We start from the raw sequence: 144,179 nt of genomic DNA on the forward strand, positions 1-144,179 counted from the left end.
AATTCTTTGTGTAGACAGCAGTATACACATACACATATAACAACACATATAACAACACAACACACAAATTACAATAAATCATTTAAAAACCTAATTGCAGCAGGTATAAATGAATTTCTATATCTATTTGATTTACACAAGGGGAGTTTAAATCTCCGTCCTGAAGGAAGTAGTTGAAGATCAACACACAATGGAAGAGTGACATCGGAAAGGACTAACTGGCCCTTCCTAGTCGTCCTATGCTCATTAATTTGTGCAATAGTCCTTAATTCAATCCCCACTATCTTACTGCAAATTATAACTATGTTTGACAACTTCCTCCTATTCCTAACATTAAGATTACCATACCAACAAATAATAGAAAAACTTAAAACCGCTTCGATAAAACAAGTATAAAACATTTTCATCAAAGAAACATCCATGTTGAAGGATCGAAGTTTCCTTAGAAAATACATACGCTGAAGAGCTTTTCCTCTTATAATATCAGTGTTTGCCTCAAATTGTAATTTATCATCAAGTACAGTCCCTAAATATTTGTACTGGGTAACCACTTCTACCTGATGTCCCTTTATAACAGAAGGCAACACAGGTACAGAGCTCTTCTTGCGGAAATCAATTAACATCTCTTTTGTTTTCGAAGCATTAATATTTAAAAATGAAGCATCACACCATTGGATAAAATGATCTGTCACTGGACCAGAATCTGATTCAAACTCATTAAGAAGAGACACAATCACGGAGTCATCCGCAAATTTAACAATGTGTCTCCCATTAAAAATACTACGACAATCGTCAGTATATAAAGAAAACAAAAGAGGGGACAAAACGCAACCCTGTGGGGTACCTGTGGAAGACAATAATACATTCGACAACACTCCATTGACACGTACACTCTTTGGGATCTATTGGTTAAAAAATCCACCAACCAACGCACAATGTTCAAATCGGTAACACTTTACTTGAAGGGGTGTGCATAAGACTGACATGACACCGTCATAATCATGACATGACACATGTCATAAATATGAAGGAGGTCTTATGCATGTTTATGACAACTGTCATTAAGTGTCATTCGCTCAATTATGACATTTTTAATGCAAATATGACATTGTGTGAGATGTCTTTGTTATGGCAACTTGACATTACCAAGACAACACAACCTGTCATAAATATGTCATAAACATGACATAGCAGATTAATTATCAAACTTAAGAAACCACTTAGGCTTTAGGGGTTAACATTTCATTAAACTGTCATGTGGTTGGTTTTGACATTGGCTGTCATGAAGCCATTATAACATTTTAATGACAAATTAAATTTGTACCACTGTACTTGAGGTCAAGAAAAACATTCATGACACAGTTATAATGGCTTCATGACAGCCAATGTCAAAACTAACCACCTGACAGTTTAATGAAATGCTAACCCATAAAGCTAAGTGGTTTCTGAAGTTTGATAATTCATCTGCTATGTCATGTTTATGACAATTTATGTTGTCTTGGTAATGTCAAGTTGTCATGACAAAGACACTGACTGGTTATGATGTATTGGTTTATGTCAAGTTGTCATAACAAAGACATCTCAAACAATGTCATATTTGCATTAAAAATGTCATAACTGAGCGAATGACACTTAATGACAGTTGTCATAAACATGCATAAGACCTTCATATTTATGACATCTGCCATGTCATGATTATGAAGGTGTCATGTCAGTCTTATGCACACCCCTTCAAGTAAAGTGTTACCTTTAAATCTAAATGAAAATTATCAATCAATTTCTTTGCCAAGATAAAAGGCTGAACACAATTAAAAGCAGAAGAAAAATCAATAAATAGCAAATGTACATGATTTCTTTTTTCCTTCCAAATGTCTTAAAATCATATTCAGTAGGGTACAAGTGGCATCATCAACTCCTCTACCAGATCTATATGCAAACTGCATAGGGTCAAGTGCTGACTGTGTTGAGGCTAAAATCTCCTTCCTTATTAAATCCCTGAAAGCTGCTCTGCACAATTCCTCAACAACCTACCACCAATATGATCAGGGCCTGGACTTTTCCCAACCTTAACCTGACCAAAACAACTACGTACATCAGCCTTATTAATTTGAAATTTAACAGTAGTATTCTGAGTCACAATTCCCACAATAATCAGATAATTCTTTTGAAAAATCATGATTATCAAAACGTGTGTAAAAAGAGTTAAAATCATCAGCTAATTCATGATCAGATTTCCCTCCTAAAGTAATACATTTATTCTTCTGTTTAATTCCAATTATAGACTTCACTCCATCCCAGGCTACATGAGACTTCCCATTTGTAAACATAGTTTCTATCTTTTCCTTATACCGTAATTTTGCTAATTTCACCTCATTTCTAACTATTTTGTTAGCCTCTTTGTACCGAATACTATCGCCTTGTTTAAAATAAATATTCCTTCGATTAATCGAGTTTTTGACATGTTTAGTGATCCAAGGCTTATTATTCGGGAAAACTATACAATGTTTCTTTTGAATTACCAAATCTTCACAAAATACAATATAATTAGTCACAATTTCAGTAAGATCGTTGTAGCGACTGGGCTATTTGAATCATTCATTCGTTTGGCCTGAATTAACAAATTCAGACTCTCTGTGTTTTCTAAGCACAGTCCTTCCCAAAACGTTCTTTGCTAAGCTTACTAAAGCTTGTAACCTCTTGACTCACAATTACAAATCATACGCCAGTTCCAGAGAGACTGGAGCAAATGGACTTTTCTGACACTTATGGCATCTCAGAGATACTCCAGAAACCTGAAACCAACATTCTTCTTCCCTCAGGGGAGCCTCAGAAGGGCCCACAGAGAGATAACGAAACTTCCTATGTGACACAAGTAGTTAATATGGGACACCATGTGTCAAAATGATTGATGGCTTCCGGTTGTCATTGACCTTCCGGTTGACCTTTCCGGTCGCCCTTCCGGTCTCTATTGTTCTGGATTGACCTATTGACCCTCCCTATCCGTCGATCATGTGGTTTTGACAGTTAGTTTTGACCTATTGACCCTCCCTATCCCTTCGATCATGTGTTTTGACAGGTGGCCTTCCGGTGTCTTTCTGGCATATGTTGTTATGGTTTGCCCTATTGACCTTGCTTTGATCATGTGGTTTCGACAGTTAGTTTGCCCTATTTGAACCTTTTTATCCCTAAATCATGTGATTTGACAGAAAGTTTGAAGGCGCTGTTATATATATAGGATATGGGATATGTGTCAGCATCTCCTCAGCATTCCTGAGTACATTGTGAGCCCCTTTGGAAAGTGAGAAAAAAGACAGAGTATTGTGGCTGTATGTGTGTGTGTGTGTGTGATTGTGCACGCGTCCTCTGACATTCCTGAGGTAACAGTGAAAGTGAGAAGAAAAGACTGAAAGTGTGTCACACAACCATTGAAAAACAATTATACAAGCAGTTAAATGTTTATAGAGCGCTGAAGAAAAACAAAGTACAGGTTATGAAAATCAGTGTGGTGTCTATCACACAAAAGAATAAATGAATAAGGATAAAAGAATACATCATATAATTTCTTACTAAAAAAGTTGAAAACATACTGTTCTTTAAAAAGTATAAATGAAATGAGTATAAAATAATTTAACTAAGGTTGAAAAACATTCTGTTCTTTTAAAGTATAAATGAAATGGTTATAAAATAATTTAACTAAAGCTGAAAACATACTGTTCTTTTAAAAATTGTGTAAAATAAAAAACTACTGAAATTTTAGTTTTAGATAAACAAAAATAATATAATATAAAATCACAGAGTGGTTCTCTCTTACAGTACCACTTGACGGTCTCTGACTCCTAGGGTTGTATTCAGTGATCACGATGAGACATTGTGTTAGGGCTTAAAAATCAAACCAACCTTAAAATCATAAGGTTTAAAAATTTTTTAAATGTAATATATTATTAAAAGTCGTAATAATGTTTTTAAATTCAAAACATTATTAAAACTGGTAAAACAAAAACACTGTTTTTTCCTGAATTAGTTCACCAGAGCACTCAGAGTGGCACACGCGTCTGTGTGTGTGTGTGTGTGTGTGTGTGTGTGTCGGCAGGAAGAGGGGGGGGCGAGCGTGCCTGCGTCTATGAGCGCGTTCTCTCTGGCTGAGTTCAGACCCCCCTCGCATTCCAGAGCAGTGAAAGTGAGAATGGGGTTTCCTAAATATCACACTAACTAACGTTGAAAAACATACTCAATATAAAATGATATTAAGACAGCTATTTCAGTCAAAAATAAAAAAAATCATAGGATGAACGCTGTGCTCTCACAGTTTGTATGCTGACTTGGCGTTCATACAAGTCACTTGTATACAAGTCAACAGTCATTTGTTTAAAAACACTGATGCTGGTAATTTTTGCGGGCCGTCTGACAGGTTAAAATAAATTATTGCGCTTTGGTTAGTCTATGTCCATCCTGCTTTGCACTTTCTATGCTGACTTAGCGGTCTGTATTCGTTGATATAAACGTCTTTTTAACAATCATTATCTGTTACACAGCGGTCGTATTTTCTGTGTTAATGACTTAGTGAAGGGGCTGAGCAGTCGGATGATGTTTAAAAAACATTCTATCCTTTAAAAGTATATAATGAAATGCTTATACAATATATCTTACTAAAAGAATAAAAATCATCTTACAATTTTTAGAGAGAGTTGAATAAACTCTTAACACATCAATGTCCATACCATTGATGGCCACGCGTCCATGGTTGTGTGTGTGTGTGTGTCACGGGATTCCCTCTCCCAGCCTTCACATTTGAACTCTGACATTTGAAACGTGCTGTTCAGACACTGTGATTAAACAATGTCATACAAAAAAAATAAATAAAAATCTATCCTTTAAAATAATTATCGTGCTAATTAAACTAAAGTTGAAAACATACTGTTCTTTAAAAGTATAAATGATATGGTTATAAAATAATATCTTGCTAATTTAACTAAAGTTGAAAAACATTCTATTCTTTAAAAGTATATAAATTATATAATATAAAATCACAGAGTGGTTCTCTCTCTTTCTCTCTCTCTCTCTCTCTCTCTCTCTCTCTCTCTCTCTCTCTCTCTCTCTCTCTCTCTCTCTCTCTCTCTCTCTCTCTCTCTCTCTCATTTAAAACCATAACCTTAAAAGTTTAAATTAGATCTTTTAAAATTAAAAGACTGTTTAAATTAAATCTTTAAAGTATTATTAAAATCATATCTTCTATTTATTTTCTAAGAAGACTTGTGTATTATAAAAAAAATAATAATAATAATAATAATTAAAGCAAAAAGTATGCTTGGTCGTCTTAGATCTTTTGTCCATACACCATTTTGTCAAAGTTTTGTTGTTGTGTTGTTTTAAGAAATCCGAGGACTCCACATTGCTCTTATTTAGACTAAGTTGTATCATTTGGAAAATCACCACACAATTTCAGATAAGTAAAGTTTGTCTTGAGCGAATATTTAATTTTACTCGTCTTAATTCAAAGTATAAGTATAAGATCGTATAAGATCATTTTTACTTGTATCCCCCGAACTATCCTTAATCAGTGTGGAAACACACAGGGTGAAACCCTTTACATGTTACCCTTTAAATATATGTAGAAGTTTCAAATGTTAGCATTAGCCTATGGTGACCGCATGAACAGACTTTGGGGAGAGCTATATAGCAGGAAGCATCCCCTTTGACCTCCTCGATTTTGGAGGCTTTTTTTGTTAAAGACCCTACAAGTTAGTCCTCCCAAAAAGAATTTCTCCCATCTAGTGGTTCTCCCATCTACTCGCTTTTCCAAATGCGTGTTGCAACTGCGGTAGCCGTAATGTGTCAAGAATCTATGACGACATGTCTTCCGATAGCGTTTCATCGAGTTTAATTGTACATGTTCTACCGTTATGCTGCCTATATAATGATTTACACAACCAAGCAATGGAAAAAGCTTGTCATTTAGACCGTAATTTTGACTTACCCGTCGAGAAGAAAGCAGGCAACTACACCTCTTTCTCCTTCATTAGCTCTTTCCACCTGGGAAAAGCTATCCCGATATTTATTTACATACCGATAAATTAAATTTTAGGTTTTTGGCGACGAGGATTCCTTCTCCCGTGGCTCGGCATAAGTATGATCCTGCATTATAATGTACTGTGCAGTGCAGCCTTTCAAATGTGCTGGGGGGGTATTATTGCCTCCCATATGGTCTAGTGGTTAGGATTCCTGGTTTTCATCCACGCTGCCCGGGGTTCAACTCCCGGTATGGAAAGTCTTTTTTTTTTACATTGTCAACAAAATTCAAGTTATTCAATAATCATTTTTAGTTATTCATAGTCTTGGGGGCCTACACGAACTGCAGAAACAAGCAGAAGATATGTAAAAACTCATAAATGCTGTTTCAGTACTGAATCATTTTCACAAATACAATTATATTGAATTCAGAAAATTTCACTATGGAATATTTACTTTATCATAATTTCAATTTAGTACATCATCATTTAAACTTTTCATCTCATAATTATGACGCATAGTCAATTTTTATTTCAACTTTTTGTTATAATTATTACTTAATTCAGAATTTCAATTTTTGTCAATTACGCCTTTTTAATGTAACACTATTTTGATGGTCCTTTTGAATGTGCTGTTGAGTAGTGTTGATGATGAAACGTGTTGAGTTAGGCTAGCGCTTTTTGTCCCTCTCTGGTATTATAGTGTTTCAAGATGGCGGAACGACACGGAAGCCTCCTTGGACTTACCCGCCCCATGTAAATAAAGATAAGAAATGTTTCGCTTACGAGGATAAGTCAGATCATTGGCAGAGGTCATTTTACACCCATGAGGACATATTTTATGAATACAGACAATGATTTTAGCTATTAAAATACCATTTTTTCACAGAGCGAATCTACACATGAGAGGCCTTCAGAAGTCATCACTTCAGGGGTCAACGGCTTAGGCCCGTTGGTTTAGGTATTTGCAAAAATCAAATACTGTATTACACTTTTCAAAGTTACAATAAAAAGACCTGTTGTGTTCTGACACAAGGTCATTAACTTGTTTTTTATAAATGTATTTTGCTCATTTATACAAATATCAACCTGAAAAATATCAACCTGAAAAAAAAAGAAAAAAAAACTGTTTTAAAATACAACTAAACCATGATAATGTTTAGTTTAGATGTTGATGACTAAGCTTCTGGCATATAGTCCAACCACGCAACAAGAAATCTAATATTGGTGTAATCTTTGAGAGGTCTCACTCACGACACACAACTTTGTAAATAAAATAAAATAAAATATTATGGAAGTCATTGTACTGTAATTTAACCATATTTTATTGATTAATATTATGACTTCATGTTGAAAAAGTTTTGAATTGTTGTTAACTAATACCTTTATCTTTTAACATCCGGCACAAAATGAAAGAGATGTATTATAAAAAAATAAAAAAAAATAAAGGAATGTTCACAATCACTATGTGTCAAAAACAGTATGCGTGTAAATAGTTGTGCAAAGTTCCACACCCTATGGACTAACTTTAACAAAAATACACATACATAAATATATATAACATACACAAATCATTTCTTAACTAAGCAACTGTCTCTTAAATTATCAGACACTCACCGCACCGATGTTAACATCACCATATATTGTGTTTTCTACCATGATTGTAGTAACTATTGTCCCACCATTCTTCTGGGCAATTGTTAAGTTAAGCTGATTAGGGTTCTGAATTAATGGCTGTCCGAATGATGTAGAAATATTATGCTGGCGTCGTTGTGGAAGGTTGTTAGGCTGTTGAACGTCACCATCTGTTAAAAAATTAGCAATTAAATACACAACCAAAACCATGTAAACATTATAGTAAAGCTTATTGAAGATTGAGAAACATATTGACTACTAACAAAGTAAATTATACATCTTTCCTACGTTTGATATTCTTTTTTTTTATTTTTTTCACTATGGACTTGATCCTTTTTAATGCTGTTTTCTCTCCATATTTATTCTGTAGTTCCTCTACTGTGTCTTCCAACCTCCCTGTTGTTCTTCTCCAGCTGTGTTAACCAAAGACAAACAGTTAGAAGAATAAAATGTATGTACAATAGCAAAAATAAAGTTGGTCATTAGTTGTTAGGGTTAGATACACCTGTAGACACATTCATACACCCGTTCGCCTGTTTTCATTTAGCATACACCAGAGTTCAAACATTCACTTTTTCAAAGGCCGAAAGATTGCGCGGTCAAAATTTCTCTTTTTAACATAGGAGTTAAAAAATGTACATGAGTCACGACGCATTGCATTATGCACCTGACCTGCCGGCTGATGAAGTATTTATTACATCAAGAAAAATGGATGAATACATTTATTAGATTTATTTAATAATATTGCCAGTTCCATATTATCTTTATTAAAAAATAAGACAATAAATGATTTTATTTTTTAAATTTGACTGCATTCTTTACTTTTTAAATTAATGAATTATAACAGACTGATGGGAAAAACATTATTTTGCTGTTACTTTTTAAAATTTGTTTTATTATTCAACTATTTCTTTCTTTTTGTTAGTTTTTATTAGTTGTAATTTTATATAAACATTTAACTTTTAAAATAAAGGTTTTACAACAACATCACCATCTTCTGTTATATTTGGGCCTCCATGCTCATCTACTGTACAGTATATGATATTGGTGAAGGGGGCCCGCATGAATATATTTTTTAGGGTGCCCCCGAATTCTCTAGCTACGGCCCTGTTCACATCTCATCGTAAGCGCATAATATCACCTGCTCAAGTACGTCTTGACGAGTTTCTTCTGTATTAAACAGAGAATCTTCTCAGTCAGATCGTCGCAAGATCTCAGGAATCCTCTCACACTGCTCGTGTTCACGCGCTCCATCGCTAACGATTCAAACTTCCATAAAGCGCGCCAAAACAGCAGCGCGGAGATGTGACGTCACGTGTCGAGCGGGCACTCGTAAAAAGCACATCTTTGCATTTCTTCTGAAACAACAATTTTTAACATCACTAGCGCAACACTTATCATATTGCCGGGTGTGATTGTAATGTTTTGTATGGCGTTTTCTTTACACTCTCCCCGGATATCTGTTTCCTGCAGTTAGCTGTAATGTTAGTGAACTCTAGGTCTTCTCTTTGTTCATATACGACAGTATTCGCATGAATTGGCTTGATTTGATAAAATTATGTTTTAAACCATCATCTTCACTTGAGACATTTACATTATATTATATACCGTCCTATATACCGTTATACCGTCCTAGTTTTTAAATAGCGCTAAAATGTATATTTTAACCCTTTATGCGGATATGCCGCACAAGGTTCTCTGTTCTCTGGTTCTATGTTTTTAAAAATAAAGACAAGGATGCCTCTTTCTATAAGCGACCCTCAAAATCTGTGCATACAACAAAACACGTGTAGGTGTACGATGATTTATCAGAAAATTACTTTTGTTTGAAGAAAAACTTAAATCAGCTGGTGCTTGATAACTATTGAAGTTATATTGAAGTTATGAATTCGGTAATGATGCGATATTTATCACGTTTTAATTTTAACTCAATACTCAAAACATCTTGTTGGTCAAATTAACTTAAAGCCTGCGCAAAATTATTCTTAAAGCACATTAACTTAAAGCATGCGCGCATCCTAGCTACTTTCTAAATGTTTGTTACAGAACTTATGGTGAACAATTCACCATGTTTAATCAGATTTTGTTACTGGATTGAGTGAAAATAATAAACTTCTCCTTTGTTTTTATTCATCAATTTAAATCCAAATGATAGGAAAACTTTATGATAGGAAAGTACGGACGGCGCCTTTGACCAATCCTCTACATATGGGGCACTTGCTCAGAGAAGGGGCACATTCTTTGCACACAACTAGGTGACCACAGGGGATGAAGACAATGTTCACTTCCTTATCCATGCAAACTTTGCATGTGCGCTCCTCTTGAAGTCTTCTTAACTGTTCCTCCATAGACAAGTCTGAAAGATCTTGACTCGGGGATGCTGCTTCATTTGTCTGGGCCGTCAGGCCACACTCAAATTCCATCTCTAAAGCAGACTTCACCACAGGATTGTTCTCTTGTTCTCTCACAAATTCTCTTGAGTCGCTGTCTCCATTAGTCAATAGCTGTTCAAATAGTCTTGGAAATCTTGCTTGAATCTGATGAACAAACTCTTGGCCCTTTTCTTGCAAGAGGTATTCACATCTTGGAAACCACTTAGCATGTTCTACCCATGGATCATCACCAGACTCCCAACATCCGAGTCCACCATCGCAACAAAAGCACTTCACGTCATCATTACTACCAACATAGTAAAAACCAGCCATAGCCAATTGGTCTGGTCGAACAGTTATTCTTGAGGGCCAGTAGACAAATGTGAGCAACCTTTCTTCACACTGTTGCATTGCCGATACATTGGAAAGGCTAGATAAAGGTACATTATCTGCACGGTCACCTCGAACGAAGCGGCAGTTGGGGTAATGCCTCTGGTGTTCTGATACTGCACGATCTCCCGGTTCCCAGTTGCTAAGCTGGCCTCCACAACTGAAGCAAGCCACTCTGTCGCCCTGGCCAAGGTAGTAGAAACCAGCTTTGGCAAGCTCGGCCGGAGCTACTGGTGCAAGAGTCCAATTCTGAAAGGTGTCAAGGCGTTCCTGTTCCCGACGCATGCCAGGATTGTGACAAGCCGGAGGGCGCTGGTGAGACATATCCTCAACTCCACGGGAGGAAATGGGGCTGGAAAGGGTCAGGTTGCTGAATGCCATGTTTAAGTAACCCACCCGCTCCTCCGTTTGGCCTGAAACGGATGCCGTGGTGGTCGATGTTACGGCTGTCACAGGGGCGGAAAGCTGTAGAATGGCTACGTTGCGAAGCGGGGGAAAAGGCACTTTGGATGAAGACATAAAAATGTGACCACTCAAGCCCTTCTCTCTGCCGGACATCCCATGACTAGTGTCTAGTCGTCCGAACACATAATCTTATTAAACTTATTAAATACCCTCTATGATCCAGGACCGGATGCTAAGAACAAAATCGAATTTTGTTCAACACCACAAAATGTCCTTTTTTCTGTTCTGTACACAGAGGACAAATTAGTTGTATCATTTGAAAAATCACCACACAATTTCAGGTATTCACATCTTGGAAATGGTTGCCGCTTCGGGAATACAGTAATTAAAATGCAGAAAACAAATATTTAAATATTTAATCTTTTAAATCATGTATACTATTTTTTTATGAGCTCAGACATTTTTTTTAACCAGAATTTTTTTTATTTCAACATTATACTTTCATAAATTGAAGTAGTGAAGAAAATGATAGACCGGCATTACGTACATAAAGTAAAACAACATTTAAAGATGGTCTAACCAGAATAGAAAATATCTGCAGGTGATCATGTCTTTCTCTAGGCTATAGTTGACCAGAATTTCAACTATTTCACCAACGTCTGTTTTTGCATTTTTTGACACCAGTGACACACAGAGATCCGTAACAAATGTCCATATAGCGAGTATCTCTGTGACTCCGAATTCATCACTACATGCACTCAACACATCCAGAACTTTTCTGAGGATCACGCCGATCGGCTCTTTGCCGTTAAAAAACATGGGCGTTACATCGGTCCATGACTTTATCAAGCCTCTTACGACATCCATTTCATTTTTGAGATTTGTCACACGTTTGCTATCCTGCGCACAATCGTTTTTCATACCACACACAGCGTCGATGATCCTGTGCATCAAGCCAACCATTTGGCCTCTAAAATGATCTTTAAACATACTGTCTAGCATGTCTCTTAAACGACAGTCTTTGCCCGTGGCGCACTCACATGCCGGATGATACTTGTGCCCCACATCGCCAGAACTGGACGGGGAGTCGCTCTCCATCAGGTTTTGCGTCGCCATTTTGTTCAACTTTTCAACTTTTTTCAAATTTTCCTGGAATGTTCCTGGAATCTCCTGAGTCCTTGCGGCACAATTATCCAAGCCTTGTGTTTTTGGGTCGGAAGTTTGCGTCAGGTTCAGGCAAACAGGACTTTCAAATTTTGTTGCAGTAGCACAGCAGTCCGCGGCTAGTAGAGCTAGAGTAGAGCTAGAGCGTGCGATGTCCTGAAATATTTATCAGGACAACAGCTCAGCCCACCCTGTTGTGTAGGATGCACGGGGGCTGTCATCAGGAAAGCCGTAAATAACTATGTAAATTAAAGCCACATTGCATCAGAAGTAGCATCATGGAAAAGTTATGCATATGCCGCCAGAGAGAAGTTTATTATTTTCACTCAATCCAGTAACAAAATCTGATTAAACATGGTGAATTGTTCACCATAAGTTCTGTAACAAACATTTAGAAAGTAGCTAGGATGCGCGTATGCTTTAAGTTAAGAATAATTTTGCGCAGGTTTTAAGTTAATTTGACCAACAAGATGTTTTGAGTATTGAGTTAAAATTAAAACGTGATAAATATCGCATCATTACCGAATTCATAACTTCAATATAACTTCAATAGTTATCAAGCACCAGCTGATTTAAGTTTTTCTTCAAACAAAAGTAATTTTCTGATAAATCATCGTACACCTACACGTGTTTTGTTGTATGCACAGATTTTGAGGGTCGCTTATAGAAAGAGGCATCCTTGTCTTTATTTTTAAAAACATAGAACCAGAGAACAGAGAACCTTGTGCGGCATATCCGCATAAAGGGTTAAAATATACATTTTAGCGCTATTTAAAAACTAGGACGGTATAACGGTATATAGGACGGTATATAATATAATGTAAATGTCTCAAGTGAAGATGATGGTTTAAAACATAATTTTATCAAATCAAGCCAATTCATGCGAATACTGTCGTATATGAACAAAGAGAAGACCTAGAGTTCACTAACATTACAGCTAACTGCAGGAAACAGATATCCGGGGAGAGTGTAAAGAAAACGCCATACAAAACATTACAATCACACCCGGCAATATGATAAGTGTTGCGCTAGTGATGTTAAAAATTGTTGTTTCAGAAGAAATGCAAAGATGTGCTTTTTACGAGTGCCCGCTCGACACGTGACGTCACATCTCCGCGCTGCTGTTTTGGCGCGCTTTATGGAAGTTTGAATCGTTAGCGATGGAGCGCGTGAACACGAGCAGTGTGAGAGGATTCCTGAGATCTTGCGACGATCTGACTGAGAAGATTCTCTGTTTAATACAGAAGAAACTCGTCAAGACGTACTTGAGCAGGTGATATTATGCGCTTACGATGAGATGTGAACAGGGCCGTAGCTAGAGAATTCGGGGGCACCCTAAAAAATATATTCATGCGGGCCCCCTTCACCAATATCATATACTGTACAGTAGATGAGCATGGAGGCCCAAATATAACAGAAGATGGTGATGTTGTTGTAAAACCTTTATTTTAAAAGTTAAATGTTTATATAAAATTACAACTAATAAAAACTAACAAAAAGAAAGAAATAGTTGAATAATAAAACAAATTTTAAAAAGTAACAGCAAAATAATGTTTTTCCCATCAGTCTGTTATAATTCATTAATTTAAAAAGTAAAGAATGCAGTCAAATTTAAAAAATAAAATCATTTATTGTCTTATTTTTTAATAAAGATAATATGGAACTGGCAATATTATTAAATAAATCTAATAAATGTATTCATCCATTTTTCTTGATGTAATAAATACTTCATCAGCCGGCAGGTCAGGTGCATAATGCAATGCGTCGTGACTCATGTACATTTTTTAACTCCTATGTTAAAAAGAGAAATTTTGACCGCGCAATCTTTCGGCCTTTGAAAAAGTGAATGTTTGAACTCTGGTGTATGCTAAATGAAAACAGGCGAACGGGTGTATGAATGTGTCTACAGGTGTATCTAACCCTAACAACTAATGACCAACTTTATTTTTGCTATTGTACATACATTTTATTCTTCTAACTGTTTGTCTTTGGTTAACACAGCTGGAGAAGAACAACAGGGAGGTTGGAAGACACAGTAGAGGAACTACAGAATAAATATGGAGAGAAAACAGCATTAAAAAGGATCAAGTCCATAGTGAAAAAAATAAAAAAAAAGAATATCAAACGTAGGAAAGATGTATAATTTACTTTGTTAGTAGTCAATATGTTTCTCAATCTTCAATAAGCTTTACTATAATGTTTACATGGTTTTGGTTGTGTATTTAATTGCTAATTTTTTAACAGATGGTGACGTTCAACAGCCTAACAACCTTCCACAACGACGCCAGCATAATATTTCTACATCATTCGGACAGCCATTAATTCAGAACCCTAATCAGCTTAACTTAACAATTGCCCAGAAGAATGGTGGGACAATAGTTACTACAATCATGGTAGAAAACACAATATATGGTGATGTTAACATCGGTGCGGTGAGTGTCTGATAATTTAAGAGACAGTTGCTTAGTTAAGAAATGATTTGTGTATGTTATATATATTTATGTATGTGTATTTTTGTTAAAGTTAGTCCATAGGGTGTGGAACTTTGCACAACTATTTACACGCATACTGTTTTTGACACATAGTGATTGTGAACATTCCTTTATTTTTTTTTATTTTTTTATAATACATCTCTTTCATTTTGTGCCGGATGTTAAAAGATAAAGGTATTAGTTAACAACAATTCAAAACTTTTTCAACATGAAGTCATAATATTAATCAATAAAATATGGTTAAATTACAGTACAATGACTTCCATAATATTTTATTTTATTTTATTTACAAAGTTGTGTGTCGTGAGTGAGACCTCTCAAAGATTACACCAATATTAGATTTCTTGTTGCGTGGTTGGACTATATGCCAGAAGCTTAGTCATCAACATCTAAACTAAACATTATCATGGTTTAGTTGTATTTTAAAACAGTTTTTTTTTCTTTTTTTTTCAGGTTGATATTTTTCAGGTTGATATTTGTATAAATGAGCAAAATACATTTATAAAAAACAAGTTAATGACCTTGTGTCAGAACACAACAGGTCTTTTTATTGTAACTTTGAAAAGTGTAATACAGTATTTGATTTTTGCAAATACCTAAACCAACGGGCCTAAGCCGTTGACCCCTGAAGTGATGACTTCTGAAGGCCTCTCATGTGTAGATTCGCTCTGTGAAAAAATGGTATTTTAATAGCTAAAATCATTGTCTGTATTCATAAAATATGTCCTCATGGGTGTAAAATGACCTCTGCCAATGATCTGACTTATCCTCGTAAGCGAAACATTTCTTATCTTTATTTACATGGGGCGGGTAAGTCCAAGGAGGCTTCCGTGTCGTTCCGCCATCTTGAAACACTATAATACCAGAGAGGGACAAAAAGCGCTAGCCTAACTCAACACGTTTCATCATCAACACTACTCAACAGCACATTCAAAAGGACCATCAAAATAGTGTTACATTAAAAAGGCGTAATTGACAAAAATTGAAATTCTGAATTAAGTAATAATTATAACAAAAAGTTGAAATAAAAATTGACTATGCGTCATAATTATGAGATGAAAAGTTTAAATGATGATGTACTAAATTGAAATTATGATAAAGTAAATATTCCATAGTGAAATTTTCTGAATTCAATATAATTGTATTTGTGAAAATGATTCAGTACTGAAACAGCATTTATGAGTTTTTACATATCTTCTGCTTGTTTCTGCAGTTCGTGTAGGCCCCCAAGACTATGAATAACTAAAAATGATTATTGAATAACTTGAATTTTGTTGACAATGTAAAAAAAAAAGACTTTCCATACCGGGAGTTGAACCCCGGGCAGCGTGGATGAAAACCAGGAATCCTAACCACTAGACCATATGGGAGGCAATAATACCCCCCCAGCACATTTGAAAGGCTGCACTGCACAGTACATTATAATGCAGGATCATACTTATGCCGAGCCACGGGAGAAGGAATCCTCGTCGCCAAAAACCTAAAATTTAATTTATCGGTATGTAAATAAATATCGGGATAGCTTTTCCCAGGTGGAAAGAGCTAATGAAGGAGAAAGAGGTGTAGTTGCCTGCTTTCTTCTCGACGGGTAAGTCAAAATTACGGTCTAAATGACAAGCTTTTTCCATTGCTTGGTTGTGTAAATCATTATATAGGCAGCATAACGGTAGAACATGTACAATTAAACTCGATGAAACGCTATCGGAAGACATGTCGTCATAGATTCTTGACACATTACGGCTACCGCAGTTGCAACACGCATTTGGAAAAGCGAGTAGATGGGAGAACCACTAGATGGGAGAAATTCTTTTTGGGAGGACTAACTTGTAGGGTCTTTAACAAAAAAAGCCTCCAAAATCGAGGAGGTCAAAGGGGATGCTTCCTGCTATATAGCTCTCCCCAAAGTCTGTTCATGCGGTCACCATAGGCTAATGCTAACATTTGAAACTTCTACATATATTTAAAGGGTAACATGTAAAGGGTTTCACCCTGTGTGTTTCCACACTGATTAAGGATAGTTCGGGGGATACAAGTAAAAATGATCTTATACGATCTTATACTTATACTTTGAATTAAGACGAGTAAAATTAAATATTCGCTCAAGACAAACTTTACTTATCTGAAATTGTGTGGTGATTTTCCAAATGATACAACTTAGTCTAAATAAGAGCAATGTGGAGTCCTCGGATTTCTTAAAACAACACAACAACAAAACTTTGACAAAATGGTGTATGGACAAAAGATCTAAGACGACCAAGCATACTTTTTGCTTTAATTATTATTATTATTATTATTTTTTTTATAATACACAAGTCTTCTTAGAAAATAAATAGAAGATATGATTTTAATAATACTTTAAAGATTTAATTTAAACAGTCTTTTAATTTTAAAAGATCTAATTTAAACTTTTAAGGTTATGGTTTTAAATGAGAGAGAGAGAGAGAGAGAGAGAGAGAGAGAGAGAGAGAGAGAGAGAGAGAGAGAGAGAGAGAGAGAGAGAGAGAGAGAGAGAGAAAGAGAGAGAACCACTCTGTGATTTTATATTATATAATTTATATACTTTTAAAGAATAGAATGTTTTTCAACTTTAGTTAAATTAGCAAGATATTATTTTATAACCATATCATTTATACTTTTAAAGAACAGTATGTTTTCAACTTTAGTTTAATTAGCACGATAATTATTTTAAAGGATAGATTTTTATTTATTTTTTTTGTATGACATTGTTTAATCACAGTGTCTGAACAGCACGTTTCAAATGTCAGAGTTCAAATGTGAAGGCTGGGAGAGGGAATCCCGTGACACACACACACACACAACCATGGACGCGTGGCCATCAATGGTATGGACATTGATGTGTTAAGAGTTTATTCAACTCTCTCTAAAAATTGTAAGATGATTTTTATTCTTTTAGTAAGATATATTGTATAAGCATTTCATTATATACTTTTAAAGGATAGAATGTTTTTTAAACATCATCCGACTGCTCAGCCCCTTCACTAAGTCATTAACACAGAAAATACGACCGCTGTGTAACAGATAATGATTGTTAAAAAGACGTTTATATCAACGAATACAGACCGCTAAGTCAGCATAGAAAGTGCAAAGCAGGATGGACATAGACTAACCAAAGCGCAATAATTTATTTTAACCTGTCAGACGGCCCGCAAAAATTACCAGCATCAGTGTTTTTAAACAAATGACTGTTGACTTGTATACAAGTGACTTGTATGAACGCCAAGTCAGCATACAAACTGTGAGAGCACAGCGTTCATCCTATGATTTTTTTTATTTTTGACTGAAATAGCTGTCTTAATATCATTTTATATTGAGTATGTTTTTCAACGTTAGTTAGTGTGATATTTAGGAAACCCCATTCTCACTTTCACTGCTCTGGAATGCGAGGGGGGTCTGAACTCAGCCAGAGAGAACGCGCTCATAGACGCAGGCACGCTCGCCCCCCCCTCTTCCTGCCGACACACACACACACACACACACACACACACAGACGCGTGTGCCACTCTGAGTGCTCTGGTGAACTAATTCAGGAAAAAACAGTGTTTTTGTTTTACCAGTTTTAATAATGTTTTGAATTTAAAAACATTATTACGACTTTTAATAATATATTACATTTAAAAAATTTTTAAACCTTATGATTTTAAGGTTGGTTTGATTTTTAAGCCCTAACACAATGTCTCATCGTGATCACTGAATACAACCCTAGGAGTCAGAGACCGTCAAGTGGTACTGTAAGAGAGAACCACTCTGTGATTTTATATTATATTATTTTTGTTTATCTAAAACTAAAATTTCAGTAGTTTTTTATTTTACACAATTTTTAAAAGAACAGTATGTTTTCAGCTTTAGTTAAATTATTTTATAACCATTTCATTTATACTTTAAAAGAACAGAATGTTTTTCAACCTTAGTTAAATTATTTTATACTCATTTCATTTATACTTTTTAAAGAACAGTATGTTTTCAACTTTTTTAGTAAGAAATTATATGATGTATTCTTTTATCCTTATTCATTTATTCTTTTGTGTGATAGACACCACACTGATTTTCATAACCTGTACTTTGTTTTTCTTCAGCGCTCTATAAACATTTAACTGCTTGTATAATTGTTTTTCAATGGTTGTGTGACACACTTTCAGTCTTTTCTTCTCACTTTCACTGTTACCTCAGGAATGTCAGAGGACGCGTGCACAATCACACACACACACACACATACAGCCACAATACTCTGTCTTTTTTCTCACTTTCCAAAGGGGCTCACAATGTACTCAGGAATGCTGAGGAGATGCTGACACATATCCCATATCCTATATATATAACAGCGCCTTCAAACTTTCTGTCAAATCACATGATTTAGGGATAAAAAGGTTCAAATAGGGCAAACTAACTGTCGAAACCACATGATCAAAGCAAGGTCAATAGGGCAAACCATAACAACATATGCCAGAAAGACACCGGAAGGCCACCTGTCAAAACACATGATCGAAGGGATAGGGAGGGTCAATAGGTCAAAACTAACTGTCAAAACCACATGATCGACGGATAGGGAGGGTCAATAGGTCAATCCAGAACAATAGAGACCGGAAGGGCGACCGGAAAGGTCAACCGGAAGGTCAATGACAACCGGAAGCCATCAATCATTTTGACACATGGTGTCCCATATTAACTACTGACACACACATACACACACACACGCACACAAAACATCCTTTGGGTGCAACTTCATATAGAAATATGCTCTTGAATGTATACCTTCCGATATGTATGTGTGATTAGTTTTGCTTTATAATAGAGGTGTGGTTTTGAAATGTATTCTTTAATCAATAGTGTTTTAGTTAGAGAGTGTTCACCAACATTCTCTGGCAATTGCCTTCCCATCCCACCCCCACTATGTTTTATTGCCTAATGGAATGTCAAGCAACTGAGATTTTAGGAGTGGAGCAGAATTAAAGTGTTAATCTTTACTCCTACTTAAATCCTACATTTTCCATATGTATAACCACTAAAGAAATGTAAACATGGATGTAATTTCCCATCTCATAATTTTTCTTTTACGTGGTGTAGTTTGTGTATTCTGGTAAACTTTGGTAATAAGGTTAGACAAATCAGGTGTGTACCGTTTAGTTCCTTAAGCTTCATCTCCATTTGTAGCCTAGTGTACATCACAGTTTGGGTAAACCTTATTTCTAGCCATGTAACAAACTTTAAAATGCTTATGTATATCTTATGTAACTTTGTGTATTCCTATAATCTTTCATATGACATGTTTTATATCATTTTAAATCTTGAGACTTAATGGAGTTGAATCTCGATAATAGATTGCAATGATATGATTATTACTATATGAATCGTCTTACTTGAGCAAATCTTCTCAAATTTGACAACACCATAACTCACTCGAGTGGGTGTCTCCCCCAGAGACAAAGAAAGTTGTTCCCGCTTCAGATCTTTGGACGTTCATTGGTTGTTCGTGCGAACAGAGGCGTGAACCCTTCCTCTCCATAAGAGACTGACACCGAAGTCTCTCTGGGAGCACTTTTACGAACCCTCTTCGTCAGCGAGAAGATCCATATGGCTCCCTTTTTGGGAGCGTTCTCTGTTTTACTTTTTCTTTAAGTCTTTTCTTTATTTTCGTCTTCGGACTCTCCCTACGTTCAGCAAAGCAAACGTAGCCGGCAACCTCAACTTTAAAGAGACTTGAACATCCCGCGGCCGCGCTCAACCAAAGCAAGCCCTGCTTTCTTGAAACACACGCACGCTGCTCTTAGGACACACGCACAAACTCGGCGTTCTTCAGCAACAAAGAGAACCATTTTGCAAGATAAGTTATTGAACTTTTAATGTAATCTGATTTCTTGTTGTCTCTCAAAGGTGACCTGGTCTGTGATTTTGCCTAACTGTGATCTTTTCTTTGATCGCACATGTTAGTTTCACTTTCTCTCATCTCTCCCATTTTCCGGTCTCATCTCCCTCATTGTCCGATCTCTCTCTCTCCCTCATTTTCGTTATGCGTTTAGTCTTGTATTTGTTTACGTGTTCTGTATATTCATACCTATTTACTCTGTGTGAACCGTAGTTATGTATTCATTAGTTCAATTATAAAATTCCATATATTCCTGATTGTCTCAATGCTCATTTTACAAAGTCAATGATTTGTTGATCTTAAGCTACAGAGCTGATTTGTTACTTTTAAGTAACCTAATTTTATAAGAACAGGAGAGTTGTTTTCATGGCCAGAAAATAGCTTTCTTTGGATTATAAGAAAGAGATCATTTTGTTGAGAAGTTGATGGAATTAATTTTACGACCAGTTTGCGGGACAAACAACTGTTTAATTAATACATTAATTTCCCTTAAAAATTATTCTGATTAATTGATCTGAAAGAGGGACCTTTTGGTATGTTAATGATTAAATTATAATTCATTGTAATTGAATATTGATGTATACGAATGGGTCTAAATTTCAGCTTCAATAATTTATTAATATTGTAAGAATATAGATGCATCAACCCGATTCATAATTTTGATTCCCTATAATCATTTGAGCTAAGTCATATTCCTTACATCGTCTACATCAGTACACTTGGATTTAAACAGTTCCCAATCGGTACATTCAAAGCATCCCCTCAACTCTTCAATTGAGTCTTCAGACCACACAGGAACTAATCTCTTCTCTGTTTTTTCCCTTTTTAAGGTAGGTTTATAAACAGGGGCAAGATAAACAACATTATGGTCAGACTGGCCCAAAGGGGCTCTCAAAGACGACTTATATGCCCCTTTAATAGACCCATAACACAGATCCAAACATTTTCCATATCTGGTAGGACAGTCCACATATTTATCAAAATGGTTAAGTGATGTCTTCATTTTACAATGATTAAAATCTCCCATCACAATATTGGGTGCATCAGGGGAGATGCTTTGCAGCCGGTGCACCACTTTACATAAAATGTCTGATGCATTTTCCACATTAGCCTTTGGGTGAATATATACAACAGAAATGAATATTTGTGGGAACTCTCGGGGCAAGTAAAAGGGGTGAAGTGATATCGACAACAGTTCAATGTCAGGACTGCACACAGATTCTCTCAGAATCACAGACTTGCACCAACGCTGGTTAACATAGATGCATACGCCTCCACCCAAAGTTTTTCCAGTCACAGTGGCATCCCTATCCAACCGCACTGGAACACCAAAGCCCTCGATTTCCAGATCAGAGTCTAAATCATGTTCTTTAAGCCAAGTCTCAGTCAAGGAAATAACACATGCATTCCTATAATCCGAAAGAACCCGAACATTTGCTTGTAATTCGTCCAGTTTATTCCTGAGAGACTGGCAGTTGGCTAAAATTATTGATGGAAGTGGAATGCGATTCAATCCCCGTTTACGCAGTCTCTGACGCAGTCCCCCCTTCTTTCCCCGTTTCCTCACCTTCTGGCTAGTAGTCTTTTCTGTGCCCGCGGTGGAAAACTTAGTCCTTAAAATTTCTGCCGGCCAGTCGCGGATTTGATCCAACGCGCCGTAGTCAAAAACACGGCACTCCATAAGAAAGTCACGACTATAGTGAAGGCGCCCACGCTGTCCTCTCACAAGATATCCAAAGAGTAGGCAAACGATCAGATGGTTCACCAACGTGCGATATATCATCATGATGGTTCAGTGTAGACAATAGAGGGAAGAAAAAACTATAAGTAAAAACAAAAAACAAACAAACAACGAACAAACAACGTTACTACTTCTACGCTACTGCTTCTACTGGTCGCCACAGTGCAGCGCCCCCGGATCTTTTGAGGAGTTCGTTGACCACAGCAACGCCAGGATGGATCAGCAGCAGGAGAGTATATCTAACAACGGAAGCGCTGTCCAAGCTCTCGTGACGCAGGTGTCCGGGCTCACCCAGCAGATCCAACTTCTTAACGTTCCCACTGTGGCGCCCACACCGCCCGTTCCCCCTTGCATTTGCTTCCGTCCAGTTTATCGTTACACATAGGAACGCTTCGGCTTTTGCCACCTGGAAGAACGTCTATTACTGTTGTGACGTCATGGTGAATTGTCGTATAGAGCAATACTTTAGTAGTCTAAAGTCAGTCACACCTCGACTTTCTTCCAAATAACGCACATTTCATAATTAATATTATAAATACAGGCCTATAGTTCCTGCACATTTTTGTTTTTCTGAATTGCGTGAAATGGCTAATAAAAATAGGTAATACAAATCGATTATGTGGTCACCAAGGTGAATTGGTTTAGTCTTGACTTGACTAGGGGATGGGAAATCTGTTGATTGTCGAGTGCCAAATAAACACAGAGATGGGCAGGAAAAGGTCAAAGCCATCAGGTGCCCAATTTAGAAGAAAAAAAAAAGAAGAAGAGGAGAAATGAACAAAAGATAAAGGTATGCAACTATGTTCTCTGTATGATTATGGTATCCATGTCATGAATGAAGGCTTAATGTTAATTGGTGGGTATAACTTACGTTTGTTAGCCTTTTTGCTATGATGCTTGCTATGCTTAAACAACAATAATTCGGTTTTAACCCCCTGAGGTCGGCGGTATCGCCGGCGATACCAGCTCGCTTTTTTTTTATCAGTGTAAAAGAAACTCATAAATACTCTGTTGACTTTGATTTTCCATAGGAGTTTCATACATCAATCAATCCTGTTAAATGTGTATTATTTTTGTGTATACTCACAATAAAAACAAAGTGTTGTGCTTTTCGCCAAATAAAGAAAAATAAACACGAAGCGAGTTCTGCCTTCTCTCTGTCAGTTAAGTCCATTCTGAAACGCGTCCGAAAATGAACCATAACTCAGCGAATACTTCTCACACAGACACGTGAGATATGTCTTTATGAAGCTTGAAATCTCTTCTTTTAAATGAAGTAATTTATATAAAAAACAAATATTCTCAGCTTATGTAGTCCCTTTAAAAGCAAGGAGAGGTACCGTTTTTTCGTTCTCCCTTCATTATCTCTAACAAGCCCCGCCCCCGGCACTATTCACATGGTAAATAGTTTAGGTGATCTATGCATCGCACACGCCCCCCGATCAATGCCATACAAACACAGTTTCTTCATCAGACTCACTGATAGTTCATTGCGTTTTGAGTATGGCACGCTTCTCCGGTAAAGTTTTGATTAGCTTATAACACTGATTATCATGCTAAAATACTGCCTTATGTTTAATGTCGCTTATTTGCGAATATCTGCTTAAGTGTAATGTGATTTAGTCTATATTTCAGCCTCCGGTAAAATATGTGATAGCCTAGGCCTACTGTCTAAATACTAGACATTATATATATACATGTATATATAAACATACATATATATATATATATATATATATATAAACATATGGTTTTGGTTAGACTATGACACTGCTTATCATGCTTCCATACTGCCTTATGCACAGATGTTTGTGAATACAGGTGTAAATATTTGAAATGCATGTGTCGTTCGCGAACGATCCGTTCATTGCGTGCGTCACTAAATACGTGCGGTCATGGCCCATAAACAGATACTCGCAGTGATATTTCTCTGTCCTATGGACCATCAACAGATATATACATACATTGTGCGTCCATAACAATTAATTGCCCATCAGTTTACTTTGGATAATGTATGCTAACAGTTTTTTTTGTTGTTGTTTTTTAGGAATGTGGGGAGTGTCTGTCACACCCCTGGTCTGAATCTCATTAATATTGATAGGCCATTACCACTCCCATGCATAAACCTCTTCTGACAAAAAAAACTGTTTTACAAAGTGTAAATCAATGTATTGTGTTATGTGAACGATTAGGCAGGATGATTTTCACATCATTTTGAAGCCAGAACTCGAAGCGACAACATTCATTAGTCAAAAGTCTTATTCACACATATTTAGTATGTGTTTTGTGGTCTTATTTCAGCAACTTTAATTTTTATTTTTTTCAATAACCACGCATAAACATTATTCTCTTAAAAATTCAAACATATACATGCATGTTGATCACATATTATGGTAGCCCTGTTTGTGCTATATAGAGTGTAATTACACCTTTGCCATTAACATGTTTATAAATAACTGAAAAAAGCACAAATGTCAGAGCATGTCAGAACACCTCCAGGGCCCAGAAAACCCCTCAGACCCCAGAGGGTTAACTCAACAAACACGAGGGGCCTATACCATGAAGCCGGTTTAGGTGGCTAGCCAGCTATGTTTCAGTTTAGTTTCCGCCAACCCTGGGTTTTAGGTACTATGAAAGTAGCTTGGCTTTAATCGGTGTTCGTTGCCATGGTATCTTACGCTGCACGGCTAACCTGCTCCGGGGCAGGTTATGTTCTGGATTCAAGATCTCAGACTGAAGTTTGACCAATCAGCTGAGAGCAAAGAAACATATAGGTGACGTAACTTATTCCCAGTGTCTATTACAATGACTTCACCTTTTCTTCCAAATCCTGTGACATCTCAGCGCAAATTGTTTGACGAGCACTTCGTAGAGAAAGAGTTTTTAGCCAGACAAAATCCCCTTGCCTTTCCTGATAGTTACTTGTATGAAAGATACAGATTTTCCGTGGAAGGAATGTCTTATCTTTGCGAACTTCTTGAGCCGCACATAAATAATTTAACACGTCGAATTCATGCACTTACTGTAGGCTACCGCAAATGGTATTGCGTTGCGGTTTTATATATTTGGCATGTATACTTGCACGGTGGGTGACGCACAGAAGCTGGGGGAAAACACGGTTTGTCGAACCATTCGCAAGGTGGTCCTCGCTCTGCAGGAGTACATGAATAGTTTCATTAATAGTGTTCCCCGGACATTTATCGACCATGTCCATAAAAGAGGGCTTTTATAAAATTGCCGGTAAGATATAATGATAGGGTGAACACTTTTTTTTTTTAAAGCAAATTTCACACATGTACTATACAATATAATACATGTTAAGAATTATTTTAAATCTTTATTATTATTCTGTTAATCTTATGATAGGATTCCCTATAGTCATTGCAACATGTATGCAGTCTATTGCTCCAATCTCCACTGCTCTAGGGGAACATGAGGCAGATTATGTTAATAGGAAGTCCTATCACAGCCTTAATGTTCAGGTAGAGATGATGTGAATATGTGAGATGATTATTTTCTGTGAGATGAATCTTTAAAGGGACACTAAGTAGGAATTTCTCCCATCTAGTGGTGAAACTGTATTTTGCATTCAAACGAATAATGCTCTCCAGCGCCTCACTTTTTCAAATGCGCGTTGCATCTACGGTAGACGTTATGTACCAAAAAGCTATGACAGGATGTCTTATAATAGCACTTCGAGTTTTTCTTCGGGTGAACAGGTTTGTTATTTAAAACAAACTGAAACTTGAATCAACGAAAAAAAGAATGCTACAGTATAAATTACTGACTGTGAAAAACATTAACTATGGTAGTTAGTAGTAATGCCGCCTTTATTCGTTATATTTTTGAAGTACGTGCACTGTTAGATATCATCATCATCCGTGCCTTCTCTAACGTTACTTTACTCAATAGCTGCTATTCATCAAAGAGCCTGTTTAACTTACTATGAATAGATAAATAGATATAACTATAAATGTTCTACTATCTATATAATAAAGTTCACAACCAAGCAATGAAAAATAAGCTTGTAATTAAGACCGTAACATTGACTTACCTGTCGAGAAGAAAGCAGGCAACTTCAGCATCTCTTGTTTTGAAAGCTTTCTCCTGCATTAGCTATCCCGACATTAACCCTTGTTTTGTAATCTCCGGTCACGTTTCCTTTTACAGTCTATTTTGGACTTTTTCGTCGACGAGGACTCCTTATCCTGTGACTCATATGTATGTATGAATGAACGGTGTATAAATAACCGTGCAGTGCATCCTTTTAAACTTGCCGCGGCAGTGACAAGCGCCTCTCAACTGCTCTGCTCCTCCGCTTCTGCTGGCTTCAGTCATGTGACGCTGGCTCTGAACGAAACGCGTTGGCCTAGTACTTTTTGTCCCTCTCTGCTATTATAGTTTTTCAAGATGGCGGAACTACATGGAAGCCTCCGTGGACCTACCCGTCCCATGTATATAAAGATAATAAATTCTTCGTTTACGAGGATTAGTCTGATCATTGGCATAGGTATTTGTACACCATTGAGGGCATATTTATGAATAAAAATATTGATTTGAGATAATAAAATACCTAAAAAGCTACTTATTGTCCCTTTAAATTAATAGTAACATTAACAGATATAACAATGATCTACTAAACATTTCATCTGCAGACGACTTGTGGTCATGAACGAATCACAAGTTTGGATGCCAAATGGCCTGGCTCCAGGGCTTGTCTCACAAATTTTCCGTGAGTCTGTGTTGTGTCAGCACAAAACACTTCATTTGAACTGAGATAGAAAAACCTACACAATAACCCCCTATCATGACCCTCAGACAGGGCCACAGCACCGCTTCAATGTGGCCCTCAGTAAAACCAGAGTGAAGATAGAGATGACCTTTGGCATCCTAAAGGCACATTTCAACTGTGTTCGGCGCTTAAGAGTCACCAGAGCGGGCACAGATAGTGGCTGCATGTGCCATTCTGCATAATATAGCCACCAGTAGAAAGGAGCGAGAAACAACACAAAACCAGCTTCTCCCCGATGAAACTGACCCGATCACACTTGACCACCCAGCTGGTGCAGATGTAGATGCAATCACCATACAATATTACACTTAATAAAAGCACATTGAAACTGCAGATAGGTCTCAAACTGTTTTATTGGTTTTGTGGGATGGGAGGGAGAAAGAGAGCAAGAGAAAGTTGCATTAATAAATATTCATACTAAAGTGTTACTTGGTTAAATAAGTTCACATACTGAGATCAGTTTTATCCAGCTGTTTGATCTCCATTTTTTTTTTTTTTTTTTTGAGCCTCCTCAGCTCACAGTCCAGCTCTTTTAGTGAACAGTCTAGTTCAAGTCTCCTTTAGTGTGCAGTCTAGTTCAAGACTCCTTTTGTACAGGGCCCTGACTGAGTCTGTTTCCACCTTGAACTCTGGTAGAGCTCAAAGGTCCTTTAATTGTTTACTGCTCTTTGTTTCAAGAACTCGTCTTAAAACTAAAGGGGATCGAGCTTTTTCAGTCGTTGGCCCTAGACTGTGGAATGCTCTTCCCCCTGATATTAGATCTGCACTGTCAGTTGATGTTTTTAAAATTCGTGTGAAAATGTATTTGTATTCTGTTTCTTTTAATTCTTGACTCTGTCATTGTATATTATGTTTTTTGTATGTTTTTTCTTGCTTTTAGATGTACAGTCCTTTGGTCTACGTTGTAGTAGAAAGGGCTATATAAATAAATGAGACTTGAGACTAAGGGCCAGTCCCTTTTTTATGCCACACATTCAAATGTTTGCCATAATAAAAAGCCCAGTGCATTCACATCAGCAACTGTCTGAGAACACACAGACAGAGTGTCTTCATTTCCTCCACCCTAATAAATAAAAATAGGCCAATGTAAAGCATAACTGTTGTAAAGCAGGTTATGTTTGGTGTTCTGTCTGCTGCATACTGACCTCTGTGTGGGAGACTGTGTGTATGTGTGCTGGCTTCAACAGGGACACTGTATTTCCCTCTACTGCAGAACATACAGTCAGCCATATTTAAAACTTAAAAAAGTAGTAATGTATTGCACACGTACCCAGTGTTACTTGCTTAGAGGAGCCAGCACCAGGGTCAGACTGTACAGCACCTGTAATCCCATCCATAATCGGCCGTCCCTTATTGCCTACTCAGAGCCAACTCCTCCGCCAGTGTATTCTGGTTTTCTGAATTTAACTCTTTATTTCTGTTTGCTGCAAACAAGTGTTTGTGATAAAATGTTCACAAAGTAATAAAAGGTTGTGGTAAATACTCACCACTTTGAATTATATTTTTATATTTTGTCTTTATCTGCTGCCAAGAACATTTGGAGTTGGGGTTGCATCTAAAAATCAATGAATATTAATCTTTCTTAGTACATACATGCACATTTTTTATATATTATAAAAATAGGCTATAGGCTATATTACACATATAGGCTACACATACATATATACATACATAATTTTACATAAATATAGAACGTATTTGTTTAACTTACACATTAACAATCAGCAATCTTTCTCCAACAGTCTTCTCTTGCTTTGGCAGCAGAGACCGTATTGTTTCGAGTTTGAAATACATATTTAAAATCATCGTAATTCTGAATGATTATCTCTTGCTCCTCCATGGAAAAATATATCGCTCTCGCTCTACCCGCGATTGGTTGTTCAATGTCGACGTCACTCTTGTATGTGCACGCGCGTGTGGAGTAATCATAGCTTAAGGATCAAAGCCTGAGTTGACAGAGAAAGTTGATGAGCTGCATCATGGTACCAATAAAGCCTGATTGCATCGGTTTGGTTTTGTCAACTCAAAACTAATCCTGTAACCCCGAGTTTGTTCAGCTACCTTCATTGTACAGGCCCGAGATCTAATTTCACCATAATATTGTGCTTTGCGACAAAACTGTTACAAGTTCAGTTATTATTTATTTCCATCAGTTGAGTTAACGTTAGGCCCTGTAATTAGCCAACGGAATTTTCAAATCTGTAGGTAGTTTCAAAGACGAACATTTGCCATTTATTTGCTATAACTCTATTTCGTGACAAAGTATAGTTTAACAAGTCATAACTAAAAGTGTGCCATGCATAGAATTCGAGGCAGTGACCAAGGAGCTAATGGTTCCTCCCTGAAAGTTAGATTAATATAGTGTGTAATGACAGACATTTAGCGTGTTAAGTGCATGTTTATGTAACCCTCCTATCATGTTTGAGGTCAATTTGACCCCGGGCTGTTTTAGTTACCTAGGCTACAAGACAACTGCAATTTAATGCAATTTTAATATTTCTGAGTAGGCCTATGTGTTATGTTCCACTGCTATGTGCTCCGAGTAATGTGCCAATATGCTATCTGATAGAAATGCCTGGAGCTGAACCCCCACTGCTGAGGATGAGCCTCTGTCAACCGACCCTGCTAACTGGCCCTCACAACTGACTGACAGGATTCGGACTGAGCTGGTTCGCAGAGGACCAAGTAAGGTGCCACCTGGTTTTGTTTTCCATAGGAATGAGAGTGATGGGAGAAGTTGCCACCACCAATATTTTAAGAAGACATTAGTAAGTGGTGAAAAGATGGCAATTACCTCACATCACATGAAAACAATCCAGAACACCTCAATTTGCATGAAAGCATGGAAGGAACTGTCAGTGAGGTTAAAAAGTGGGAAAACTATTGATAAGCTGGAGATGGCACTTCTGGAGGCTGAGAGGGTGAGATGGAGAGAAGTGCTGATACGTCTCACTGCTATCGTGCAGTCACTGACAGTTCGAAATTTGACTCTAAGGGGACACACAGAAACACTGTTCACACCATCAAATTGGAATTTTCTCAAAGAGGTCTAACTTATGGCCAGGTTTGATCCCATTATGAAAGATCACCTTAACTGTGTCGAAAGACAAGAGGAACAGCAAGTCACAACAGCTACCTAAGCCATCATGTGCAGAATAAGCTGATTGATTTGTTGAGCAGCAAAATCATATCTGCTATAGTGGATGACATCAAGCAGGCAAAGTTTTTTCAGTAATTCTGGACTGCACCCCAGATATAAGCCACACAGAACAGTTATCAGTGGTCATTAGAGTGGTGTCACTGATGGAGAAGCCCCATATTAGGGAACATTTTATGGGATTTTTGGAGGCAGAGGCGTCCACAGACCATCACTTGGCATCCATGATCCTGACAATTCCTGACAATTCCTTTTGAAGACTGCAGAGGACAGTCATATGACAACGGAGCAAACATGAAAGGCAAAAATAAGGGAGTTCAAGCCAGGCTCTTAGAAAATAATTCCAGAGCACTGTTTGTGCCATGTGTGGCGCATACATTGAATTTAGTTGTGTGTGATGCTGCTAAGGGATCTGTTGATGCTATAAGTTATTTTGGTGTCCTGCAAAAGCTATACACGTTATTTTCAGCCTCCACCCAAAGATGGGCCATACTGAAGAACCATGTGAGCATAACCTTAAAGATGTCGGCAGAAACAAGGTGGGAGAGCAAGGTCAAGGGCGTCAAGCCCATGAGGTACCAGGGAGCTGCCGTGAGAGAGGCTTTAATTGAGGTGAGAGACCACACCAAAGACCCCTGCTATAAAGGCTGAGGCCCAGTCTTTGTCTGGACAACAAAGTGGCAGCTCTTACGACAGGAGGTGGGGTCGAAATGCTTCAGCATCTGCACGGTTGTTTGGTATGACATGCTATCTGCAATACAGCATGCCAGCAAACTCATGCAGTCTCCTAATATGCATGTGGACCTAGCTGTGAGTCTTTTGAAGAAGACTGATCGAGATCTCCAAAGCTACAGGGCAAGTGGCTTTGTGACTCCACAGATGGCGGCCAAAGACATTTGTGAAGAAATGAATGTGGTCCACAAAGTGCCACTTCTCATATGAATCACATGATGAGTCTTTCAGTGATGCACTTGGCAAGTTGGAGGTTGGATTCTTCAACGTTATCGTTGATGCAGCCACGTCAGCCATCAAGGAGATTTTCCACAAAAATGTTCTTATTTGTATGTAAGGGGATGGTTGTAACACTTTCAAAACATGTGTTACAACCTACCCCACCACTGTCACCCATTGTTTAGCTAGCTGTATTAGCATGGTGCTTTGAAATTAACAGGAGGTTGATACACCATTATTTACTAGAGAAACTACAGTCTGACCTGATATAACTCATACAACATTATCTAGAACAGTAGAAATACAAAACAAAATATATATATAATTTTTTTTTTTACTTTCTTACCTCAGAATTAGATTTTCTGCTGTTCTTCAGGAGAGATAGCAACACAGCCTGGAAAACCTCCATGTGGGATTGCAAAGGAAGCCTGAGGAAACTGAAACTCTCACATGACTCCTATCTTATCCCTGATTCGTGGAATTGGTAGTGTTACAACTCTCCCCGTGTTACAATTATACCCGGTCTCCCCTACTGAAATTAGAAGGTGTCTACTGCAACTGCTAAATATTAAAAACTGTAGCAAAGAAGATGGTTAAGTCTAGATACAGGAGTTTATAAATACATGACAAGACAACAAAAAGCTTAAAATCAAAGTATAAAGAACATAGGAATGCAAATAAGAGTAGTGTTACAGAACATGGATGATCAGATTTTTGTGGCAGTGTGAACATTGCCTTAATTTCACAAATACATGTTTAAAAAGTTTCCTTTAAGTGTGAAACTCTTTCCACAGTTTGAGTTATTACATGATTTTTAAGGTGATTCCAATCTTTGAAACTTTGATTACATTTACAACAGTTCTCTCGAATGAATCTTCACATGACAGTTAAAGGTGAACTAAGTAACTTTTTTTACCTTAACTGAACAGCTTTGGAGTCATTGGAATGGTTATTTTACTTATTTTGGGTTGAATGGTGGTCGTTTCGCACCCCCCTGGTGCCCGTGAGCGGAAAATACGCACTTGCAACTTTGGGGCGGCGGGCCGTCAGGAAGTCTCGCGTGATATCAGGTCTCGCGATATAAACAATTGCTTTACGGCCAAAATAAATCTGCTAAAATGCCGTCATTATTGCGCTCCCTCACGCTGTTCGAACCCGAATGAAGAAGACGTTTTAAAGAATATCCCATCTGCTTTGATGTCGTTGATCTGCTAGCCTCTGGTGTCTGAGAATAGCCAACGAGTTTTTACAACAGTGTTGTCAAATATCTATTCCGAAGCTGTGGGGGGAGCTCTAGAGAGAAACCTGCGAGCAAAAAGCGAGAATACAGCGAAGAAATCCCGAAGTTACTGAGCCCCGCTTTAAGGTTAATTTTAGAACTGAAACTCTTTCCACACTCACTCAAACGGGTTTTCTCCAGTGTGAATTTTCATGTGATTCATAAGATTTCCTTTTTGTGAGAAGCTCTTCCCACACAGTTTGCAGGTGTAAGGCTTCTCTCCAGTGTGAATTCTCATGTGGCAATCAATGTTTGATTTATGTGTAAAACTCTTCCCACACAATTTGCAAGTGTAAGGTTTCTCTCCAGTGTGAAGTCTTATGTGGCTTTTAAGGCTTCCTTTTTGAGTGAAACTTTTTCCACACAGTTTGCAGGTGTAAGGCTTCTCTCCCGTGTGAATTCTCGTGTGGGAATCAATGTTTTTTTTATTTGTAAAAGTCTTTCCACACAGTTTGCAGGTGTAAGGCTTCTCTCCAGTGTGAACTTTTATGTGGCTTTTAAGGCTGCCTTTATAGGTGAAACTTTTTCCACATTGTTGGCAGGTGAAAGGATCCTCTCCAGTGTGAATTCTCAAGTGATTTTTAAGGCTTTCTTTATGGGTGAAACTTTTTCCACACTGAGAGCATGTGTACGGCTTCTCTCCAGTGTGAAGTCTTATGTGGCTTTTAAGACCTCCTTTTTGAGTGAAACTTTTTCCACATTGTTGGCAGGAGAAAGGCTTTTCTCCAGTGTGAAGTCTTATGTGGGAATCAAGAGTTTTCTTATTTGTAAAAGTCTTTCCACACAGTTTGCATGTGTAAGGCTTCTCTCCAGTGTGAACTCTTATGTGGATTTTAAGGCTGCCTTTTTGAGTGAAACTTTTTCCACATTGTTGGCAGGTGAAAGGGTCCTCTCCAGTGTGAATTCTCAAGTGATTTTTAAGGCTTTCTTTATGGGTGAAACTTTTTTCACACTGAGGGCATGTGTACGGCTTCTCTCCAGTGTGGAGTCTTATGTGGTTTTTAAGGCTTCCTTTTTGAGTAAAACTTTTTCCACATTGTTGGCAAGAGAAAGGCTTTTCTCCAGTGTGAATTCTCATGTGGACTTTAAGGTTTCCGAGTTTATCAAAAAGAATTCCACACTGTTGGCAGGTGAAATGACATTTAGCAACTGTCTTTTGAGCTCTTTTTCGTGAGGAGGCCTCTTCGGTCCGTGAAAAACTATAAGATTTTTCTCCAGTTGTGAAATCATGATGTTTCACATACTGATATTTCTCTTTCATTTCATTAAGTTCTTCACTCTCTTCTTTCAGCTGCATCAGGTCTAAAACAAAAAAGAAATACAAGTTAACACAAAGCAACATATATAAAGATTTTGACATTTAAAGCTTCAAAATCATCATGTATGCTATTTAAAGAGGTGTTACCTGTAATCTCAGAACCTCTGGTTAACATATCACTCTGGTTAAAACTTTGAAGCGGGACATTATCAAACCTCTTATCTTAAAACAAGAAAATCCTGCACAATAACTGTACTTGCAAATATATAAAAATTTGTACTTTAAGCGCAAAGTAATTACCTGTTTTTGGCACCTGATTGTGGCTACATCTCTCTGCATTTGCTATAAGATCTTTCGACAACATGGATCACTAGATTCTGTTTGATAGCTTCATTATGTTGGTATTTGTGGACAAGCAATAGCATGGTTTAGGTCCTGTCTATCTGACCGCTGCCACTTTAAGTGAATGAAAAATTATGCCACAGGGCTTAGTATTAGGGCCTCTGCTTTTCTTTTTATATGTTTCCCCTGAGAGACATTATCATTAGATTTCACTACGTTATGCCAATACTACTCAGTTTTTAGAAACATCACAACTCCTTAAGTTAACAGATGGAATTCATGAAAACAAAGATGTGATGTAATTTTCCACAATTAAATTATGACAAGACAAGGGTGTTAAGTATATGACCAAAAACCTCCACATAGGATACTAGATCTCAGTGGATGTACTGTAACATGTTAATGTACTGTAAACATGTTTTCTATAGTTAAGAATGTCTGTTTATCTAAAGTAACAATGGTTCTCTGAGAGGAGGGAACGTGACACTCTGTTCATAGCTGATGTTATGTGGAAACCTCTTTCTCCTGGAATACTCAAGCCTGCAAATACTGTGCATCCCCTTCCAGGGAGGAGGGTCCAGCTGTGGCTTGGGCGTCTTCTACAGGTACAGAATTTATAAACGCACATTGTTTACTAACTAACGGAGTTTTAGCTTTCTCACGTGAGGATTCCTTGGATTCAACGCAGCAGGTAGTAGCTAGTGCTAGCATGGTGAGAAAAGTAAGTTGAGCTTGGCTAATGTTCTCCATATATCTCTAATCTATACCTACATCTGTCAATTTTGCCAAGCGGCCACAAGATGTTTTGAGCAAGGATGCCAATTTCTCCACTGCCCCTTTTGCCCACTTTATAAGGGTGACTACTCAAAAGTGGAAACACATTTACAGTCACATCTGAAAGCAGTTGTACAACATGGAGGTATGTTTACTGATTGGTGATTCATTGGTTTAGATTAACCCTCTGAGGTCGGCAATCACGCCGGCGTGATTTGCTCGGTTTTTTTCTTATCAGTTCAAACGAGACTCCAAATACTCTGTTGACTTTGATCTTACAAACCAGTTTCATACATCAATCTCTCCTGTCAAGTGTGTATTATTTTTGTGTATACTCACAATAAAAACAAAGTGTTGTGCTTTTTGCCAAATAAAGAAAAATAAACATGATGCGAGTTCTGCTTTCTCTCTGTCAGTGAAGTCAATTCTGAAACGCGTCCGAAAATGAACCATAACTCAGCGAATACTCAGTCAAACAGGCATACAGACACACAGGCATGACGCTTGAATTCTCTTCTTTTAAATGAAGTAATTTTTATAAAAAACAAATATTCTCAGTTTATGTAATCTGTATGAAAAGAGCGAGATGTCAGTCGTTCTCATCTCAGCTAATTATTTTTAATGTGACCCCGCCCACGGAGAGCGCGCGCTATTCAAACGCAAATGACTGAGGCAATACACGCAAACCTGTGAACGCCCCCATACCATTTATGAACCTCTTATCCAACAAAAGACAACATTTAATAACATGCATTTACTCCAAACTCACTTCATAACGACAGTTGAGCATCCTTCTGTGAGATGATGTGGCTTCTTACACAGAAGGGAGTCATGTATTTATAAGTCATGTTTAATCAAAGGCGTTCAGATGGAGCAGTATTTACTACCGATCAGCCGCACTCCACTGACAAGCTGCGCATAAGATAATCGCAGCCTTTGCCAAATCGTGTGCTGTTTTATTGCGATTAATCGTGCAGCCCTACATGCATTCATAATGTTCTGTATATTTCCCCATAGCTGGACTATGTACTGGATAGTAAGGGTGACCCTAAGGAGGAAATTGTCCAAGCCCACAACTCGATACTCACAAGGTCTGACTTTTGGACTCTGGGCCGAGATGTTGAAGCAACAGTAAATCTGAACCAAGTGTGTTTAACTGTATTTCCTCATGGTATGGGATTATTAATTATCTAATCATTGTTTCCTTTTATATTGCAAATTGTTGTTTCAACATTATCGTCAAGACTGCAAATGCACATGTAAGTTACATTTATTACATTTTACATAATCTGTGCATTCATGTTTCCTGACTGTATACTTTTATGTTGCCTACACAAAGTATGTGATATACATCTGTTTTCAAATAAAGGGCATTGCAACCGTGGCTGTGGATGCCTATGTGGTGGTCACCTGGCTTCCTCCATAATGAGGCTTAGTAATGTAACAGAACTTGTACCTCAGCTTTAGCCTCATGTTCAAGTTCCTCTTCGAACTCTTTGTTTTCCTCAGTGTGACTTTGCATCCAAAGATGTGGTGCTTCTCCCTGCCTGGCAGCCTGGGCACTGGACATTGTGTGTGAGTAAACCCATTTGACATGGCTTTTTTTATCTGAAATACTGTGCTGTTAATATTGAACCCTCATCCATGCTTTGTAGGTACACTTCATGCAGTACATCACAACATTTTTGATATGCATTACGATTTCAGGTCTAAGAATCTAACCCGACCTTTTCTGGATCAACTCCAACCTCTCCTTGCCCCCTATTTTGGATTGTGTGTTGAAGGGTCTTACCATGCACCCCCACCTCCCAATGAAACTAACGTTTTTGGCCATGCTGAACATGAATTTGAATGTTATTTTGTTTCAGCCTCAAATAATGGGTGACTGAGAGCAATCACTTGTAAAGCACTTTGGATAAAATTATATTAATTATATATATATATATATATATATATATATATATATATATATATATATATATATTAGGGCTGGGGGAATTAACGCGTTAATCTTTGCGATTAATTTGAGATGTTTAACGTGTTAAAAAAAATAAAAACGCAATTAACGCAGCACTTTTTTTTTTTGTCTCGTTTTAATGATTTCCTGTTGCGGCTGCTATAGAGTGCCGAAGTTCTGACGTCACTTTGTAGGCCAAAACGCGGAAGTGAGTTAGCATTTTAGCACTTCCGGTTCCCTCGCCCCAAAAGTCTATGGTTTTTTTTAATGGGTTTTTGCTAAATCGCCTGAAATAAGGTCTGTGGTTAACAAAGCCTCTAAATATTTTCACGTTTTGATCTATGATATAAAACACACCAGTTATAACCTGCTTGTGTTTTTTTAAACTTTATTGTGTCTTAAAAACTGTGGTTGCTAACAAGTTGCTAAAAGGGACTACATCCTTTGGCGGGGACTTTAGACGTCATCATCATGACAAACAGGAAATCTCTCACTAGCCCGCGTTTCAGCTTCACGTTCTTAGAAGTTTACCTTTCAGTTAATATACATAACGTTATATATTTAGTCTTTTCAAATTGTAGGTTTTCCAAATATTGTTGTACACAGAATTCTGTGATATTAAGGTAACCGATTACCAGTTCTTTATTTCTGTGGAGAGACTGTAGTTCAACAATGGTGTTTTGTTTTGTCCCGAGATGCAACCACAAGTCGTTGAATGAAAGATGCTCGGTTTACCCGTTTTTTTACCCAGCGGAGACTCTGGGTTTGTGCCGTAAGGTAAGCTCACACAACGATGATTTCCATGTGAACACCGTATTTACTGCCTTAATGTGGCCACGACGAAACTTTAATGGTGCGTATTGCTTAACACGCTAATGTTACTTTGACGGTCAGATGGAGTTAAAAAGGCTAGCAAGAATAAACGTTTTTCATAACCAAATCAACAGCTAAAATACCTTTTGTCTTTCTCTTAAAATATCTAAAAGCATGTTTACTTTGCCACTGTTTAATAGATTAGATCCGCTGCAGTTTTATTAAAGGCTAACGTTACGTCGAGAAATGTGTTTAATTAAAATATTCAAAATATTACCTGGTTTATTGACTTTAATTGTAACTTGTTTGGATATAATTATAGAAAGGGTGGGTCCTGCACCCTGATATTTGTGAACTTGGCTTTTACCCACTTATAATAATATGATTGTATTTGTAAACAGCATTAGTTAAGGCATTAGGTAACAATGATATTAATCTTTGTTATTTTAGTAGTAAATGTTAACTATATTTAATGTGCTATATAAACGTGGACAGATCAATGAAGAAGATTAATGTAAATGCTGAAAAACTCCATTCTAATTTAATACAAATATTTTATTGTGTGATTTCCCCCACCCCTCTTTGTAATTTTAATCTGTAAAGGTGTAACTTCCATAAAACTAACATTGCTTATTTTGAATTTATCCTTAGACGAGCTGACCGGAAGCCCAGTGTCCATTCTCGCATCTGCAGCTGTCATTTTCCTGCAGGGGGAAAAAATGTCCCTGTTTTGTTTTTATCCACAAATGATGTTCCTACTGGACAAATTTTGGAAGATCATTCATACTCCCTGAGACAGCATAGCGCTGATGTGCCTAAAAATGTTCCACCACCCATGGATGAAGGGGAGGAAATGGCTACACAATTTATGTCTGACAAAGATGATGAACCATCTCCGGCTGATCAAACCCTCACTATCAATTCTGAGGAACAACCAAATAGTAGCACAACTAAAGAAGAGCTGCAGTCTGAACGAAGAAAAAGAATCCAGCTTGAGATTGAGTTAGAGCATTCCACAGCAGAGATTCAGTTTCTCAAAGACAAACTCCAAGGGCAAACGAGTAACTGTGGTGACAGGTATTCAGCCTCTCAGATGAGTGAAAGTGTGATTCGGATGGAGACAGGATTGCCAGATAGAGATACTTTCAGTGCTGTGTGTGAATATGTTGCTCGTTTTGAGGATTCCATTACGTACTTTGCTGGATGGAGACCCAAAGAAATCATCCTTGAGGACCAGATTTTCATGACCTTGATGAAAATTCGCCACAACTATACACACTTACACTTGGCTGCACTCTTTCACTGTAGTACAAGGACTGTAAGTAATGTATTAATAACATTCATAGAGGTTTTTCACAAGGTCCTTTTTAAGGATATAATGAGTACTGTTCCCAGCCGGGAGAAAAAACAGACCTGCATGCCGTCTTCATTTCTACCTTTCCAAAATTGCAGAATGATATTGGATTGCACTGACATCAAAATTGCTATTCCCAAACAAATGGATACACAGAAAGAGACCTATTCTGCATACCGTGGCATGCACTCGTTCAAAGTACTCATTGGGGTGGCACCAAATGCTGTGATTACATACTGCAGCAAACTTTACCCAGGATCTGTAAGTGATAAGGAGATAGTACTTGATTCTGGTGTTTTGAACCATTTTAAGCCTGGAGACCTGATTTTGGCTGACAAGGGATTCCTAATCCACAACATTCTGCCAGGAGGAGTCACAGTAAACATTCCCCCATTCCTCAGTCACGGCCAACTGACACACAGTGAAGCACATGCTACAAAGCTGATTGCACAGAACAGAATTCATGTAGCAAATGGCCGTTTAAAAGATTTTAAAATTCTGAGCTTTATTCCATCTCACTTGCGGCACTTTGCAGATAAACTGGTTCAGGTATGCTGTGCACTAGTGAACCTCCAAAGTCCTCTCATAAAAGAAGTGGCAACAGAATAGAGCAAAAACGCTCCTGCTCTCCATCCAGCCAGAAACATCAGGCTCCTGCTCTCCATCCAGCCATTAACATCAAGCTCCTGCTCTCCATCCAGCCATTAACATCAAGCTCCTGCTCTCCATCCAGCCAGAAACATCAGGCTCCTGCTCTCCATCCAGCCAGAAACACCCGCTCTCCATTCATCCATTAACATCAGGCTCCTGCTCTCCATCCAGCCAGAAACACCTGCTCTCCATCCAGCCATTAACATCAGGCTCCTGCTCTCCATCCAGCCAGAAACACCTGCTCTCCATCCAGCCATTAACATCAGGATCCTGCTCTCCATCCAGCCAGAAACACCTGCTCTCCCATCCATCCATTAACATCAGGCTCCTGCTCTCCATCCAGCCATTACCTGCTCTCCATCCAGCCAGAAACACCTGTTCTCCATCCAGCCATTAACATCAGGCTCCTGCTCTCCATCCAGCCAGAAACACCTGCTCTCCATCCATCCATTAACATCAGGCTCCTGCTCTCCATCCAGCCAGAAACATCAGGCTCCTGCTCTCCATTCAGCCATTAACATCAGGCTCCTGCTCTCCATCCATCCATTAACATCAGGCTCCTGCTCTCCATCCAGCCATTAACATCAGGCTCCTGCTCTCCATCCAGCCAGAAACACCTGCTCTCCATCCATCCATTAACATCAGGCTCCTGCTCTCCATCCAGCCAGAAACATCAGGCTCCTGCTCTCCATCCAGCCATTAACATCAGGCTCCTGCTCTCCATCCAGCCAGAAACAATGGATTTCCTGACGTTTCTAATATTACCTCAATGTAAAGGTCAGTAAGTTTATTAGATACCTCTATTCTCTCATCGTTCAGTTAAGCTCAGCCCAGCTTCTATTACACTGTGTCTACACCAGGTGCGATGTGACACACAGCTTGTTCTAATGGGATTTTCGCATTGCACCGCGACCTCATACAGTAAGAAATATGTCAATTTTTTTGGGATTGTTCAGATTTTTTACAACTATTTTTTAATTCTTAACAAAATGAAGCATAACACCACTTTCAGGACACTCCACCCGCCAAATAATAAATTGAAAGTTTACCCCAAAAATTAAGATTCTGTCATATCATTCCAAATAACTTAACAATAACTAACATTCATTTTAATAATAACTATGTACATTTTAGCCAACCTTCTAATAAACAGTTCTCTTAATAAACTATGTATATATTGAACAATATTTACAGTTTACTTTTGTGCCAGCTGTGGAAGCATGTGGGACGTAAAAAAGTCTTCCAGGACTTGCAGGTTTGATTGCCAAGTGTCATCTCTGGATATGGGGATGATGACAGTTTGTTTTGTGGTCCACACAGTGAAGTAGCAGGTTTCTCTTGCAGTGAGGTGAAGCTGCCCCTGTACTTGATGCCAGTAGGGGTGGTCTTTGCACAGGCTGTAAACACCCCCTTCCATACTGACACAGAAGTCCTTATTTTGCACTGCCTCACTAATTGACTTTTCTCTTGCATTGTAGGGACACTTGGCCTCCAATATTGCAGATGACCCCACCAGACCATCTGGAGATGCTCCCAACACTCCTGATGGAGACAGCCACAAGCCAGACTCCTCGACTGGCATCTGAGTTGCTGTGGTGAATGCCTGGATGGCTTCACTCTCGTTCACAATACCCCACTGTACAGACAAAACACCATCTAGGGCTTGTTGCTTTCCCAGCACCCTAACAAGAAGTGAAGCAGTCACACGCTTTGACCTAAGGACAGCTCCAAAGTTGCTGGCAGTCAGCCTTCCAAGTCTAAATAAATGCCAGTTTGGATTGTTGCGCTGACCAGTTGTTGCCACCTGAATAGCCCTCCGTTCCTCCTCTGACAAAGCCATACTGGCCAGGATAGCTTCAGACCCCTGATGACCTACAGACTCTACAATTCTAGGAACAGAATGTGCTTCCAAGGTGTGAGGATTCTCTTAAGGCTCAGGTGAGAGAAGCCAGGACATTCCTGAGAACCTGCCCGAGTCTGTTCCTCAGCCAATCACGATCCTCTGCTGTTGGCTCTCGTGTCAGAGGGTTATAAGGCTCATTCGGTGGAGGGAACAGCTCCTCTACAGAGTGTGTGCTCTTAGCTGCTTTGGGCTTCTTCCACTGACATGTGGTGTCTGTGCAGCTGAAATTGCGGATGGCAAAGATGGCCAAAGCAGCTGCATGGCTGCATTTGTATTGTCCACATGGGCATTCACATTGTGTAGCAACAATGCCATCTTTCCCTGTAGAGACCTGTCATGTGAATTATCAGTTTTTGCAATTAGTATATAGTTTGTTTTCAGTTAACTTATTTTATGAAAATAAAGATGTTTACTACAACTCTTGCTGTAAGGTTTCTGTGGCTCAGTGATTAAAGCATTTTGTTAACTGTGCAAAAGGTTGCGAGTTCAATTCCCAGAGAACACGCTGATATGTATAGTCCGAATGCACAGTAAGTTGCCTGTCTGACAAATACCAAGAATTAAATGTTTAACTATTGTATACTACTTGTATACTATTGTAACTACACTCCAGTCAGCTCACAGTAATGTGAATGTGAGATAAAATTTACTACACTGGCTCTCACATTGGGGCTTGTGGATTACCAGGTAAAAATATATAGAAAATGTTAACAAAATGAGTATATATGGTTTATTTAGGGAACATATATGGTTTAATTATAATATATTATAATAAGCATTTGTTGATGCAATTGGACAATTCTCTTTAAATTCAACATACAGTATATAATTATATACAACTATTATATTAAATGTTTGGAATTTAACTGTGTTATGCTTGTTCAGAGGTTATTTGTATAGTTATCTTAAATACATAGAACACTATTATAACTCCTCTATCTCTCCCTAGTTTTACTTACCGAGACTCGATAAACCTTGTCCCTCATGCTGGCCCGTACAATACCGGCAAGTAAACCAGCATCTAAGCTGCACTGTTCTACATGTCCAGATTTACATAGTGGTTCTCTCCTCGATCTATTGGTTTTCTATCGTCTAAGAAAAAGGACATAAGATTGGAAATTGATATGGCCATAGCTAACGTTAGTGCTTCTGAGATGGTAAAAGCGCGGTTTTTTTCTGGCGAATTAGCAAATGGTGTGTAAAGATACAATCAAACATAATACAGTGAAAGATAATCTTTAAAGTTTATTTGGGGCACAATGATCAGGCATAATCTTAATCACAAAGAAAATAATATTACGGTTTATATAAAATAATAAACGAATAAATAAAACATTAACAAAAGACAAAAAAAATCTCAGAGAGGCACGCATAAACAAAGTTAGTTTCTAACATTTTTGGAAAAAACGAATGTGTAATATTTCTCATGAAAAAGTGGATAAGTGTTCATACACAGCGCAGATCATAATGAGTGAGCGTGTTTCTTAAATAAAGTTTGAGGAAGCTTGATGATGACGTTGATCCACGACCATGGTGTGCTGTAGTCCGTTTATAGCCTACCGTTAGCATTTTATATCTGACGGCTTTATTTAGGCTTCAAAATGTATAAATTTTGGATTAACTTGTAAAGATTATCTTGATAGACAAAACGTGTTAGGGTCACAACTCTTTGTTGAACACAGATCTTATTTTTTGCGATTTTCCAAAAGTCTATGGGGAAAATGCATAGCTTTTTTGTCAAGGGAACGCATGCGCCGCTAACTTCCGGGTTGTCCTACAAAATGACGTCATAACTTCGGCACTCTATAGAGCTGGTAAGTCCCGCCCCTTCCGTAAAACCCTGCTGGACCTCTAGGATGAAAAATCGTCAATGCAAGTGAATGGGAGAAAATAATTATTTTCTGGTCCCGTTTGAATTCTACCATGAATGTGAACATATGTTGTCTGTGAATTTTTTATATAATTTTTCATGTTACGAGTTTGACAGTATATGGTATAATTCTTCGGCTAGCAGTTGTGGAAAAGACATAACGAGAAAGACTACATGTCGCCTATGTGACGTCACCCCATAAAGTTGACTTACCCGTGGATTTCGCCAACCTCAGCGATTTTGTCCTCTCCTTGAAAAAAGGCGGTGAAGTGCACCAAAGACACAGCCATGTTTAGCGGGATCCGTGAGCTAGTGTCCGTGTGCGAGTGGTGGTGACGTTTCAAACGCGTCGAAAGCAGCGAAGAATTGTAGTCCACAAAGTGCTCTCACACAAAGTCTAACCGTATCAAACTTCTACCCGCTAAATTGTAGCATTCTTTACATGAAAAATTATATAAAAAATTCACAGACAACATATGTTCACATTCATGGCACAATTCAAACGGGACCAGAAAATAATTATTTTCTCCCATTCACTTGCATTGACGATTTTTCAACCTAGAGGTCCAGTGGGGTTAGCGGAAGGGGCGGGACTTACCAGCTCTATAGTCATGCTGGGCAACAATGGTAAAATTACCTGCTCTGATCACATGCTCTGGTAATAATAGCTTTGTAGGACTATATTTTATTTTGATAATTAGTAAAAAAAAAAAAAAAAAAAAAAAAAATGAATTGATTATGTTAATTGATTATTGAAAAAGAATAATATATTGATGTTTAATATTATTTTATAGGTTTATTAATATATATAATACTATTTTCTATTCCTTTTTTTTTTTCATGTGTTGTTTAATTTAATTAGGTGATTCTAAGTTTAAATATTGATGATTACAAGCTTGGGGGAAATGCAATTAATTGCAATTAATTACAGCAAATTGTGCAATTAATTAGTTACATTTTTTTTTATCGATTCCCAGCCCTAATATATATATATTATATATATTATATATATATTAGGGCTGGGAATCGATTAAAAAAAAATTATATATATATATATATATATATATATATATATATAGCCTTATAAATGCGCTATTTACTATAACTGTAATTTAGTTTGAAGTAAGATTTGGGTCTTTAACAACCCTTATCTTGCCATTCCAAGAAATACAACTTTTAACAGGTTCTCAAAACAAGACTGAGGATTATGCAATATTTTGATTCAAAACACCCTAGTGGCTTTGGAGATGGTTGCTACCTAGAAATCTTCAGGTTTTTCATAGAAAGCTGATTACTGGTTCCCTATGTTCATATCTAACTCTGGGTCTTGCAGCAGTAACAGTCTATTTTTCTATTCAAAGCAATTTCCATGTTTACACCCTTAAAGTAGTTTTGTTTAAAATTAAGTTCTTCATTGGTTCACTGGAAACCTCAGCTGCATCTTTACTTAAGAAAAATGTTTTTTAGACCACCCAAATACTGCTTTGAGAACCCAAGAACTTAGATATGATCAAGTTTTAGGTTTTTTGGAAGTATGGTAGTTCTGTTTTGGTCTATACTTCCTTTTTGTTTATTTTTTTCTGTCTTGTTTGTTCTACATTTATTGTTCCTCCTGTTCATATGTTCCATACTTTCTAGGGGTGTGCAAAAAAATGTATTCACATTTGTATCGTGAATCAAGCTTTACGATTCAAAATCGATTCATAGAATTCCAAAAATCGATTCATATATTATTATTTTTTTAATTTGTAATGGTGTGTATACCATTGTCCTGAAATGAGTTTAGCTTGCCATTCCCATAGATGGCGCTGCGTCAAATTCACACTGATGCCTGCACACTCTTGTCATAACCAAAAGAAGAAGTGCAGCAGAAGTAAGTCGGCACAAAATGGCAAACCTCACAGAAAGAATTATTCAACCTGCTCCATCCTCATTGAAGGCGAGAGTTTGGGCACATTTCGGCTTTTATAACCTCGAGGGAAAGACGGAACTTGATAGGAATCATGCTATATGCAGGCTTTGCAAAGCGAAAGTTAAGTATTTTGGAAACACCACAAACGTGAGAAATCACATGTTACACCATCACCCAGAGATTAACATTAAAGATGCGGACGAACAACAACCTAAAGTTAAAGTAACTAACTTGCCAGTAAACCAACTCTTTCAATGCTCTAAACTCCCACCGAACTCTGAACGGGCAAAGAAAATAACTCAATCCATAGCCTATTGCATTTCAAAAGATTTGCGCCCCTACAGCATGGTAGACAATGAAGGCTTTCGATATATGATGCACATACTATATCAACAAGTTCTGTTGAATGGACTGTAGTTGCCACAGTTCAAAAAAGTTAAAAAAAGAAAGGGCCTAATTTTAGGAAGTTCAATGTTCCCAGTCGAGTTCACTGGTTTTTCAGTGACAGTGACGTGACATTTTCTGAATCGTGCACCCCTAATACGTTCTATAAGTCCTTACTAGGAATTGCTGCTACTCCAAGGTCACTTTTAAGCACTGGGAAGGTGTAGTTCAGCCCCATTTTTAAACCATGCTCTTAGGGCTCAAGGTGGGTATGTGTAGTCATGGTAGAGATTCAGCAATTCCTAAACAGGGTTCAATGTTAAATTTGAAAGACATGAATGGCAACTTACACGTCTTCCAAATCTTTTCAGTAACCTGGCACATGCTGTGTCCAATGGACCATGGAAGGCATTTTACTTGGCTGATGAGGTAAAACGTGTGGCTGGAGCGTGATTCATTGCATTTAGTAGAGTAGCATACACTGGTACATAGGCAGGCCTCTTGATTGTTTATTATGATTTGATGAAGTGATCCTATGTGACGCTGATGGACCCTGGTTGCTGCTAAATGCAAGTTTAAAGTGCATTGTGTTGCACTTTTTGTATGATTAAATCTGCAAAATGAGGGTGGATATCAGTAGGCATCATATAATAAGAATCATTGATAATAAATCACACTCCCCTTTTACCACCACAGGTGACATCCAAGCGGCAACCTCCCCGTCTCTCTCTTGAAACCAACACGGAAGTGAGTTAAACTGCAATTCGTTGACTGGCCGCTTGAGGCTGTTGTCAGAAGTGAGTCAAATCTGTATCTCCCCCATGTTAAAATGCCAAATTTTACAGCAGAAAAAAACGTGTTTACAGCCTGGTGTCTGTATGTGGATTTGGTCTATACAGCTAATTTTGTCCTTCATAACAACTGTGAGGGGGGTGAATTATTTTATAACTCGTCCGTTTAGTTGATTAATATTTAAATTTAAGGGTGTGGCCAAGCCACTTGAGTGACAGATGGATTGCCGCTGTCAGTGCTAGCCATTTGTCTAGCCGTCACTTCACCTCAGCAATGTTAGCTGCTGAACTTGCCATCTCTGCAGTGTTTGTGCTTTTTTTCGGGATTATTATTTCATACAATTTAATACTTGGGTAACGTTACAAAGCCCACGTCTTTGGATTCCGTCGTTATCGTTCGAGAGAACAACCAGCGCTGTATTTCAGTTGTTTTCCTCTGTGAACATGCACTAATGGATGTCTGACAATTTCATTGCTTTTTGGGGTTTTCAAATTTAAAGCGTCAATAAATGCTCGTTCGTTCTGCTCTCATGGAACAGATATGGATTATAATATGCTTATGTAAGTTACCGTCAGATGAAATCATGCGGGCGTCGGCGCTTTCTCCGTCCGTGAATGAGCGCGGATTTGCATTTACTTGCACTTCAAAGGCAATATATCTATGGTTTAACGGTTAAACCATAACCCATTTGAGAGACGGCCAACATCAGAATTTAAAATGGACTGAATAAGCTCTCTACGAACTTGAGCGATGCCGCGCTGACGGACCATGAAAGAGTGACGGACATGTATGCACATAAATCACTGTCACACACAAACACTCTCGAAGTAATACACAGTCTCACTTGTAGCCATGTCTTTTAACTATTATAATATTTCGAAGGGCAAAAATAGGAACGTTTAATTGGCTTTACATCATCGGCTAACTCAATCACGTCGAGCTAGGTGATTTCAGATAGCCAGGCTCCTCAGCTCCACTCACGCCCCGCCTGTTTGTCTATTTTCTGTTATCCGGGAGTGACGCAAGGCCAAGATGGCGACGGCCGGCTCCGCCCACTTTAGGCTTCAAAAATGCTCTTCAGAAACCTACGGGTGACGTCACGGACACTACGTCCATATTTTTTTACAGTCTATGGTGACATCTCACCAGCATCAGAGCAACATCTGTGGGGTGTTTATGCAGATGGTGAGATCCATTATTTTCAGAAATGATGACTGACGCCTGAGCAGCACGCGCTATAGTGCTTTCACATATGCTGCGTTTGCAGTGCGTAACTGATCCACGGCTGTACCACAAACACATACTTACACATAGAAGTTGTGCAGAAACTTTTATTTAAAAAAAGTTTTGTCAGCATTGCGATTCTCTTTGTACACATATACACTCTTTAATAGACGTATGCACGTTTAAACACAATTTAAACAACGTAGGCCTATTATTCCATGCATTACTTCTACTTATATTAAGTTGCTCAAGCAAGTGGTCAAATATTTAACCATGTACTTATATTAAAATCACAAACATTTTAAATGAAAACTTAAAATTGACAAAAAACAGTCGACTCTCATGCCTTTTCTTTTGCATTTAAATTTTAATACAATAAATCTTGCATGTCACAAATAACTTGTTTTTCCACCTCCACGAATGAGACAAGTGTTGTTCATTATGTCGCCCTTTTGAGGTAAATTGTAGTTTTCCTTGCTTTACCCTGGTCTTAAAGTAAAAAGATGACTGTGAAAAAAAGTAGTATATAATTAAATACATTTATGGTGAGATTACTACATTTTCAGGTCAATCTGTGTTCATTTTGACCACGAAACATGCGCTGTCACTTTAATTCAGCACAGCAAAAATAGAGCACAGCTCCTGGAACGGATCGCCAGACCGCATCCGCGCGCAGTGTGAAAGCTCTTACCTGTTAACATGGGTACGGAAAAAAAATACGCACCGCATACGCACTGCAAATGGAGTATGTGTGAAACGGGCGTGTTGACTAGTTTGCAGAACAACTAACACATTTGTATGTTCATTTCAGTACGCAATGTATGCTTCCCTCCAAAATCCATATGATTTCTGTGAGGTGTGTTCGTTCAAATCTGCGGTGGTTGGGGGGTTGTTTTGAGCAAAAAAGTGTTTGAGCAATTCCATCAAAGAAACAACACACTAAAGCCTGTAAAGTATTGAAATAAATATCAGTAAATATTGGAAACTTAAAGGGGTCATATAATGCCATTTTTGTACAAGCCAATATGATTCTTTAGGATCTAAATTAAAAGTTTGTAATATACTTAAAAAATTCTCATTAGTATTGTAAGAAAACACTAATTTTACCTGGTCAAAAACAGCTGTTTTCAGCACGCCGTTTAAGTGCATGTGTCTTTAAATGATAATGAGCTTTGCTCACCCCGCCACTCTGTTCTGTGCGTACACCGTTTGTAATAATAACACAATAACCATAACGCGTTGTTCATTATAAACGTGGGGTTATGAATTATATTGAGAACGGCGTACATAGAAAACATGCCGTAATGTACCGAGTGTAAAAATAGCCGCATTCATCGTGAAGCGTGCTAGCGATTTGCAAAGATTAATATAAATATTAATATAAAGGTTAATAAAACGTTACACTCACTTCTTCTTCTGGAGGTGCAGCAGGAACACGAATAGTTGGTACCGATCCTTTTTTCAGGAGCAGCTTCTTAGCAAAACCAGCTTTATACTGACCCTCGTTTGTAAAGCAGTCTGGTGTATGAAATGATTTGCACAAACATGAAAGCATTGACGTTGATCGTGGGGAATGTTCCCTTCGAAAACAAACTCAGCCACTTCGTCTTCAGCGGTTCGGATTTAGGAACATCAAAATGACTGCTGTGTTCCTTATTACACCCAAGAACAGAACACCACAATCGCTTAGACGCCATTCTGCTCATAGACAGTGCTCTAGTGTATCAACAATTACGCGCGGACTATGATGACAGACAGCTCGCTCATGAGCGAGGGCGGGTCTGTGTTGAAACGCTGCTGTCAATCAACAATCGTGGGAGGGGCGTCCGACCGTGTGACGTCACTAGGTCGAACGGCTTGATTTGAGAGATAGGAAAACATATAAGGAGATAAAAAAAAAAACACTGGATGGATTTTTATCATTTTACGATGGTTGTGTACAGGCACTGCCAACACACATTTCAGTACAATCAACTTGTAAAAGTGCATGTACCATTATATGACTCCTTTAAATAATATAATAAGTTAAATCTTTTTTTTTTAAAACACACAAAAAAAAACAGTTGTTTAATACTTCCACACTCGCGTGATACTCTGCGCTTTGAGAGGGATGTGGGACACGAGCAGGAAAGAGACCATTGATCTCTTTTCTGATATCTTCATGTTTTCTACTTGTTGTAAAAGGTATGAAGAGCGAATTTTATCTTCCACAAGGGCAAGACATTTAGGCTATGTTTGATATTGCGCTGCCAGAGAAAGCGAAACTAAAAATCACCTGCGCGTGTGAAACGTGCTTTACAAATAAACTTGACGCGCCTTACCAATTAGGCCTACAATGTCTAATAACAAGCACAAACTGTTAAAAAGAATTTGATGTACAAGTAAAAATGTAGGCTATCATTCCCACAGCGTTTTTCTACTTTACCACAGTAAAGAATACGAATATAATAGGCCTAATTAAAAGCAAACCAAGGAAGAAACGTTTATAATCCCCTGCGAAAATGGGTGTGACGTGAGTGAAGATTTGGGAAAATAAACGAGATTCCATGCAGGGATGGGTCATGATTTTTGAATATTCAATTTGTTTATTTAATTATAGAATATCGAATAGGTTGTGCGATTATTCTCTAAAATAAAATCTTCATGTTTTCGGTGCTGATGCGGTGGTGACGCGTTCATGTAACCAGAGGGTGACGCTGCCAATAACGCATAAGCGGCATCCAATAAGCGGCATCCACACTAATGCACAGTTCTCTTTTGAAATATAAGATGTGGTTTGTCCTGTCTGTTTAATCCCTCAAGACATAACTGACTGTGTTTACATTAATTTCGCGTCATGAAAGCATTTTGAGATGGAAGTACATTTAACCACTTACACAGAGTCACGCACAGCCGCATGAGCGAGCGCTCTTCACAAAGCGCGCATCAGCATTTGAAATTTTAAAGCAGCCTTCTGTCAGTGAGTTTCATATTTTTAATACATAAGCCCACTGCAATCCAAACAACATAAATTATGCTTTCGTAGAGCATTTGTAAGGAAAATACCGGCAGGCGAGAACGTGCATTGCAAGTATAACATCAAGCAAAGCAGGAATTTCTCACAACGCATATCCTGTGCAATGAATGTCACTGTAATTCACTTCAGCCTTTCCAAACATTATTAACCCTTATGTGCTGTTGGGGATGTTTTCATCCACTACGGGGTATTTTTGAGTCTTAATTTGGCCATAACTTTCTCCATGTTTCAGCAAATGGAATGATTTTTGGTGACTAATCTTATTTTGATACATATTTTGGGAAAATGCTTTGAAATTTTTAAAAAACTCAACAGTACACTGTGGGCAAATTTACTACCCTTTCGTTATGTTTCGTGGCTGAAAACAGCCACTAATTTAAACTACTGTAAAAATGTATCAGATAAATATTTTTTTCAAATTTTTTTGCATAAATCTATTAATCAACCTCAGTCCTGCTCAAAAATACTAAATGTTTAAAAAAAAATCAGGATTTTAACTCTTTAATTGCCAAATTAATAAATGATGTCACTGATTTGGGAAAAAAAAAACACACAAAATGACTAATTTTCAATATAAAATGTGAATGTGGACTGGATTTTTTTTTACCTTTTATCACAGTCTTGGACATGTCAAAGATTAGAAACAACATTGGTTTTAATGCATTGCTAGTTTTTGTGCAGCATCAGATTTTAACTTTTTCTCCCTCATTTACTGTTCGTGGCTGTTTTTGCTGTTATTGTGTTTTTGTTGGTGCAAAGTGGATTGGGCGGCAGTCGAAGCGGGGGGCCTAGACAACCCGATCCCTGGATGCGGAATCTAGCTCTAGGGACATGGAACGTCACCTCTCTGACGGGGAAGGAGCCTGAGATTGTGCGTGAGGTTGAGAGATTCCAACTAGAGATAGTTGGGATCACCTCTACGCACGGCTTGGGCTCTGGAACCACACTCCTCGAGAGAGGATGGACTCTTCACCACTCTGGAGTTGCCCATGGTGTGAGGCGGCGGGCTGGGGTGGGTTTGCTTATAGCCCCCCAGCTCAGCCGCCATGTGTTGGAGTTCACCCCGGTGAACGAGAGGGTCGCTTCCCTGCGCCTTCGGGTCGGGGATAGGTCTCTCACTGTCGTTTGTGCCTACGGGCCGAACGGCAGTGCAGAGTACCCGGCCTTCTTGGAGTCTCTGGGAGGGGTGCTGGAAAGTGCTCCGACTGGGGACTCCGTCGTTCTACTGGGGGACTTCAACGCCCACGTGGGCAGCGACAGTGACACCTGGAGGGGCGTGATTGGGAGGAACGGCCCCCCTGATCTGAACCCGAGTGGTGTTCTGTTATTGGACTTCTGTGCTAGTTACAGTTTGTCCATAACGAACACCATGTTCAAGCATAAGGGTGTCCATCAGTGCACATGGCACCAGGACACCCTAGGCCGGAGGTCGATGATCGACTTTGTGGTCGTCTCATCTGACCTCCGGCCGTATGTCTTGGACACTCGGGTGAAGAGAGGGGCGGAGCTGTCAACTGATCACCACCTGGTGGTGAGTTGGATCCGATGGCGGGGGAGGAAGCTGGACAGACTCGGCAGACCCAAATGTACTGTGAGGGTCTGTTGGGAACGTTTGGCCGAATCTCCTGTCAGAGAGATCTTCAACTCCCACCTCCGGCAGAGCTTCGACCAGATCCCGAGGGAGTCTGGAGATATTGAGTCCGAGTGGACCATGTTCTCCACCTCCATTGTCAACGCGGCCACTCGGAGCTGTGGCCGTAAGGTCTCCGGTGCCTGTCGAGGCGGCAATCCCCGAACCCGGTGGTGGACACCGGAAGTAAGGGATGCCGTCAAGCTGAAGAAGGAGTCCTATCGGGCCTGGCTGGCTTGTGGGACTCCTGAGGCAGCTGATGGGTACCGACGGGCCAAGCGGACTGCAGCCCGGGTGGTTGTGGAGGCAAAAACTCGGGCCTGGGAGGAGTTCGGTGAGGCCATGGAGAAGGACTATCGGCTGGCCTCGAAGAGATTCTGGCAAACCGTCCGGCGCCTCAGGAAAGGGAAGCAGTGCCCTACCAACGCTGTTTACAGTGGAGGAGGGCAGCTGTTGACCTCGACTGGGGATATCACCGGACGGTGGAAGGAATACTTTGAGGATCTCCTCAATCCCGCCGTCACGTCTTCCATTGAGGAAGCAGAGGCTGAGGGCTTGGAGGCGGACCCGTCCATCACCCAAGCTGAAGTCACCGAGGTAGTCAAGAAACTCCTCGGTGGCAAGGCACCGGGGGTGGATGAGATCCGCCCTGAGTACCTCAAGTCTCTGGATGTTGTGGGGCTGTCTTGGCTGACACGCCTCTGCAGCATCGCGTGGCGGTCGGGGACAGTGCCCTTGGACTGGCAGACCGGGGTGGTGGTCCCTCTTTTCAAGAAGGGGGACCGGAGGGTGTGCTCCAACTATAGGGGGATCATACTTCTCAGCCTCCCTGGGAAAGTCTATGCCAGGGTACTGGAGAGGAGAATCCGGCCAATAGTAGAACCTCGGATTCAGGAGGAACAGTGTGGTTTTCGTCCCGGTCGTGGAACACTGGACCAGCTCTATACCCTCTACAGGGTGCTGGAGGGCTCATGGGAGTTTGCCCAACCAATCCACATGTGTTTTGTGGATTTGGAGAAGGCATTCGACTGTGTCCCTCGTGGCATCTTGTGGAGGGTGCTCTGGGAGTATGGGGTCCGGGGCCCTTTGCTAAGGGCTATCCGGTCCCTGTACGACCGGAGTAGGAGCTTGGTTCGTATTGCCAGCAGTAAGTCAGACTTGTTCCCGGTGCGTGTTGGACTCCGGCAGGGCTGCCCTTTGTCGCCGGTTCTGTTCATGATTTTTATGGACAGAATTTCTAGGCGCAGCCAGGGGCCGGAGGGGGTCAGGTTTGGGGACCACACGATTTCATCTCTGCTCTTTGCGGATGATGTGGTCGTGTTGGCCTCATCAAACCAGGACCTCCAGCATGCACTGGGACGGTTTGCAGCCGAGTGTGAAGCGGCTGGGATGAGAATCAGCACCTCCAAATCCGAGGCCATGGTCCTCAGTCGGAAAAGGGTGGCTTGCCCGCTTCAGGTTGGTGGAGAGTTCCTGCCTCAAGTGGAGGAGTTCAAGTATCTCGGGGTCTTGTTCACGAGTGAGGGAAGGATGGAACGGGAGATTGACAGACGGATCGGTGCAGCTTCTGCAGTAATGCGGTCGCTGTACCGGTCTGTCGTGGTGAAGAAGGAGCTGAGCCGCAAGGCGAAGCTCTCGATTTACCGGTCAATCTACGTTCCTACTCTCACCTATGGTCATGAGCTTTGGGTCATGACCGAAAGGACAAGATCCCGGATACAAGCGGCCGAAATGAGCTTTCTCCGCAGGGTGGCTGGGCGCTCCCTTAGAGATAGGGTGAGAAGCTCGGTCACTCGGGAGGAGCTCAGAGTAGAGCCGCTGCTCCTCCACATTGAGAGGGGTCAGTTGAGGTGGCTCGGGCATCTTTTCCGGATGCCTCCTGGACGCCTTCCTGGGAAGGTGTTCCGGGCATGTCCCACCGGGAGGAGACCCCGGGGAAGACCTAGGACACGCTGGAGAGACTATGTCTCCCGGCTGGCCTGGGAACGCCTCGGTGTCCCCCCGGAAGAGCTGGAGGAAGTGTCGAGGGAGAGGGAAGTCTGGGCATCCCTGCTTAGACTGCTGCCCCCGCGACCCGGTCCCGGATAAGCGGTAGAAGATGGATGGATGGATGGATGGCTGTTTTTGCCCCATTGACTTCCATTATAACCACATTTTTTGATTGCAAAGTCATGACACCATATAATCATGCATTTTTGATTGTTGGTGGTTTTCCCTGTTGGGAAGAGGTACAATTAGTAATTTTTACTGTTGATAACCAGGTGGAACCATTAACCCTTTAGATAGGCCTGTGCAAAAAAAAGCTTAGTCTCTGGCTTTTACATGGAGTTATATGGAGTTTATAAGGAGTATAATAGCATAATAAAGTGTGTGTGTGTGTGTGTGTGTGTGTGTGTGTGTGTGTGTGTGTGTGTGTGTGTGTGTGTGTGTGTGTGAACTCACCTTGATGCATCTGAGAAAATCAAAATATGCACCTCAGCTCTCAGAACTACATGGAGTAAACAAAAACAAAGTAAGTGTATTTCTGCATCTGCTGCCTTTTGATGGTGAGAAATGCAGACTAAACAAAAACAAAGCAAGTGGATTCAAACGCGTGCATGCAAGCCTGCTGGTCATTTGATGGTGAGAAGAGCAGCAAGCAACATGAGAAAGGGCTTGAATTGTAGTGAAGTTTTAGAGATGATTATGCAGCCTGACCCCTCCAGCGAGCTGCAAGATGTATCTTCTTCTCCCTCTGACACCACTGACACAGGAGAGTCAGATCCTGATTTGGATGTGGCACCCTCATCATCCTCTCTAGCTTCCACTGAAGGTGAGGAGGTTTCGGAGGATCCTGGATCTGGGTGGATTGGGAGAAACGGCGAAGTGTGGTTTTCCACTAACGCGGAGACAACTCCCTTTCTTCAGCCTGCCTGAGGCGTGACTCCAGGCCCAAAGTGCTATGCCATCACAAGGGTCCAGAACATGGATTCCGTGTTCAATCTGTTTTTTACGGAGGAGATGATTGACCTCATTGTCAGCATGACTTGCGTCAACACATACATGTTTGTACAGTCATACAAACATGTATGACTATGCCTTGTGATGGCATAGCGCGTCGGCCCTGGAGTCACGCCTCTGGCAGGATGAAGAAAGGGAGTTGTCTCCGCGTTAGTGGAAAACCACACTTCGCCGTTTCTCCCAATCCACCCAGATCCAGGATCCTCCGAATCCTCCTCACCTTCAGTGGAAGCTAGAGAGGATGATGAGGGTGCCACATTCAAATCAGGATCTGACTCTCCTGAGTCTGTGGTGTCAGAGGGAGAAGACGATACATCCTGCAGCTCGCTGGAAGGGTCAGGATGCATAATCATCTCTAAAACTTCACTACAAGTCAAGCCCTTTCTCATGTTGCTTGCTGCTCTTCTCACCATCAAATGACCAGCAGGCTTGCATGCACGCGTTTAAATCCACTTGCTTTGTTTTTGTTTAGTCTGCATTTCTCACCATCAAAAGGCAGCAGATGCATAAATACACTTACTTTGTTTTTGTTTACTCCATGTAGTTCTGAGAGCTGAGGTGCATATTTTGATTTTCTCAGACGCATCAAGGTGAGTTCACACACACACACACACACACACACACACACACACACACACACACTTTATTATGCTATTATACTCCTTATAAACTCCATATAACTCCATGTAAAAGCCAGAAACTAAGCTTTTTTTTTTTTTTTTGGCACAGGCCTATCTAAAGGGTTAATGGTTCCACCTGGTTATCAACAGTAAAAATTACAAATTTTACCTCTTCCCAACAGGGAAAAAGACCAACAATCAAAAATGCATGATTATATGGTGTCATGGCTTTGCAATCAAAAAATGTGGTTATAATGGAAGTCAATGGGGCAAAAACAGCCAGGAACAGTAAATGAGGGAGAAAAAGTTAAAATCTGATGCTGCACAAAAACTAACAATGCATCAAAACCAATGTTGTTTCTAATCTTTGACATGTCCAAGACTGTGATAAAAGGTAAAAAAAAAATCCAGTCCACAATCACATTTTATATTGAAAATGAGTAATTTTGTGTGTTTTTTTTTTTCAAATAAGTGACATCATTTACGAATTTGGCAATTAAAGAGTTAAAATCCTGAATTTTTTTTAAACATTTAATATTTTTGAGCAGGACTGAGGTTGATTAATAGATTCATGCAAAAAAAATTAAAAAAAATATTTATCTGATACATTTTTACAGCAGTTTAAAGTAGTGGCTGTTTTCAGCCACGAAACATAACGAAAGGTAGTAAATTGAAACAATGCACAAGGGTTAAATATTATTTTACGGAGGTTTGAGTGGTGTGTTGGAAGCAAGCAGAAAACAGGTGTTTCTAAAACACACGCAGCGTCATAGCGCATCTGTGGTGAAAAACTATGCTCAGAATACAGAATAGTTGGAAAAAGAGAATCTTTTCCCTACTGTATTGTATGACCAACACAATATTAGATAGATTTAACATAAACTGTTTTTTTCCTGTATGCCAGGCCTATATGCATAGCATGCCCAGTTGATGTTTCCTCTGCAGACTGTTTACTCTCGCTTGTCACGTGACCAGGGTGAAATCACAGCCTTTACGTAAAAAAAATTGTGTTTTATCATATCGCGATATTATCGCAAATGCAATTAATCGTTCAGCCCTACTCTAATCTACATAATACAATAAGCTTCAATGAAGAGACTCAATGTTCCTTTGTTACTGAGTTCAAAAATGATGTTTTAGAAGTAGTAACGGAGGCTTGGGCTCAACTGTTAAATTGTCAAATTGAAGGAAGTACTTTTTTGAGTAACTGTTGTATAAATGCAATATTACACTCGTAGCCGTGCGATATGGCTGTATATAAGCACACTGTGATTACCTACGAACGAATCACAGCCATGCTGATATACAGCCATATTGCACGGCTACAAGTAGTGTGAAATTGCTAATATACATATATTAGTATTTTCACTCCAAAAAATGGCTTTAAGCCACTCATTTACATATTTTGCTGTAGTGTGTCGGTAGGAAATATCAGTTTACATTTCCAAACATTTATTTTGCCATTAATTGTAATAATCCAGTGAGATTTTTGAATGAACAAGGAGTCTGACAACAGCCGGTGCTCCACATGGAGATCTGATCTCACCATCGATAAGTTTATCTAAATCCAGAAGAACGGTAGCAACGACTCCAAGACGCTTGTAGAAAGCAGCCAAAATTAGCGCTTTAACGCATATTTTACAGATATTTGCAAATCTATGGCATCATATTAAGATATCAAGGTTGCAGTGATGAGCATAGCCATAGACATTTATGCAGCAATCTCTCATTGCAACTCGATTTCTGCACACCAACGAATGCTTTCATCATTACTAATAGTGCAAACACAATGTTAATAAGAGATTCGTTGATTATTATGGGAGTTTTGGCGTGAGTCCAGAACTCAGTCAGTGATAAACGCTTGCGCTGTTTGATTGAAAGCTACAGCTATTCTAAACTGAGCTTTACATTACAAAGCTTAGACCCTCTACTTTACACACAAAACCATCATTTTTTAATTCATTTTACATATCGCATCATTTAAATGTTTAAATTCCTCCACCCGCAACCGAAATACAGATCAAAAGTAAGTGTGATTATGAATTTGAATATTGATGGCATTGGTCAAATTTGATGAACAAAGGCAAGTCATATATCAAACAAAAGCATTCTTTCTCAGGATTTTTGCTATATGGTTTATTTAGTTGACATAATACAACAGATCAAATGATTGCATAATGAGTCGCGAAGTACATCTTTGATCTTAGTAAACAAACTAGGACAAACGTTGCATTTCATCTCCGATTACAGCATGTCTGAGGTAAAAGTAGTCAAAAAGATACATAGACTTTCACCTTAGACTGTTTTCTTTAAAATGAGTCCATTTTCACCTTTATGTGAGTTTCGCTTGAGAAATAATCCACCGTTATGTCTCATTTAGTCCAGTAATGCAGGAAATAAGTCATTGTTTTCATACGATCCACATGATATGTTATCGCCGACAGCTGATGACGAACTACGCATCATTGGAAAGCTAATGATCTCAGCATTACCTGAACATGTCGTGAACACACCTTTCCTCTAAACCAACCAGAGTCTGAGATATTCAGCGTGCAATTTTACCTCTAGTCCAATAAGAGTATGAGATATTCTGCGGCGCACAGTTTGGACGCATTAGAGTCGTGCTCACTCACGCATATAATTAGATCGGATATAATTAGATTATTATAATTCACATTAGGCTTGGGCGGTATTCGAATTTTGATACCGTCAAACCTCCTCCCTATTTTACCGGGGTATAATAGAAAACTCCATTCTAACCTCTTCTCTAGACAATATCTGCCCTCTCTCCTCCAGGCCAGCACGTGCTACTCCTTCTAACCCCTGGTTATCTGAGGTTCTTCGTGAACATCGGACCAAACTCAGGGCAGCAGAGAGGAAATGGCGCAAATCAAAAGACTCATCTGACCTGAGTATGTATAAATCTCTCCTCTCGTCCTTTTCTGTTGATGTTCATGCTGCAAAATCTTCATACTTCCACAACAAGATCAACAGCTCCCCCAACACACGATTACTCTTCAAGACATTCAACTCTCTCCTCTGTCCACCTCCACCACCACCCACCTCCTCTTTAACTGCCGACGATTTTGCGAACTTCTTCACCAACAAAACAACAACCATCAGCAGTCAGTTCTCAGCTCCACACACACAGGAACCAAGACTGACCCCTTCCACAGCCAACGACCCTCTGTCCTCCTTTTCTCCGCTAACCGAGGAAGAAGTATCTACACTTCTCCTCTCCAGTCATCCTACCACCTGCCCTCTAGACCCCATCCCCTCACACCTTCTACAAGCCATCTCTCCCACACTTCTACCAGCACTCACACACATCATCAACTCAGCCCTCCATACTGGCACCTTCCCTACAGCATTCAAGCAGGCTCGGGTCACTCCACTGCTTAAAAAACCAACACTAAACACATCATTTGTAGAGAACTACAGACCTATCTCTCTCCTACCATTCATTGCGAAAACACTTGAAAGAGCTGTTTTCAACCAAGTAACATCCTTCTTGTCTCTAAACAACCAGCTGGATGTCAACCAATCTGGCTTCAAGAAAGGGCATTCAACTGAGACTGCATTACTGTCGGTCACCGAAGCCCTACGGACTGCAAAAGCTGCTTCCAAATCTTCACTCCTCATTCTCCTGGATCTGTCTGCTGCCTTCGACACTGTAAACCATCAGATCCTTATGTCCTGTCTCTCATCACTGGGCATCACAGGAACTTCACTCGACTGGTTTGAGTCCTATCTCACAGGTAGGTCCTTCAAGGTCGCATGGAGAGGCGAGGTATCCAGAGCACATCAACTGACCACAGGGGTTCCCCAGGGTTCAGTTCTTGGTCCCCTCCTCTTCTCCATCTACACTACATCACTGGGACACATCATACAGGCACACGGTTTTTCCTACCACTGCTATGCTGATGACACAAAGCTCTTCCTCTCATTTCAACCAGATGATCCAACAGTAGCTGCACGGGTCTCAAGCTGTCTGGCAGACATCTCCACATGGATGAAGGAACATCACCTGCAGCTCAACCTGGCAAAGACAGAGCTTCTCGTCCTCCCTGCCAATCCATCTCTACAGCACGACTTCACCATCCAGCTTGATTCATCATCGATCCCCCCATCAAGGTCGGTCAGAAATCTGGGAGTAATGTTTGATGACCAGCTGACCTTCACAGATCACATTTCAAAGACAGCTCGATCATGCAGGTTTGCGCTGCAAAACATCAGGAAGATCAGGCCTTTCCTAACTGAGCACGCAACACAACTTCTCGTCCAGGCCCTGGTCATTTCTAGGCTTGACTACTGCAATGCTCTTCTGGCCGGACTTCCAGCATGTGCAACCAAACCTCTACAGATGATCCAGAATGCTGCAGCCCGTCTTGTCTTCAACGAGCCCAAGAGGGCCCACGTCACTCCTCTGTTCATCTCTCTGCACTGGCTACCTATCGCTGCTCGCATCAAGTTCAAGGCACTGACGCTTGCTTACAGATCTATCACAGGCTCAGCTCCCTCCTACTTTCACTCACTCCTACGAGCATACATCCCTACCAGACACCTACGATCGATCAACGAACGACGTCTCGTGGTTCCATCACAGAAAGCCACAAAATCACTTTCCAGAACATTCTCATTCACAGTTCCATGCTGGTGGAACACTCTCCCCACCCTCATCCGGAATGCAGAATCCCTGACAACATTCAAAAAACAGCTGAAAACCCATCTCTTTCGTGAGCACTTACCTTCATAAAAAAAAAAAAAATCCTTTAAACCTCACTTATCGGGCTTATGCTACTCTGAATAATGCCTGAACCTCGTATTCTGAGCACTTCTTGCGTTGTTATTGTTTTTTGCCTCTTCATGATGACTCGCTTAATCTTAGTCCTAATTTGTAAGTCGCTTTGGATAAAAGCGTCTGCTAAATGACTAAATGTAAATGTAAATGTATACGGTATTACCGTGACTAATTAAAAATTATGACATAATGGGCTCAGACGGCGTCACCAAACTGTTGGCTTGTGCCTACACCGTTCAGAAACTGAATGCCAGATCGGGCAAAAAAAAAACAACAACAAAAAAAACAAGCCCAACCCGTGCACGTTGTGTCTGAGTCCGGCCGACGGCATTAACTGTTATTATGAGCCCGAGCCCGCATTATTCAACATAATATCTGTGTGCGTGCAACAAGCAAGAAGTGCCTTTGTAATCCGGTGACGCGTGTCCATTGATTTTTATTAATAAAACTTTTCTGCAAAGATGGAAGTTGACGATCTTAGTGAGAAATCTGTAGTGAGAAATGCACATCATTACACAATCCGAGAGTGGCCTTTTTCTTTTCGTTTTGAATTGTTTCGTTTAAAGAAATTGACGATCGCCATCTCTGTAGTGAACGCTATAGAGAGAAATGCACACCATTGATTAATCAGACTATATTTCTTTTCGTTTTGAATTGTTTCGTTTAATGAAATTGACGATCGCATCTCCGTATGAACGCGCCTAGAGAAATGCACATCATGGATTACTTAGCCTAATCAGTGAGTAGCCTATTTCTTTCGTTTTTAATTGTTTCGTTTAAAGAAATTTCAAGCTTTATTTATATATAGTTGTCATGTCTGTGAGGCATAGCGTACACTGAGTTTCGGTTAATTTATGAGATTTCAATGCAAGTGACCGCGGCATGCCCATCATGTCATGATTATCCAGAAAATTGGTTGATGAAAAATTTATTAAAATTAAGAAACAATATATACAAAACGAAATTCGTTTTAAAGAGGCCTTTTACAAAACGACATTTATTGAAGTGGTCAAATCGTCTGACTCCCGATGCATCCCATCTTATTTGTGCCGTTCACTTTTCATAATCAACAAAGATGGAAAAAATAACATTATAATATTTTAACAAATACGAAACTTAATGCGCTTATTTAATGAACTCGAGAACAAAATGCATCCTGGCAGCAGTGAGTGGGGGTTGTTTCGGAGATGCGACATTAGGTTAGAGGTGTTTACATCTCTCGCGGTCACCTTTTTATTGCACAATTTACAAATTGCCTCGTCAGTATTTACCGCCTCTCCCTTCTCATTCGGTTGGAACCAGAAATATTGCCAAACTGCAACCACACATAAGCATTTTTTAGGCAATAAATAAATTATATATATTATAGGCTATATAAGTGCCGGTAATGAGGGTATTGAAACTGATACCGGTGCTATTTTAAGATCCCGCGGTATCCGATATTACCGTAATACCGCCCAACCCTAATTCACATTGTTAGAAAATTACGTCCAAGAGGCTTCTTGTTGGTGCTGAGGCAGGTACTGGATCGACTCAGCTATGTGGACATTGATGGGAGCTATGATTCAGTTTTTGAGGCTGCATTTGCAGCAAGAGAGGACCCGGATTTTGACTAAATACATTATACACTTTATTACATAAGCCAACAAAATGGGGCTATAAACTCTTTGTGTTGGCAGATTCAATCAGTGGTTACACTTGGAATTTCTTTGTTTATGAAGGAAAGAACTCCATGGCCACTGGTAAAGGCTTTAGCTATGACTCCGTAATGACCCTGATGAATTTTCCTCTTCTTGGCATTGGCTACCACATTTTCATGCAAACTCTAGCATGTGGCACCATTCGAGCAAACAGGTTGGGCTTTCCAAAAACAAAAACAAATGACCTCAGCAAGAAAGCCCAGAGAGGAACCATCCGCTGGCTCAGGCAAGGAAAACTCCTATTTGTGAAGTGGATGGATACAAGAGAGGTGGCGATGTGCTCCACAATTCACAAGGCATATGTGGGTGAGACTGTCAACAGGCGTGTGAAGAATGCAGAGGGTGAGTGGAGAGTACAACAGATCCCGGTTCCCACAGCAGTCAAAGAATACAACAAATACATGGGTGGAGTTGACTTGTCTGATCCCTTGATTGGTTATTACAATGTTCTTCAAAAAACAAGGAAGTGGTACAAGACCTTGTTTTTCCATTTCCTTGACATTTCTGCAGTAAATAGTTTCATTCTTCACCAGGAACTTTAAAAATCCCAGAAAAAGACACCGATGACACAGAAGACCTTGTGTCTGAGCTTGCAGGCATTGCCACACAGCCCATACCAGCTCCCCCAGAGCCATTCGCAGCTGGTGCAGCTTGTTCATCCACCACCAGCTCAACAACCAGCCACTGCATTCCACAGTACTTTAGCACAGATGCTACAAATAAAAGGAGGCAATGTGTTGTATGCAAAAGGCAAGGAATAATATCAAAGACTCCTGTGTTTTGCTCTGGATGTGGTGTGGCTTTGTGCTTTGTGTCCTCCCGCAACTGTTACAAAGAATGGCACCAGGAGGGGGACGGACACACCTGAGTAATTGTGCGTGTGCGTGTGTATGTGTATGTGTATGTGAGAGTGTGAGATTGTGTGAGTGAGTGTGTGTGAGTGAGTGTGTGATATAAAATATTGTACAGATAGTGTTTATAGTGTTGTATTCCTCCACTGGTCCCTCCATGAACGGGAAGTTCCCTGGACCCTAATTGATTACATGTTAGTTTTTTATTCTACATTTGTTTGTTGTAAAATATTTTTTTAAATTGAGCATATTTCACATTTTTATACATATTATTCTATTATAAATAAATAACAAAAAGATCGATTTTCATGTTGCAGATCTCATTTTTGTCTACCCCATTACTTATTTATTGCATGTATTAAGTCACTTTGAGAAGAAGATAGTGAAACATATGGGAATATTTGTAAGTGCTTTTAGCAAATAGTAAAAGTGAGATTTCTGGTGTAATTTTCTTTATGATAGCTTGTTTTTGCAGTCAGGACCTTGGAGACTCCAAAAAGACACTAAAAAGCCACTTTGCCTCCCTTTGGTTTCATAGCAATAACTTTTGAAAGCAAAATGTTAGACACATAATATTTTTTTTTAGTGTTTGGTGACATCTAGTGGAATCAAATGAAACTTATAATAGGTCGCTGTTGCACACAATACCAGAGTTATACACTTTCAAAGAAAGATTCAAAGAAAAAAACAAAAGCGCCTACTTTTTTGTGTGTTTCTTTTGATATTTTAAACACATACAATCGTTTTTATTACATTTGACACTTGATTTTCTTTGTTTAAAGGGTTTCCTATAAAATGACACCAATATTTTGCATTTACTTCACTGTATGTGGGTAAGGGGAGCCATCAGATTTGGGAACGTCCAATTTCATGCGGAATTCCAAAATAACCCAAAGAGTTTAAGGGGTTAAATAACAGATTATTCACACCCTACTAAGAGAAACTTGCAGACTGATTTACCAAAGAATCCAGTTAAATGTACCGAATACGAATAAATAATGTTCAGCTGAGACAGTCACATTGTTTAAAGCTACACAGTGTAATTAAAGTTGATTCTTAGCAAAAAACACTTTGCTCTTTCAAAATGATGTGCTCATTAATGTGTAATTACTTCTACCAACTAATCAAATATTCTCGTAAGCATAGAATCTGCCATTTAGAATACATACGAGCGAGTCGCTTGAATGGCGGCAGCCATGTTGCGCCTCCATCTTGAAAATATATTTTTCAAGATGAAATCTTTTTATCTTTTTGCCAAAGAGGGACATACCTGGAAATTCAAGCTTTGCCTTTCGCGTTTTTACACTCAGTGACACCGTGACGAATGCGAGGGGGAGATTATTCGCAACTGCCGGGAGATTTTAAATAATACGGCCACCGTAGGAGTTAAAACGCCCTCAAAATGGGAGGGGCTAGAAAGTAATATTCAGTTGGTAGTCATAAACAATTTCACCGCTAGATGGGAGAAAATCCTACACAGTGTAGCTTTAAAATAAACAACCACATTCCCAGCATTAGGATCCTTTAGAAGGTAATGTTATTTTTAGTCCAGTGACTAGTGCTCCAGGACCGTGCTCTAAAGAGGCGGTCTTTCACTACTTTATTACGCCATAAAGAGGCATATTCCAGAATGAGTCGTTCGCTGGCAGTGTTGCCAGACTAGGCGGGTTACCGGTTTTGAATTTGATTGTGCGGGTTAAAAAGGGTTTGGTCGGGTGGACAAAATTTGGTCTGGTTTGGGTTTTCAAACATCTACATTTTAAAGTCTAATGGTCAATAAACAAAACTAAAGTGTGCATGTAGTCCATAAAATCAGTCATCATGACATTACTAAACACACACGCCCATGCAGAGTCAGCTGGCGTTGGTGTTGACGTCTCAGATGAGCACACACTTTTAGCCAATCAGCGATCAGCAGGCAGACGCGATTTAGCACGATAACTTGTAGCTGTATATTCAAGTGATCGATAATGCCAAAGTGGCATAAATATACAGCAAGTTGTATCTACAGCAAAGAGCGAGATAGTGAGCAACTCTAAAAACGTGGATTACACCTGTGTGGAGATGACTCGATGGCTCTTAATAAATATAACTAACTCTGAGAGCACAGTTGATGACTCAGTTGGGGACATTAAATTTAACATTTAATTTAATATTCAACAATAATATTGATCTGCCTGCATTGACACTATTATACAAGAACTGAACTGAGCTGGGCGATGACATCACGATTTACTCCAGAGTGGCTATATATATATATATAGCCGCTCTGGAGTAAATCGTGAGATATATGATTATATATATATATATATATATGATATATACATATATGATATATATGATATACGTGATTATATATATATATATATATATATATATATATATATATATATATATATATATATATATATATATATATATATATATATATATATATATATATATATATACAAACTAAATTAATAACTTTTTTACAACAAAAATGAAACATCACTGAACTTACTTAAGCTGGACTGTGACGCTATTTTCTTCTGGAAACAAACTTTTCTGCATTATTTTCCTGTTATCTCTGTAAAGCTGCTTTGAAACAATCTGTATTGTAAAAAGTGCTACATAAATAAATAGCCCCTTTCACACAGCGCTTTGAACCCGGGAAATTCCCGGCAAATTGCCAGAGTGCCTTCTGTGTGAACGCAAACACGACCCGGGATTGATGCCGGCATCGATGCTGGGTTGGGGACCTAGTAACATTGCCATGTTCAGTCCTGGAATGCGTGCTGTGTGAACAAAAGCCGTAATAATGCAGTGCCGTAGTGATGGCGCTGACGCCGGGATCGTTCGCCAGCAAGTGAAACGGTACGTAATGCGTAAGTTTATGATCGAATCAGAGAAAAAAATGCACAAGCGTGGTGCACAAATCGCAGCTCATAAGCAAATTTAAGACACTGCTGAGACATTACAAGTCACATCGTCTGTCACGTGTCTTTATGGGATTTATACGGGTTGTGTGTGAACGCGCTCTCTGATTCCGGAAAATCACTGGCAGTGTGAATGAACCAAAATCAAACGAACCCGGGTCACTTTATCCGTGTATTTTCCGGAATCTCTGTGTGAAAGGGGCTAATGTGACTTAATTTGACTTGAAATCGAATATGGGACGACTCCTGACCATAGTCACGTGCATACTGGCCAAACCAGACATCTGCAACTTTTACACCATCCAGACTGCACTCTACTCATCCCTGACAGCTGTTGACGATGAATCAGTTTTGACTGCTAAATTCTGCGTTATGTTCTGCAATGTGTACATATCCGAGGGTTAAAGTCATCAGTTAATTTCTTGATTGGCGTTTTGACAGTGTCCACCTGGACATTTTAGTCATATTTGCTAATTCTCTTTAATTTATTGCCCTGTTTTGATCCATTTTCCTGGGAAATTAATAATTTTTTTATTTTATTTTATTATCGTTATTTTGTTTTAAGGAGATAAAAATGACATCGCAATAAAATGTTATCATATTTTTTTTTTAGCAGTACAATTTTGTTTTTGTTGTTTTTTTGAGTGGGTGGGTCTTGGTGAGCTTTTGGGTGAGCTTGGTGAACCACCCCGATCTGGCAACACTGTTCGCTGGGCCTGGTAACAATAAAAGCTGATTTTGGACTAACAAGGATGTTTTCAGTTTTGAAACTTTTAGGATATTCTTATAATAACCTCTTGTATGTCAAAACCTCAAGGAAAATTGTATTTCTCAGTTCATGACCTCTTTAACACAGCATCAGTTTTTTCCTGTTATCCTTGGGCTGCGTACAGTAGCCTATATGATCACACTCTCATTCATTCAAGTGCTATTAAACCATTCAACTGTAATAAGATGCAAAAATAAGAACTTAAAGGGCCATGAAACCCCAAAACACCTTTTTTGAGATGTGAACAGATATGTACAGGTATGTGAGCAGTAGAGATGCGCGGTTGGCGGTCACAGCCGCGGACTCCGCGGATAAACCGCGGATTGGGCGGATGACGTGACGAAAAATTATATTTAAATTAAATTCGGGCGGGTGGCGGGCGGTTGAACCAATCAAATAAAAAATATATGTATACACCAATCAGCGGATGGCGGGCGGGTGCGTTTTTGAAAATTGGTCAAAAACGTTGGTGCGGATGGATGGCGGACGGATGGTGAGTTTTGTGATGCGGGTGCGGATGAAATAATAGCCCATCCGCGCATCTCTAGTGAGCAGAGTGGAGAGGCAACAATTTCCCCTCCGTGCTCACAATGGAGGTTAATAGAAGATGTGAAGGCTACAACTAGCACTGGGCGGTGAACCGGTTTCAATTCCATTACCGATATGCTTTTTTTTTTTAAATACCGCTGCAAACAGCTGCTGAATCTATTCAATGGCCATGAAGAGTGTATTGAGAGTGGACCTCTACTAACCTCATGCCCTTCTTACACTAATGGTAACAACTTTATAACCAGGGGTGCACATAAGTGGTGCGCATGCGTAACCAAAATAAAAAATGCGCTAGTAAGTTCAGACCACTCATTTGAGAACCGACATGGTTGACAGCTGTTAATGCACAATCACCGTTCTAGATAGACTAACTGTAATACTGTATAAGATTTCCATTTGAACTAAAGGCAAAATAAATCTGCTGTGCCGTGGTTCACTAGGCAAGTGCACATACTTACTTCCTGGAAACCCGCCAAAATAAATGCTTGCTGATTTTAGGTTTGAAAATTCATATAAAAATAAAACAGTAAAAAAGAAAAATATTAAAATAAATATTTTTAAGTGTACAATAAATAATTGTATTTTTATTTAATACTAGTATGATCACACTATTTATTATTTTGTTTATTATAATTTTTTTAAACTAGCTAAATAAAGTACAATAATGCTATTATGTATTACATTTTTACAGTTATATTTAATGGGTCACACTATGTGCAGTGTGAGCACCAAACTGAATCTCCAGGTGCTCTCATGAGAGCCAGACTGAAAAAATGTCACCCCTGTTTATGACAACAATAAGACAATTGGTTTATGAAACATTGATTAAAATTAATATACAATTTATACAAAATGAAATTCACTTTAAAAAAAGGCTCTCTACAAAACAAAACTTAATGAAGTGGTTAAAATCATGTCTGCCCACTCCACGCTGTTCACTTTTCATATAATCAACATAGATGAAATTAAAAATAACATTGTATTATTTAAACATAAATATGAAACTAAACGCGCCTTCTTTAATGGCTACAACACGTATAGTTGGCCTACAGTACAGAGACAATTAATGTCGGAGCTGAATTTAAGCGAAAGCCGTCTTACCGGTGAGCATGTGGGGGTGCGGTTTTCTAATAATCACTGAATATAATTTTTTACTTGAAATGCCAATCCTTAATATTTGGTGTTTTAAATGCCTGTTTGAGGTCTCTGTGAAAGTTTTAAAGCAGTCTATTAGTGCCGCTTTCAGAGCGGTCACGTCCGTAACGGAAAACTGTCACGTCCGTAACATTGTTTTTTCCTCATAAATGTGAACAGGAAAAATAAACTAAAATTAATATTTTATGTTCCGTAAAGACTCAACCGTTCTTCATCCGGTGGGTAGTTATTACTTTTGGTTTGTGCAGTGTAATTCACAGAATTACAAAAAAATATATTGGCACCTAAAACTTAAGAGATTTTTTTGTCACGTCCGTAATGAATGTATATTTCCCTCATCTAAAATATAAAACGTGTGTGTAGACTGATATTTTTCTAATGTCTGGACTACTTTATTAAGGCATTATGGACATATAAACAGACATTTCAATATATTGGTATTAAATGCATTTTCTGAGAATTTCTGTTTCAAGTTTCCAGCATGTGCTACCAAACCTCTTCAGATGGTCCAGAATTCTGCAGCTCGTCTTGTCTTCAACGAGCCCAAGAGGGCCCACGTCACCCCTCTGTTAATCTCTCTGCACTGGCTACCTCTCGCTGCTCGCATCAAGTTCAAGGCATTGACGCTTGCTTACAGATCTATCACACGCTCAGCTCCCTCCTACCTTCACTCACTCCTACGAGCCTACATCCCCACCAGACGCCTACGATCAATCAACGAGCGACGTCTCGTGGTTCCATCACAGAAAGCCACAAAATCACTTTCCAGATCATTCTCATTCACAGTTCCATGCTGGTGGAACACTCTCCCCACCCTCATCCGGAATGCTGAATCCCTGATAGTTGGGGGCCTTAAGCACATTTTCGCGCAATTTCATCTAAAAGTGCCAAATTTGGCACAGATGTAGCTCAGGTCATACCGAAATGATTTAGCTAGGGCGCCGGAGCCAGCGACCCTCGGGGCCAAGATGGCGGCCAAATCCAATATGGCCGCCGCCCGAAAAGGGTTCCGGCTTTAACTTTTGAACCACATGAGTTACAAATACAAACTTTATATGTTTTTCAGCTTAATTGATCATGAGAAACACATAGGAATGTTTATATTTATGACCCAGTATATCTGGACCCCTCGATCCTCCAATTCCAATATGGCTGCTGTCCAAAAAAGCAGTTTGGGCTGTAGTATGGGGCCTTACACACCATTGTTCGCGCAAATTCATCTACAAGCACCAAATTTGGCACAGATGTAGCTGAGGGGATACTGAAATGATTTAGCCAGGGCGCCCGAGCCAATGGTCCCTGAGACCAAGATGGCGGCCAAATCCAATATGGCCGCCACCTGAAAGGGTTTCGGCTATAGCTTTTGAGCCAGATGAGATACAAATACAAACTTGATGTCTATTTTACCTTCTTTGACCATGGGAAACCCATAGGAATACTTACATTTATGATTGGGTATATCAGGACCCCCCAAATTCCCTAAATTCAATATGGCCGCTGTCCGAAAAAACGGTTTTGTCTACAAATTTTGAACCAAATGCGCTACAAATGAGGATGTGGTGTCTGTTTTATGTTTATTGACCACAGGAAGTCCATTGGCATATTTATATTTATGCTTGTGTAAGTCTGGAACCTGTATTCTTTTCAAGACTGTGGTTGAAAATCCTTTTTTTTTACCACAACTTTGAAGGTTATTCTCAATGTTGATTCATTTCCTTATAAAAGTGAAATGGTTTTCAGTTTACCACAGGTGAATACATTTCAAAGTGTAATCATATAAGAAAGAATAAGACACAATTATTATTGCAAGGCAATATTTATATTATGTCAAATTGTTAAAATAATAATATAGTAAATTTTTCCAAAACTCTTAAAGGTTTGCTTAGCATAACAAAAAAACAGCAATAACATAAAAACAACAGTGAATTCTCATGGTCTCTCACATGAATTATCATTATCACTCACAATCACCGGATGTCTCATTGTCTTCACCATCATTGTTTGTACAAGCACCCTCACATGCACATATAGAAGTGCAACGAACTCCAGCTTTACAGCACTTACAGTGCCCTCTACATGCTGTCTTGCAGCCACAGTGGAGGAGAATGGTGCAGGCTTTACTGGCGTCTCCGAGATTAGTCCAGTAAGGTTCCCAAGTCTTGCTCGTAGAGTCCCGAAACCAACCCCATGCATTAAACTCTGGGATATCTTGTTGGACAGCGGTTGCCTGATTCCAGTAGAAGCTGGCCTGCAGCAGTGCTCTTTTGATGTGCTGAATCAATGCAGCTTGGGTGGGTGGCAGGTTCTCGAGATACTTGGTACCATTCGAGAAAAGGTGATGTCTAGCTTCATCTACACGGCTGGAACCACAGCTCTTGCTGTACATGATGATGACCATACGCTCCAGTCTTTGGACATGGACGTCATTGTTGATCTGTTCAGGCTCCAAGGTGAGGGTAACCAGAGATTCTGTGAGATCTGGTGTTGCCTCCCAAGCTGCCCATGTACTCTTTTTCCCATGGCACAGGAAGGCTGAGGTTGTGTCACAGGCTGTTAAAGCGTGGAAGAGTGGTAAGGCTAGTGACTTCTGGGGACCAAGATCCTTGCTGATTTCATGAGCAGGAATGTCCCTATAGTTTTTTCCACCTGCAAAGCTGATCCAGAGCTCTGTGAGGCCGAGTGTGTTGAAGAAGCGGATGGCAAGGATGACAACATCGCTGTCGACAGTCCAGACAAATGCCTTTTTATGGCCATTGGCCCCAGCATGTGCAAGATGCAGGATTATTCTTGTATCTGCTTCTGGATGATTACAAGGCTGAAGGGCAGACATGTCATACCCTGGTCTGTTGGAGAGTACAGCATCTTTCTTGGTGGAAAGGAGGAGTTTACCTGACATGCCATGCTTGGTTATCTCTTCACTGATATATCCAAATAGTTAGATATATAACAATATATCCAGTATATATATAATAGATATATCCAGTTACGTTTTGGAATTGGAGTTCTCCCATCTACTTTAGTTCTTGATCCGGTTCCTCTGCGTTGGTGAGTTTGTGTTTTGAGTTTCTCCTCTGGATATGTATCAAACACAATATCCAATCACGTGACAGATTCATAGCTCATGTGTGACCTCACAAACCCAGCAATATTGGTGTTAACGTAGTCATGGAATGTTTTTTCAGTAGTTGGCCGGACCATTTGGACCATGAGCTATGAATCTGTCACATGAGCTCATCATGTACAGCAAGAGCTGTGCTTCCAGCCGTGTAGATGAAGCTAGACATCACCTTTTCTCAAATGGTACCAAGTCTCTCGAGAACCTGCCACCCACCCAAGCTGCATTGATTCAGCACATCAAAAGAGCACTGCTGCAGGCCAGCTTCTACTGGAATCAGGCAACCGCTGTCCAGCAAGATATCCCAGAGTTTAATGCATGGGGTTGGTTTCGGGACTCTACGAGCAAGACTTGGGAACCTTACTGGACTAATCTTGGAGACGCCAGTAAAGCCTGCACCATTCTCCTCCACTGTGGCTGCAAGACAGCATGTAGAGGGCACTGTAAGTGCTGTAAATCTGGAGTTCGTTGCACTTCTATATGTGCATGTGAGGGTGCTTGTACAAACAATGATGGTGAAGACAATGAGAGATCCGGTGATTGTGAGTGATAATGATAATTCATGTGAGAGACCATGAGAATTCACTGTTGTTTTTTATGTTATTGCTGTTTTTTTGTTATGCTAAGCAAACCTTTAAGAGTTTTGGAAAAATTGACTATATTATTATTTTAACAATTTGACATAATATAAATATTGCCTTGCAATAATAATCGTGTCTTATTCTTTCTCATATGATTACACTTTGAAATGTATTCACCTGTGGTAAACTGAAAACCATTTCACTTTTATAAGGAAATGAATCAACATTGAGAATAACCTTCAAAGTTGTGGTAAAAAAAAAAAAAGGATTTTCAACCACAGTCTTGAAAAGAATACAGGTTCCAGACTTACACAAGCATAAATATAAATATGCCAATGGACTTCCTGTGGACAATAAACATAAAATAGACACCACATCCTCATTTGTAGCGCATTTGGTTCAAAATTTGTAGTCAAAACCGTTTTTCGGACAGCAGCCATATTGAATTTAGGGAATTTGGGGGGTCCTGATATACCCAATCATAAATGTAAGTATTCCTATGGGTTTCCCATGGTCAAAGAAGGTAAAATAGACATCAAGTTTGTATTTGTATCTCATCTGGCTCAAAAGCTATAGCCGAAACCCTTTCAGGTGGCGGCCATATTGGATTTGGCCGCCATCTTGGTCTCAGGGACCACTGGCTCGGGCGCCCTGGCTAAATCATTTCAGTATCCCCTCAGCTACATCTGTGCCAAATTTGGTGCTTGTAGATGAATTTGCGCGAACAATGGTGTGTAAGGCCCCATACTACAACCCAAACTGCTTTTTTGGACAGCAGCCATATTGGAATTGGAGGATCGAGGGGTCCAGATATACTGGGTCATAAATATAAACATTCCTATGTGTTTCTCATGATCAATTAAGCTGAAAAACATATAAAGTTTGTATTTGTAACTCATGTGGTTCAAAAGTTAAAGCCGGAACCCTTTTCGGGTGGCGGCCATATTGGATTTGGCCGCCATCTTGGCCCCGAGGGTCGCTGGCTCCGGCGCCCTAGCTAAATCATTTTGCTTTGACCTGAGCTACATCTGTGTCAAATTTGGCGCTTTTAGATGAATTTGCGCGAAAATACCTATTTATGTGCTTAAGGCCCCCAACTATGACAACATTCAAAAAACAGCTGAAAACCCATCTCTTCCATGAGCACCTAAACTCATTAAAAAAACAAAAAAAAAAAACTTTCCCTTAAAATCCCACTTATCATGCTTATGCTACTCTGAATAATGCCTGAACTTCGTATTCTGAACACTTCTTGCGTTGTTGTTGTCTTTTGCCTCTTCATGATGACTCGCTTAATTTAGTCCTGATTTGTAAGTCGCTTTGGATAAAAGCGTCTGCTAAATGACTAAATGTAAATGTAAATGTACGTTTCGACTGCAAATGTCACGTCCATAACGCTGGAATTTCCTTGATACTTTTTGCATTCAAATGAATTAAATAATTTTGCTTATAAATGTCTTCTTGTATCCCTTTAAGGAAAAACAGTTTTTTTTTGTAAATTTCCATTGCGCCCCTAAAGATCTTACTGTGTGCACACCCGAGAAAAGTTAGCGTCAAGCCCTGCCCCTCTGAGTTTTATGCCCCTCTTATGAGGATCTGAATATACTCAGATCTTCCATTTGTAATGTTTTGTTTTGACCCTCTGAATTTTAGGCCACATTTACACATAGCCGGGTATTTAGAGAAACGAATATTTTCCCCCCTCCGTTTTCAATAATAACATCGTGCACACAACATCGTTTTCAAAAAAGTTGTCATTTACATCAACCCGCATAAATACGCCGTCGAGCATGATCAGTAGCCAAACAAACTGTAAACATAGGACGCTCACATAACGTTAAGCTTTTTCTGGCGCATAATGTGACGTTTGAGAACCTAAAACCCCGTTTCTCCCAGTTGACACGGCAACACATAACCGGCGTTATCAGAAATCTCCATTTTGGACGGAGTTTTTAGAAATAATCGTTTTCTGTGATAAAAACGGGGTTTCATGTGAATGAGAGGCCGAACCGCAGGGAAATATCTCCGTCTTCCCATCGTGTATACGGGGCCTTAGTTGCTGTAACGTCCATGTTTTGTTACGGTTGCATAATTAAAAGTGATAGAAATTAGTGTTTTTCCTTGTTTCAGGTCAGAAGTAGATATTGCGTTTGTTACATATGACCTTTTTCAAAAAATATCATTAATTTCTGTAGAGCTGGACATTTTAATAAGGATCAAAGAATGAAACCAACCTGTTTGTGTCTCAGCATCTTCTTGTTTCACACTGATCGCTTCTTCAATCTTCATTTCTTTACTCTCCTCTTTAATAAACGCCATATTTGTTCTTGAGTATCTTCACATAGATCTCAGTTGCTTCACCAGGAGTTTTTCTGTGTGTTTGAACAGTTTGACATGTTTAAGATGAGAATAATTAACAAAAATAAAAATAAATCCAAATTAAATCTCTGTGTCTCAATCAGCTCTAGTTCAGTAGTTCACTTTCCTGTAGCTCAAGCAGTAGAGCGCTTGCAACGCCAAGGTCATGGGTTCAATTCCCAGGGAAAGCAAGAACTGGTAAGAATATAAATGTATACCTTGAAATGCAATGTATGTCACTTTGGACAAAAGTGTCTGCCAAATGCATAAATGTAAATAACTGTAAATGTAGTTCAGTGCACTGGTAAGAGAGTCAGACAGAGTGAGACTTAATGGACTTAATGGACTAAAAAAAAAACCAAAATTAGTAATACAAATTAAACCGACACCTCGTGTTTAGTAATGGATATGTAGGCTACATTATATATATATATATATATATATATATATATATATATATAATACTTGATACCACTTTCCTAAAAACATTGCGTTTGGTAAAGTTGTGTTCACGTTGCATTTACACTGTTTTGACAGTATGCGGTGATTCGAATCACTGAATTATTATGCGTAACATTTGATTAAACTGACTTGTAGTTTCTACAAGCTCTGTTTCTCCATCACCACTCGCCAGTGACCGAATTCGTGTTTACAATAAACTGATTCACGACATTGGGAGAGAAATGAGACGCACCTTTTCTATTACTCATGTGTGAATGCGCTTTACTGACAGAAATAACGTCCATTAATGTTAGATAAAGCATTTTGATTTAGATTTTTTAATCGATTTAAATATTTTAAATGTTTTAAAACACAAACCTTTCTTCAGCTGAACCACAACAGATGCACGGGCGGGTCGCACACTTATGATGTCATGATGCCAAAATAAAGGCCCTGCTCACACGCTAAAATCACAAAAGTGCATAGATTATATAGCAAAATAGATGTCAGAGGAATTCAGAGTTGAATTCTTTGTGAAATATTAACTACTATTGAAAGAGTGTGATATTATGTCTAAACAGAAAACCTGTAATTTTTAGGGTAAAAAAAACATAATAGACTACTAAATATAATCAAAATGTAAATAGTGACAGATGTGATTAAAACCAGAGTTCATAAAACAGTTCATACATCACACTTCAGTACTGAAACACATATAAAAGTGTTTTTTCATATATTAAAATGTGGACATATTAAGTTAGAATCTAAAAACTTTTTTCTAAAAAATGCTTTAAAATGTTTTATACATTATACAATATGTCATGTTTCCAGTATCAAGACAGGCAAATAAAAAGGTCAATGAACAACATTTTTTAATTTTGTGTGTGGCACAAGCTCTTCATTCAACAGAATCTCTGCTTGGAGATAATTACCCGTGTCATTTTGGCTAAATTAAAGATAAATTATTGTGTAAGAATCTGCATATGTGGTGCATCCAGAATTTAACAGTTCACACACAAACCTTATAAAAACATTTGTCCTCTGGTAAAAAAAAAAAAAACTGTAGAATGTTTTAGATGGTGACCTCTCAGTTTAGTGCTTAGAAAATCAACAATTATTAAACACATTTAAAGGTGTATCTAGTTTTGAGGGAAAGGGAATCTAATGTGCAAACTTTTTGTTTTAATGCTGTTAGCATATAAACATTGGCGTAAAAAAAACAAAAAACATAGTTGTATTCTAATATAAGAATTCTCAGAAATAATTTTAACTGATTTTTTTTTTTTTTTGAAGAATTTATACATTATTAATGAGTTTATCTCCCCACCTTTCATCACATGAGATTATGATATGATACTGTGTTTACTCAATGAGCAGCACAATTCTGCTAATTGAAATTCATATTTTTTTTCACAGAGATCACAAACAAAACTAAACTAAATAACATGTAGTTTACTACAGGTTCTGACAAAATGTTAGTTGCTGCAGTCTAAAAAATATTTGATTGATTCAAATTCTCTCTATTTTTTTATCTGCTTGAATGATCGATTTAATGACTCGCTCATAAAGACTTCACTTGTTTCATTACTGGAATTTTCCTGTAATTTAGGAATTAGATTGATGGGGTGTTTGACTCAACATAGCGATCTTTTAATGATTAATCATGCAGAGCTCTGTCTCATTAACGCAAGTCTCATGTCTTATCACATTTTCTGTTGTCACATATATTAAAGTATTGGTTTCTGTTCAGATGTTCTGCTAAAATCTTGGTTCATCACAGTTTATTTGCCTGAAGTGGTTTGTTCTGATGAACATTGGCTGCAACTGCAGCTATTTTGGCCAATCATGAAAGTCGACTGAGCAACCAACCATAGAAAACTCTGCTGCATTTTTTATACAATTTTTTTTTATCGTGCTATGTTTTTTTTTGCTTAATTCGTATTGCTTAATTCATATTCGTAGGCTATTGAGTGAATAAAATTTAAAAATGCTTTTCATTTCTTTAAAAATCGAACCAATTAATTTGAACTGGAACGCCTCCCCCCCTCAAAATTAACTACCCAGACTCCGTCATTTCCAGGGCCCGGTTGCATGAAAACCCTTAAGTTGAGAAAACCCTTAGTTATAAGGTTAAAAGGATAGTTCACCCAAAAAATAAAAATTAGCCCAAGATTTACTCACCCTGAAGTCATCCTAGGTGTATATAACATTCTTCTTTCAGACGAATACAATCAGAGTTATTATATTAAAAAAATGTCCAGGCTCTTCCAAGCTTTATAATGGCAGTGAATGGGTGTCTGTCTTTGGAAGTCCATCATAGCGCATCTATTCATGATTAAAGTGCTCAACACATCTCCAGGGATTAATAAAGGTCTTCTGAAGTTAAGCGATGCGTTCGTGTAAGAAAAATATCCATATTTAAAACTTAATCGACTAAAATAACTAGCTTCCGGCAGACGGCCTTACGCATCGATTTATGCCAAAAGAGTAGGCTAATACTAGCCTGATGTAGTCATACTCAGATTCTAGTCAGAATATGAGTCTGATACTGCTCCATTGGGCTGTGATTATGGGGCGTTTCAACCGAACCAGGAAAGAAAATGCCTCTGCACTCAATTGGATAGACCTACAACCAATCAGAGCAACGGAGTAAGTGACGTATGTTTTTCATTCATGTTTCCGATCGACAAATGCCTTGATCACGGTCAAAATCTTTAACAGACGTGATGGCGGAATCTACACATTATGTTTTATAAACAAAGTTCGGGAGGAGCACGTTCAAATAATCAATCCAATCAACTTGTCATCAAACAATTACCATGTCTACCCTATCAGCATGAGAGGAAGCATATATTTATTCACTCTGTCAACTCACCTAACATTCCTTGACAGTTTTCAGCATCACTCCACTCACTCTTGGCTTGTTCTTCCACAGCCTAGAATAAGGGGGGAGTACTTTGGGTTCGCGCCGAATACCGAGTCCGGGGCCCTCTCCTCGGACAGCACGCCAAATATGCATTTATTCTAGACTCGGTCGAGACCAAAAGCCATATTTGGCAAGACCAGTGGCCGAGACCGAGACAAGTCCGAGTCCGAATACCAGCGAGTCCGAGACCATAGAGTCCAATACCGGACTACAGCTACAAGATCGAGTACTACAGCCCTAGCTCAGGCTAAGGAGCTAATGGTATATGCACTGTGCCAAGTGTCTCGCGCTAAAGTGACAGCTGACTTGATGTAAAGCCAATAGTTAAAGTTCATGTTTTTGTCCTTCGAAATACTATAATAGTTCAAATACATAGCTAACAGCGAGACTGTGTGTGTCGTGATGCTGTATTATTCTGCTAGTCAATAATTTATTATGCAGTAACTTATAATATTGCTCTGAGCATGTGACAGTGATTCATGCGCATATATGTCAGTCAGCGTGGCATTGCACATCAAGTTCGTAGAGAGTGTAGCAAATAAATATAATATATATAAATAAATATTAATAATAAATCATAACCTGTTATAATTAATTATGAATATTTGGATCAGTCAATAGAATTAACTTAATGTAGTAAAATGAATAGTACAATCAATTGACCTGTATGTCCCATGAACACTCAGTGTTAATTGTTTATTAATTCTAAGAAATTTTCATTTGCAGGGTGAGAGAAATGTCTTACTTACTATACAGTACTACTCAGAATAGGTAGTCAAAATGTAAACATCATAAATTAAACTTTATTGCAAGCAGAGAATCAGAACCAAATATGTGTACGTATTGTTAAGTTTTATTAACTAATCACAAACATAACTAATTTAAACACACATACACACAATCACACATACATGGGTAAAATGGTGAGTGACTGAATGAAACCGGAAGCAGGAAATGGAAGTATGAAAAAGATACATTTAATTATGAAAAGAACCATCAGCTTATTATTTTCAAATCACCTCATTAAATGTATACAGTGGTGGTCAGAATTAATGGCACCCCTGTTAAATATGATCAAAAATGGCTGTAAAAAAATAAACCTGCATTGTTTATCCTTTGATCTTTTATTAAAATGTTTTGCAAAAATCTATCCTTTCATTGAAGTAAAAGAATTGAAAGTGGGGAGGAAATCACATTATGAAATAAATGTTTTTCTCCAAAACACGTTGGCCACAATTATTGGCACCCCTAGAATTTATTTACGAGTAAAATATCTCTGAAGTATATTCCCATTAATATTACCTTTATTTAGCACACCAGGGTGACTAGGAACATGAAACTGTCTAGCTATGACTTCTTGTTTCACAGAAGTTTAAATATGACGAATACACAAAGGCCATCACAATGAGTAAAACCAAAGAATATAGTTCTGATGTGCATCAAAAGATTGTTGAGCTTCACAAAATAGAAAGTGGCTGTAAGAAAATATCTAAAGAATTGAAAATCCCCATTTTGACCATCAGGGCAATAATTAAGAAGTTCCAATCAACTAAAGATGTTACAAATCTGCCAGGAAGAGGACGTGTGTCTATATTGTCTTAATGCTCGGCGAGGAGGAAAGTTTGAGTGGCCAAAGACTCCAAGGATCACAGATGGAGAATTGCAGAGATTACTTGAGTCTTGGGGGTCAGAAAGCCTAAAAAAAGTTATCAAACAACCCCTACACAACCACATGTTGTTTGGGAGGGTGTCAAGAAAAATCCTCCTCGCTCCTCCAAAAATAAACTCCAGCATATTCAGATGTCAGACATGACTGGAACTTCTAAAGGGACCGGATTCTATGGTCAGATGAAACAAAAAAAAGTATTTTTGGCAGCAAACCCACCAGATGTGTTTGGTGCAAACAGGGATAAAAAGTACCCCATGCCTACGGTTAAATATACTGCTGGATCTTATATGTTGTGGGCCTATTTTTTTGCTGGAGTTCCTGGACATCTTGTTCAGATACATGGTATTATGGATTCTAGCAAATACCAACAGATAAAAAATCAAAACCTGACGGCCTCTGCTAGAAATCTTATAATGGGCCTTGGTTGGATCTTCCATCAGGACAACGGTCCAAAACAAACATCAAAATCAACACAAAAATGGGTAACTGAGCACAAAATGAAGCTTCTGCCATGACCATCCCAGTCCCCTAAACTGAACCCTATAGAAAATGAGTGGGGTGAACTGAACAGAAGAAGCACCAACATGAACTTGTGAATCTGAAGGATCTGGAGAGATTCTGAATGGAGGAATGGTCTCTGATCTCTTGTCAGTTATTCTCCAAACTCATAAGGCATTATAGAAGAAGACTCAGATCTGTTATCTTAGCAAAAGGAGGTTGCAAAAAGTATTTAATAACAGGGAGCCAATAATTATGGCCAGCGTGTTTTGGAGAAAAGCATTTATTTTATAATGTGATTTACCACCCACTTTCAATTCTTTTAATTCAATGAAAGGTTAGATTTTTGTGAATTTTTTGAATGAAAGATCAAAAGGATAAACAATGTAGATTTATTTTTTACAGCCATTTTTGATCATATTTACCAGGGGGACCATTATTTGTGACCACCACTGTACTTGCATGGCCTTTGCAGTGAAAGCATTTCGTGAAGTTCCTGAAGAAGGATTTTTATGGTTCCATGAGTCGCAATCGATTTCTTCTGCATTGAATGAAAAAACAGGAGAAGGGAGGAAGAGTTGATGGTTGGATTTGCAATTGACTTCTTCTGCATTGAATGAAGAAATTGTGCCAAACTCCTGATGTTGTCATTGACTCTGTTGTGGTTGAGAGAGTCCCTCTGAATGAGCACATGACTGGTTGTGAGTCAAGGCCTGCTACCCTGGTGCAGCTACGAGAAGGTACCAAGAAGGCCAAGAGAGGGAAGGGCTTGTGTAGAGGCCATATAAAGCACCTCTCAGGGTTGGCTTGACCAATAAGAAAGGTGGAATTTCCAAATGTATGACTCTGTCTCAAATGTGCTCATTTGCTTGTGCAGCTGGATTGGTCGCTGATGAAGAAACTATTAAAGACTATTAAAGACTCTTGTAATACTAATATGTTGCGCAACTATCAACATATATCGTCATATACTATCGACTATCGACATCGTCATATACACAATCATTTCGACCTTCAAAGTACTAATTTATAGAGACCAAACATGGTATAACTGAGGTTACATTGACTGTTGGTACTGAAGGGTTGGGATCAGAATCCCTTGTCTCTTCAATATATATCTATATATTCTTTTGAGTCCTTACATTATTCCTATAAAATTAATAATCAAGTCTAAGCATCATTTCTATATTCAATGAATGATTCACATGTACTTTTAGCCATATGTTGCTGTGAGCGTTTTACCAGTGTCTTTCTAAGTGCATTCTTATGTCTGTGACTAATCTTTGTTGACCTTAAAGAGGACCTTGAAAGAACGGGCTCTTTGTATTGGTAAACCAGCCACCAGAAGGGGTCAAGCCTGAAGAAGACCCTCACCATTATGTAGAATATATATATCTGTTTCTAGCTGACCAAGTTAAGGTTACAGGGGTCAAACACTACGTGGCTTACGTGATCTGATTCACAGAATTGTACTTCTTTTATGTGTATTTCTTTAATGAATGTACTGTTTTCTGAGGAGGGAATGTTTTATCAGTATGTTTTGGTAGTCTGTCCTGATAAGAGTGAGCTCAGGCCCTCTTCAACCTTGGAGGAACTGCGATTCCGTAGTGCTTTTGTGTGTGCGTTGAATGTTCTGTGCAGGAGTTAGGGAACACTGTGGTATGCGACAACAGACCCGAGACGCCTTTCTACGACCTCCGAGGTCACCCCCGGACTAATCTTGGAATTGGACAACACCTAGCTTGATTAATGTTGACTCACCCTCCTATCTAGCTATATGTGTAGAATTGTTTAGACTTTATGTTCTCTTAGCCAATCAGGAGTAGCTAACATGTATGTACTGATGTCATTTGTGCTCTTGGAAATGGGATAACTGGTGTGAGATTTTGTGTATGGTAGAGTTTCTGGCCTGCGACCTCCTCGAGAGACTATGACGCCTGACTCTACCGATGAAACTGCAAACTATTCTTCAGTACATTTTTACTTATTTGATTGAACCTCACGACTCCTGGTCTTCTTTCATCATATCTGGTCCTGGGTCTTTAAGCTGTGTGGAAGAAATGTAATATGTTCTATATGTTTGCATTTTCTTATATTTATAGAATCTAAGAAATATGATGATAATCAGATTAATGTAGTATCGATACATACCCTTATGAATATTCGTATGTGTATGACCTTGTATACGTGACTTGACAAAAAGTAATGTGTGACTATGAGTGTTGACCGAGACAGAGGGGCTCCACTCAAGGGTAGCATCTGATAAACAATGTATTAGTTATGGCTGAGAGATATCTTCATGTAGCCTCAGAAAAACAACCTTGGGGGAGGAACAACTATAAAGAATGAAGAAAACCATTTGTGGGCACACTCCCCAGACACTCTGCAGGCACAATTGATCCATATTTGTCTCTTATTCAGTAAGTAGAAAATTGTTTGCCAAAATTGTGTATGGTAGAGTTTCTGGCCTGCAACCTCATCGAGAGACTTTGACGCCTGACTCTAGCGATGAAACTGCAAACTATTCAGATGGAAGAAACACGTGAAAGTGTGTGAAACTGTAGACCGTTGTGTAAAAGAAATGTCAATACTGCTTCTCATAAATAACATGAAGACTTTACAAAGCAAGTCTTACAATTAACAGCCTACACAAACACCCGTTTGATTTATCTGCAGTGTAAAACAAACAAAATCAAACAAAGATTACAATAGAAATGCTAATTAACACATATTTGCAAAAAGAAAAGTGAAATATGTTCTGCAATAATAGCCGCTTTCCGACCAAGTAGTCACAGGAACTTAGTTCTAGGAACTGTCCACTTCTAAACAGTTCTAAGAACTACTCTCCCCCAAACTCAGTTTTGCTGTTTGCGTTCGCACTGGCCAAGTGGCCATAGGAACTGGTAGGAGGGGTAAGGGAGTGACGCAAGCACGGTGACTTTTATTTTGACGGCACGACGGACCTTTATTTTGGCGGCGCTGAGAACGCCAGAGCAAACAATGCTCGCATTCTCTGTGTTTATTAGTTAGCGATCTGTCTAACAGTACTGTTTAATATGTTACTAGATAGAACTGTAATAGAAAGTAGACAGTATATTAAAAAAAGGTTATTAGCCTATGCCTTGTGGTTGATGTCCAGTGTTGCTAGCTGGGCAGATAAACATAATCATGTTTGGCTTGGTCCCCGCAAAGTTGCGTTGGATTTTCTCTTCAGCATAAAGGTTTAGAGGCCCATCTATCACTGTTTTCCATGTTTGTATAGTTAGTTTCTGGAGTAAATATATAGGCTATAATCTGTGTGTTTACATTCTAGCTGTTTTAAAAATGGCGGGTGCTGGTGCTCCGCGTGCGTTCGGTCAATCAGCGTACACTAACGTCACGGGTAGTTCCTATAGTGCTGGTTTAGACCCTACTCTGAAGTAGGACCAAAATTAGTTCCTCCAAATGGAGTTCCTAGAACTAAAATCGTTCCTAGTTCCTGCGGTGCGAACACGCCGACATCCGGGTACTTTAGCCAATAGTTCTAGGAACTGTGAAAAGGTTCCTCCGGTCGGAAAGCGGCTAATATTGGCATGTTATGCAATTCATCCTCATAACACATCTGTAGCTTGTCAGATGCAATCAAATGGATTGTAATAAAATGCCATGATGCCATCACAATGCGTAATGACGCACAATGGCTGATCTTGCGCTCTTAGAAGATGTGGCAAATGGAAGTGTGGCAGTATAGATGTTTGGCTTCAGGCTACTATTGGTTGCTTCAGGTCTATTTATTAAGCCTATCACAGCTAAAGGCGGAGCATATATACCTGCCCTGATTGAGTCACGTCACGGAGTTTCTTCCTTGCTTTTCCTGTTCCGCATGCTGTGAAGAGGCATGCAGGAAAATTGTGTGGTCCCATGGCATGTAGGAGAACGAGTACTGTTTCCCATGGTTGATGTGTCTGCAGCCTCTTCACAGCGTGCACGTTGATTTATGGGCACTTCGGACTGCCGTGACTGGGATTCCTCGCACCCCAAAAGTGCAGCGTATTCTGCCGAGTAGCGGGGAGGATTCCGTTGTTGGGGTTACCCGACGTTCGCTCGTTGATTATGGAGCGCTGCTGTTTTGCTGCTGTCTCAACTATATTAAAACGAAAGGATTCGCGTCAATTTCATTCCACTCTGGCTGCGGCCGAACAAGAAACTGTTAGCGCTTTAATGGCGTATGCTGGTTGACAGGAGGAATATCGCCGCCCTGCAGTTTTAGCGTGTGTGTGTGTGTGTGTGTGTGTGTAGGCCACGTGCGTGTGTATATGCGTGTGCGTTTACAAGGAGAGTTTTGTGTGGTAATTGTATTTTTCTTACAAATGTTAATTGTTTAGTTAATTTTTGTATTTTCCTTTTTTTGTTATTTTGTATTCGTGTTTCGATTGTGAACTGTATTTAATTATTCTATGTACATGTGTTGTCGTTTGATGTCATTAGGAGTTGAGTGTCCAAGAGCAAACAGGGGTGGGGCTTGCCTTGTGGATTATCTTGTGCTGTGCTGTGGATGTGCACCGGTGTGAAGGTGATACTGATGTGGTTATTGCTTTGGTTTTTCTTTTGCATCTCTGGTGTTACTTATGGAGTGTTGTGGTGCTCATTGAGTGTCCCCCTGCTGGCCTCCCTCAGTCCTGTTGTCTGATTATTTTTGAGTTCTTTTGACTAAGTGTATTTATTTTTGTGTTGATGTTGTGAGGTTTGTGTATTTTGTATTTTGAACATTTTCCTTGTATTGTCTTTGTCTTGAATTATTTACTATATTTGTGTCCTTTAATAAAAAAAGGTAATTTATTCATCCACGTCTCTTGTCCTGTTAAGGGAATAAATCTGTGCAGCCTATTTATTAGGTTGGTTTTCCTGGGTTGAGAATTCCCAGGTGGCGTAGTCATTACATTAGATCCTTAGTAACTCCTCTTAATGCCACAGAAGGATTCGGAGTGAACGCATCTTCAGACAGCAAGAAGACTTGCTGGCAAACGAGGACGAGTGGCTTATGAGCCGGTTCCAACTTCCTCATGCCGTCCTGTTGGACCTCTGCGGTCTTTTGGGCCCAGCGTTACAGAGGAGCACTCGGAGGAACCACGCCGTACCAGTCCCACTTCAAGTCCTGACAACACTAGGATTCCTGGCGACTGGCACTTTTCAGAAGGAATTGGCTGACAGGTCAGGTATATCTCAGCCGACCCTTAGCCGGGTAATGCCAGACGTGTTAAAAGGCATAATAGCTTTGTCCCATGATTGCATAAAGTTTCCATACACGGCGGGTAAACAGGCAAACAAGAAAGCTCAATTTGCAGCTATGTACGGTTTCCCAAATGTAATCGGTGCTATTGACTGCACTCATGTTGCCATAAGGGCACCGAATGTTAATGAAAATGCTTTCATTAATCGAAAGCATTTCTATTCAATCAATGTCCAAATTATTTGTGACGCAGACATATGTTGCTCACTAATGTAGTAGCTCGGTGGCCTGGGTCAACCCATGACTCATTCATTTTAAGACACAGCAGTGTTGGGTACACCCATACACAAAAGAAATATATTTTCTGGATATGTTTTGGAATATATGCACATATTTGAAATTGGCCCAATAAATATATTTCATACTTATATTTCATATATTTTTGTTATATTTCAGAATATATTTCAATATATTATTGGACCATAGCTTTCAAACAAGGTATAGCATGTGTATGTGTCCTGTAGTGAGACCATTACAACATTAGATGTTTGTGGCTAATGTAGGCTAAACACTACACATCGGCCGGGCTGCGATCAGACAGGCAGACGGGTCATATAAACACCTAAAAGTCGTTTAAAAATTACCCCGAGAAACAGTGCATTGCTGTGCTGTTGGTACACACGTACATAGCACATTTGGCACAAATTAGCTTATCTTATGTGACATTTTATCAGTGAGACTTCTCTGCAGTTCTCCTCGAAATTGAATGAGGGTCCGCTAAACCGGAAGTTGGTTTACAACGGAAGTACTGGACAGAAGTAAAAGTGGGCGGGGCGGAATAAGGTCAATAGTGGAGCGCACCATCGGCCTGTTTAAGGGCAGATGGCGCTGCCTCGACTGCACTGGAGGGAGGTTATTGTACACTCCTGAAAAGGTGTGCCAAATCGTGCTGGCATGTGCTGTGCTACACAATGTGGCACAGCTTCAAAACGTGCCTCTACCCCCTGACGCCGATGGCTGTGTTGGCCCCGACCCTGACCCCCATCCCCATCCCCAGGCATTTTAGCCAAATGCTGCTGCTGTGCGCCAGCGTTTGGAAGTGATGCGTCGCTTGTGAAGAACAACAAAAGGTGTGGAACCATTATTTTTATTCAAGAATTCCCTCATTGTGCAGTTTATTTCAGTTAGGACAGTCTTGATTTCGCCCAACTCTTTGGCCACCTCTCTGATTGAGTTAATGACTTCCCTCTGCATTTCGAGGACTGGAGGGTTGAGAGCCGCGTGCCGTGGAGACGCTGGGCCCAGACAGCTGCTCAGCTGCAGCATCGGAACCACTGGCCCCGCTGGAACACCCAGCGACTGAAATAAAGATCGTTCTATATGAATAAACTGTAATCGTGTAGCCTACATACATGTGACTTGACTGCATTCATTTGACTTATTTCACTTACCTGTGTCATCCAGTGCATCTGGCGCATCAGTGTCCCCCTCCGCCTCAGTCACCACTCCACTTAATAGGGATTCCCCAATAATTGCCGCCAGTCTCTCATCAAGAGGGGTCAAGCTCCGGTGTCCCCTTTTCCCCACCAGTGCCAGACACACTCTGGCTATGGAGTGCTAGACGCTTTTTTGCATCGACTATGATGTCCGACCATTTCTTTTTTATTTCGGCCACGGTCCAAGGTTGTGAGGCTGCAGCATTAACGGCGTCTGCAACCTTTTGCCACTCAAGTGCCTTTTTGGCATTAGTAATGCCCACACTGTGCCCTCCAAACAACATTTTACTCCTCTTTTCCACCTCGCCAACAATAATTTCTACTTCACATGAAGTTACGTTTCTTGGTTTTCCTCTCTGTGTTTGCCATGATTTTGCATGTGGGCGTTTCACGGACTATTTATGGGCAACTATGGGCGTGACATGAAGCCACAAAAGCTGCGCTATATTTAGAATTGATAGTGATTTATTAAGGGAAAACTGCGTAGGATGTGCGTGCGTATGGTTTTATAAATCCGAATATTTCTGTGCGAACGCACGTCCTATGTTTCATCCGTACGCCACTTCTGATGCAAATCCTACGTAAAGTTTTATAAAAGAGGCCCCAGGTCTTCTTTCATCGTATCTGGTCCTGGGTCTTTAAGCTGTGTATCCCCTAACAGTACTATCATAATACATACTATCAAAAACATAATAGTATCAAAAGATACAGTACACAAGACAGTAAATCATTCACTCAGTGTCCTGGGGTGCATGTTCATTTATAGATCAGTTTGTCTATAAATGAATGCAGGAAAGTCTGTTTTAAGGGCTGTGGGTCTTTTCTATGGCCTCTGCTTTTTACACGCGACCACATTTTTTAGAGTAATAAAACTTCTTATCAGTGAGTAGTCATGGTAACTGAGGTCCTTCTTGCCCTAGTTGAGGGATGGGTCCATAGATCCCAGAGTGAGTTTTAAAGATTATTTGTTAAATATAACAAATAATTGTGTCTGATTTGTCTCAGCCATTACAAGAGCTGTAATTTCAGCTGATGATAGTGTTTTTTTTGTCATTGTGTTATGATTGACTAAATGTTCCTGTTGGAAGAGAACATGTGTTTGTGTTTTGAATAATTATTTGATTTTGAAACATGTTTGCAGTGTTTTGTTAGACAAAGTGTATTGTGTTAGTGTATTATTGTATTTTGAAAATTAGTTTTGGAGTTTAGTTTACAATGTGTGATTTTGAGCATGAAATTAACCGTTTTGCCAATTGTGTGTTTTAGGTGTATTGGTGCGTTAAGAGTTTAGGAAACGTCTCAGGTTACGTATGTAACCCTGGTTCCCTGAGAGGGAACGATACGTGGTGGGAACGCCCTGCGTGATTGCGTCGTGAAGCACGTGTATAATCAGTCCAATGGAAAGACGAGACGTCATTCGTGACGTCACCGACCAGGAAGCTATAAATCACCCTTGAGATCAGACTGCGCTAGCTTCTGATAAGCCTGAAGCAAGTTGATCAGGGCAATCAGGAAGTATGGCAAGGCGACGCAGCGTCTCGTTCCCTCTCAGGGAACCAGGGTTACATACGTAACCTGAGACGTTCCCTTTCAAGGGAACTCGAGCTGCGTCGAGACGCGGTGGGAACCCCATACCCACTATGCCATAATGACGATGTGCCTGTTCTGTATGAAGTACCATGCGCATACTAAGAAGCAAGCAACCTGACCCCAGGAGTGGAGAGGTCCAAGTCATAAAATCTCACAAATGTATGGGGAGAAGACCATCCTGCCGCATTACAAATGTCAAAAAGGGAAACTCCCGAAACTAAAGCCGTAGAGGCAGCCATACTCCTCGTAGAATGGGCCCGAACAGTTAAAGGTGAAGGCTGTCCGGCCGCTTCATATGCAAGTGAGATCGCCTCAACTATCCACTTGCTCATTATCTGTTTAGATGCAGGGCACCCTTTTTTAGGTGCTCCAAAGCAGACAAATAATTGTTCCGATTTACGCCACAGGGCAGCTCTGTGGACGTAAGCATCCAACGCCCGCACAGGGCATAACAGATTAAGGTTTTCCTGGTCTGGGGTATTAAATGGTGGAGGATAAAAGGCCTGCAGGACTATTGGGCCCCCAACATTAGTAGGGACCTTAGGTATGTAACCCAGTCTAGGGTGAAGAAATGCCTTCACCATACCAGGTGCAAATTCCAGACATGATGGAGCCACCGACAAAGCTTGTAAATCTCCAATTCTCTTGATAGAGGAAATAGCAAGAAGAAATAAAGTTTTTAGAGTGAGGAACTTTTCTGAAACCTCTTCAATGGGTTCGAAGGGAGCCAAAGCCAGACCCTCAAGTACAATGGCCAAATCCCATGCCGGTGCTCTAGAGTGCAATGCAGGTCTCAACCTTAAAGTACCACGGAGAAAACTAATAATTAGAGGATCTCTCCCAACTGAAGTGCCCGCCAGAGGGGTGTGATAAGCAGATATAGCAGCAACGTACACCTTTAAGGTGGAAGGAGATAATCCAGCAGAGAAACGGTCTTGTAGAAATTCGAGAACTGTACCAACAGGGCAGTTAACAGGATTCAAATTACGATCTCCACACCAGGTAGAAAATAATTTCCATTTCAAAGCATAAAGTTTCCTCGTGGAGGGAGCTCTGGATTGAAGGATGGTCTCAACGACCTCAGTCGAGAGACCGGATTCTATGAGCTGGGCCCCCTCAGAGGCCAAGCCCACAACTTCCACAACTCCGGGTGAGGGTGAAATATCGTGCCCCTTGCTTGGGACAGCAAGTCCCTCCTGACGGGAATCTCCATCGGAGAGCCGTCCAGAAGTGATACTAGGTCCAAGAACCAAACTCGTGTCGGCCAGTACGGGGCTATTAACAGTAGATGAGCCCCTTCCCGGCGAACCCTCTCCAGAACTCCCGGGAGCATCGATACGGGGGGAAACCCGTACAGGAGTAGCCTCGGCCACACCTGCACCATTGCATCCATTCCGAGAAGAGCTGGATGTGTGAGAGAGAACCAAAGCGGACAATGGGTCGAATCTGCAGATGCGAAAAGGTCTACTCGAGCTCGACCATATTTCTTCCATAGGAGCTCCACCACCTCGGGGTGAAGCCTCCACTCCCCGGGCCTCAGCCCCTGCCTGGACAGGATATCTGCTCCTACATTCAGATGCCCTGGAATATATACTGCCCTCAGTGACAGTAATTTCCCCTGGGCCCATAGGAGGATCTGATGAGCCAGATTGCATAATAGTCGAGACCTCAGACCCCCCTGATGGTTGATGTATGAAACCACCGATGTGTTGTCCGTGCGGACCAACACGTGATGGCCTCTCAGGTCTGGCAGGAAGTATTTGCGAGCATGAAATACGGCCATCAATTCTAACCGATTTATATGCCAAGACAGTTGATGGTCCTGCCAAAGACCTGACACCGAGCGACCGCTCATGACTGGGCCCCACCCCGTGAGGGAAGCGTCTGTCGAAAGCGTTACGCGTCGACAAGAAGCCCCCAGCACTGGGCCCTGGGCGAGGAACCAAGGTTTCTTCCACATGACCAAAGCATGAAGGCATCGCCGCGTGACCTTGATCATGCGAAACGGATTTCCCCTCGGAGAAAACCCCTTGGTCCTGAGCCACCACTGCAGAGGTCTCATGTACAGAAGGCCAAAAGTAATTACGTTGGACGCCGCTGCCATGAGCCCCAACAGTTTCTGAAACTGTTTTACAGTGAGTGACTGGCCTAGTTTTATTCCTTTTACGGCTGTGAGAATCGCTGATATTCGTGCAGGAGACAGACGTGCCTGCATTGTTGTTGAATCCCAAATTACGCCTAGAAAAGTGGTCCTCTGAGCTGGGAGGAGCACACTCTTTTTGGCGTTGAGCCACAACCCCAACTTTTCTATATGAGACAGAACGACACCTCGAATGCCGAACTGCCATCTGCTCTGACGGAGCTAGAATCAACCAATCGTCTAGATAGTTTAGTATGCGAATGCCCTGGAGTCTTAGAGGAGCCAAAGCTGCATCCACACATTTTGTAAAAGTGCGGGGTGATAAACCTAGGCCGAAGGGAAGAACCCGATACTGGTATGCTTCGCCCCCGAAAGCAAACCTCAGGAACTTCCTGTGATGAGGATGAATAGATATATGGAAGTATGAGTCCTTCAAGTCTATTGTGACAAACCAGTCCTCGGACTGAATCTGTGATACAATCTGTTTGAGTGTATGCATCTTGAACTTGAGTTTCTGAACTCTGCGGTTTAACTGCCGCAGATCTAGAATAGGACGCAACCCCCCATCCTTCTTTGTAACAATGAAATAACGGCTGTAAAACCCTGACTCTCTGCTGGGAGGAGAAACCCTTTCTATAGCTCCTTTTCGAAGAAGCGTCAGTACTTCCTGCTCCATAACCAGAGCCTGCTCGGAGTCCACCACTGTGGGCAGAACTCCTTGAAATCTGGGCGGACGAGAACCGAACTGAATTCTGTAACCCTTTTCCACTATATGCAGGACCCATTGAGAAACATTTGGTAGAAGTTTCCACGCTACCAGAAATTCTGCTAAGGGAACCAGTCTCTCGAGACTGGCCTCTGGGTTTAGTCGAACAGACATTTTGGTGCCCTGAAGCGGCGAACCGGCAGGGAACAACCGAACTGACCGTTCTACGACCCTCCTCGGAGGATTGTACGGGGACGCTAACACCTCGGTGCCCTGAAACGGCGAACCGGCAGGGAACAACCGATGTGGCAGCGCTGCAACTCTCCTCAAAGAGCCGCCCCCCAGAGGGCGCAGAGGAGAAACGATTCCTCGAAACCGTCCCTCCCCTGAGGGGACCACCCTCAACATTTTGACACCATGGGCGTCAGGACTTCTTCTTGTCCCAAGCCTTCCTAGAGAGGACAGTCCTCAGATCTTGTCTACCTCTAACCGGCTTAAACTGCGCCCGCCCCCTGGGCTCCCCAGATTGTGGAGGAGCCCGAGAGGCGACGCTCTGTTTTTGTTGCACTCTGTGCTGTGCGGAGCTCGTAGATGGCCAAGACTGCTCGGGTTTAACATTACGCCCAGCAGTCTCTGGGACACTGGATCGGCGAGGAAGAAACTTCTGAAATGCCGCCGCTTGTTTCCTTGACTCAGTGAATCTGTCAACAACACAATTTATAGCATCGCCGAACAAACTTGAAGGCGAAAGCGGGGCATCCAGAAGAACAGATCTATCTTTATCCTTTATATCAGATAAGTTCAACCATAAGTGACGCTCCGTGACCACCAGGGCTGCCATAGAACGGCCCACAGATTTTGCCGTCTCCTTGGTGGCCCGGAGAGATAGATCTGTCGCCCGACGCAATTCTCGAATTGCGTCAGCGCTAACTTCCTCACAATCATCCATGTCCCTCAGCAGGTCAGCCTGATATGCTTGCAAAATCGACATAGTGTGTAAACATGCTGCTGCCTGACCTGCTGCTGAATATGCTTTACCCACCATCATAGATGTAGCTTTTAATGGCTTGGTGGGTAACGTCGGGGCTTTCAGTGATGACGATGACTCGGGGGAGAGATGGCTCGCAAGCGTCTCTTCCGCCGGAGGCATCGTCAAATAACCATAGTGTGAAATATCTTTAATATTACTATAGTTATGTGTTTGTGGATTGTGCACTCTGAAAGAAGCCGGTTTAATCCACGATCTCGACACCTCAGTGTGGAGATCGGGAAAAAACGGCAGTTCCCGACGAGGAGGTCGTGTTTTTGATGGCAAAAAACGTTCATCTAAAAGACTTTTATTAGACACAGTTTCAACTTCATCAGATGGCCATTCAATATTTAACTTGGCAACAGCACGAGTTAAAACCTCCATAAGCTCCTCATCCCCAGAAATACGAGCTGGCGAACACTCATCATCAATATTTTGCTCAATACTGACGACATCCAGTTCCTCAGAACTGGATAGCCGCAACATTGGTGCATCAGCCTGGGAAGGAGAAGCCGCAGCGCGGGCTCCTTCCTGGGCTGAAGCACCGGATTCAGCAGGTAAGGGTTGAGAAAGGGCTGGGCCCGTCTCAAGCCCCGCTACTAAATTCATATGCGAACCCCAAGATGAAAGCCGCCGCTGTGCCTCGGCAGCAGCGGGACCCGCACCTCGGGGAGCACGAACCGAACCGTCCTCCTCAAAGAACGCCCGGCGAGAGCGGAGCGTCCGCAAGGACAGCTTTACGCAATGCTCACAGTCAGCTCCCTCGAGAACTGACTGGGCATGCTCCACTCCCAAACAAAGAACACAAAGCAGATGTGTGTCCCCACCCGTGATGTAACGAGGGCAGGGAACAACACAACGCCTGAATTCTTGCTTATTCGCCATAGTAATGAGATATATATATATATTGAGCTTGACAGACAACAATAAATATGACAGGGACAGATATACAGAGAGCGCTTGCTGAAGGCACAGAAGCTAGCACGGTCTGATCTCAAGGGTGATTTATAGCTTCCTGGTCGGTGACGTCACGAATGACGTCTCGTCTTTCCATTGGACTGATTATACACGTGCTTCACGACGCAATCACGCAGGGCGTTCCCACCGCGTCTCGACGCAGCTCGAGTTCCCTTGAAAGGGAACTGTCATAGCGATTGTAAAAAACTGTAAACAAAGTGCATAGAATATGCAATAAAATAGATCCAAGAGGAATTCAGAGTTGATTTCTTTGTAAAATATTAACTACTATTGAAACAGTGTGTGATTATGTCTACAAGGCAAAATTGTAATTTTTAGGGTGAAAAACAAACAAACATTTATAGATATCATTGTATCAAAACGTAATAGTGACAGATGTGATTAAAAACCTTAGATTTAAAGGGACACTCCACCCATTTGCATTAAGCTTTGCATTGTTAGAAACCCAGTCATACTATTGAATGGTCGTGCAACACTCTCTCATTTTCCCCTGAGACGGGAGAAATCCGTTATTTATCTTTTACACTTTCTCCTACAATGACGCAAAAATCGTCATTTTGCGTCATTGTAGGAGGAAGTGTAAGAGGGGGGGATTTCTGTTGAGACTACAAGCACTAGTTCCTCATCTTTCCCAGGGGGCGGGACCCGCTCACGCTACAGACCTATTACAGATCAGTGGGTGGGACTTTACTCTCTGAAACTGAAAGCAATATCCTCCATCTTGTTTGAAGCTAAGCTAACAGGCGCTGTGGAGACAGATGTAAAGTTATGACAATAGCGGAGGAGAGTGCTCAATATGATATAGAAGAAGAGGATTTCGGAAGTCTGATGCTTGAATCAGGTGTTTGTGGCTACCGCATTATAGCGAAGAGCAGCCGAGGCAGAAGACCTGCCTGCCGCGGACGAGGAGCCCGGACTGGCTCGAGTTAGGGCGGACTGGTGGCACCGGTGATCTCACTATGCAACTAGACTGTAAGATGCAACTACGAACACAGAGATAGAGTCCGTCTGCGGCAAAGAATTTCAACGATGACAATTTCTCCTGGACGAAATCTCTGAATCAGATGAGGACACGGACGTTTGTGTTGAGAACTATCCTAGTTTCGCACCGCATATGTTCAGACTGAACATCCAGGTACCATGCAATAATTCACCTTTTCGAAAGAAATACAAACGAGGAGTAATGAGTTCGCCAACTAACTAGACATTTTGTGTGAATGTGAAATGAATTTCAAGCTCTGGTGGTAGCTAGCCTTGTAGACGGAAGAGTGATTTCTCTTATAGGCAGATATGCGCTTTCTGGATTAGTGGGAGTGGCTTGCGGAGCTGTGCAATGTGGTGCATTGTGGGAGTTGTTGTCTTTCATACAAATGCGTCCTGAAGTTATTTTTTGTCTTTCCTCGGTCACGAAGGCACCAAATTCAAAATTTATTTTACATTTCGACTACATATATGACCCACTTTAAATAAAAAACAATGTTCAAATGGGTGGAATGCCCCTTTAAGAGTGTATGAGTTCATACATCACACGTCAGTGCTGAAGCACATTAGAGTCAGTGTTTTTTTCTCCCCAATATTAAAATGTGGACATAATTTCATTTGAATCTTAATTTTTTTTTTTTTTTTTTTAATGACAATCTTCCAAGAATCAGTAGAAAATAAATTAAAGAAGCTGCAAGAAAAATGTCAAGGATAAAATGTATTCATTATATACCAGAAATGATTGGTGAAAAGTCTAATTACAAAGGGAGTATTTCAAAGTTTTGCTTCCAAATTTATTTCTGATTGGACATGAAAAGAAACAACTGTTTATGTGTGTGATACATTATATATACAGTGAGGAAAATAAGTATTTGAACACCCTGCTATTTTGCAAGTTCTCCCACTTAGAAATCATGGAGGGGTTTGAAATTGTCATCGTAGGTGCATGTCCACTGTGAGAGACATAATCTAAAAAAAAAATCCAGAAATCACAATGTATGATTTTTGAACTATTTATTTGTATGATACAGCTGCAAATAAGTATTTGAACACCTGTCTATCAGCTAGAATTCTGACCCTCAAAGACCTGTTAGTCTGCCTTTAAAATGTCCACCTCCACTCCATTTATTATCCTAAATTAGATGCACCTGTTTGAGGTCGTTAGCTGCATAAAGACACCTGTCCACCCCATACAATCAGTAAGAATCCAACTACTAACATGGCCAAGACCAAAGAGCTGTCCAAAGACACTAGAGACAAAATTGTACACCTCCACAAGGCTGGAAAGGGCTACGGGGAAATTGCCAAGCAGCTTGGTGAAAAAAGGTCCACTGTTGGAGCAATCATTAGAAAATGGAAGAAGCTAAACATGACTGTCAATCTCCCTCGGACTGGGGCTCCATGCAAGATCTCACCTCGTGGGGTCTCAATGATCCTAAGAAAGGTGAGAAATCAGCCCAGAACTACACGGGAGGAGCTGGTCAATGACCTGAAAAGAGCTGGGACCACGGTTTCCAAGGTTACTGTTGGTAATACACTAAGATGTCATGGTTTGAAATCATGCATGGCACGGAAGGTTCCCCTGCTTAAACCAGCACATGTCAAGGCCCGTCTTAAGTTTGCCAATGACCATTTGGATGATCCAGAGGAGTCATGGGAGAAAGTCATGTGGTCAGATGAGACCAAAATAGAACTTTTTGGTCATAATTCCACTAAACGTGTTTGGAGGAAGAAGAATGATGAGTACCATCCCAAGAACACCATCCCTACTGTGAAGCATGAGGGTGGTAGCATCATGCTTTGGGGGTGTTTTTCTGCACATGGGACAGGGCGACTGCACTGTATTAAGGAGAGGATGACCGGGGCCATGTATTGCGAGATTTTGGGGAACAACCTCCTTCCCTCAGTTAGAGCATTGAAGATGGGTCGAGGCTGGGTCTTCCAACATGACAATGACCCGAAGCACTCAGCCAGGATAACCAAGGAGTGGCTCTGTAAGAAGCATATCAAGGTTCTGGCGTGGCCTAGCCAGTCTCCAGACCTAAACCCAATAGAGAATCTTTGGAGGGAGCTCAAACTCCGTGTTTCTCAGCGACAGCCCAGAAACCTGACTGATCTAGAGAAGATCTGTGTGGAGGAGTGGGCCAAAATCCCTCCTGCAGTGTGTGCAAACCTGGTGAAAAACTACAGGAAACGTTTGACCTCTGTAATTGCAAACAAAGGCTACTGTACCAAATATTAACATTGATTTTCTCAGGTGTTCAAATACTTATTTGCAGCTGTATCATACAAATAAATAGTTAAAAAATCATACATTGTGATTTCTGGATTTTTTTTTTTTTTTGATTATGTCTCTCACAGTGGACATGCACCTACGATGACAATTTCAGACCCCTCCATGATTTCTAAGTGGGAGAACTTGCAAAATAGCAGGGTGTTCAAATACTTATTTTCCTCACTGTATATATATATATATATAGTTGGTAGTCAACCAGAATAATAATTTTACCACCGCAGGAAAATTGGTGTATTTGTCACAGGCAGGGGGCCGGGCGCCCCTCCCTAAATTGCGTACCACCCTGAGGAGCAATACCGTATTCCCACAAAGTCAGAACAGGACACAGAATAGCTTCAAAAGTTTATATTTATTAACTGATTAAAAGAGTCTTTGAAGTGAGCAATTACTCCCAGGAGGAGTCGGCCAGCAGTTCCTCGTTCTCTACTCAGACAGACACAGCTTTGGCAGGTTCTTCAAGCTTTAGCAGGTTCTTCACTGGACTCAGACAGAGAGTGGAGGATACGTATAACTCACAGCATTAGCAGGTTCTTCACTGGACTCAGACAGAGGGTGGAGGATACATATAACTCACAGCATTAGCAGGTTCTTCACTAGGTCACAGGAGGCTGTTTATCTGGAACTGTAGATGCAGACCAAACAATCCGAAACCGTCAAAGCACTCGTGCACACACATCAACCTTCCCAAAGTGAACACTTTAAGAACAGGACACTTCAAATCAGTAAACTCACTGTGACCAAGGCAATTGAACAGTGTCCAAACAAACATCTCCTTGAAGTTGAGCTGGGCTGGTTAGCTGCTGTGTTGAGAGAAGAAAAGCAGTACAACAGTAGGGTAGTAGAGCGGCAGAACAGAGCAGTAAGGCAGACGGGCCGAGGGAATCCCTTAGAGAGCCTTTGTTTCAACTGGCAGAGAAAACAGGATATGAGCAAAGCTAACCATACCGTACAGGTCAGGGGAGTCACAGGCAGTCACACATCCCATCACATTGAACCACGAAGCAGGCACACACGCCTCTCAACCCGACAATCGGGACCGTGTCCACGTGACGGCGGCAGCCGTAATAATCGCGATTTCCCATTCCGTCAGAATGCCGGTTTCGTTTCAGATCCTCGTCGGTTTCGCGTTACAAACGCGCTCAATCAAATCGTCAGCCGAGCGCCCCTTCCTGGGCGTCAGTCTCTCCCTCGCCTCTGCCGCGTTCTCCCCCACGTCTGCTGTTCTGAACTGTCGGCAACAATGAACATATAAAGCACTCCCGCCACACACGCGGGCCAATCGCCAGCATAGATTCTTCCCGCCGAACACCTGAAGCTGATTTATCTATTAGATCGCTAGATTGTCACTAGCCGTTTCTCAATATGCGTTCTTGTCTGTACTTGTGTTCTTGTGGACTTGTGAAACGTCATCAGTCGCTGCCCTAGTACTGTTCCAATTCAAAGTTCACATCTAGCCAAGTCCAGTTCGAATCCCCGGATGTGTTCTTGATCCGCCCCTTTTACCGAGGATGCATCAAGAGGTGACTTGTGCGGACTTGACAAGCCAGGTATCCCAGAATGCATCTCACACCACCAACCAGCAAGCGTCAATAGCAGAGGAGAAACCCCGCGTTGCTATAAATGTGTCACGAAATGTAGTTTTAAGAGTATTTCAGGCGAGAATGTAGTTGTTTAAAGCTCAAATCTTTGGTTTATTTATAAAGATAGCGCCTATTTGAAAATTTGTTCTGACGTTTTCGGAGTTGTGAGAACCAGGAAATCGGACGCTTGGCGCTCGTACCCGCCGAGAACAGCCTTTCCTCGGCTTCTGTTGCTGACTTGCCGTTGGCTCGGATGTCTCTAGTGGTATAACCTTTTACAGTCTATGGGTATAACATGAGATTTAAATCGTCTTGTGTATATCCAACAGGCGATTTATTTATTTTATTTGTCTCATTAATGTATTATTTGTTCCCTGGCAAAACGTTTTAGCTGAGGGCAAAGTGAAGTTATAGCTTTATTTAACGTTAGTCTATTTAACTATGTAGCCTAGAGAGCTGACTTATGTTTGACTGAATCGTTGGCTTTATTATTGTATAGCTTCTTATACCTTTTAGGCTACTTATACTTTTAGAATGGCTATTATTGATCATTAAAACTGACATTTAGCAAAAAAGGTTATGTCATTTTATTTTATATATTTAAAACATAAAATATTTTATTATAATAGCCTACATGTTGCCTACATTCTCTTCACTGTATATACATATATGACACAACCCTGTCTCTTTTTGCTAAATGTTCGTTTTAATGATCAATATTATAATGTTTTTTATTCATCATATTTTTAAAATGAAAACAAAAAGAGTCAGGGTTGTGCTTTATATTTCGTGTTGTTGTAAATATGCAGTGAAGATAATCAATTGCGTTGCCTGAACCTCATTTGTGTGGCCATTATGTTAAAGATCTTTTTTAAATGAAAATGAAAAGAGGCAAAGTGGTGGTTTATAACATATTTTGTTTTATTTGTAGCCTATAAAGAGATAACCGGAGTAGCCAGAGCAAGCTGAGTGACGCTATCATGTACGCCGCTGTTCCATTTGCAGAATTATCGGACTCGCGTCCTCCCGTCCTCGGGAGTTCGTTCTCCTGAGTCGAACTTGTCAGTCCGAACTACCAAGGACTCAAGTCCGAACTTTGCGTAGCCTACTTGGTATTGAGAAACGGCTACTGTTTACATCCAGGCACAGGAAACAGCCATTTTGCTGGGTGTTCCATTAAAAACACTCCTCGAGGGAAACCCTTTACCCGGCATGTGCATTCCTCCCCCACTGAACATAGTCACCCCGTGACATCTTTGCTGCCTTTCACCGCTAAGAGGCGCTATAATCACAGACTTTGAAAAGTGTCAGTTTATTCTCTCTATTGTGTAATCTGCCGCGGCTCATTGAGAACTGGTAGCTGATAAATTCAAGTGAAATTACAGTACAAATTTTTAACTGAAAATAAATGTATAGGCTTTTATTATTTGTATCGAATTTAAGCAAAGTAGCCTTAATGTCACTCTGTGAGCCCAGTTTTTCTATAATTAGAAAGCTATGTATGTCAATAGGATATGTCTTGACCTTTGTGTTCTTTTAATTTGTAGTTGATTTCTTAACTGAAACATTGCACTGAAATAAATGAAACTAAATGATTAAAACATTATCAGGACTCGGCAGCATTTGTGTTTTTGCAGTTTTTGTGATATTAAGAATGAAATAGCCTACAGTAGGTTGTTATATAGGTTGTCTTAAGTTTATTTCAAGGTTTATTCATTTTGGTGTTTTGTTTTCTCTTATTGTACAAGCTCTTACGTTTATTCTCAACGAGTCATGGTGGTGTACTACATCTTGTGGAATCAAACGGTGATCTTTATCTGTGAATACAAACCTTTCTTAAGCCAGGCAGCTACAGTTACTGATCTTCACTGGTGACAGGGGGGCTGGATTGCTTTTTAATTACTGTAAGTTTTCAGCAGTTGTCTTGGCTTTCCATGCCTTTTTGCGCCTCCCTTTCTTCATGTGTTCAATACTTTTTCCCTGTGTCATTTCACATTATTACACATAACTTAATTTCTGAACTTATTTTTGTTTGTTTCTTTGTATGTATGGCTTACTTGGGTTGTTACCAACATCTGGTGAAAATTTCATGTCAATAGCACCTTTGGAAATATATTTACTGAGAAAAATGATGACGTGTTCAATACTTATTTCCCCCGCTGTATATTTTATAATATTTATTCAGCATTTTGTTTTTTAATGTCATTTACAGCATATATTTGATAGTTATGTACACATTATTGTATTTTAAATGGAAGAAAAAACAGTTTTGACCTCAAAATAAAGCACTTTCCCTCTGAACATGACTGTGGGGCTTGGAATTCTATATAGGGGCATTCTAAATGCATTTTAATAGACTACATCATGCCGTAAAAGCATACACTAAATGTGCATGTGCGTGCGCTAGTGTAATCTACTAGACTACATCCTGTAGTTTATGCGTGCACTCAATGGGTGTGTTTTTGTTTGTTTTTTTGTAAAGTGAGGGACATACTCGATAATGTCAGATCATTAAATCAACAATTACGGTATCATAGACAATATATATCACACACACCTACAGCACTGGCCCGATCGTGTAAGTGACAGTTCCCTCAACTGTCCCGAGCGTCATTCACACTGGCCCCGGGCCTTCGGGTAGTGCTTCTTGTCGAGCCCTGGTTGGGGACATTTAATTTAATATTCAACAATATTATTGATCTGCCTGCATTGACAATTATATGAGAGCTGAACTGAGCTGGACGATGACATCACGGTTTTCTCCAGAGCGGATATATAAATGAACTAAATTACAGTTTTTTACGATTGCTATGACAGATTTTTCAATACTTTTAACAATTTTCCAAAACTCTTAACACAGTTAGCACTACATCCGTCTGTGTAAGCTATACTATTAACACATTTCTTGTTGCTTTAACACAAAATGCATACAATTAACACAAATTTAAAATGCTTGAACTTCTTTTACACACAAGCTCAAACAAGACCAAAACAATGGATTTTTACTGCCAAATTTACCAATGCTTTAACACTGTATGTCAGAACAGATAACACCATGTTCTAAACCTAACCTTACAGGCTAAAGTCAAGGTAAACAGCTGTTTATATTGTGAATTGAAACACAAATATATCCCCTGTATTTTATTCCATTGCTACTGAGAAACAGCTGATTGAAGTTATGCAAATATGGGACAATGTGGCATTCCACCATTCCCGTGCAGTCACAGCCTGGTTTGACGCATCAGAGGATGATGTCCATTTTCCTTGCCCCTTACTTCCCTTTCCTCAACCCCATTGAGGAGTTTTCTCAGCCTGGAGATGAAAGGTTTTTGACCATAGTCCACAGGACCAAATGTCCCTCCTGTATGCAAAAGATGCTGCATACCAAGACATCACAGCTGAACACTACCAGGATAAGGCAAGCCAAAAGATTCTTCCCAAGATGCCTTGCCAGGGAAGATATCAGGTGTGATGTGGATGAGAACATGGACAAATGCAGAAGACCGCGCAGATTAGAAGATGGCTTTTTCTGTTTGTATATTTTGTATTTTCACATACAGTAATACTGTGAATGGCAGCTATATTGCATATTTTTGTTATCTTGCAGAAATGTCCTGTTGCAAACAAAGCCGTTACTGCAGCAATTCTGTCTCCGTCTTCTTTTTTCATAAACCATACATTCTATAAAGCTACTCTAAGAAGGGTCATTTATTTTGTTGTATTGAATTTCTGCAGCAAAAACAACAAAATGCATGCATTTACATTACAAACAAAACAAAAATGTAGAGAGACTTAAAAAAAAAAAAAAAACTGCAGTGCAAAACACAATCTATGATCAATACAATATACTGTCTGTTGTATAAGGGCAGACCTGACACATAAAATAATGCAGTTTCTGTAATTTCAGCTGATGATAGTGTTTTTTTTGTCATTGTGTTATGATTGACTAAATGTTCCTGTTGGAAGAGACCATGTGTTAGTGTTTTGAATAATTATTTGATTTTGAAACATGTTTGCAGTGTTTTGTTAGACATAGTGTATTGTGTTTGTGTATTATTGTATTTTGAAAATTAGTTTTGGAGTTTAGTTTACAATGTGTGATTTTGAGCATGAAATTAACCGTTTTGCCAATTGTGTGTTTTAGGTGTGTTGGTGCGTTAAGAGTTTAGGAAACTTGTTAAATGTATTGAAAAAAACTGTCATAGCGATTGTAAAAAACTGTAATAACTTTTTTACAAAAAAGATTAACCATCACTGACTGAACTTACTTAAGCTGGACTGTGACACTATTTTCTTCTGGAAACAAACTTTGTTGCATCATTTTCCTGTTATCCCTGTAAAGCTGCTTGGAAACAATCTGTATTTTAAAAAGCACTATACAAATAAAAGTGACTTGACTTGACTTTGATGTCATTCGTCACAGGTTACGTTTTGATTACGATTCTGGATTACCCTTTCAGTAAATTTATGCATTTGGATCCTCAACCTTCGCGTCTCCGAGCAGTGCTTGATAATCTTCTTGTTTTCGTCAGTGAAAAAATGTTGTTAATAAATTATTCGTCACCAAAATTAACACTTAGTGCTGTTTTGGACTTATTGTTTAAATGCATTTGCTTACTGGATCATTGGACTGAAAACGTACCTAGAGTTTAAATGTGAATTTTTGAGTTGAAAAGGTTTAAATTTGAACTTTAATTTCAATATTTCAGTATTGCGATTATGAAGTCGTTTAACTAAAAGATTTTAACTATCTGCTACTAGCTCTCAATGAGCCGCGGCACAGCGGCAGATTACGCAATAGAGAGAATAAACTGACACTTTTCAAAGTCTGTGATTGTAGTGCCACTTAGTGGTGAAAGGCAGCAAATACACACACCCAATTTTACCGAAACGGTGGCGGTAAAAGTTTTATTCAGGTTGAGTACCAACTGTAGCCTACAATTGCAACTTTCATAATTGTAAGAAAGAAAGCAATTAATAATGTCACAATTCATTTTAATTTAATTTAGCGTGGAAAATGGCTTCAATATGAATTTCTGTGGTTTCTCACTGCAGGTCAATCTGAGTCAGAGACAATGAAGAATCAGGATAAACTACAAATCCAGCATAGACAGGTTCAGTAAATGTGGGGGTGAATGTGTGTAAATGTGTGATTGTGTGAGTGTCAGAGATGCTGTAGAAGGACAGAATGTTAGCCGACCAGTCCAGATACACTCCTACTGTGTTAGAGGAGGGTGAAGGAGCAGGTATGTCAATGTTCTTACTATTGTGCCAAAAAGTGTACAGCTTATCACAAAAGAAAAGAGTCCAGGACTTTTCATTGCGTCCAAACCGACATTCGCTCCCTTCTTTCCTGCAGATTTCTTTATATGTCACTGCTATATGACCAGAGCCAACCCATGTAACCTCCCAGTAACAGCGTCCGGTCAGACTCTCTCGACACAGAACCTGCTCATGGGTCACAAATCTCTCTGGATGATTAGGATACGGCTGGTGCTCTGCCTCAAATGTTGCTTTTTTGTTCCCTTCAGTCAGAATGAGTTGAGTCTGTGCTGTGTTTGGATCCATTGTGAGATCACAGGCATCTGAACACAGAAAGACAGATCAGAACATCAATGACATCATTAAATATGTACGTGTGTGTGTGGTCCTGGTAAACCCTATGTTATTTGTCCCCACAAAGATGGTAATATCCGTTTTTTTTGTCCCCCATGAGGAAACCAGCTTATAAATCATACTAAGTGATGTTTTTTGAAAATGTAAAAATGCAGAACGTTTTTTTTTTTTTGTGATTTAGATGTAGGGTTAAGGTCAGGGGATAGAATATACAGTTTGTACAGTATAAAATGCAAAAGTCCCCATAAAACATTAAAACCCTGTGCGTGTGTGGACTTACATTTTCTCAGGCCTGGCCTTATCCTTAAATGTCCTCCATGGTCCAAACTAAAATGAGACAAAAACACACACACACACACACACTAACAAATAATATTCAGTATACTAATGAAATTATTTTACTATTTTGGCACATAGTGACATGATGGCACAATTAAAATGAGTGGTAAAAAAAAAAAGAAGAATACTATATATCAGCCAGATTTTGGCACAATCCATCCTGTATAGTGTGTCATAGTGGACGCTTAAACCCTGCTTTCTTGTCCAAGACAAGATCTTGGGGGATAATCTGACACAGAGACTATTGTAACATGTCTGAACTCTGCATTAGATGACACTCATCTTGCATGCAGGCATACGAGTCATGACACACACACATGTTTTTCATGTTTTATAGGGACTTTGTCTAGACATAATGATTTTTATACTGTATAAATTGTATATTCTATCCCCTAAGGCTGGCCACATACTTGAAGATTTTAAGATTGATTTTGGGCACGATTTGCAACCCCCTACGATTTAGGGGGTGTGGCCCAATTCGAGGCTTCTCGCAACCTCCTTTTTGTCCCAAAAATCCTTAATTGTGTGGTGTCATTACAACTATTTTCCTGCTCCCGATTGCGTCAGAGCCTGAACAATCCCAAATCTAACTTTTGATCAGGCTGCCTCTGAAGTGATATCTGTGTATATATACTCAGGAACACTGGATTAGCTTTACTCACACAAGGACATTGCATAGATAAGGCCAGACAAACTCAAACGGAAGCAGGGAAAACTAAATAAAAGCGATAATAAACAGGTCAATTCCAAGAGGGTCCTCGCACCTTGGTGCTCAGGGCCTATTGAGGTGCACAGCTGAATGGAAGTATTAACTTAACTAGGTCATTATGGTAACAAACTCAGGCAGGGAGTGCAAAGTGCAAAGCAAGTCCAACTGAACATAACTGTGACACCAATTCTCACTATTAACTAGTTGTTTAATAGCATGCATATTACTAGGATATCAGATGTTTAGTAGTAATTATAAAGCACATATTAGTGCCTTATTCTGCCTACATCCCTTAATCCTACCCAATACCTAAACTTACCAACTACCTTACTAACTATTAATAAGCAGTAATTATGTCAAAAGTTGTAGTTGATAGTGAGAATTGGGCCGTAAACTAAAGTGTGACCAGAAATTATACATACTGCTTTGGCTCTGAAGGCCCAATATCCTCATCTTTGATGATTATTTTGACTGTTTAGGATCTTGTATCTTTTACAAATTACTACTGCTGCCCAGATAGAAATTATTAAACAAATACAAATTCAGCCCCACCCCCTATTATTCTCTATAGAGCTGGTTTACAGCTGAATTTGTATTTGTTTAATAATTTTAAACTTTGCAACAAAATTATATTATTTCCCTGTTTATTACTGTGAAGCTGCTTTGAAACAGTCTATATTGTATGAAGTGGTATAGGAATTATGCTGCGTGACATAACACTGTATTTAACCCTTCAAAGTCGACTGACGCTCTAGAGCGTCAAAGTGTGCACGTCTGACATATCTATTAATAGCTTTGGAATGGATTAAGGTATTAACTTACTTTTTTTTCTATGAAAAAGCTGACATTCGTCTGTGTAATAATGAGTAGACTGTGTTGGCTTCCGCGAATGATAAGCCTTCCGATCTTCTACAAGCATTTAGTAAAAAAAAAAAAAAGCCTTCCGTATTTGAGTGCAAATCTATAGCATTTTACCGCAAAACAGAGACCTGGTACTTTACCCCATAGATATCATATAAAGGCTAGATGTCTTAAGGCGGAGTCACTTCCGGCATCACCGGCGGCCATCTTAGGACAGGACTCTGTGAATTAAGGTGAGTGAGCAGCACGCACACAAATCCTCTTATCTCGCTGAAATCTGGACGGATTTACAAACGGTTTGGTTTCTTACAAACGTTATTAACATGGCTATAATTCTGAATGCTTAAACATTTTGAACATAATTATTCATATGTATGCAGTATAATAGCTACATCTCTGACGTTTATAACAAACCAAACCGTTTGAAAATCGGTATAAAATTGAGCAAGTTATGGTTATTTAAAAGTACATGCACCATGTTATGAGTGAACGAGCATCCTGTCTTAAGATGGCCGCCGTGTGCGGATGTCGAGCTCCATTGGCCAGCAGCGCGGACGAGACATCTAGCCTTTATATGATATCTATGCTTTACCCTATCAAATGATATATAATGCTGTTGGTGTGTGAACCAATCACAGACCAATATAAAACAAACAATGACATTATCAGGTGTCCTAGGAACGTAAAAAAGGGAGGGGTTATGAATAAATTTCGCGCGTCTTCTCGTCAGACACAATCTTTTATATATACGGTCTTTGGACACGATAAATTTGAATGAACGTTACTGTGGAGATAGACGTTTTTGTACTACGTTACTGTGGAGATAGACGTTTTTGTACTACGTTACTGTGGAGATAGACGTTTTTGTACTGGTTTTGTACATAAACTCAACATGGCCAAACGAAAATTCACTGCCGAGCAAGCTACTGCAATGATTTTTTTGGAGAGCGACGAGAGTGATAACGGATCTGATCCAGACCGATTTGATTCGGATGAAGAGGATCAAATTCTGGACGGAATCGATCAATTTGAGGAGTAAGTATGAAGGAAATATATTGCTGATAATATATTGTCTAATATGTATTGTGTCATTTTTTTTTGTAAAATTATTTTATTGTCAGAAATAACGGTGCAGTAATCAAATAATGTGTGCCATTTCTATATTAGTAAGTTAAAAATTCATGGGCCTTTGTCTGCTACATGAACTGCATCCATCTGCAGTACGTAACCTATTGCTAAAATGAGATTGCAGATTAGGTCGCATGTAGTCCATCTTCATTTTTTGCATAGTAATAAGCTATATTTCGTTTACTTTACTTGTCTATTTTATTGTATTGCTTTTAGGGAAATTTTATTGTAGCTTTTCAGAAATAATGGTGCAGTAAGCCTTATCTAAGGCCTATACTATTTGTCTACATAAAGATGAAATGGGGAGGGGGTTTGGTTTAGACATTGTATTTACTCATATTTTCTTATTTACATCATATTTACTATGATAAAGTAGTATCATTTACATGATACTAATATCACACTTTACATCATTACTATGATAATAGTAATTTTGTAGTTAGAAGTTCTATGACTCTTTACTTGATGTAAAAAATACACACAAAATCTGCTCCTCCTGCAGCCCACAGATCCAGGTCTCCTCCTGCAGCCCACAGATCCAGGTCTCCTCCTGCAGCCCACAGATCCATTTCTCCTCCTGCAGCCCACAGATCCATTTCTCCTCCTGCAGCCCACAGATCCATTTCTCCTCCTGCAGCCCACAGATCCATTTCACCTCCTGCAGCCCACAGATCCATTTCACCTCCTGCAGCCCACAGATCCAGGTCTCCTCCTGCAGCCCACAGATCCATTTCACCTCCTGCAGCCCACAGATCCAGGTCTCCTCCTGCAGCCCAAAGATCCAGGTCTCCTCCTGCAGCCCACAGATCCATTTCACCTCCTGCAGCCCACAGATCCAGGTCTCCTCCTGCAGCCCACAGATCCATTTCACCTCCTGCAGCCCACAGATCCATTTCACCTCCTGCAGCCCACAGATCCAGGTCTCCTCCTGCAGCCCACAGATCCATTTCACCTCCTGCAGCCCACAGATCCAGGTCTCCTCCTGCAGCCCACAGATCCATTTATCCTCCTGCAGCCCACAGATCCAGGTCTCCTCCTGCAGCCCACAGATCCATTTCACCTCCTGCAGCCCACAGATCCATTTCACCTCCTGCAGCCCACAGATCAATTTCTACTCCTGCAGCCCACAGATCCATTTCACCTCCTGCAGCCTACAGATCCATTTCTACTCCTGCAGCCCACAGATCCATTTCTACTCCTCGACCCGGCTCCTCCAGCACTGCCACAGCGCCACCAAGAGGACGGTTTGCGACCCCTACCTTGAGGTTACGTCGTAGAGGAAGGAGGCCCTCTGTGTCACAGAGTCAGTTTGGCTCCCCTGTAGGATGCAGCCAGTCACTTTCACCTGTCAGATGTCCAGCACCACCAGACCAGCCAGAACAAGGATGGAAGACAGAAAAGGATCCTGATGTGGCTCCCATTCCACAAAGGTTTTGCCCCAGACTGGAACCTGGAGTACAATTGGACACGTCTGTAGAGCAAAGCCCCCTCGGCCTTTTCAAGCACTTTTTTAGTGCTGATTCAATCAGGACATTGTGTGCCAACACAAACAAGCTGGCAGAGAGAAACATTGCTGCTGGGAAAAAGTACAAGTGGACCACCATCAACCCTGCAGAGATGTTCCAATTCATTGGATTAGTTTTGTACATGGGAGTTCTAAAGCTGCCAGCAGTAATTGACTATTGGAAGAGAAAAAATATGTTTTCTGTGAATTTTCCAAACACAGTCATGACACGGGATAGGTTCCGTACCATATCTTGGAATATCCATATGAGTGACCCAGAGGAAGATGTGGTAAATGACAGAAAGAAGCAGACTCAGCCAGATGAGTATGACACACTCTTTCGTTTGAAGCCACTGATGACTGAGATAAAGGCTGTCGGTCAGTCTGCCTACCATCCCAGGAAGCAGATTTCCATTGATGAGAGGATGGTGGCCACCAAGGCAAGAACTGGGATGACCCAGTACATGAAAGCCAAACCCACCAAGTGGGGGATAAAGCTGTTTGTGCTGGCAGACTCCAGCAATGGCTATACCTGTGACTTCAACATATACACAGGTAAAAGCAGGTTGGCCTCTGGGCTAGGGCTTTCATTTGACTCTGTGGTGAAATTGATGAGGCCATCTTTCCTAGGCAGTGGTTATCACCTCTACTGTGACAACTTTTACACCAGCCCAAAACTCTTCAGGCACCTGCTGTCCCTCAAATTTGGAGCCTGTGGTACCATTCGTGAAGGGAGGAAGGAGGCTCCAAAAACAAAAATAAATAAACTGACCAAGAAATCCCCCAGAGGATCTCTCAGGTGGATAAGAGAAGATAACCTTGTCTTCACCAAGTGGATGGACAACAGGGAGGTGGCAATGTGCAGCAGTGTCCATGTTGCTTATGATGGGGACACTGTCAAGAGGAAGCAGAAAAATAGGGATGGATCCTGGGAGAAAACAAACATACCAGTACCAAAGCCTATTGTGTATTACAACATGTACATGGGGGGAGTGGACTTATCAGACCAGCTGATACAGTACTACTCAGTTCATCACACAACCAGAAGATGGTACAGAACAATGTTCTTTCATTTTATTGACATTGCTGTGACCAATGGCTTTATAATGTTCAAAGAAATACAAAAGCTGAGGAACACACCAGCCACCCACCTCATCACCCACAGGGCCTACGTGGAGCAGCTTGTGGCTGAGCTGTGTGGTGTCACAGTCGGGGCCGTGCCTGTACAGAGGAGAACTGGACATACACCTGTGCCAATCTCAAAACCAATTGCAAGGCTGAGGTGTGAGAAATGTAAGGCAGATGGGGTCCCAAGAAAGGACACTTCATGGAAATGTAATGAGTGTGATGTGCCACTCTGCCTACAGCCAGAGCGTAACTGCTTTCACATGTGGCACAACATGTAAGAATAATGATGTGCAAATACAGTGCACAGTGCAATTATGTACAGAGTGGCGTGATGCCAATTACTTTCCAGTGTATAGAGTGGCGTGATGCCAATTACTTTCCAGTGTACAGAGTGGCGTGATGCCAATTACTTTCCAGTGTATAGAGTGGCGTGATGCCAATTACTTTCCAGTGTACAGTACCGTGAGGCCAATTACTTGATTGTAAAAGTGTATCTTTCTTGTTATGCAGGTAAGAGAGGACCCAATAGCGAATTAACAAAAATAGAGTCTTTAATGAGAACACAGGATGGCATCACAGGGTGGCAATAATGTAGAACACAAATCCTCTTCTTGAGAGATAATGGAAAAAACAGGCAACCCGCAGAGAGGGCGATATAAAACAAAACAAAGACTTTGTAAAAGAAAAATCAGAAAAATATCAAAAAGAGTCTCTTTAGGCAGCAGACAGGGATGTCCGTGATAGCGGAGACAGGCTGCGGGTCTCTCAGAGTAGAAAAGGCTCAGATCACAGCAGTGGTTACCAGATCTCTTTCAGCATCAGATGAACTGGACAAAATACAAAGATCAAGATGATTATTATGGTAAAGATAGCGCTCACCAGGCAGATGCCAACGGGACAGGACAGGACTCGGACAAGACAAACAGGACTGTTGATCGCTTCTTGCATGAGATAATCTAGTGAGAATCCGACAAGGAAAGAAGCAGAAACAGACAGAGAAATAGGGACCTAATCAGAGGGGAGAGGGAACAGGTGGGAAGAGAGTAAACGAGGTAGTTAGAGAAGATGAGGAACAGCTGGAGGAAGGGAGAAGGGAAAGAAACAGTAACTCCAAAACCCCAGCAGAGGGAGACAGAGTAGAGAGAAAGATCAAGAACAAGACAACATGACAAGACATGACAATACATGACAGTACCCCCCCTCGTCAATGAGCGCCCCCTGGCGCTCCCGAGGAGGGAACCTGGTGGCTTCGGAGGAAATCATCGATGAGAGACCGGTCCAGCACGTCCCGAGAGGGAACCCAACTTCTCTCCTCGGGCCCGTACCCCTCCCAATCTACCAGAAATTGATGACCACGACCCCGGGGACGCATGTCCAGAATCCTGCGGACCCTATAGATAGGAGCGCCCTCGACAAGAATAGGGGCGGGAGGAGGACGAGTGGGAGCACGAAGAGCGGGCTTAACACAAGAGACGTGGAAGACCGGGTGGACACGGCGAAGGTAACGAGGGAGAAGAAGTCGCACCGCGACAGGACTAATGATCTGAGAAATACGGAACGGGCCGATGAAACGCGGGGTCAACTTACGAGACGCAGACTTAAGAGGAAGATTGAGAGTGGAGAGCCATACCTTCTGGCCACGAGAATATCTAGGGCTCTTAGTTCTACGCTTGTTAGCAGCTCTCACAGTCTGATCTCTATAACGGCAAAGAGCGGACCTGACTCTCCTCCACGTGTGCTTACAACGTTGGACAAAAGCTTGAGCGGAGGGAACGCAAGAATCGGCGAGCTGAGACGAGAACAGCGGAGGTTGGTACCCAAGACTACTCTGAAAAGGTGACAGACCGGTCGCAGACGAAGGAAGCGAGTTATGGGCGTATTCAGCCCAGGGAAGCTGCTCTGACCAAGACGCGGGGTTACGGAAGGCAAGGCTGCGTAAAATGCGACCAACAGTCTGATTGGCCCGTTCGGCTTGCCCATTAGACTGGGGGTGGAAGCCGGACGAGAGACTGACGGAAGCCCCAATCAAACGAGAAAACTCTCTCCAAAACTGAGACGTGAACTGCGGACCTCTGTCCGAAACGATGTCCGACGGGAGACCATGAATTCTGAAAATATTTTCGATGACAATTTGCGCCGTCTCTCTAGCAGAAGGAAGTTTTGCGAGGGGAATAAAATGAGCCGCCTTAGAGAACCGATCAATAACCGTGAGAATAACCGTCTTGCCCGCCGACGGAGGAAGTCCGGTTATAAAATCTAAGGCGATGTGTGACCACGGTCGTGAAGGAATAGGAAGTGGTCTGAGAAGTCCGGCGGGAGGAGAGTTCCCAGACTTAGTCTGCGCGCAGACGGAGCAAGCCGCCACGAAACGACGTGCGTCACGTTCCCGAGTGGGCCACCAAAAACGCTGACGGACGGACGCGAGCGTTCCCCGGACGCCGGGATGGCCTGCTAATTTGGAAGAGTGGGCCCACTGAAGAACGGCCAGACGAGTCGGGACAGGAACAAAAAGAAGGTTCTTAGGACAGGCGCGCGGCGAAGGAGTGTGAGCGAGCGCTCGTTTAACTTGCCTCTCAATTCCCCAGACAGTCAATCCGACGACACGCCCCTCAGGGATAACTCCCTCGGGGTCCATTGAGACTTCAGAGGAATTAAAGACACGAGATAACGCATCAGGCTTGGTGTTTTTAGAGCCTGGACGATAGGAAATTACAAATTCGAAACGAGCAAAAAACATTGACCAACGAGCCTGACGCGCGTTTAGTCGTTTGGCAGAACGAATATACTCAAGGTTCCTATGGTCTGTCCAAACGATAAAAGGAACGGTCGCTCCCTCCAACCACTGTCGCCATTCGCCTAGGGCTAAGCGGATGGCGAGCAGTTCGCGATTTCCCACATCATAGTTACGTTCAGATGGCGACAGGCGATGAGAGAAATACGCGCAAGGGTGGATCTTGTTGTCAGAGAGAGAGCGCTGAGAAAGAATAGCTCCCACGCCCACCTCTGACGCGTCGACTTCAACAATGAACTGTCTAGAAATGTCAGGTGTAACAAGGATAGGCGCGGACGTAAAGCGTTCTTTGAGAAGATCAAAAGCCCCCTGGGCGGAATCGGACCAACAAAAGCGCGTCTTGACAGAAGTAAGAGCTGTCAGAGGGACAGCCACCTGACTGAAATTACGGATAAAGCGTCGATAAAAATTAGCGAAGCCGAGAAAACGCTGAAGCTCGACGCGTGACTTGGGAACGGGCCAATCAATGACAGCTTGGACTTTAGCAGGATCCATCTGAATACCTTCTGCAGAAATAACAGAACCGAGAAACGTGACGGAAGAGGCATGAAAAGTGCACTTCTCAGCCTTTACATAAAGACGGTTCTCTAAAAGGCGCTGGAGGACGCGTCGGACGTGCTGGACATGGATCTGGAGTGACGGCGAAAAGATTAGGATATCGTCAAGGTAAACGAAAACAAAAATGTTCAGCATGTCTCTCAGGACGTCATTTATCAGTGCCTGAAAGACAGCTGGAGCGTTGACGAGGCCGAAAGGAAGGACCCGATATTCAAAGTGCCCTAACGGAGTGTTAAACGCCGTCTTCCACTCGTCCCCCTCCCTGATGCGTACGAGATGGTAAGCGTTACGAAGGTCCAGTTTAGTAAAAAATTTAGCTCCCTGCAAGATCTCGAAAGCTGATGACATAAGAGGGAGCGGGTAACGATTCTTAACCGTTATGTCATTCAGCCCTCGATAATCGATGCAGGGACGTAAGGACCCGTCCTTCTTTTGAACAAAGAAAAACCCCGCTCCGGCGGGAGAGGAGGAGGGGACAATAGTACCGGCGTCGAGGGCTACGGATAAATAATCTTCGAGAGCTTTACGTTCGGGACCGGACAACGAGTATAGTCTTCCCCGGGGGGGGGTAGTTCCCGGGAGAAGATCTATACAACAATCATACGAACGGTGTGGAGGGAGAGAAGTGGCCCGGGACCTACTGAACACCGTCTGGAGATCGTGATACTCCTCCGGCACCCCCGTCAAATCACCAGACTCCTCCTGAGAAATAGAGACAGAGGAAACGGGGGGAACAGCAGACATTAGACACTCAACATGACAAGAAATGCTCCAGGAAAGGATAGTATTCTTAGCCCAATTAATAGAGGGATTATGACGGACTAGCCAGGGATGGCCTAAAACAATAGGAGTGAAAGGAGACTGAAAAATTAAAAAAGAAATGGTCTCGCTATGATTACCAGAGACAGTGAGGGTTAAAGGCAGCGTCTCACGCTGAATCCTGGGGAGAGAACTACCGTCCAAAGCGAACAGGGCCGTGGGATCTTCTAATTCCTTGAGAGGAATATCATGTTCTCGAGCCCAGTTCTCATCCATAAAACAGCCTTCCGCCCCAGAGTCTATCAAAGCGCTGCAAGTAGCCGACGAGCCGGTCCAGCGGAGATGGACCGAAAAAGTAGTGCTGGACCTTGAAGGAGAGACCAGAGTAGTCGCGCTCACCAGTAGCTCCCCTCTTACTGGTGAGCTCTGGCTTTTACAGGGCAGGAGGACACAAAATGAGCAGCTGAACCGCAATACAGGCAGAGGCGGTTGGTGATTCTCCGCTCCTTTTCCTTAGCCGAAATGCGGATGCCCCCCAGCTGCATGGGCTCGGAGTCCGAGCTGGCGGAAGAAGACGGTAGAGATGCGGAGAAAGAGGTAACAGAAAAGGCGGACTCCTTTCCGCGAACTCGGCGACGAAGGTCGAACCGTCTCTCAATGCGGATAGCGAGTTCAATCAGGGAGTCCACACTGGTAGGAACTTCTCGAGAGAGGATCTCATCCTTTACTTCAGCACAGAGCCCCTCCAGAAAACGGGCGAGTAAGGCCGGCGGGTTCCAGTCGCAAGAAGCAGCGAGAGTCCGAAACTCAATTGAATAGTCTGTAACGGATCGCTTACCCTGACACAAAGATGACAAGACCCGGGAAGCCTCTTCTCCAAAAATAGAACGATCAAAAACTCGTATCATTTCCTCCTTAAAGTCCTGATACTGGTGAGTACATTCAGCCTCCGCCTCCCAGACCGCCGTTCCCCACTCCCGGGCCCGTCCGGTGAGGAGAGATATAATGTAGGCTATACGGGCTCTGTTCCTGGAATATGTGGAGGGCTGGAGAGAAAAAACCACATCACACTGAGTAAGAAACGAGCGGCATTCAGAAGGCTCACCCGCGTAACACGGGGGGTTATTGACTCTGGGTTCGGGAGGTTCGGAAGCCCTGGAAGCGACCGGTGGGTCAAGGCGAAGACGATGGACCTGTTCGGAGAGATCAGAGACTTGGGCAGCCAGGGTCTCAACGGCACGTCGAGCGGAGGACAACTCCTCCTCGTGCCGGCCGATCATCGCTCCCTGGATCTCGACTGCAGACAGGATAGGATTAGGAGTCGCTGGATCCATTGTTGGTCGGATTCTTCTGTTATGCAGGTAAGAGAGGACCCAATAGCGAATTAACAAAAATAGAGTCTTTAATGAGAACACAGGATGGCATCACAGGGTGGCAATAATGTAGAACACAAATCCTCTTCTTGAGAGATAATGGAAAAAACAGGCAACCCGCAGAGAGGGCGATATAAAACAAAACAAAGACTTTGTAAAAGAAAAATCAGAAAAATATCAAAAAGAGTCTCTTTAGGCAGCAGACAGGGATGTCCGTGATAGCGGAGACAGGCTGCGGGTCTCTCAGAGTAGAAAAGGCTCAGATCACAGCAGTGGTTACCAGATCTCTTTCAGCATCAGATGAACTGGACAAAATACAAAGATCAAGATGATTATTATGGTAAAGATAGCGCTCACCAGGCAGATGCCAACGGGACAGGACAGGACTCGGACAAGACAAACAGGACTGTTGATCGCTTCTTGCATGAGATAATCTAGTGAGAATCCGACAAGGAAAGAAGCAGAAACAGACAGAGAAATAGGGACCTAATCAGAGGGGAGAGGGAACAGGTGGGAAGAGAGTAAACGAGGTAGTTAGAGAAGATGAGGAACAGCTGGAGGAAGGGAGAAGGGAAAGAAACAGTAACTCCAAAACCCCAGCAGAGGGAGACAGAGTAGAGAGAAAGATCAAGAACAAGACAACATGACAAGACATGACAATACATGACATTTCTACTCTGTCATTATGTAATGTGTTTGTTTTATATGTTTGGCAATGCAGTGGCTGTGTTCGTGAGCCCCAAAAAAATGTCCCGTTGGGACAATAAAGTATACCTAACCTAACCTAATATTCTGTGTTTTTTCCCAAAAAACGTATGGTGACTACAGTCACAGAAATGTAAATATTTATTTTGTTTATTTATATTTTTTTCACCCAATTTTTTACAGGTGTTCTAAACCCTTTGAATAATCAATATTTGATGTAAAATCCCTTATTCATTATGGTTTGCTATTTTTATATAATAAAAAACAAAAATTTTAACTTCCGTTTTTTGTATTTCTTGGTGATATATCACATCAGAACCCATACAAGTGTCTCAAGAAGTGTATTGTCAATGCCTGCACCTTATAGCTGAGAGTCTATAGAATCCAGAAATATGACTCTCTTCACTCTGCCATGAAAATTGACCCTTCCAGAAGCCGAAATATTAACATAGTGCCTGGCGGACTTAAAACCCCTTAGACCTTGAAGGGTTAAGCAATAATTTACTTAGCCATTTAAATTTAAGTTGGTAATATTCACAGTTTGTTCAACTTTATTTTAATCAACTGAGATTTACAGTATTAGCAATCTACTGTAAAACCAAATAAGGCTCTTACTTAAGTATCTTCAGTCTGTAGTTTGGATCCTTCAGTTTGTTGTTTAGCAGCTGGACTCCCGATTCTCCTGGATGATTGTAGCTCAGATCCAGCTCTCTCAGGTGTGAGGGGTTTGAACTCAGAGCTGAAGACACATAACCGCAGCCTTCCTCTGTTACCATACAGCCAGACAACCTACAGACACACAGTTAGATAATCTACAGACACACATCTACAGACACATTACCATTATGACTGACTGACTGTACATTATCTCTTCTTTGTTCTTAATACCTTAGTATCTCCAGCTGACAGGTTGCACTCTTCAGTCCATCAGAGAGCAGCTTCACTCCTGAATCCTGCAGGTCGTTGTTACTCAGGTCCAGCTCTCTCAAGACACAGTTTGAGGATTGTAGAGCTGATGACACAATTTCAAAAGACTGACCAGAGAGATTACAGCCAGCGAGACTGAAAAAGAGAAAAGCACATAAGAATTAAATTCTTAACCTCTTTCTACAATGGGTATTTCAATAATATCAGCTATATTCCATTCTGAAAATAAATTATACAAGATGTTTTACTTGGCATGACAACAGAAACTTTCATTCATAAAAAATCTTAATTGAAAGACAGGATTAAATCACTCACAGGGCTTTTCTGCAGTTGACCACAGCTGGTATCAGTCTTCTTCTACCCTCATCTGATGTGTTATATTTCTTGAGGTCCAGCTCATCCAGCACCTCCTCTGAAATCTGAAGCATGTAGGCAATTGTTGAAGAGTGAGCAGGAGAGAGTTTCTGATTTTTGTCTGATTTCACAAACTCCTGAATCTCTCTGGACAGAGTCTGATCTTTAATTTGCAGCAGACAGAGGAACAGATTGATGGATCTTTCAGTGGAGAGTTCATGTCCATCTTTGATCTTCTCTTTGATGTACTGCGCAGTTCTCTTGATGCTCTCTGAGCTGTTCTCTGTTTGTTTCAGTAGATCCTGTAAGAGTCTCTGATTGGACTCCAGTGAAACCCCCAGCAGGAACCGCAGAAACAGATCCAGATGTCCATTCTCACTCTCAAGGGCTTTATCTACTACACCTTTAAGCAGATTATACATTGAATCAAAAACCTTAAGGGTCTCCATGGTGCTGTTTAAATAACAGTAAAACACATGGAAAGCAGCAAGAAACTCCTGGATGCTCAAATGAATGAAGCTGTAGACTTTTCTCTGATTTATCACAGATTCCTCCTTAAAGATCTCAGTGCAAATCCCAGAATACACTGAGGCATCAGTGACGTCTATGCAACTCTCTCTCAGGTCCTCTTCATAGAACATCACATTGCCCTTCATCAGCTGTTTAAAAGCCAGTTCAGCAAGTTTCACAATCACTTCTCTGTTAGACTGCAGGAGTTTCTCTGTACTTCTCTCTTCATACTTCTGATTCCTCATGTTGATCTGAATCAGCAGGAACTGGATGTACATTTCAGTCAGAGTTTGAGGGATTTCTGCACTGAGATCTAGTTTCAGAATGATTTGAAACACAGTGGATGAGATCCAGCAGAAGATGGGTATGTGGCACATGAGATCGAGGCTTCTTGCTCTTCTGATGTGTGAGATGATTCTGGTGGCTTGATGCTTATCACTGATTCTCTTCCTGAAATATTCCTCCTTTTGAGGCTCATCAAATCCCTGAATTTCTGTCACACGGTTGATGTATTTGCTGGGGATCTGATTGGCTGCTGCTGGTCTGGAGGTGATCCAGATGAGAGCAGAGGGAAGAAGCTCTCCTTGCATGAGGTTTGAAATCAATACACCCACTGATGAAGTCTCAGTGACATCAGAAACCTTTTGAGCATCTGAAAACAGTGTCATTCTGCTTTCATCCAGACCATCAAAGATGAATACAACTCTGCACTCTTTATAAATCTTTGAGTCCACATCTTGAAGTTCAGGATGAAAGTCCATCAGAAGTCTGTGAAGACTGTACTGATGATCTCCAATCAAGTTCAGCTCTCGAAATGGAAGAACAAACATGAAATCTACATCCTGATTGGTTTTTCCCTCGGCCCAGTCAAGAACAAACTTCTGCACAGAGACGGTTTTTCCAATTCCAGCGATACCTTTAGTAAGAACAGTCTTGATTTGGTCTTTATCCTCACATCCTGGTTCAGTTGAGTTTTTAAAGATGTCATTGCAGTAGACTGCATTGTCTTGTGAGTGTTGTGTTTTTTCCATCTGTAAAAACTCATGTTCTTCCTTAACTCTTTCTCTCTCTCCCTCTATGATGTAGAGCTGTGTGTAGATCCTGCTCAGGAGGGCTTCATTCTCTTGGAGCTTGTTTCCCTCAAATAATCTCTCATACTTGTTCTTCATGCTGGTTTTGTGCTGGTCTTTGACTCTCTGCAGGTATCCAGTCTCCAGCGTGTGTGTCTGCAGGACTGCTTCAGTTTCGTCATGTCTGATATGGGTCTGATAGTTGGATGTAGATGGGGGCACAGATCTAATAGGTTCATATATCTCCTTCCTGTTGTAATTAAAAAGAAAAGAGTAACAAAATGACAGTGATTACAGTAACCATTATAGATCAATATGATACTGATTTTAGATTGTATGCAAATGCTTAAGTACATTAGTGTTACTTCACTGAGACTCTTAAATCACTATTTATATGAGTTGTACTACAGTGAATTTGCAATTTCATGTTTATACTAACAGAGGGTCAGAGGTCACTGGTTCATCACTGAATTGAAATGGGTGATCCATGGATGTGTTGCTCTTCACAGACACACAGCTGGGTTCTGCAGACTCTGATCTTTGTCTCCTGCTGATACTGACAAAAGAAAAAATGGCATTTTAGAGTACTAGCTAAACTGTGAATGCACCAATTACATATACATAGATAAAATTGTGTGTTAAATGCAAAAATAGTGTCTCACCTGGGGTCAGAGGTCACTGCATCACTGAATTCAAGGGGAAGATTCATCATGGACTGATCACTCCTCAATGACACAGTTTGATTCAGGAGATGGAGAACTAATTTTAGAGTCACCGTCCTCTAATTCTCATTTCCTAAAAATAGAGTTTGTTTTAGAGCTTTTATGTTTTAAAAGTTTTCTGTACTATATTCTATTATATAAATGCTGTACTGTTAAAATGTTTTAACCTATAATATAATATAATAATAAAGCAAACATACAGTTTAATGTAGTATAATCTTTATATTAAAAAAGAGTTTATGTTCTATTCAAAACATCAATTTTTCATTAGGGATCAGGGGTCTTTATTACTGCCTTTTCTTGTTTTGCTTTTTTGTCTTTGCAGACACTTTTTCTTACATTGAAGACACATGTGACTAGGGTTGGGAATCGTAAGAAATTGTCCAGTTTCGGTTCTGCCAAACGATTCTGGTTCCGATTCCATTAAAATGATTAAACAACTAGCCTAATAAAAAAATTGTAGTAAGGAAAAAATGCACAATGCTCAACTCAAACAATCCTTTTAGTGTTTATTTCTTAATACCTGTCAAATGAGTTTAACAGACTGGTAATGACAACAAATTCAACATATTTAGAATTTTTTTGTAAAATTCAGACAGGTGAAACAGAATATTTTTTTTAAATCAGTTTGAATGATTGATTCATAAAGACTTCACTTGTTTCATTACTGGATGAATCAGCGTTTTTGAACGAGTCTCTTGAATGAATGATTCAATGACAAATAATTTTTTTAAAGCTGCAGTCCGTAACTTTTGGCGCTCTAGCGGTTAATAAACACTAAAACTGCGAGCTTCTTGTGGAAGAACACTTTAGCCAGAGTTCCTTCTCTCTGTCTACGTCTATGACGAGTTATGCAGGTACTGGGCTACTTCGCAGTGGTGCCGACCAGTGTAAAGTAGTCCGAAAATAAACAATTAAAGTTATTATATAGGCTTACCATAGTGATTCAGGATAATACAAAAACACCGTTTGGAAAATGCATTCATGATGTAGGCTACTCGCTCATTACATTTAGTAAATTTTGAACACAAAAAAGGTTACAGACTGCAGCTTAAACAGTCACTTGTCTTATGAACGCTTTGGAGCATCCGATGAAATCGAAACACTCGTTATTTGACACTATAAACTTATATCTCAGTACTTCAGTGATCATATGAATATTTGTTACACAGAAATATCGATACTGTGTGGTTGAAAAGACTGTGAAAGTAAAGCTGTTGCATACCTATATATTGACAACTGCTCTCCCTGTGTCAGCGACAGCGCAAACAGATTTGAATGTTCTGGTGTGAAGTTTTTGTCATTTAGGAATAAGATTGCGTAGAATCGAGATTGAGATGTTTTAAAGATTAATCGTGCAGCTCTTTCTCTCTCAGCATTGATATCTGAAGCAGAGTGTATAGGAGTAGCGCAAGGTCTTTTCAGTGCATTCATTACTATTTTAATATTCATGAGGTGAGATGTTGCTATTAAAAGATAAGCACTCAGCACTTCGCCCACACATCACACCAGAACCGTTTTCGGAACCGAAACTTAGGAATTTCGCACGGTTCTGGCATTTAAAAAAAAAACACTACAGATTCTCGGTTCCCAACCCTATATGTGACTGAACTGAATTTTGTATTTCTGCTAAGACAGACCAACTCCAATTTCACATGACTTTGACCAAAACTGTAGAGAGGAACTGAAAGTAATAATAGACAGTGAAGACATCATAGAGAACTATAAAATATATTTCTCAGCCTTCATTTTCTGATCTGTGCTCAAAAATCAGACATTGTAATATGTTCAGTTTGCTGTAATATATATATATTCAAGATTCAATGTGAAAGTATTATAATATAAAATATATTAAAACGTCAATGTTAGATGCGATTGATCACATTTAATTACAGAAAAATTATATTATTTAGTTAATTGTTTTAAAGGGATACTTCACTTTAAAATGAAAATTCTGTCATAATTTACTCACCCTCAAGTTGTTTCAAACCTGTAGGAATTTCTTTCTTCTGCTGCACAGAAAGATAGATATTTTGAAGAATGTCAGTAGCCAAACAGTTAACTGGAACCATTGACTTCCATAGTAGGAAAAAAAAAGTACTATGGAAGTCAATGGTTCCAGTTAACTGTTTGGTTACTGACATTCTTCAAAATATCTTCCTATGTGTTCAGCAGAAGAAAGAAATTCATACAGGTTTGAAACAACTTGAGGGTGAGTAAATTATGACAGAATTTTCATTTTAAAGTGAAGTATCCCTTTAAACTGATTGACAAAGTTCTGTACAATACACATAAAAATAATTTCAAACAGGTTTCTGTTATTGGGGTATTTTGTTATACTCTGGTACATTCATCTACACTTTTCTTATGGTTGGTTCAGCTTTCAATGTTTTGCTACAGCAGTGTTTGAATGCAGGAACTGGAAAGCCTGGACAGTTTAAAATACTGTAATTTAGTATAGCAATTATTTTCGTAAAGGCGAAAATATCAAAAGTAATTTAGCACGAAATATGAACCAGGTTTGAAATGTCATTAAGACCAATAATCTAATAGCAGGGCCCGTATGTATAACATTTCTTAGAAATGCTCTTAAGAATAGTCTTAATATTTTACTTAAGTGTCCAAAAATTCTTAGTAAAAGTAGAACTTGTCTAAGAGTAGGAGACTTTATAAAAAAGCTAAAAGCAACTTTCAGTAACTCTAAGACTGATTCTTAAGTGCTAACTGAAGTGGCACGTAAGTGTTGTGAACTAAGTACTACAATGATGTCAACCCAAAATTGCTGCCCTCAACCACTGAATCAGCCAATAGTGAGCCTGCAAGGGTTAGGTCACTGCAGCATGACACCAATCATTTAATGATTTATAATAAAATAATTTAATGAAGACCGAAACTTTGATATTTACATTTATTTAAAAAAAAAATTGCTTTGCATTGTGCAAAATTGTCACAAATTAATTTTGACACTATAGAATTCACCCTTTATTCAAATAATATAAAAAATGTGTTAAAGATGTTGTAAGCATATGGGGGTGTAGCTGTGCTTGGAGTCACTTGTTTTTATTTGTGATAATACAATAAAACATGCCAAATTCTGTGGACATAATTTTTTGGCTAGGCTGTCATTCAAAAAAATGATGAACACATGAAAAAATATGAGGGGACCAATGAAATATTAATTAATGATTAAGTAGCAGACAATGTATGCTTTTTTTTTTTCTGTGAGCTTTTTTTTCTTTTCTAAAACCTGTAGCTGTAGTTTGCCTTTTTTGCCAAATAATCTTGTCAGATAAATACCTTCACTAAGTTTAGTATTTTGAAATCCCTCATATTTAAAAATATATATAAAAAATATAAATATAAAAATATTTTCCTCATATTTCGATGGTTTAAGCAAACTTGTAGGGTCATAATTTTTTTAAAATAAAACACTTTTGGCCAGTATGTTTGGTGTGGTCAGTACAACAATTCTGCTATTTCAGACCTTACTTACTGTGGACTGATGACCCCAAGTCATCACCGGCACACTGTTGCATTTTTCCAGTCGGCAAAAATGTAATTATTACTTTTATTTCAAGCTTTTATTGTTTTATTAAATAATTTTACTCCAATACATTATATATTGCATTGGAAAGTGTATGTTCTCCTCCTCTCTGCTGCAATCTTGTTACTCTTAACTAGGTTAGGATACTTAAATAATTTAGGAGCTGAGACCTAGTCTTGACACTTAGGAACCTTTATGAATCACACTTATTCTTAATTTCACACTTATTCACACACTTTATTTAGTATGTATTGTTGTTGTTTGAGCATAAACAACATCTGCAAATTTAAGACGCTCAAAGTTCAAAGCAAAGAGAGATATTTTCTTTTACAGAAATCACTTTTTAAGGACTTCAACAAGCCTGATAGGGACTACACGAGCTTCCCCCCAGTTTAGTGACATCACTAACCCTACAATTTACATAAACCCCGCCCCAGGGAACATGCAATAAAAGCCATGAGAAGAGGAAGAGTTGTAGTAGAGCACATTTGGGAGTCTGCTCAAGCTGCCGCATCCGTCTTTTCACATTTATTGCAATACACTACTTAAAGGGCACCTATTATGCAATATTCACTTTTACATGGTGTTTGAACATAAATGTGAACATAAATTGTGAACAAAAAACATAAATTCCTTTCAGCTATTACAGATATTTGGATGATATATGGGTAATATGGCAGTACAACCTACAGGACTTTAAGGAATTTATATCAATCTTAAATTCTCATTGTAACTCTTTAAAAGTCAAATCCGTAGTAAAAGAGGTCATCAAAAGAGAAATCAAATTTTCCTTGAGGTTTTGACAAATAAGAAATCATCATATTATAAGAATATCCTAAAAGTTTCAGAACTGAAAACTTCCTTGTTCAGCTTTTACTGTTACCAGGCCCAGTGAACAACTCATTCTGGAATGTGCCTCTTTATGACATAATAACTAAGGTAGTGAAAGACCGCCTCTGCAGAAGAAAATCAACTTTGCCCCCACCCACTGGCATTATGAGATGAAGAGAGAAGAGCACAGGGTCACTCACTGGACTAAAAACAACATTACCTTCCACAGGATCCTAATGCTGGGAATGTGGTTGTTTATTTTTAACATTGTGAATATCTCAGTTGAACATTATTTATTTGTATTCGGTACATTTCACTGGATTCTTTGGAAAATCAGTTCACAAACTTGGCACAGACTTTGCAGGCTTTTATGATATGGACTCGACAGTAATGCCACAACATGTAAGTAACCCTGTTAATTCTAATGCCTGATCTGTGACCAGTGATTTCTGATGTAATGATCATGTAGCTACAGTCATATGTTCTTTGTCCTGTCAGTACTTCACATTGTTTCTTTTAGTAGGGTGTAAATAATCTGTTATTTAAACTGATTTAATTATATATAGAAAGCGATCAAAGAACGCTCCGTTTACAATAGCTGTAGCTGTCAATCAAACAGCGTGATAAATACACACTGTTTGATTGACAGCTCCAGCATGTGTTTATCAGTGACTCTCTTTAGAAATCAACTAATCTCTTATTTATATTTATATATGTTTGCACTGTTAGTTATGATGAAACCATTCGTTAGTGTGCAGAAATCGAGTTGCAATGAGATGTCGCTGCATACATGTCTGTGATCGGCTACATGATCATCTTTGCAACTTTTCATGCCACGGTTTAAATATAATGCCATAGATCTAATTGTAACACTATAATTATCACTTAGAATTATCACGAGTAGATAACATTGAGAGCTGTAATGGTAAAAACATGCTAAAAGTTTTCGAGAGAGTTCCACATGTAATAATAATAATAATAATAATTCGTTACATTTATATAGCGCTTTTTCTGAGACCTCAAAGCGCTTTACATAGAAGGGGGAATCTCCTCAACCACCACCAATGTGCAGCATCCACCTGGATGATGCGACGGCAGCCATATTGCGCCAGAACGCTCACCACACACCAGCTTACTGGTGGAGAGGAGACAGTGATGAAGCCAATCAGTATATGGGGATGATTAGGAGGCCATGATGGACAGAGGCCAAGGGGCAAATTTGGCCAGGATGCCGGGGTTACACCCCTACTCTTTTACGAAGGACATCCTGGGATTTTTAATGACCACAGAGAGTCAGGACCTCGGTTTAACGTCTCATCCGAAGGACGGTGCTCTTTTTGGCAGTATAGTGTCCCCGTCACTATACTGGGGCGTTAGGACCCACACAGACCACAGGATGAGCACCCCCTGCTGGCCTCACTAACACCTCTTCCAGCAGCAACCTGGTTTTCCCAGGAGGTCTCCCATCCAGGTACTAACCAGGCTCAGCCCTGCTTAGCTTCAGTGGGCAACCAGTCTTGGGCTACAGGGTGATATGGCTGCTGAGTCACTACTAATACTACTAATACTAGCTATTTCATATGCAAAGCTGTGAGCCCATCACAGCAGTGGGCGTTAACACTGAAGTCTCACACAGACACGCCCCTTCAAACAGAGCATTCAAATCACAATCTAAAATCAGGCTAAGAAAAATGCCTTTTATTTCTAAATTATGACAATTTCTTTATTAAAATCATACTAACATTATAAGTGCAACCTAGGAAACATTATGAAACAATAAAACAATGCAGTTCATGACCCCTTTAATCATCAAACAATCCCGACTTTTTGGATACCACAGTGTATAAGGGGGAAGATCAGCCATCACTTGGATTTTAAAGATTTCTTCAAGAAAACTGACACACATGCAATTCTACACCAAAAAAGTTACCATCCTCACATACCTTCAAAGGTATCGTTAATTCTCAAATTATCTGATTTTCCAGGATATGTACCCAGGACTCTGGGGCCGTATGTATAAAGCCACTCAGAGTAAAATTTTAGTCTGAAGTCTGTCAAAATTCTAAGAATGATGTCATTTTACTTTTATTCCTAGACTTAAGAATAAGTGTGATTCATAAAGGTTCCTAAGTGTCAAGACTAGGTCTCAGCTCCTAAATTATTTAAGTATCCTAACCTAGTTAAGAGTAACAAGATTGCAACAGAGAGGAGGAGAACATACACTTTCCAATGCAATATATAATGTATTGGAGTTACAGTAAATGATGACGGAGTTGATTTTATAGCAATGAAATGAAAGGAAAGTAATAATTACATTGTTGCTGACTGGAAAAAAGCAGCAGTACACCCGGTGATGACTTGAGCTCATCATTCCACAGTAAGCAGGGTCTTAATAGCACTATTGTGGCACTGACCAAGCCCAAACACATTAGTGGCTAAAAGTGATGTGAGGAGTTTTTTTATGACCCTACAAGTTTGCTTAAACCATCAAAATATAAGGAAAATAAAACTTAGTGAAGATATTTATCTGACAAAATTATTTCAAGTCAAGTCACTTTTTGTTTCAAAGCAGCTTTACAGTGATAACAGGAAAATAATGCAACAAAGTTAGTTTGGGCTGTACAGCAGCTCTAGAAGAAAATAGTGCCATTGTGCAGCTTAAGTTAGTTCAATGATGATTCATTTCCATTGTAAAAGATCATTAGTTATCTATTTAGTTCATTATACAGCCGCTCTGAGAAAACAGTGATGTCATTGTTCAGCTCAGTTCAGTTCTCAGACAATGGTGTCAATCCAGGCAGATCAATAATATTGATGAAAAAAGGGCAAACTACAGCTATAGGTTGTTTTTTTTTTAAACTAAAAAGCTCACAGGAGAAGAAAAAAATCATACATTGTCTGCAACATAGTCAGTTATTAATATTTCATTGTCCTCTCTTGTTCATTTGTTTGCCTGCCTTGGCTAAAAATGATGTCTGTACAGTTTGACATGTTTCATTGTGTTGTCACAAATAAACAATTGACTCCAAGCACAACTACACAATACGCGTACAACACATCTTTAACACATTTTTAATACTATTTGAATAAAGGGTGAGTCTGTCAATTTTCCTTGGCCTCACTTTTGGCCAATACTATATGGCAGTTCTTTGACTTTCCAATTGATCTTCAAATCTCGCAGTAAAATAAAGCCACTTTATTGAGTATTTCGGGCTTTCCTGAGTTGTTGGATCCATTGATGGAACTCATGTTTGCATAATTGCTCCAACTGTAAATGAGGAGATACGCATCAATAGAAAAGGGTTTCCACAGCATAAATACTAATTTGTGATAATTTTGCACAATGCACTGCAAAGCATTTTTTTAAAATAAATTTAAATATTAAAGCTTCAGGGCCCTATCTTGCACCCAGCGCAATTGACTTTGTACAATGACGCATGTATCATTCCTATTTTGCACCAGCGCAAAGCGCGCTTTTCCCTCCACAGAAGCACGTCGCTAAACTAGGGAATGAACTTGCGCTCCCTGGGCGGTTCAGCGCAAAAAAGGAGGCGTGTTCCGGTGCAAACGTTCCTTCATGCTATTTTGCAGGTTTAGAAAACAATTGCGCCACTAACCAGGAAAAAATAGTTTAAAGTCAGTGGCGCGTTGCGCATGTTATTCATATGCTATTTTAAGGGCGCATGCTTGGCCTTAATCAATGTAGCGTGTGCACAACGCGCATACACTTTGATTCTCTCATCTACACAGAAGCAGCAGTTTTCATTTTCGCAAATCATACATTATTACAATAGATAGATAGATAGATAGATATTCTATTATAAAAGCATACATCTAGCTTACACATTTACCCAAATTATCATACGCCTGTTTAACCGAAATTAATTTGGGTGTGTTTCTCCATCCCCAACGTCCCTGACGAGAACGTCGGTCTCCTCGGCCTTGAACCGCTCCTGTCGTGCGCCTGGCAAATCCGCCGTTATAATAGGAATCCGCTTTAGAACAAGCGCGCCTGCTCTTAAAGGGAATGTGAGATGACGCTCTGATTGGTTTATTTCACGTTACGCCCAAACCACACCTATGAATAATGAAGCTACTTCAGACCAACCCCTTTTAGATTTGCGCCAGGCGCACAAGTCATTTATCCCGCCGGGAAAATAGCAACAGCGCCAAGACCCGCCCACAAAGTTACTTGCGCTTTGCGCTTTGACACTTGCGTTTCAGATCGTTAAAATAGGGCCCTCAGTGTCTTAATTAAATTATTTTATTATAATTAGATTAAATGATTGGTGTCATGCTGCAGTGACCTCATCCTTGCAGGCTCACTATTGGCTGATTCAGTGGTTGAGGGCGGCCATTTTGGGTTGACATCATTGTAGTCCTTAGTTAACAACACTTAAGTCCCACTTCAGTCAGCACTTAAGAATCAGTCTTATACTTTACTGAAAGTTCCTTTTAGCTGCTTTATAAAAAGTCTCCTACTCTTAGAAAAGTCCTACTCTTTACTAAGTATTTTCTGACACTTAAGTCAAAGCTTAAGACTATTCTTAAGGGCATTTCTTAGAAATTTTATACATACGGGCCCTGATTTCCAATTGACCCAGAAAACTCTCTTCCAAGCCCTTCGCAGGAGGGACTACTCCAAACAGCCACTAAGACAGATCTACAAGGAGCATGAACAGACAAACAAGGACCAAAAAGACAAATTATCCATAGAAAACCAAATCATAACACCAGACATTCACATACTCCTCCACTGCAACCAAACTCTTTTTTTCTGTCTATAGACATCTTATACTGTAAGGTGTATGTTCTTCATTAGCAAAGTTAATTGAAAGAAAATCAAAATACTCAATGTTGCGTGCCACTAAAAGTCACATTAAAGGGTTACTCAGTTTGAGTAAAGTGTGACAAACGTGATCAAATTGTTGTGGGTGCCTTCATTTTAATTAATCATATTAAAATATGTTCATTATTAATTGTCAAGATTGATTGTCATTTTGTTTAATGTCCATGTTTTCAAGTCTTTTATTTTGAAGTGTTCCCATTGTCATTGTTACGACCAAAGGTCTAGGGTTCAGGGGTGAAACATAAAGGAAAATAATCAAACAGATTACTTAAAAAAGTTCTCTGGTTCTGATTTTTTTGAGGTTTAGAGGAGAAACAAGTTTTGCCAAGAGTTTAGACAATGTTTGGCAATGCAAAAGTAACTTCAGGTCTAGACCAGGCTAAAATAATAAACAAGAAGTAGACTACCTTAACCCAGAAAACTAAATATCCTATCAGGGACAATAAAACAAAGGAAAATGCAAGAACTTTCCTAACTCCTTAACTACACAAACAGGAGAAAAAGATGTCAAAATAAATGGCACCTACCCCCTAAAGCGTTCATGTCACTCGTCCTCTGGGGATGTTTTATGCTTCTGTTCTGTACACAGCGGAAACAACAGAGGGAGAGCACACACACACACACACACACACACACACACACACACACACACACACACACAAAATACAAGCCTCAGGCGCAAGTCATGTTCCTGGTTTTGTCATGTGTTTCTCTTGTTCCTCATGTGATCCTGTTGTTGGATTACATTTTTATTAAAGGTTTAATTTAGTTTTTCCACTGCAATAGTATATAAACTGATAAAGTTTATATACTGATTTATTGAGTCTCCAGCAAGAGTCTCCTTTCCTGCCAGACCTGTTTTCTCTATTGTGTTTTAAATAAGTCAGATCACTTGATTCTCACCTTTCGGAGCCCAGAAGTTGAATCGTTAGGTTGATTGACTTTCACCTTTTGTCTTTAATGGGTCTGGGATGGCTATTGGAATTGGAGTTCCTGGCCAGTATCAGCATGTGAATAGTTATGCTGATTCAATTGGACTCAGAGTAGGGTGTGTTCCTACTTCATTTGCAGGCTTTGTTCAGAGTCTCCACCTCTATGTAATCCCTCCCCCTTGGAATGTATATAACTACAATGCAAACTGTATATACTTTAGACTGATTTGGGAAGAACTGCAGCCGCGTCAACGCAAAGTCCTCAATAAAGAATAACTTTGTTTGAACGTGATCCCCAACGTCTCCTGGTCTCTTGCTTCGACGAAGAAAAAGGTTTTCAACAATTTGGTGCCCTGTGACCCGGATAGAGTTCCAGCTTCTTCACCTGAATCCAGATTGAAACAGCAAGCTCAACAAAAGATCTGCTTTCCAGACTGCATCTTTTGGAATCCAGAGCGAAACTTCCAGCTGAACAAAGATTTCCAGACTGAATCTTTTGGAATCCAGAGCGAAACTTCCAGCTGAACAAAGATTTCCAGACTGAATCTTAAAACTTCAAGCTTCCTCCAGATTGAAAACTTCAAGCTCAAAGATCTCAACAAAGCTGACTGAGTTCCAGACGAATGTTTTCTGTACAACCAAAGACTCGGTGAGTTTTCACTCCATTCAAAGAACCAATGCAGACCAGTACAAATGTTTTCCTCTGCGCCGTTCAGAGAAGTAGTTAACAAACAGCTGTAGAGTTTGGTTAACTAAAGATAAGCCTCTAAAAAGTTTTCTTTTAGAGATGAAATTGATCCTCTGTTGTTGGCAGGGAAGATTAACAGTTACATGTTAATATTGTGTGTTTGCTCTTGCTAGAGAAGACCTATCCTCTGTAAGCTAGAGAAGAGTTAGCGTCATGTGCTAATAAGATTGTACCCTCTGTTTTGTAAGACAGTAGAGATAAGTTTTTTAGTGTTTGTTTGTGGTAACAGAAATTCACAAAATGTTTAGGAAAAGTACTAGACAGATTACACCTTTTTGGACAGATAGTGAATTCAAGTCTTTGTTATCAGAGCACATGGACTCCATCGTGACTGAGCCAGTCAGATTGAATTTAACAAAGAAATTTGGCATTGATCCAGAAAAAGTGTGGTCAGTTGAAGATTGTAAGAAGGTACTAGGAGAAAGTATTCGCAAGAAAAATGTCAAAGGCATTATCTTCTGTCACAGAGAATTTAGCTTATCCATTGCACAAGAACAAGCTTGTTGTATTGATAAGTTGAAAGATCAGATCAAACAATTGCAGACTCAGGTGTCCTGTCTCAAGACAAACGTGGGCCATAACAAAGCCTCAACCAAATGTGATTTAGAAGACCAACAGTCAGATGAAAGCTATCCTGATTTACAGTCTTTTGATAGTATAGAGGACAAGGTCAATGCAGATGTAAATGCAGTTGAAGTGTGCGTAGCTAGACAAAAGCCTCAGGGAAAAGGTATTGATACAGTTCCATTTGCAAACCCCATATTGCAGCCACAAGCAGTCAAAACATCTTTAGTTCCTAAAGATATTGAGAGAATTGCTGAAAGTTTGCCATCAGTGCAAAGAAATTTTTCTGAGTTTAGGAGAGAGTTGTCCAAAAAGATGCGGCTCTATGATATGACTCTAGCTGAAGTCACTCAGCTAATATCACAGATCTTGACTGAGTCAGAATTCAATGATTTTGAAAGTGCTGTAAACAATTCTGAACTGCAACAAGCCAGTAAAGATGAATTGAGAGAGGAAGTTCTGAAAATTTTAAAGAACATTGTTGGAACGAACGTGGACTGGTCAAAAATAACCAATTGTGTACAGAAGAAGGGTGAGACTGTTTGTGAGTACACAGAACGATTCTGTCAGATCGCTGCCATTTACAGCAGAATTGCCGACACTCCAGAAAAGGTGTTAGGTCATAATGGTCCTTTGGTTCGCACATGGTTTCATTGTCTTTTGCCAGAACACAGAAAGGCGTTGCCTTACTTAAACATCACATGGTGTACGAGAACTCTGCAAGACAACTTGGACAGTTTAGCTATTTGGGAAAGAGATTCTGATGTCAAAGAGAGAGTAAGAATTGCTGCAGTTTCTGTTATGGTCAACTCAGAGAAGCCAAAGAAACGCAAAAGTCCTAGAGAAGCCAGTTGTTCTTACTGTGGTAAGCACGGACATTTTGGAAATGAATGTAGAAAAAACAAAAATAACTTAAGACAAGTTAACAATGTTATGCAGCTCTTACTACATTTGTTTGCTACTTTAAAGCAACCCCTCCCCTCGTCATTGGACTCGTGGCTAAGCTTTTTGAGGTGTTAACCATTTGGGCTGTGATTGCTTAATCTCCCCAGTAACTCACAACAAAGATGAAAGACTTAGTGACTGTCACAGCCTTTGTTTGGGGGACATTAAGTAAGACTCACAGCCTTAAATGTTATGCCATAGAATATTGCAGTCAGACAACCATCCTCTGTTAATGATGTTTATTAGGACTGATGTTTCACTGGAGAATGGAAATGTGCCAATTTTCTCACACACTGTACAGTGTGCACACAACACAGGGACAGAATAGGACACGGACAAGTGGGGTGCCCTGGGAGGAACTGACGCAACAGGCTTCGGGGGTGAACCCAGGGTGAAGACACTACCTCATAGGCCTTTCCCGATTTAGTCCATCCTTACCTCACTGGTCCATAGGTGTCAAATCAATTAAGAAATAGGGAAAGAATGAAACGACAACAGTAGACTCTGAAAACGATAGAACCATAGTGTTTAAACTGCTACAACCGTAGTGTTTTGAAGAAATACTGCTCTCTGTTTTTCTGTTTTCTGTCTTACAGATAAAACTTGATGGCTTTTTCAAGATCCATATGCAACGACCGTCTCATCTGCGTATGAAGCCCCAACTTCAAGAAGACAACCAGACCCACTGCTGAACGAACTATCACCAAAGAAAAAGAAAAAAATACACAACGCAGAAAATTCACGGACCCTAGTTGCATGTTTTGTTTCTGTGTCAGCATGCAATTACAGATGAACAACACAGATCATGTTTGTTCCTGTAACTTTTTCAAGTTACAAGAATGAACTTTTAAGTGTACTTTGATAAAAGTTAGACTTAAAACCACTATACGATCAAATGACTTATGGAAGGATGAAGTCTATGCATGAATATTGCTGTTCTGCTGTTTCTTTGTTTTCTTGTGTTACTCGTATGTGTTGATGTCTTCGCAAGCAGAAACCTGGTGTAAAGCATCACCTCAGATTTCCATGAACAAGCCTCATGAGGGACGAGTCATCAGAGCGACTCTACGTGGGAAATGGACGCTACAGGAAACAGACTTCACAGCTATTCAGGCGCCATGGACTTTCAAGAATTCCACTCTTATGCTACATGGTTTTCTGTGTAATCATGTAGTTTATATGACATTTTACACCCTGCGTCGCAGGTGTCAACAGTTATGGTTTTGAGAAGAACTATGACACTCATGTAAATCAAGGACACAACACAGAATAAGTTATACGTACCTGTAACTTACACAAGTTACAAGAATTAACTTTTAAGTGTATAAATTTGTATTTTTGTGAGAGTTATTAGAACTCTCAAAGGGGGAAGTGTTGGATTACATTTTTATTAAAGGTTTAATTTAGTTTTTCCACTGCAATAGTATATAAACTGATAAAGTTTATATACTGATTTATTGAGTCTCCAGCAAGAGTCTCCTTTCCTGCCAGACCTGTTTTCTCTATTGTGTTTTAAATAAGTCAGATCACTTGATTCTCACCTTTCGGAGCCCAGAAGTTGAATCGTTAGGTTGATTGACTTTCACCTTTTGTCTTTAATGGGTCTGGGATGGCTATTGGAATTGGAGTTCCTGGCCAGTATCAGCATGTGAATAGTTATGCTGATTCAATTGGACTCAGAGTAGGGTGTGTTCCTACTTCATTTGCAGGCTTTGTTCAGAGTCTCCACCTCTATGTAATCCCTCCCCCTTGGAATGTATATAACTACAATGCAAACTGTATATACTTTAGACTGATTTGGGAAGAACTGCAGCCGCGTCAACGCAAAGTCCTCAATAAAGAATAACTTTGTTTGAACGTGATCCCCAACGTCTCCTGGTCTCTTGCTTCGACGAAGAAAAAGGTTTTCAACACTGTCATGTGCCTTCTTGTCATGTGCAGGGTTCGTACACTTTTTCCAAGGTCAAATTCCAGCACTTTTCAAGCACTTTCAAGGTCCATTTTGAAGCTTTTTCCAGCACCTTAAACCACCGTAAATTACATACCAATACATAGTCAAAATTATTATTTAGTGTTTTTATCACATTAAAAGAGATAATGCTATAAACAGCCAAAATTGTTTTTGTAATAGCTGAAGGATCAGATATTTAAGCAAATCACAAGTTTTATTTTTCAAAATGTACCGCTGTCTAAGTAGATAATACCTATGAATAATACTTTTCATTATATGAATGTCCAAATATTGCTTCCCAGATCATGTGATTTTCAGGCTGTAAAACTGAAGTAATTTCAAGGGCTGAAAATAAAATATTTTACAGGCCTTGGTTTTGGAACACATTCTTGATATAGACAAGGTTTGAACAAAATCTGAGACAGTGCAACAACCTGTAATTCCACTTTAACCCAGAAGACTCTGACAGTGCACAGGCACCTGCCTGATAAATAGCCTAAATTAATTGAAAGAATTTGTATTTCATTGCCAAGATATATACATTTATCTATTGGAATAGAGCAGTGTAAATATTGCATAAGGCCATCCTCAACCTTACAGTAGGCTACTTGTATGACACTCCATCTGACACGATTTCTGTTCAGCAATCAACGATTGTTGTTATGCACTGGGCTAAATTAATGTTTAATTTGCGGGTAGTTAACGTTACAGTTACTGTGCTGTAACTTTGGCTATGTTCACTGCATATTCCACAAATGAACGTGCCATAACGAACATTTAATACTAACATTACATTATCACACCAAGTACTCTCAGTCACTAATGGCCCTTTCAGACAGGACGTGGAATGCACTGTGCTATGAAACCCATTTATTTTATGCCTGTGCCGCGCGAGGACGTTTTGTTGCTGCGTCAACCAAAGCGAAGCGCAGAATTGGCGATTACCCGCGTGGCTAATAAAAACGGGGCATCCAAACAAGCGTGGAAATCAAAATGGAATCTTTTTGCTCTGGCCAGCGTAGCACAAATCGACGGAAGACGGAAGTACCGACCCAGTGTTTACAAACTGAGCGTGCAAAGAATAAGTCAAAACAATGATTTTGAAGTTGGAGGAGATGGGATGTTTTTCGTACTTCCGCCTACCTTTCCAACGAGACTACGTAGTGTGTGATGAACGACCATTTGTGGTTGAAAAGTATATAAAATATATTTATTCTTTTTTTTTTTTTTTTTTAAATGACCAATTGTTTCGCTAGATAAGACCCTTATTCCTCAGCTGGGATCATGTAGCTTTTGAAGCTGCATTGAAACTGAAATTTGGACCTTCAACCCATTGGACCCCATTGAAGTCCACTATTTAGAGAAAATTCTTTCTTTTTTTTCCCTCAAAAACCTTATATTTCTTTTCGACTGAAGAAAGAAAGACATGAACATCTTGGATGACATGGGGGTGAGTAAATTATAAGGAATTTTTTATTCTGGAGTGAACTAATCCTTTAATGTTAAATATTTTCCAAAGGTTAGCAAGTCTGCACTCAGTCACAAACACACACACACACACCTTTGAGCAATTCCTGTTACGGCAGTATTTGTGAAGAAACACTGGTCATAACTAACCAAAACTAGGACAATACTCATATTTACTGTATGTCTGTCTTTAGTCTCTTCTTTCTGTCAAAAAACAAAACAAAAAACAAAACACTTACTACACTACAGTACATGGTAAAACTATGGTAAAATTTTCATAAGCGCTGATTTATAAACGATTCTCATTACAAATCAGGGGAATTGTTTGCACATCTTGCGTTCAAGTGCACGTTATAAGTGGCACAACCTCACACAAATGAGTTTGTGTGGAGCAGCAGTGAAATGAGCCTCTCTGAGATGGAAAAACGCTGCGTGTGTGAGCACAGACCACACGCCTGAACAATTCTGGAACTCTTCATTCTGGAACACACGGTGCATCAAATATTTATTTAAATCACAGCACTTTCATTATCACTAAGCCATATAGCAATTTCAATTTTATTTAGATTTATTGTTCAGCATTACTTCAGCATTTTATAATTTGCCTAGCTGAATGATATCTTACCCTCTTTATCTGAGTGACTATGAATGACAAATGATTAAAGTATTTTGGTGAATGATTAAAGTATTTTAAGTTAATCCATGCAAGTTAACTCAATTCAATATTTCAACTTGCCACATCCATCCCAGCCCGTTTACCTTAATGAGTTAGAAGTACCATATATGATAGGCCTAACGCATTTGTCAATCATGCTTGCTTGCTTGCTTGCTATTTGGGGAATGTACCCAGCGCTAAGATTGGTCGAACTCTTCTTCTTTTGATGTTGCTTGATTTGAGTACTATGCATGCTCAGAGGTGTCCAATAATTAAATTATTATACCAAGAATTAGTCATGTCCAACATGCTAGCTTTAGCACCAACATCCTCAGCCTTTCACAAAAGAGGAAATAAAAGCCCTTGTTTATGTTCTGTATATTTTTCATAATAAAGATTCATAAATATTCTGTGTATTTTATTTTTCTCTTACCCTCAGGATGGCAACAGAACATTACAATATTCGGTAACGCTTTAGATTACAGCCCGGAAAGTACTGCGTAATTACGCCGAAATTACAGCGTACCTTTCGGTAATTATAGTGTACTTATAAAGTACGTACGTGTAATTATAAGGGAACAATTTATAATATTAGGGGAATAAAGGGGTAACAACCAGGAAAAGTACTGCTTAAGTACACCGAATTTACAGTGTACCTTTCGGTAATTATAGTGTACTTATAAAGTACGTACGTGTAATTATAAGGGAACAAGTTATAATATTTGGGGAATAAAGGGGTAACAACCAAGAAAAATACAAATAATATGCAGTAGGCCTATTTCATAACTAAGGGCTAGCTATTTTAATATTAAATGGTATGTATGACCTAAATGCTAAAAACGTGGAAAATTACAAATGATTTATACAGTAAATAATTCATAACTTCAGGCTAACTATTTTAATATTAGGCCTACCTGATATGGCCTACAAGCTACATGCAAAACAACAATCTTATATTTGAGAGCAATTTAGTGAGAACACACATTCACTGAATTGGCTCGATCACACTCCTCTCCACATATAGCTGGTGTGTGGTGATTGCACTGGCGTCGTAGTATCATGGCTGCCGTCGCATCATCCAAGTGGATTCTGCAAACTGTGATGATTCAGAAGACACCTCTGATATGGTTGTAAAGTGCACTGGGTCTTCATTCAATCATAATCATAAAGCATATCTTTTTGGAATAATACATAGGTATTCAAATATATGTTTAGGCCTAGGTATTTTAGGTATTCATTTCATGATGCATGATGGAGATTACTGAACAACAAAACTTGAAATTCAGAGGAATGAGTTTCTGCTATGGTTTTATTTAGAATTTTCAATATAGGTTACTTACCTTAAGAAATAAAAACAGGAGTACAGGATTTTGTTGGGTCATCAAGCAAAATTAAAAATAGGCAAGGCAACTATGATGAAAACAAGGCAAGAAAAACTATAACTATTTTCATAGTTACTGTGTAAATATACCATTGTTTTGTGTTGTTATAGTGTAAGTCCAACTTGTTACCCCCTTGTTTCACGTAGTTACAGAGTAATTACAACATCTACGGGCTGTAAATTAAAGTGGCACTTGTTACCCCCTTGTTTCACGTAGTTACAGAGTAATTACAACATCTGCGGGCTGTAAATTAAAGTGGCACTTGTTACCCCCTTGTTTCACGTAGTTACAGAGTAATTACAACATCTACGGGCTGTAAATTAAAGTGGCACTTGTTACCCCCTTGTTTCACATAGTTACAGAGTAATTACAACATCTGCGGGCTGTAAATTAAAGTGGCACTTGTTACCCCCTTGTTTCACGTAGTTACAGAGTAATTACAACATCTACGGGCTGTAAATTAAAGTGGCACTTGTTACCCCCTTGTTTCACGTAGTTACAGAGTAATTACAACATCTACGGGCTGTAAATTGAAGTGGCACTTGTTACCCCCTTGTTTTGTGTAGTTCTAGGGTAAGTTTAATATTAAAGTAATAGTGCAGATAAACCTAACTTCAGCCAAAGTTCTAAACAAAGAAATAAAATACAAATTTAAAAGTATAGTAGAAAGACCTTAATTTAACCCAAAACAAGTTTATTTAAAACAAAAATATTTATCCGAACAATTTTAAAAGAACAACAAGAAACTGTAAAAACAACAAATAACTAACGAACAATTCAACAAAAGAACATCAATTTAAGGATTAAGTATTTAATAAAAAAAATTAACGCCTAAATTTATTTTTTAAAGGTAACAGCTTGTTTGCTGCCTTCATTTTTTCAATTTTAATTTTGAGCTGGGGGCAGGAAGAAAGGAATTGCTGCAAATCTTTTCCATAAGACTGCAAGGTTGTCCCTGCAGTATAGGGAGGCACAGTCAGGGCTTCTCCCTCTGATGCTATTGCCACCTGTAATCACACAAGTAGAGAAATATATATATATATATATATATATATAGCAGAATGTCAAAACAATTTGTTACACTAGTACAATAATAGGAATTGGGCAAAGAATATGGAAACAGATTTTTGCGTGTGTGTGTGTACAATCTACAAATCAGCCACGATACAGAAAAAAGTGCACAGCGATGAACGGGTGAAACTAAATCAACAAGAGTGTAAAACAGACACACAGACACAGACACACACACACACACACACACACACACACACACACACACACACACACACACACACACACACACACACACACACACACACACACACACACACACACACAAACTGGTACAGATATTACCATACAACAAAATTTCAGAAGACTGAAATAAAAGGTTTAATCCAGATGGATTAAGCTGTGATAAAGCATTCCTGTTTATTTTTGTTACATTTTTATTGAACTTTAATGTTAAGTTCTCTCACGCAGATTGCACTAATCTGCCTTCAAAAATTTTATTTAAAAAGCCTAGTCTCTATATTAATCTGAAATACTGCATTAATTGAAAAATGTATTTAAAAAAAAAATGGGGGAGTTTCATTTTCAGGTGTCCAGTCACTTGTTTTGACCGCAAAGAACACACGTGTGACACCCAAATGAGGAACAGGCAAGAATAGAAATTGATCAGCAAAAAATTAATTCATGTAAATTTCATCTGGACTTAAGTAAACATATCCAAAGGAATATGTTAAATATTTGATGGTAGTTTGGATTTTATAAGTTGTACCTCCTATATATTGCCCTATTAAGGTATTAAAAAGGCCAAAGTAATCAATATTCCTATGATTTATTTTATATATATATATATATATATATATATATATATATATATATATATATATATATATATATATATATATATATATCCTCAGGGGTGGGCAACTCTAGCCCTTGAGGTCCACTGTCCTGCAGGGTTTATCTCCATTTCTAAGCAATCATTTCATCTGATTTATGATACAACAATAATTTTCAAAGTAATCCTGAAGACTTTGGTAAGATTTTTCAGTTGTGTTTGGTCAGGGTTGGACCCAAACTCTGCAGGACGGAGCAGGATTGGACACCCCTGTGTTCTACCATAAAATAAGCTGTGTGAAACGCTGCAAGAAAAAATCTTGTTAAAAATGCAAAGATGTAATCAACTTAACATAATATATATATATATATTATTTTAACATTTAAATATTACCATTTGTACAATTTTTGACTCAAAATACTTAGATTGAGAAGGGGGACTGTGTACAGGGGGCCCTGAGGCCAGGAGGGCCTACAAGGATCTTCTCTAAAGTGTCCCGGCCCTGGAACGAGATTTCTACTGCCCCCAAAAACAATAGGGAAGCCTTTTAGCATAACACTATAATTCAACGAGTGTTTTGTGTACTTCACTGTGTAACGTTATGTTCCATGATAATGAAAGGGAGAGAGAGAGAGTTTATGAATAAGACTTTAATGCGCACTTATATACTGTGTTTATTCAGTTCTTAGTGATTTTCAGCAGTAAACTAACGCTTCATATTTTATGTGATGTACAATAAACTTAATTGAACTCATCAGTATATTTTGGTCATCATTCAGAGGGGGTCTGCTACAGCAGGCTTGTATTAATAGTGGAGCAGATGGCATAAAAGTTATAAACGTAATTAAAATAAACATACCTGTTCTATCGTCATACAGCATATATTCTCTAGCTCTGTGGGCATTATTGTCCTATTCCGAGTCGAAATAAACACTGTTACTGTGAGTTTCTGGTTTGTTATTATCATCTTTCTGTGAGATGATTGTTCTGACTCTGAGTGTGAGCTGGTTAGGCTCCGCCCCCTGTGCATGGAACCGCATCTCATTATCATTTAAAGGAGACATACTAAAACTGTGCTTTTTTCTCAGCCCCCCCAAAAATGACAATTTAAACATGCTGTAAAAATTATCTGTTGGGTATTTTGAGCTAAAACTTCACACACACACTCTGGGGACATCAGAGACTTATTTTACATCTTGTGAAGAGGGGCATAATAGGAGGCCTTTAAATCAAGATATCTCAAAAATGATCGGAACAAAAACTAAAAAATTCTCACCTTCATGAAGGAGGATTTATTCCAGGATTACATTAGTTTTAAAACTTTTTTTTTTTTTAGACCACATTAGTTTTTACCAGTGGTTCCTAATTCCAGTCCCCGTGACCCACTGCTCTGCACATTTTGTATGTCTCCCTTATTTAACACACCTGAACCAGATCATCAGCTCATTAGGAGAGACTCCATGAACTGAACTAAGTGTGTCAGATAAGAGAGATCTACAAAATGTGCAGAGCAGTGGGTCACGAGGACTGGAATTGGGAACCACTGGTTTTTACTAAGTGTAACTAATATTAACATTGCGATAGTAGTACTGTAAGTGGTCACACTAATACATGACAGCAAGCTGTGTAACAATAACAGAAGTTACAGAACGATTATGATTACATATTTACTGATACATACCTCTGCAATGATGCTTGACAAAGCCAAGGTAGTTTTGTCAACCTTGTGTTTTTTTAGTGATTCGGGGATGCTCTTGTTTTTTTTGAATGTAGACAGTATCCGCAGGTAGCGGTGCGTAACCTGCTCTGGGGTTGTCACTAGACGGAGAGACATTTTTGGTAATTATTACAACTGTTATCAGCTCTTTGGCACTGTGTTGTTGTTTGATAACTGTATAACATTATGGAGTCCATACACATTGATATGACAGTCTTTAGTGTTCTATTTGCTACTAGGCTTTTTCTTCAGCACTGACTCAGTGGATGCATACATGGACCTTTATAATCCCTTAGTAATTGGATTAAGACTGCAATTGGATTGAAAACCATGTAAATACCTCTAATGATCCTAATGACATCGATCTGAATAAAATTTTATTCGGATTGTAAGTGGTGGTATAAACCTTTTGGGTCCCATTTTATATTAAGTGGCTTTAAGTACTATTTACTTACATTGAAAAAAGTAATTTGATACAATGGACTTAAGTGTACATACATGTTTTTTCATTGAACTTATATATTAAAAATACCAGCATGTAATTAATTTATGTAATTACACAGTTGACCCTTCCCTTATACCTACCCATCCCACCACACCTGTCCCTAACCTTACCCGTATCACACCACAATAGCAGCAAAAGTGTTTTACAATACAACATGAACACAATAAGTACATTGTACTTATTTTTCGATGTAAGTACATAGTACTTAAAGCCACTTAATATAAAGTGGGACCACCTTTTGTTATCTGATCGTTAAGAAAACATTAGCCATGTATACACTTGATTGGACTGCTTCCTAAAACGGGGATGCTCTGCGCATGTTCATTAATGAGTCATTAAGAGTCATGACAAGCGGGAAGCAGAAATGGCCCGTCGGAGATGTCACGGTGTTGCTAAACATGTTTAATGATTAAAAAAAAAAAAAGTTTAAAGACTACTTTGTACCATACAATATATATATTGTACTAATTCAGAGACCTAATGCTGGATAAATTTAAGCAGTATGGCACAACTAATTTGTTTTCACTTTCACCTATTTAGAGCCTGAAGTTATATTAATTTGAACTTAATATAACTATAAATAGTAAAGGTAAGAGGTAGCTATAAGGTGCATATTTTGTTTGAATATAAGAGGATGTTTGTGTGGTGTACGCAAATGCAAATATATATACAGATTTGAAGCTTGCAACAAAACATGCACATCGATCTGATTACTTTATGTAGCTGTAAAGTAAACAGTATGTTTGGAATCATCAATCGGAATGAATACATTCGGCATCAAGTAATATGTATCAATCAAGGCAACTTGCGGTCAGATTAATAAAAAAAAAAACTACGCATCTGTAGAGATTATAAGGGTATGAGTTGTCCCACACAATCAGAAATCTCAACACTGTTTGGCCAAACTGTCTTTATATTGTTATTACTGTGATGAGTTTTCACTGTGATGCTTTAAAGGATTAGGTCACTTTCTAAACAAATGTGCTGGTAATTTACTCACCACGATGTCATCCAAGATATCCATGTCTTTCTTTCTTCAGTGGAAAAAGAAATTAAGTTTTTTGAGGAAAACATTTCAGGATTTTTCTACACAGAATGGACTTCAATGACAACAACGATCCCGATGTTCAAAGAAGGTTCAAATGTCCATCTCAATGCAGCTTCAGAGTCTCTACACAATCCCAGCCGAGAAATAAGGGTCTTATCTAGCGAAACCATCGGTCATTTTCCCCCAAAAAAAATCTATATACTTTTTAACCACAAATGCCCATCTTGTACCATCTCTGACGTATTACGTCATCACGTTGGAAAGGTCACCAAAAAAAAAAAAAAAGAAATTAAAAGAAAGATGTCGGACAATTTTGAAGTTGGAGGAGAAGATGAGATGGAGTATTTCGCCCTTTGCTGCCTCTTTGAACCGGAGCACACAGACAAATAACAGATGACGTGACGTGTCACCTTTCCAACGTGATGACGTAATGCTTGGCGCATCTCAGAGATGGTACATGATGGGCATTTGTGGTTAAAAAAGTATATAATTGTTGTTGTTTTTTGTGTGAAAATAACAGATCGTTTCGCTAGATAAGACCCTTATTTCTCGACTGGGATTGTGTAGAGACTCTGAAGCTGCATTGAGACGGACATTTGATCCTTCCTTGAACATTGAAATATTTGGTTTCCATTAAAGTCCATTAAATGGAGAAAAATCCTGAAATTTTCCCTCAAAAACCTTAATTTCTTTTATACTGAAGAAAGAAAGACATGGATATCTTGGATGACAAGGAGAACAGTAAATTATTAGGATTTTTTTTTTTTTTAAAGTGAACTAATCCTTTAAAACATTCTAGTACCCTCAGTATAGCTTAATTGTGTAAAGCCTAACACAATACATCTATTTTACAAACCGCTTATCCTCTTTTGGGTTGCTGAGAAAAAATATACAGTGAGAAATTATTATTATTTTCAGTGACAAAAAACATCAACATTGAAATCATGTCCAGAATTTTTAGAATGTAGGTGAACAAGTTGAAAGTGTGTTAGCTAAGTAGCATTTTATAACTTCAACTTACTCCTCCTCCCAAACGATCTTTCGTTGGGTTTTGTCTTCTTCTTCTTCTTCTTCTTCTTCTTCTTCTTCTTCTGCCTCAGAAGAAGACGTGGAAGATGAGGAGGAGGAGGACAATGAAGAGGATGTTGAGGAGGAGCTAATCCTCTTCTTTTTTGGTTTCTCTAAAAGAAAATAAATGTACTTTAAGTGTCTCTGCTTTAACTTCTTTTAAACTAATTCTTTACATGTATTTTAAATATTTCATACAATAACCTATACAAAAGCATGTCAGGGGAAACTTGAAATATAATATTTAAAAGCACATCATGTTTAAAAACAACAATGTAACTTACTGTAGCTGTGAGGAGGGGCAGGTGCAGTTGATGGAGCAGGGGCAGGTGCAGCAGCAGCAGAGTCCATCATTTGATCTAGCTCTGTTCTCAGCTGATCTCTCTTATCCATCAACTCACTCTTCTCTTCACTTAGTTTTTTTAATAGAACAGAGCCAGATGGAGCAACATTACTCCCCTCATCAGATGCAACTGCTGGGGGGGGGGGGGGAGAGTATCAGCTGGTTATAACAGCTCCTGCTAATGACCAGCTTTGGCTAGCCTCCATCTTAATATATTATTTTTCACTTGGAAACTCATGGTCTTTATAAAACCTAAGACCACATGTTGGCAGCAAATGTTTACCAAAGCTGACTTGCATAGTACACACACACACACACACACACACACACACACACACACACACACACACACACACACACACACACACACACACCTAACAACAACAACAACAATAATAATAAAAAATAAGTAGTAGGCCTAGTAGTGGCATTGCATTGCTGTTCTGGGAAATACATCTAGCGTCCAGTTTACCTTCTGCGGAGTACTCTGCAGTGTCTTGTGCACTGTCCCCCATGGTAAATCTACTGAAAAAAAAGAAAGAAAAAAAAGACCGAAACTGTTAAGTTAACCACTAACCAGTTGGCCGTATCTTACTGGAGAAAGCAACTTCAAAGTTGCTGTCATGATA

General features: G+C 39.8%; 2 protein-coding genes across 6 annotated transcripts; both read right to left on the reverse strand.

The window, feature by feature from the left end:
- Window positions 1–27,221: 27,221 nt before the first annotated feature.
- On the reverse strand, window positions 27,222–75,443 carry LOC311288933 (uncharacterized protein). 2 transcript variants are annotated; one of them, XR_014627042.1, is made up of 4 exons: window positions 75,381–75,443; window positions 74,438–74,575; window positions 28,148–33,566; window positions 27,222–28,084 (listed from the first exon to the last, which is right to left on the reverse strand). XR_014627042.1 is itself a non-coding variant. In XM_084406616.1 (3 exons), exons 2-3 carry the CDS (start codon window positions 74,520–74,522, stop codon window positions 32,383–32,385), a joined length of 1,269 nt encoding a protein of 422 aa, XP_084262742.1. In that variant the 5' UTR covers window positions 74,523–74,575; window positions 75,381–75,443; the 3' UTR covers window positions 27,222–32,382. The 2 variants fall into 2 exon arrangements, 1 of the variants encoding a protein (XP_084262742.1); XM_084406616.1 differs by having other exon boundaries at window positions 27,222–33,566.
- A 26,657-nt stretch (window positions 75,444–102,100) lies between these two features.
- Window positions 102,101–129,014, reverse strand: LOC311289977 (NLR family CARD domain-containing protein 3-like). 4 transcript variants are annotated; one of them, XM_084408253.1, is made up of 9 exons: window positions 128,907–129,014; window positions 128,110–128,193; window positions 119,096–119,228; window positions 118,873–118,989; window positions 116,815–118,683; window positions 116,461–116,634; window positions 116,188–116,361; window positions 103,998–104,044; window positions 102,101–103,686 (listed from the first exon to the last, which is right to left on the reverse strand). In XM_084408253.1, the coding sequence occupies exons 3-9, from the start codon at window positions 119,143–119,145 to the stop codon at window positions 103,148–103,150; spliced, it is 2,970 nt and encodes a 989-aa protein (XP_084264379.1). In that variant the 5' UTR covers window positions 119,146–119,228; window positions 128,110–128,193; window positions 128,907–129,014; the 3' UTR covers window positions 102,101–103,147. The 4 variants fall into 4 exon arrangements, with proteins under 4 accessions (XP_084264379.1, XP_084264377.1, XP_084264378.1 ...); XM_084408251.1 differs by lacking the exon at window positions 128,110–128,193 and having other exon boundaries at window positions 128,907–129,008; XM_084408252.1 differs by lacking the exons at window positions 128,110–128,193; window positions 128,907–129,014 and adding an exon at window positions 125,474–125,535.
- Window positions 129,015–144,179: the final 15,165 nt, after the last annotated feature.

Source organism: Rutilus rutilus, assembly GCF_951802725.1.
Source record: "Rutilus rutilus genome assembly, chromosome: 4".
In the NCBI taxonomy this organism is placed as follows: domain Eukaryota; kingdom Metazoa; phylum Chordata; class Actinopteri; order Cypriniformes; family Leuciscidae; genus Rutilus; species Rutilus rutilus.

Coding starts and splice junctions, on each gene's coding strand:
- LOC311288933 (XM_084406616.1), bottom strand. CDS start 74,522: ATGGCGTTTATTAAAGAGGAGAGTAAAGAAATGAAGATTGAAGAAGCG. Junction 33,567..74,437: donor AGATGCTGAGACACAAACAG/GTTGGTTTCATT, acceptor TTTTTGTTTTAG/ACCTGATGCAGCTGAAAGAA.
- LOC311289977 (XM_084408253.1), bottom strand. CDS start 119,145: ATGATGAATCTTCCCCTTGAATTCAGTGATGCAGTGACCTCTGACCCC. Junction 118,990..119,095: donor GCAGTGACCTCTGACCCCAG/GTGAGACACTAT, acceptor TTCTTTTGTCAG/TATCAGCAGGAGACAAAGAT. Junction 104,045..116,187: donor TACAGACTGAAGATACTTAA/GTAAGAGCCTTA, acceptor GTCTCATTTTAG/TTTGGACCATGGAGGACATT.